Source organism: Culex quinquefasciatus, chromosome 3 (genome assembly GCF_015732765.1).
Source record: "Culex quinquefasciatus strain JHB chromosome 3, VPISU_Cqui_1.0_pri_paternal, whole genome shotgun sequence".
NCBI classification, from domain to species: domain Eukaryota; kingdom Metazoa; phylum Arthropoda; class Insecta; order Diptera; family Culicidae; genus Culex; species Culex quinquefasciatus.
Window position 1 is genome coordinate 161,775,451 of NC_051863.1, and position 142,659 is coordinate 161,918,109.

The following is a 142,659-nucleotide window of genomic DNA, read 5'->3' on the forward strand; positions in this document are numbered from 1 at the left end:
ATAGACGTTTTGTTGTGATCGCAAACTTGTGATCGACCAAATACATCTCATCGAAAATGAGGTTTGCTTTTCTTTTAACCTTAAATAATGTAAAAGATAAAGATATGGCCTCCAAAACCGTTGTTTTAGGCAATGTGTCGAAAACCGGCAACAAAAACGACACTTTTGGAGGCCATATCCCAAAGGAACCTCGCCTAATGAGAAATAATCATGTGCAGCGGCGCTGAAAAGAGTAGACAAAATGAAACACGAACACATACAACAAACATACATGCGTGAACGCGGAAACGGAGGGGAAAGCAGAAACAACAAGAAAATGAATAAAGTTATTGCTTGAACTGTAAACGTACTATTTATAAGTGTGATTAAAGTGAAACTAATTTAGGGATTCTATTGACAACAAAGAAAGAATAAAACATGAAGGAAAGAGAACCAAGCTGGAATAATAAGCAACTGAAACGTGAAGGGAAACGGAAATGAAAGAAACTAAGGTAAACAAGCAAACCAACAAACACTAACCCGAATCAGTTCCACCAAACAGAAGGGAACGTCACAAATGAAGGGAGGCTATCGAGTAACAGAGCAACATCCTGATAACTCCCTGATTTTTTTTTTTAAATAAATCATCAACTTGATCTAGTCTTCGTAACAAAAGCAAGCAAACGAAAGAAGAAGAAGAATATAACAAAAAAGTAAACAAGCAACAAACAAGAATCACTGAAAGAAAAAAGAAAAAAATAACAAGCATTACATAAAACTAGACCCTTCACAGCTACTACTACTGAGCAAAGCAACAAAACATTCACACCAAGTACACACACATACACAATTCCCAACTTCATCCCCAGAATTTTCTCCCGTGCAAAATCAATATGAAACAAAAAAAATCACTCAATCATCATTTACGAAACAAACACCCAACACTCACGTCACACAAAACAAACACTGAAATAAAAACAACAAAATCATGGAATAAAACGAAAGATTAAAAAAAAAATAACTTCAAGAGACTACGGGATCAAAAATTGCATGTGAAAGCCATTGAGTGTTAACTTTTTCACCGATCAAAAGAAAGAAAGAAAAAAATAACAAAAAAACATAAACATGAAAGCAAAGAAATCCTTTTAAATAAGTAACGAAACGCTTCTGATTTTTGCCCCGTATATTCAGACATATGTGAAGAATAGAAACAAAATAATGAAACAGAGAAGAAAAACACAGCTGCTGCAACAAATACACACACCTACAGTGGAAGCAGTCAGCGAGAAAAAAAACGATACAGAAAACAAACAAAAAAAAAAACTAGAAAAAATGAAACAAAAAAAACGACGAAAAAAAAATCAAATCAGTAAACACTGTAATTTAAACGAAAAAAAAAATCTCTAATGTAACCAAGTAAAAGATAAATGAAACATTGTAAGGCTAATTATGGAAACAAAAGAAGAAGAAGAAAAAAACACGTGAAACGCAAAGCAAGTAATGGAGGACACAAGTAGACACAACAACGGCAAACAAAAAGAAGGAAGAAACAATTCAACACAACATTGTGAATGCATGCAAGGAAACACGAAAAAATGCAGAAAAAAAAGAGATATCTAAAGTCAAGTAACTAAGCAAACAACATTTGTCGTGGCGTTTTGTTTTACCGTTCTAGGGCGATCCGAAAGCTTTCCTTTAAAATTGCTGAACAGATTTTCTTGGATTTACACATCTTTGTGCATATGTTATTCTCATGTTCAAAGAATAATGATCGCTACGCTTGGGTAGGACGTTTCCTAGACGTGAACAATTCTCTATGAAATCGGCCGATTTCGAACAATTTTTTTATTTGTAATTTTTTATTTGGCTCTAACTCTTTGTGGGAGCCTTCCCAAAGAAGCCATTTTGTGTCATTGGTTCACCGATACAAGTCTCCATACAATTTTGACAGCTTTCGAAACAAAAATGGTTCGAAAATATTCGAAAAATTTTAACCTTTGAAGGAATTTTATGTTCAATTTTATGTCTTCGGGAAAGTTGTAGGTATTGATGAGAATTGTTCAGAAAAAATAGGTGCAAGAAAAAAACTTGGCGATTTTTCGATTATTTTTTTCACAATAACTCAATTTTCTGAAAACCGTATTTTTAGATTTTTGCTTTTTTTTAAATATTTTTTAAGGGCTAAAACCCGCAACTTTTGAGCCATAAAGGAGTTTGATCAAAAATTTTGCCGAAGATTTTTGAAAAAATAATGAACAGTCAAAATTAAATACATAAACAAATTTTGAACTGATTTTTTAATGTAAACTTGAATTTGCAGATTTTTTGATAAAGTGTCTCATTTTAAAAATAATATAGCCACCGAAAATTTTATATCAGTGAAATATTTGCAGTTTTTCGATTTTAAAAAATAGTGACCATGAAAATATTTTGTTTGAGAAGTTCAGAAAATTTGCTATAAAATAGTTTAAGAGACAGAGATTGTAGGGATGCCACATTTTTTTAAAATGTCTGTTAAAAAGTCTTTGTCTGTGCACCTTTCTAAAATCCAAATTTATCAATTTAGAGTCATCGAATTCCATCAGAAATTGCGTTGAGCATGTTAAGTCTAACGAAATAAGTTTCGGTAGATATGTTTTTCAAAATATTAATTTATTGATGTTTTTTTAAATCTATTCACTTAAAAAATGAGAAAATTGAAGTTTTCTAAGTTAAGAAAATTTAAGTTTCTAAGTTTAACAAAATGGCTTCTTTGGTCATAGAAAAGGTCCCAACAAAGTTTGGGCCAAAACAAAAAATTAAAAGTAAAATCCATTTCAGGAGAAACTGCTAGCGAGATTTACATTGGTAGACAATTAAAATAATGAAGCATCAGTACATGCAGACTTATTTTATTGTTTTCTCATTCCTTAACCGAGGTTTTTCATTTAGAAAACAATAAAGATTTTTTTATAAAATTAAAAAGGGGTTTTTATGGGACAGTCTAAGGGACCAACAATAAATCAAGTGGACACTTTTTTGGAAATCTCATAATAATTTTTTCAAGTCATAATTTTGAAACATGTTCAAATTAATTCAAAATTGAAGGGCCATATTGCGCCGATCTTTCTACAATTTGCGTGACACTAAAATTGGACACACGATTTAAAAGCGCACGCAAAATTCCGAAAAAAAATCGAAAAAAATTGAAAAAATTCTACCGCTTTTCGTTATTTAAGTGTACATTTGTTAGGGACCTGCTATTTTATGGCAAATTCAATGTACTTTTTAAATCTTCATAAAACAACAAAGGTCAAATTAATTTTAATTATTTTTTTTATTTTTTTGTTGTTCTTTTCATACATGATTAGATTTTTCCATTTGATGCGATGGGCTTGTATGATTTTTTTATTAGACGTTTTAACAGCCCTTTCACATTGAATTTGATTTTTTGAACGATCCAACTCTCACTTTTTTTACAAGTGCAAAAAAGTTGGAACGATGTTTTTGATCGACAAAATATACAGGTTTGATCAAATCAAGTTCTACAAAGTATTAGGATCACCAATACATCTTTAAAAATCACTGGAAAAAAGAATCGTCCCGATTGGTTGAGTTATGCCCGAGAACAAGCGAGTTGAATTTACCGTTCCAACTTTTTGGGGTTAATACACTAGTTATAGCACCTGATTTTACATGTTTGAGTAATTAGTGAACTTAACCCTTTTTTAACATTACGACAACCAAGCCCCAACTCGCTGGATCTCGGCCATAACCTAACCAATCGAGACGATTATTTTTTTCTAGGATTTGTAAGGATGTTTAGATGATTCTAGAATTTCACAGAGCTAAATTTGATTAAATCTGTAATTTCTGCGAAAAAAATATGTTTTCTGGTCTAAGAAATTGCTCGGAATTCCGCGGAGGCATTCGCTACAAAAAAAAAAACCTTACTTAATCCACCTTTAGGTGGTTGGTGCCTTCCTCTCATTTATAGAGTGATTCCAACCCCCCTTAAGTGTCCACATGGTTTATGGATTTTCCCTAACGTGATCGCAGCACCTAAGAGGTCCTAATAAAAAAAGTGATGAGTGAAAAGAACAGACTACCTACAGACTTTTTGTCAAGATTATACAGACACCGCCTTTGAGGAAAATGGCATCCCTCTCAACGGCTTTTTCTTGGCGATAAGACCCAACCATTTGAGGTTATGTAAATTCAGATCATTTTTTAAACTGCTTGTAACTTTAGGTAGGTCAGATCTTGAAAATTCTTAATCCACAAGAAAGGTCATTTCAGAACCATTCTAAAAATATATAATATGGCAGGTTTTCATGGAAAAACCATTCTTTTTTGCAAATTGTGATATTTATGTGAAGCAGTTTTTTAAGCATAACTTTTGATGTGCTTTACCAAATCTTATAAATTTTAATAGGGACTTATGGGACCCCAAGACGAATCGAATGAGGCCAAATCGGTTCAGTCAGTGACGAGATATTCCAGTGACATTAATTCGGTACACATGTTTACATACAGCCAAACACACAGACATTTGCTCAGCTGGTGATTCTGAGTCGATATGTATAAATGACTCTAGGTCTAGGATGTCTAATTAAAAAGATCATTTTTCGAGTGATTTTATAGCCTCAGTAAGGTGAGGAAGGCAAAAAGTTAGAATGATGTTGTCGGTCGCAAACATTACAGATTTGATCAAATCGAGTTCTGCAAATTTCTGGAAAAAAGAATCGCATCGATTGTTTCTCAAATATCTTTCCAAGATCACAATACTTTACGACACAGGTCCTTTATTTACATGCTTTCAAAATCATTACAAATTATATAATTCTCTAATCTAAACGGCACTAGGTTAGGTTCTTGCAACTGTTTTAATCAGAATCTCAGACAGAGAGACGTTACTATTGTAAGCTTATCAGTATTTTATAATAACTATGGCATATACCGGGAAGCAAATGCTCCGACGACAAAACGGGGGATAGCTTGAAATGTTATGTTGCAGTAACCTTTCACCAGGGAATGGTCTTATCAGCTCTACCAAGTCTGGCTGCTACAGCTGTGTGTGCGGGGGCGGTGCGCGGTCTCTCTGTAAGACTTCCACTTCCAGGGGGGAAAGAAGCCAGATCTGCGTGCGTGGTGCTATTTTTGATCGACGGGTTAAGTTGAATACAGATTAGAACGTGAAGAGTGGGATTAATCTGGTCTCTTAGATGATGACACACTCCGGCGGGTACTGCGTGCCAGCGGTCACCTGTTCCGGTTTTGGGCACACTGGAAAAACACACAATGGAAATGAGTCAGACTTTCTAAAATTAATTCGTCGACTTAATCCTTACATCGTTGGCACCGCTGTCCCCAATATCCGGTACCCTCGCAGCGGCATTTGTACTGTTGCACGGTACTAACTTGACTGCAGTGGCCCCCGTTCATGCAGGGTTGCCTGCTACATACGTCATTGGAGCGGCCCTGAAAATTGTTTAAAAAAAAATTAATTTGTTTTATTTGGTCTGGTAGCACTGCTGTCTACCTTTAGAGCATCCTGGCATTCTTTCCGCGTAGCGTACCGGAACTCCGATTTGCAGCCGAAGGCGCACGTGCACTGGCCGTTGTCTATCCGACAGCCGTGCTGGGTTTGGTCCAGTTCGCAGGCATGGGTGTTGTAGGCGAGTCCTGGAAAAAGAAGTTAATTTTATTTTACAAATATTTCGAATTTATTTAATCCATTAATCAAGTTGTTTTGTTTTTTTTAACAATTCGGATCGTTTTGTTAATAGGTTAATATTTTTTTTTTTAATTTATATCATCCACATCCTCTAGCGTCAGCAATCAGGAATTTTTGTTTACCAGCTAGATTATTTAGCTTGAATTATATTATTTCTCCAACCCACAAGGATTTTTTCAACCCTTTCAAGGCTGATTGCTCAGATTCGAGGTTAGCAATTACGCTTTTTGTTTCCCAGCGAGATTATTTTGCTTAAATTAATTATTGAAATTCTGATTGCTCAAGGAGCCATTACACTACCGCAAACAAGCAAACAAACTCGCACTTTTTCGCGTTTGACAGTTTGCCAAACTTGCAAAAATGTGCGAGTTTGTTTGTTTTATTAGTGTAGTGTAATAACTCCTCCAGATTCAAGGTTAGCAACAAACTTTTCACTCTCTTTGCTATTGTGAAAATTTATAAATACGACGAGTGCTGAAAACATCAATTTTTATAACGAGCTGCAAACAACATTTGTGGAGTTTTTTTTTAAACGGTCCAATAAACCAAATTTCTAGTTTTTGCTTTTTGGGTGTTTTGAAACCGCTTTGAGTCAGGGGGTTTAAAAAACACTCAAAAAGCAAAAACTGAAAATTTGGTTTATTGGACCTTAAAAAAAAAACTCCAAGTTTTTGCAATTCCAAAAATCACCCTTTAACTAAAATTCTAAAATTTGAAGTCAACTGATCATTATGGTGGTCCACATTCAGGCTTTCTCGGGGCTACCCCCTGAAATCAAAGATTGACCCATCACTAAGCTAAATTCCAAATTTGAGCTCATTGTGCCCACGGGAACCCCTCCCTCTAATCGTTTGATGTTTGTATGGGAAAAATCATCAACTGGAACTGTTTCAGCTTTTTACCACATTTTTAAGATTTTTTGCTGAAAAGTTATTAGCTTCTGAAAATGGCAATTTTTGTGTAGAGGGCTCCATGGGGCAACATAACAGGCGGATTTGGACCACCCTACGTGTTCATGTTTACTATAGAGAGCCTCTGAAAATTGGACCAATAGTTTTCGAGATATCGTCCGTTAAAAATATACCCATTTTAAGCCTAATAAGCGGTCGTGTTTGAATGATGCTGGATAATCTGGAGTGTTCCTTGAAATTTACAAAAACCAAGTACACCGACGAGTAGAGCAACTTTTTGTGAACATTTCTGTTTATTTTCACTTTTATTAAAAGTTATGCTTTTTCTTTTACAAGAATTAAAAAAAATATTTTCCAAATGCATTCTAATCAGTCGAGTGCATTGGGCCACGCCCATTTTTTTATTTTCAACTTAGTTCTTTTTTCCTTCCAGCGCTCTTGTGCGTCTCGTCTGCTTCGTGCTGCCAAAATTGATGAAATTTTAAGCGAACACTCACGAAAAGTAGCATTTATAGAGAAAATTTCCTGGCATCACTGGCTCACTCCAGCAGGCGCTGCACCAGCGTGTTGGTAGTGTTGGTGGCCACCCTTTGTTCTTTATTTGCCTTCGCTTCTCGCTCGGTTTTCTTCAGCCTTCGATTGGAATGGGTAGTCAAAATTGAAACGTCATAAGTCTTAGCGCGTTTGTTTTTTTGATGGCGCATGCTAATTATTTACATGTTTCGGGATTATGTTTCAAGTGAGTGACTAAAGAATGTGCAAAAGAACATGTTGCCGGTAGTTGGAAGCAATTTTATATCTTAAGCGCTTTGAAATCGTTAGCGCAAGTGAAAAGATATTGATGGCGACTTCAGGAAGGTGCTGTGTCCTATCCCTCGCCTAGACCAGACCAAAATCCATGATAAAGCTGTCAGACCAAATCTGTCAGACCAAGACTGTCAGACCAAAGAGCAAAAAGTAAACAGTCTTGGTCTTCGACGTAGGTGCACACAAATCAAGAAAAGAAAATTTGAAAAAGAATTTTATTTTTTCAGTTCAATGGCTGGTTTTGGACTGCAAAATTGAATGTACATCAGAAAATGATTAAACCGTGCGGCGGCCTTTACGCCGACAATTAAATAAGCAGTTAAAAGCCTTATTCTTCCACTTTAATTTTTGATCGCGTTTTCGGTTTACACCTGAACAATCTTGAAATTATTCATACGGATTTGTGACTCCTCTCTTTCCATCATTCCCTTGGGCGACTTTCGTTAAGCAGTTAACCTCTGATCTTGCGTGTGGATGTGTGTGCCACCAAAATGATGAGAAATGGTCTCGCAAAATACAAATTATGATCAAAAGTGCATTAAATTTGATCTTTTTGGTCAGTAAATGGCATAAATTTGCGTGCTTACTCGAGGCGGTGCCGTTGCTAGTAAATAGTATTTTTGGAGCTTTAATCGAGCATCAAACTCTTCATATGACGAAGACAGGTGTTTGATTAGAAAGGGTATATTTCCCCTAGGTTATGGAGGAGCCCTAACTTGCCCCTTAAAAAGATATTAAACGAATTAAACCATTAAAACGGCCAGGCCTACTACGTTGCATTAACCGCATAGACAGATTTTGTGAATGGATCACATCGTACAGAATCAACAGGGAAAGAAGGACGCGTTGACATACCGTACAAACGCTCCAGTTGATTGATTTGTAATGATGTGTGGTGTGTTTAGGGATCGTATTTAATCGCGAAGGAATCATTTGGAAAACATGGACAGGGGTTTTATACGACAAGACGTCAACGATTTTTTTTTTCAAATCATCGCATCTGGCATGAATTCTTCTCGTTTTTTTTTTCATTTCTCCGTAGGTAAAAAGCTCACTAAATCTACACTGCTCTAAAATATCTCATATGTATTCTCATCACTTTTGAGTAAAAAAGGCGATTTTAAAAGGCCATTTCCCATCCTAAAGTAAACACTTCTTTACCAGCGATAGTGAAGATGAACAGTGCACCAAAAATAATCCTTCTCTGCTGCATCTCTCTGCGCTTAGGCACTACTCGATCCGTCAGCTCAGCGTGTGGTAACGATTTCTATTCCAAAGAACTATAAAAAAAAAGTCGTCGTATCTTCCTAGCACCTCTTTCCTTTATCTCATTTAACACACTTCCACTTGCACTTGCACTTTCTTCTGGGTCAAAACGTAGAAAACGCGATGAATTGGACTCAAACGCAAGTTTAATCACTGTCCTATTAACCTGCTCAATGGAATTAACCACAAGGAAGTAACTTTCAGCTGATAGCAGTTTTAAATGATCGTTTTAAATATAGAATTCAACGATTTCTTCGAGCAACGCTCAGAACGTCCAGGAAGTGTGTGTTGACTCGCGCGCGGTTGACGAAAGACTGACTCTGCGCTGGTTCAGAACTTTCTTATGCTTTCTCCTGTTTTGTGCTGCTGAGATTGTCGTTCTTATTGGGACAGATCTCCTCGTACCGCGATTGTTGCCTTTTTTTTAGAACTCAAATGAAAACATATGCGTTTGGTTTAGGTGGGGCATCATTAATTAGGTTAATCTTATAATTAATTGCAGCTTGAAACTATTTCAAGCGCATGATTTCCACAAATTGAAGAAAAAAATCGCACATGTTCTAAGGCGATGAAACCGTACAGACCTCCTCCGTTTTGAGCCTGACTTGGCACCGTAACGAGATAAGGCACAGATAACGCACTTACACAGCGAGCAGTCCATTGCCCTTGTGAGCTGCACTTTTTTCGTTTCGAGTTTTCGTTTTTTATGCTGTAGGCTTAGATTGCTGGTGAAATTTTGTTTGAAAAGTTTTATAATTTGAATAATCAGTCTATCACTAGGTTTAACATTTACTTTAAGGGGCTACATACATGTTAAAAATCACAAAATTTCATATTACAGAAAATTCACTAAATTTACTAAAAAGATGATTTTCAATCACTCCTTAAAGTTTCACGAAGATATTTAATGATTGAACTGGTGAAGAGACAATTTAAGTTGACAATTTTGCCATGCCCAAAGCGAACTGTCAAACTTTGTGAACTTTTTTCTAAACACCGAATTGATTTACGGGTGCCACGATATCTCGAGATGGGATGGACCCTAGGATGGACCAAATTGGGTCCTTAAATTAAACTTAAATTTGTGATATTATTGTTCACAACGATAAAGATTATTTTTCTGAGTACAATGACCCTTTGAACGGCCGCAAAGGGTTTAAAATGGATTTTAAATTAAATTTTGAAAAATTAACTTCACGGCCCTTCTTGACAGAAAAGGTCCTACTTGACAGCTCGTTCCAAGGGGACCATAGTTGATCCATCGAAAAAATGTTGTCTTGTCATTTTTTTTTTTTGCATTAAAATGAAAAGAAAAGTGATCAGAAATGGTTTTTAATCGTGTTTTTAACCGTTGTACATAAAAAAATTACAAGGGCTTTAGGACTCAATTGGCTGAAATTTGGGGTGAAGACTCCCTAGACATATCCCGTGTGCATGACGAAGCTCGATTTTGAAGTTTTGCTTTTTAAAAAATACAAAAATCAAAAACTGACGTTTTTTTATATGAAAAACATAAAAATATGTTTATCTTTTTTTTAAATAAAGTTTTTGAAAATCGGCCTTCGTCATACACACAGGACCGGTTTAAAGAGTCTTCACCAAAATTTTGAGCCGATTTGGTCAAAGCAGTGTTGAGATATCGTGGCACCCGTTTTGCCTTCCTCACTGAGGTAAGGCTATAATCCTGCTCTAAAATCGAACTTTTTATTTAAAGCTCGAAAACCCACCTTGATGCATACATATCGACTCAGAATCGAAAACTGAACAAATGTCTGTGTGTGTGTATGTGACCAATAATGTCACTCAGTTTTCTCAGCACTGGCTGAACCGATTTTGACCAAACCAGTCGCATTCCACTTGGTTTAGGGTCGCATACGGTGCTATTGAATTGTTTGAAGTTTCGATAAGTAGTTCAAAACTTATGTATAAAAATGTGTTTTCGCATATTTTTGGAAGTTGAATAAATTGCAGTAAACTTAACCAAACATCATCATGTTATACATCGTTAGTTAGGTAATTGAAAGAGTCCAAACCGTTGATAACTGACAACCCTGTCTCGAGTTATAACCACTTAAGTGATATTTATGTTTTTTTTTGTAGCCGGATCTCACTTAAATGTATTTAAACAATGTCCGGATCCATCATCCGACCCATCGTTGGCAAGGTAATCGAAGGACCTTTCCAACGAGTTTAAAAAATTGAAGATCTGGCAACCTTGTCTCAAGCTATGACCACTTATGAGCCCTTGAGTGATATGTGTGATTTTTGTATTCCGGAACTTAACGAAATAAGACGAAATTTGTGTCCAAACCCATCATATCACATATCACCCATTGTTGGAAAAGAGTGAGGAAGGCACCAACCACATAGGTGGATTAAGTTAGTTTTTTGAAATAATTTCCGTTTTTGCAACACGACTTTTCGAAACATTTCCTCTCTTCAAAAATGTTTGATGAATTAATTAATTTAGTTTTGACTACATAACTTTATTTTTTCTTCTAAATTGTTAATAGAAAACCAATCAAAAACTTCACACAATAACAATTAAAAATTGGCGATGATTTTTGGCAAGTAAAAGTTGAACAAAATTGTAATTAGAATTTTGTAAAAATAATATACAATTTCCCAGTATCGGGAATTTTGCAAAATGATAAACAACGACTCAAAACAACAAATTAAACGTTTTTTTTGTAATTTTTAAGGTCAACTAAGGTAAAAAAACAACTGGACCTTCAAATCATTTAGAGGTTTGGTGGTGGAAGCGTTAATTCAAAATCCGCTTTTTCTGCCTTATACAAACAATCAAAAGTTACGAAATTTGAGCTAAATGGATCATTTATTTCCTGGTAGCTTCACAAATCACGTTAATTGCAACATTAGTTTTTTTCTTAGTTGTTAAGCTAAGAACAAGATTGTCCGTTCGACGCAGTGGTGAACGCAGAACGCTGTGCCAGTTCGATTTTCCCATCAACTGTCAGTCGAACAATCTGCAGGGGTTGCTTTGTTCAATGGTCGATGACTGGCAGGCTATGATGACAGGCGCAAAATTTTGCGTTTGCGTTCAGGCCTGACGGACAATCTTGTTCTTACCTTTAGGATGCTTATTTGTAAAAATAAAATAGCAGTCGAAAAACCGTTTTTTTCAAGTGGCTCAAAAATAGTTTTAAGCTAAAAATTGTCATCAACCAAGTATACAACATTGAAGGGAACATCCTAAAGCATAAGCCTACTACACTGAATTCATAAATTTTTATGTTTTTCTATGGTTTTACTTAGGCGGGCCATTCTGCCCCTAAATAATTTTGCTTCCATATTTATTAATTTAAAATTTCCCGGGAGCCTCGACCAAATTTCCCGGAAATCGAGAAGTCCAAAAATGGTCGATTTCCCGGGAATTCCCGCTCATCAACCTCTATCACAACAAAAATATTGCAAAAATAAAACGAATTTAACTTGCAGTATTAAAATATTTATATTTATTATCTTATTAAATCATCTTAACCTAAAGCACATGAGTGCTGCACACGATTCATAAAGGGCAGTATAAAGTTGAAAGAACTCGTCATCGCGTGGCATCAGCGTCTACTTCTGCAATCAATTATACAGCCATCAGATACAACGCTCCATCTCAGTTCATCTTGAAGAATTGTTTGTGGCCCCGCCCGTTCGGTATCTGGCCCCGTTGGCGAGCCCTCCGCACCGCCTCCCGTAAATACTTGGGCTGGATGGCGCCGGTTTCTCCCGTTCGTTCCATCACATCGAGCGCCTCCTCGACCACCTCGCCTACGAAAACCTTCGCTATTCCGGACATTGCGATGACCACGTTCTGGGACACGGAACAGCCGGTGATGGTTTGCATGAGTCGTTTTACGGCCGCCTTCGGGAATGCCGCTCGTCGATACATCTCGTACCGGTCCAGCTGCTCCTCGGTAAAGTTGGACACCAGAACCCTGGAAGAGGATAAAAAAACAATTAGGTACAAAAATACAAACACTTCGTTTCTTCCCACTTACTGCATCTTCTCGAGTTCCTCCTCTTCCATGACCTTTTTGCTTTTGGCCTCTTTCCGCTTGGCCCGTTCCAGCTCTTTCTGGTCCTTGATGATGCTGCTCATGGGTGGCAGCGTAGCCGATACCGACGTCTCGCGGCCAATTTCCGGAAAGATTATGTCCTCGAACTCTTCCGCCTTGATGGAGTACGACGAAGAGCGGTGGTCCTGGAGCTGTGTGGGTTCAATTTTGATCGACGACGACGGCGCTGGACCATCGAACAGATCGTCCTCCGAGGACAGCGCCAGGTCCTTCTTGGCGTCCGGTGGCATGTTGTCGTCGGAACTGCTTGGCTCGAGGATGTTTTCCATGATGTTTATTTTAAATTAAATCGGAATTAGGTATTTCTGAAGCACTCTACGAAATTAAATTTGTTTTGTTTTGTTCCTCTTCAGCTGATTTTAGTCAAGAGATGTGAGCAGTTCTGTCAGCGAAAAGGCTTTTTGATTTCATGAACCATTTTCTTCTGTTAGGGCAAACCTCATTTTGATTGGCAAGCGGTAAAGGGAAATCGGGGAAAAAATGTAACGTTAAGGTATCGAGAAATTAAAAGTGAGAGTGTGTGCAACATGGAGTTAAACTATCTGTGCAGTTGCTGTGAAGGTTCCCATGGCACTTTGAAAAATTTAACTCCATGTTGCACGCACACACTCTCACTTTTAAATTCTCGATAGACCTTGGTATAGACTCAATGAGATTGCGTTTAATGTTTCATTTGAAAATCAACCATAAAATCCTTGTTTGCGTTTTGAATTCTTAAGTTATTAAATTCTTAAACTCTTAAATTCTTAATATTTAAAGTTCTTATTTTTTTTTGAAAAGTAGAGTTTTTGAATGTTAGAATATCAGGTTTTTCGTAAATTTGTAATTTGAAATTTCCTAAATTTTAAAGTTTTTAAATTTAAATTTTGTTAAATTATTTATTCTTTAATGAAGCACCAGATTCGAGTGGTAAAAACGACAGTTCTCCCATAGGGCCGGTATGCTCTTCAAAAGAAAGGGGGTCAAGAAACAGCTTTACCAGAGGGGACGTTTTCTTGAGGCTTTTCTTCACCCTCTCTGGCTTGCTTTCGCTGCCGCTGCTCCCCATTTGAATTTTTTCTTGACCGGTTTCTTCCGAAGTGCATATACCTTACAATAAAGAATACATTGTAGAAAAAAAGCAAAAAAGCAGCTCGAATGGAAATGCTCCATTCGATAATTTTGAAATTCTTATTTTTTTTATTCTAAAACATTTAATTTTTTAAAATTTTGAAGAAAATAAAGTTAGAATTTCGCATTTTTCGTTAATTTGTGTTTTCAAATTTCTATATTTCAGATTTTGATTAAATTTTAAATTTTTGAGCTATTGAATCTACGAATACGGTGTCCATAAAGTACGTACGCTCTTAGGGGGAGGGGGTTACCGTAGGTGTGACAAGATGTGACGAAGTGGGGAGGGGGGGGGGTTTCGAGATTCGAATGGTGCACAATTTAATGTGAAGCACTTTTCTACAACATTTTGCTTACGATTGATTATATAGATACAATTTTATTTTTCATTCAGCTTGAACTTCAATTCAATTCTGGCTCGATACAAACAAATACTTTGAATGCAGGGTATTCATAAGAAAACTGCTACACATTGTTTGAACTTATCCAGGTTTTTAAGCGAAGATGGCGTTCTAATGGTGAACGCCCGAAATGTCAAAATCACGCAGTGGTACCAATATTCCGAAAGAAGTGTGCCATGGCATGACAGCCACATTTGCTTTCTAATGTTGGTGCTACTGCGCAATTTTGACATTTTGGATGTTCACCATCAGAACGCCATCTTTGCTTAAAAACCTGGATTAGATACAAAGCTGTTGAAAACAGTTTCAAAATTTTTTAATACTTTAATGTAATGCCAGGTCTTCTAATTTTTTAATGATACAAATCTGTTTTTTTTTATATCGCAATGTTAATTATTTAAAAATTGAGTGTATTTTATTCGACAACCTTTTATTTTTTCATATTAAAATTGGCAAAAATACCAAAACCATGAGAGTTTATATACTATAAAAAATCCCATCGAAAACAAGGGGGATCTGGCAAATGAGACGTACTTTTGAAGCGGGGGTTTGACCTTGCGTGACAAAGTGTGACATAGGGGGGGAGGGGGTTGAGTTTGGCCGATTTTTGCGTGACATACTTCATGGATGACGCCTACTTTGTATTATAATTATTATGCAATTAATTTTTATTTTGAATTTCCAAATTTCAGTTATTAGTTGTCAGTTATTGTTGACATTTTTTTTATTATTTTTTTATCATTTGAAGGCTTGTAGAAGGCTGTCTAGTCAAAAATTTAACAACATATTCAAAGTATGTTTACGTGACAGCTGGAGGCTTATTTGCATCAGGTTTCCTATCTCTTTCTAGCAGAAGTTTTTTGTCAGGCGACTTGTAGCTATTTTTTTACTGACTGTCCGATATGTCAGCCAACGTCGCACATATTTCGCAGGGCTGTGACAGCTCGAACTCGATCATTGCTTGCATCAGGACACTGTGACGAGAAGTTCGTCATTTTCGGGTTATGGGCCTAGATAGCCTTATTAGTGAATTATAAATTTTCAGATTATTATTGATTTTTTTAGTAGTAAATTGAATATTTGTATGATTATTGTTTAGTTTATTTTCACTCTGGTTTACTCACTTTGGTTCCGCCAGTGTGGATCAATCGGACAGCGCTGTTGACTCACAATCGACTAAATCTTATCGACTAAAAAACTAAATCTGTCCTTTTAATTTTTAAATGCTGTTTTTCAATATTTCATATCCGGAGTTTTTTTTTTTTTTTTTTTGAAAAGGACCAATAAACCAAATTTCCAGTTTTTGCTTTTTGGGTGTTTTTCAATACCCCTGACTCAAGGCGGTTTCAAAAACACCCAAAAAGCAAAAACTGGAAATTTGGTTTGTTGGTCCTTTAAAAAAAAAAACTCCGGATATGAAATATTGAAAAACAGCATTTAAAAATTAAAAGGACAGATTTAGTTTTTTAGTCGATAAGATTTAGTCGATTGTGAGTCAACAGCGCTGTCCGATTGATCCACACTGGCGGAACCAAAGTGAGTAAATCAGAGTGAAAATAAACTAAACAATAATCATACAAATATTCAATTTACTTCTAAAAAATTCAATAATAATCTGAAAATTTATAATTCACTAGGATCCTTTAAAAAAAACTCCAGATATTGTCCTGAACTGAAGAAAGTTTTTTCCGTGTTTCCATGCGAAAAGGCTTTTTTCCCCGAAGTTGCTCTCCTTCCTCGCCAGATGTCGCCGCGACAGATGGCACCGTAAACGTCACTGGCCGTGTAAATGTAAACGTCAGGCATGCAACTCTCGCTACACAGCCAGCCAGCCAAAAAGAAAGGAAAAAAAGTTGATTCCTAGGAAAAATTGAAATCGAACGTCGTCCCGTCTCCGCGGTGTGATTGCGTCGTCGTGATTTCAATTTCGAGTGTGGGTGATTGGGGCCGCGCCGTCGTGTATCCCGCAGAGAGGTTTGTCCGCCAGGTTCCCGACCGTGGGGTGGAAATCCGGAATCCCGTTATTAGTTGGATTTGGGTCGCGCGCAGAAGAAAGAAGGCGCAGGGTGGAAAAAAGAGCAGATTTTCTAGTGCTCGGTGGTGGTGCTTGCGAAAGTGGCCTCCTCCTCCTCCGTCAAGGTGGTGAACCCAGACGAGGAAGTGAAAACGGCAGCTTTTTCGGGCAGAAAACTCGAAATTGGAGCAGCAGCAACGCTGGTTCCGGGTGTGATTTTGTGCAATTTGACCAGTTTGGTCAATGTAGAGCAAAATTTTGATTACATAAAGAGTGCCAGGAATCGACGAAAAGAAGACGGAAAACATTGGCGTTTGTAGGGTGGGGGAGGCGGTGGACACTGGCAGAAGGATGGACATTTTTTTTGTTGTTGACACATTTTGTGATTGCAACACTCTGCCAGCATAGAGCACTTTTCGCTGATGCAGTTGCGCCACTTTGTTGTGGCCACCACTTCTTTGTCGTGGTTTGTGATTTGCTGCAAAAGAATATGTCCAGGATTTGCTGACGGATTGTGCAATAGCGACGGAAATTACGCGTAAAATGTGCCGTGACGAGAGTTCAAGAGATTGCTTTTGAATTCATGATAGTTTTTTACATGATAAACTATTCGTATGAATCGTTTTTAAAAGTCATTTGAAATACTTTTATGTTCAATAATACAAATTTATTACCTACATAAAATTGCATGTCTTTACCAGCTCTAGCTTTTGAGTCGTGGAAATTGTCGATAGTTTTGTCATTTCAGTCAAATTGTATTCCACAACCAACTGTTCAAAAACATTATAAATTTGGAACAAAATTAAATTCTGCAAGTGCGATCAAATAAAGTCACCTCGATTCACAGTTATCTCTAGCTTTGTTTATTTTCACTTGCTTCACGTTTTCCTTCTGCTCACCCAACCTTAACCAACACCTCCCCCTCCCCGCTCGCGCCGATCAAACGTGAAGAAAAGATCACGTCATTATTTCTGAATAATTTCACGCGGAATAAATCGCAGTTTGGTAGCATCAACAGCAGGAGCAGAAATGCGTTGAAAATAGCACACGTCGATCAATCGTTGATAGTGGCAGCATCGTTCCATTTTGTTGCGAGTGCGGCGAGTGGTGTGCAATATTGAGGAGGAAGAAAAAAATAACGCGAACCTATCGAGAACTGTGTGTGACCAGGGTGGCAGAGTGCAGCGAAGAAAGATTGAGAGATCGTGTGAGGCAATCTTGGCGGGTTTCATCATCCGGCTGGCGCTAGGAAGTGGATTGAAGGCAGCTAGGGACGAGAAATAAGTTTTCCGAGGGTGGGAAAAAGGTGAGTACAGTTCAAGTTTTCTATTTGATTTTTGGTAATATTTTCTGAATATTAGAAATTTTCCCTTAAATTGTTTAAAACTTGTTATATTTGTAACAAAATTCAAAGTATTTTGCATTTTAAACTGTATACGAAGCAGGAATCATATGTTTTCACATTTTTTGTCAAATTTGCTATGCATTAAATTTGGTGATTTTGATGATGTGTCCCAAAAACACATAAAATTTTGTTATTACTCACTAACTAATTTTATCTTCTCATATGTAGTGGGAAATTGCCGAAAATGCGTTCGATTTTCCGATTCAAACTCATTTTCATTAAGGAAATCATAACCAACGATGCCAGATTATTTTATGAAAGATCTGTATTTTCTTTTTTTTTTTTTTTTTTGGGAGGGTGATCCAGCCGCACATCGTTGATGTCGAAACCTCTAAACTGGGCCCTCGTCCTGTCACGTCCGTCAGTAGTCTTGTCGTACATTACAACTAGAATCAGATCTGCCAATGAATTAGTACACTTCGACCAAATAAACACTGACGCTGTATGGATCTGACTCTAGAATAAATGCACAGTTGTGTGTTATTCATAAGTCCAAAATGTTCAATTATTCATATAAGTCCAAATATTCATTTGCGAATAACTACCTAACTTGAATTGAATACAAGATTTAAAGCAACCTATCCGAAAGCTACTCTTATCTTAAATCCCCGACATTTTAATTATTAACCAAAAAAAACCTTTCTTTTAAAACCTGTCTGGCTTCTTTAAAAAAAAACAAAAAAATAACAGTTGATATTTTACAAGTCGTGAATTGAAAAAGAGACGACCATTTGATCGTCAGAATTCCAATAGATCCTCGATTCGCAACAATGGTCGATACAATCATAATCCGACAGTCGTTAGTTCAACAGATCAACGAATTTAGTCCGATATCATTTCACTATTGATTGATCGAGACTCTATGGAAATTTTGACAAATCAGAATGGTTTTTATGCAACTTGAATGAAAATCACCGATTCTGATAGAATTACTAAATTCACTATTACTAATTTTGTCCCTAAATAACTAAATGCAAAGTATAAACAGTTGATATTTATAGTTAAAATCCTAAATTCTACAAAACTGATTTTTTAAAAACCTGTATCCTAACCTGACACCCACATTAAGATAGGGAAAAATCACATATGTAGCGGTTCATTGTACAAATGTGATATTTCCACTATCAGAGAACCTCCTTGTCTCGATGACAGCTTACCGGCCATCGATTAAGCCCTGAGACTACGCCAAAGTGGGTTCTCGCAGCATGAAGTGGTGTCCATGTGTAAAAATGGAAGCTTCAGCAATATACTGAACACTTCGATTTTAATTCCACATCGAATCAAATCATACTCTTTGCCAAACAAGCATCAAACCTATGACACTCATTATGACAAAGCCCAGGGATTTTATGAAAGATCTGTATTTTCTTAAAAATAAATCTGTATTTTATCTGTATCATGTCGAGTTCGAAGCCATAAAAGACATTTTTTATATTTTCTACAGTAGATTTCAGCTTTCCAATTATATTGAAATTACTAAATTGTTAAAATTATTAAGCATCATCATTTTAAAAAAAATCTGTATGTACAGATTTTTGTGATTTTTGGGATCGAAAAATCTGTCAAATACAGATTTCGTGCTTTCCATTTCATTAGGGCACAAAACTTTTGTAAACAAGAGTGTATCCCTCTCACTCCTTATGCTAACTGTCATTCAAGTGAAAGGGATACACTATTGTTTACAAAAGTTTTGTGCCCTTTTGAAATGTTACGCTCCATTTATCTGTATATCTGGCATGGCTGATCATGACACTTTGCAAATATTTAAAAAATTCTATTCATCAACAATCGTAGATTTTTTTTAATAGGTCCTATAAACATATGAAACACAATAGCTTATAGGAAGTTTTCAAAAAAGCTCTTGATTTTCTTAATTATAGTAATCTACCTTTTTTAAACCTTTAAAACTGTAAAACATTTATAAAAGCTGCTTTTTAAAAGTACAGTAGTTGTTCGGTAACTGGGCGTTGTTTAACTGGGCTGCTTTTTAACTGGGCGCTCGATAACTGAGCCGTAGCCCAGTTAAAAAGCAGACAAACGTCAAAAAACCAAAACAAACCGAAATCACCGAGGGGTTAATGGATGCAAAAATCATGGTCAACCAATAAAAAAAACTTTTTTCAAACTTTTATGTAATTTCAAGTCACAATTAAAGAAATATGAAAAGTAATCATTGTAAACAAATTTGAGTAACTTTTATTTTTATATTTCATCAAATAAATATTATGCATCGGTAGTCCCCTCGTTATTTTTCATTCAGCCCAGTTAGCGAACAACTACTGTACTTTGAATACTTCTTGGTATGTATGATTCTTTTTTTACTATAAGTAAAAGTAATAAAAATATTTTCTGGAAACCGCCTAACTAAATTTTTACAGACAGCAGCAGCAGATAGTCACCAGCTGCTTTGCCTTAGGGACAGTTTTATCAGTCAATTATTGTTATTCAATGGTCTTTAAAAGAGTAAAGTTTGTCGTGCACCCTAATGAAAACAACTGTTTCATCAGAAAATTTTAACTTGAAACTTTTTTCACATTTTTTCCGTCTATTTAACCGTTCACATTTCTTTCCAATTTACGAAAATTGATTTGCCTCTCCTGGTAGGCAGTTGGACTCACAATCCAAAGGTCGTCAGTTTGAATCCCGGGGTGGATGGAAGCTAAGGTGTAAAAAGAGGTTTGTAATTGCCTCAACAATCAAGCCTTCGGACACTTCGTTTCGAGTAGGAATCTCGCAATCGAGAACGCCAAGGCAACGCTGTAGAGCGAATAATTTGATTTGATTTTTGATTTGCCTATCGTCTCCTATCTAAATATTATCAAATATTTCACTTCACTTTCAATTCAAGACCTAAAAATTCTGAGAAAATATTTGATTTTAGTAAACTTCAATTTTCTCACCATTCATTCTTTCAAGCAAACATATGATCCCAACTACAAAAGCCACAACATCATGTTGAGAGAGTGGTTCATACAAAAATGGTGTGTAAATATTCGAAAATCTGTAACTTTTCAAGGATTTTTTTAGATACCTACAACTTTGGTGAAGACACCAAGCCACTATTAAAAAAGGTAATTTTGAACGTTTGGCCTTTTTGAAATGTTAGTCTTGATTCAAAAAATTAAAAAAAATGTTTCGAAAAGATAGACCATTAGTTGCTGAGGTATCGACATTAGAACATGAAGGGTTGTTTGGGTGAGACTTGAAAAAAAAACTTTCCTGTTTCTTTTTTCTTTTATCCGCTGTATCTCAAGGAGCTATTATACTACGGCAAACAAACAAACTCGCACTTTTTGACAGTTTGCCTGGATTTGTTCGTACAAACGTCAGCCTGCATAAATTTTGCCTTGTTTGCGAGTTTGGCAAACTGTCAAACACGAAAAAGTGCGAGTTTGTTTATTTGTTTGCAGTAGTGTAATGGCTCCTTCAGCAACCAGTGGCCCAATCTTCAATGTTTCTTAGACGAAATTGTAGGAAATTTTCTGAACTTTTCGAAAAAAATATTTTTAGGAATGGAAAATACTTTTCGATTGCAAATTCGATTTTACATAAACAATAAGGTCATAATTTTTAGCACGGGATTTAATTTTTTTACAAAAATCGCTATTTAAAAAAAAAATCTCTCCAGAATTATAACTCGTCGGCAAAATTTTGGTTCATACTTCTGAACTAGGCGATGAATAGAGAGAATGCGTAACGTGTTTTTCGAATGATCCCACTTTGTTTACATCTACAAAGTAGCAGGTTGTTCAAGCACAAGCAGGACTTTTTTCTTACTGGTAAAGGAGCTGTTTTATAATCAGTAGTATGTGTTTTATTTTGTCTAGTTTTTGTCATTTTTTGCTGGAAAATTGTGTGTTTTCAAGTTTCAATCGGTTTTTCCTGTTTTACGGATGACCAAGAACTGCGGCGAGAGTTTCATTCTGCGATGTCACCAATAAATTCCCTGATTGATTCTTGCAGCCCTTCCTGGCCCAGCGAAAAAACATCGCTAATTCTAGCGAAGCTGATCCAACGAACAGAGAAGATTTTTTAAACTAAATCAGTAGGTTTTCAAACTAAATCAAACAATAAAGACAGCTTCTGGATGGATACAACCGCATCGACTCCATAAACAACTTCCATTCATAATTATAAAAAAATTACGATCTCGCCTTCAACTTTTAAGATTTCTTAGGGCGTCCAATTTTCCCGAGTTTTGAATTTCCCGGGAAACGGGAAAAATATTTTTTGAATCCCGGGAATTCCCGGGATCCCGGAAAATTTTTGCAGCAGTCATAAAATCTATGTTTTCATTATATTTGTTACGTTTTTCTAGCTTAAATCATAGAATTAGCTCAAAACTGTTGATGGTGATAAGCTACACTTTAATCTGAACAAGGACAGCAGTAGATAATTTAAAAACACATAAAAAAAATGAGTTCTTTGATGTGCTTTGGAATTTATTTAAACCAGAATTCTGAATATATTTCTTTTATTTTTTTATTCATATAATATAACATTTATATCATACAAAACTTATACAATTTCATTGAAAGTGTCTAAAACAACAAGAAATAAAATTATACCAGACAATGTAACACTTTGGATAAGTTTAGAATTTTATGTTTTATATTCAAAAACATATTTAAAAAATTATCTTTAAGTCACTACCAACCAACTACCAACTGGGGATAATCGGGACTGCAGTCTGAATAGGCACAGGAGATTTTAGAGCAATAAATTTGGAAATCGGTGTACTAATTGTTTTGATCTGTTCCTGCTGTAATCGAAATCAATCAAAACAATCAGAACATTATTCAAAAAAAAAATTTAGCTTAAACAGCTGTCTTAATTCGTTACTTTTGTCCTGATTTGCTCCAGATGCCGGTTCATGATGAAAAGTTAAATAATTTTTAAACAAAAATTTGAACAATTTTCCCTGCCAAATTAATGCTGTTATATGCCGATTATAAATTTTAATGCTTATCGATTACTAATTTCCACAACCAAATCTGAATTTCTAGACCAAAATTTGATATGTTTTCAATTTCGGGAATTCCCGGGACAAAATATGAAAAATCCCGGGATTCGGGAATTCCCGGTTTTGGAAAAATCCCGGGATTTTTGTCCCGGGAATTCCCGGGATGCACGCATTAAGATTTCTTGACTTCAACTTCAGGTGATCAAAAGCCACTTTTTTTCATTTTTGCAAAAAAACCCTTTTTTAATAATCGATAACAATACTCTCTACTTTTGGCGAAAAGTAAATTGGTTCCACTTTGACAGTTTAAAATTGAGGCCGTTTTGCGAACCACTATTCAGCACGCAGCTTCTGAATGGCTTAAAAGATGCGGGGTTTTGTTCCCTAATTCATATAAAAAAATAATAATAAAAAATTACAACATAAGGATTTTGGGAAATTGATTTTTTGTGAAAAAAGTTAATTTAAAAACCACCAAATTTTTTTATCCGTTTAAACTACGTTCTGAATAGTCCTCATCAATATCTACAACTTTGCCGAAGACACCAATCAATCAAAAAAGTCCTTGAAAAGTTACACATTTTCGGATACCGTAAACTGGGGTGACTTTGATAGCCAGGGGTGACATTGATAGAAATTTGATTTGGCCACTAATTTTGATACATCCAATGTAACAGACACAATTTTGCATATATGTTCGACAATGAGCTTTCCCTTAATGCTTACATACGCAAAATTCTCAAAAATGTTTAGGTATTAATTTGACGGGCATTTGAAAAACCTATCAAAGTCACCCCAGTTTACGGTATGTACGTACCATTTTTGTATGAGCAGTTGCCAAAATTGTATGGAGACTTTTATTGGTGAATCAATGACACAAAATTACTACTTTGGTCATAGGGAAGGCCCCCACAAAGTTCAAGCCAAATAAAAAAAATATAAGTAAATATAAGTATAGCGTACCTAGATCTCTCTATTTGTCTACCATGACGACGATGACGTCAAGTAGAGTAATATGTTGGCCTTTGTTTTCTTTCGTCTTTCATCGCTAGTCAATAACAAACAGAGCAGCAGCAGCAGTAGTGGACATACCAGTTATTGGGCACTGAGTTTGTGGAGGTAGGGTGAGGGGAGGAGAAGCATGGTGTCTGTGCAGTAATGTAATCCAAGTTGTAAACAAAAAGTTTAATAATTAATAAAGGATTTTTATGAAAAATTGTACTTACAAACTATAACAATTTGCTTCTTAAAAAATAGTTGTTCAATCAATATTATTGACCAATAAGCCATTTTCAAACCATAAACTAGCCTTTACCAACACAACTTCTCGCGGAAAGAAAGAGAGTCGCGTCGCAGAGACGCTTCGCAGAGCGAGAGAAAGACATCGACAGTAATAACAACAATACAGTAGTGCCGCACGCAGAGGCCTTATCGATTTCGGGGTTTGGTTGTTCCGGGTATTGCGGCGGGGGGACACTCTGTCTGTTTTTGGTCAAGTTGGAAAGGCCAATTGAAAGTAATTTGACTGAGCGTGTGCGGACGGTCTCGTCGGCTGACCTTCGCCAAGAAGTGTCGCGAAGAGGAATGCCATGCTGGAGTGGTAGTTTACCTCGACAGCGACAAACAGTTGTGAATCTCTTTTGAAATTAATCATTTACGAATTTGATTTCAAAGCAGTTTTGATAAATAAAATTACTGAGGAGGACAGATTTAATTAAAGTAATTTTTATTTCTTGTTGACTGCAAAAACATGGATTTTGAACAAGTTACTGAAAAACGAAATTAAATTTTCTCCCGAAAGTGTTTGATTTCGTATAATCTACTAGAAAAAGAAAATTGTTTTGAATATATTCTTGGGATTCAATTTATATGCGCTTAATATTTAATTTCTTCTGAGTCAGACAGAACTAAAATAATCTTGAAGTCATGGGTATGATTGCAAATAATTTCTAGAACAGGAAATTTATCTCTTTTTGCCAACATTTTCACGAAAAGAATTTGGTATGCTTCAATGGATCATGTAATGTCCACCGATCTTGATCATCGTTTTTGACGGGAGGACGGGAGCAAAAAAAAAAAAAAAAGAAATCTAAACTTCAATTTTCCAGCTAAAATTTAAACATGTTTGAGCAAAAAAGTATCACAATTTTTTTTAATTTTTTGTCTTCCTCGCCTTACTGAGGAAAGGCTATAAAATCACTCGAAAAATGAACTTCTCAATTACACCTCCTAGACCCATCTTCATGTACACATATCGACTCAGAATCATGTTCTGAGCAAATGTCTGTGTGGATGTGTGTAGGTGAGTGGACAAAAAATTGTCACTCGATTATCTCCGGATTGACTTTACGGACTTTGACCGTTTTTGTCTCTCTCTTTTGATTCGTCTTGGGGTCCTATAAGTCTCTATTTAAAATCAGCATACGCCCATTTAAAATGCTAGTCTTGATTTAAAAAAGAAACAAAATATTTTTTTCGAAAAGATCGGAAAATTTGGCGAATGTTTCATGTATTAACATTGAAAATCGGACCATTAGTTGCTGAGATATCGACATTAGAAAATGGTGGGCTGTTTGGGTGAGACTTAGAAAACATCAATTTTCGTGTTTCTTTTTCTTAAGAGCGAGTTTTTCACCAATGTGTAACAGGTCGTATCGAGGTGCTCCGATTTGGATGAAACTTTCAGCGTTTGTTTGTCTATACATGAGATGAACTCATGCCAAATATGAGCCCTCTACGACAAAGGGAAGTGGGGTAAAACGGGCTTTGAAGTTTGAGGTCCAAAAAACCTAAAAAATCTTAAAATTGCTCGCATTTCCGTAAAACTTCATCAATTCCAACTCTCTTAGATGCATTCGAAAGGTCTCTTGAAGCACTTCAAAATGTGCCATAGACATCCAGGATTGGTTTGACTTTTTCTCTTAGCTTTTGCAAATTACTGTCAAAAATGGATTTTTTTAAAACCTTAATATCTTTTTGCAACAGCTTCCAACACCCATACTCCCATAGGTCAAAAGATAGGTAATTACATGGACTATAAGCCTACGGAAATAACTTTTTGGCCGATCGCAGTTTTTCTCATAGTTTTTCGATTTTTCTAGAACAAACATTTTACTACGTTAGTTTTTGCCCTGTAGGCCGCCATAGCGGCACTTTTTGGTCTCAATTTTGTCATATTCGAGATCCTCGGACAATTTCACGTATGTTAGAAGTATTGGAGTTGTAAATTTGATTGGAAAAATTGCCATTAAGAATGAATTAAAATATTTTTTAACAATTTGTTGTTCGCCAGGTTTTCGCCTACTTGATACAGCATTTGATGTATTGATCATAGGGTAAATAAAATATATTTCTTTTTTCAAAAATGTTTTATTTAATTATATTTTAAATCAAATTTACAACTCCAATACTTATAACATACGTGAAATTGTCCGAGGATCTCGAATATGACAAAATTGAGACCAAAAAGTGCCGCTATGGCGGCCTACAGGGCAAAAACTAACGTTGTAAAATGTTTGTTCTAGAAAAATCCAAAAACTATGAGAAAAACTGCGATCGGCCAAAAAGTTATTTCCGTAGGCTTATAGTCCATGTAATTACCTATCTTTTGACCTATGGGAGTATGGGTGTTGGAAGCTGTTCCAAAAAGATATTAAGGTTTTAAAAAAATCCATTTTTGACAGTAATTTGCAAAAGCTAAGAGAAAAAGTCAAACCAATCCTGGATGTCTATGGCACATTTTGAAGTGCTTCAAGAGACCTTTCGAATGCATCTAAGAGAGTTGGAATTGATGAAGTTTTACGGAAATGCGAGCAATTTTAAGATTTTTTAGGTTTTTTGGACCTCAAACTTCAAAGCCCATTTTACCCCACTTCCCTTTGTCGTAGAGGGTTCATATTTGGCATGAGTTCATCTCATGTATAGACAAACAAACGCTGAAAGTTTCATCCAAATCGGAGCACCTCGATACGACCTCTAGAACAAACCGAGCAATATTTACAAATACTGCCTCTTAAAGCGGCTCTATCTCAGCAACCCGAGGTCCAATCTTCAATGTCTCTTAGACAATTTTATAGCAAATTTTCTGAACTTTAAAAAAAAATAGAAATGGTCACTCATGGTCACTATTTTAAAAAATCGAAAACTGCAAATATTTCGTTAAAATCGAACTTTCGGTGGCTATATCTTGAAAACGGAGCCCTTTATCAAAAAAATCTGTTAAGTACTTTTCGATGTCGAAAAAAATAATGTCAAATTAGTTTTTGCATGAAACTTCGATTTTTTCCAAAAATCACTATTTTTTCAAAAATTCATAACTCGGCGGCAGATTTTTTGACCATGTTTCTCTATGGCTCAAAAGTTGCGGATTTTTGTCCCCAAAAACATATCAAAAAATTCTCGAAAATCAAAAAATACGTATTTGGGGACATTGAGTCTTAGTAAAAAAAAAAGTTGATTAAAAAATCTGCAATTTTTTTTCCGTGTACCTATTTTTTCTCAAGAGTCCTCAACAATACCTACAACTTTGCCGAAGACACCAAATTGGTCAGAAAATTCACTCAAAAGTTACAGTTGTTTGAATATTTACATACAATTTGTGTATGGACCGCAGCCAAAATTGTATGGAGACTTGTATGGGTGAACCAATGACGCAAAATAGCTCATTTGGTCATATGGAAGGCCCCCACAAAGTTTGAGCCAAATCAAAAAATACAAATAAAATCCATTTCCGGTTTTGGTAGAGAATTGCTCACCTTCGGTATGCACAAAGAAGCCATTTTGCATAATTAGTTTGTCCATATAATTTTACAAATACAAATTTGGCAGCTGTCCATACAAAAACGATGTATGAAAATTCAAAAATCTGTATCTGTTGAAGGAATTTTTTGATCAATTTAGTGTCTTCGGCAAAGTTGCAGGTATGGATAAGGACTACACTGAAAAAAATGATACACGGTATTTTTTTGGGATTTTTAATTTTACTTTTTGTTACTAAAACTTGATTTGCAAAAAAATACTATTTTTTTTTGTTTTTTTATATGTTTTAGGGGACATCAAAAGCCAACTTTTCAGAAATTTCCAGGTTGTGCAAAAAATCGTCGACCGAGTTATGATTTTTTAATCGATACTGATTTAAAAAAATCGAAATAATGGTCGCAACATTTTTTCAACTTAATTTTCCGATGTAAAATCAACTTTGCAATCAAAAAGTACTTTATTGAAATTTTGATGAAGTGCACCGTTTTCAAGTTAAAGCCATTTATAGGTATCGTTTTGGAAATAGTCGAAGTTTTTAATTTTTTTCACTGCCGTTCTACGCATAATTGTCCCGTGGGTTCCTATTCACCCTATGTGTCCCTAATCGCCCCAGTTAGCAGTTTATCACCCTTATTTGTGATCCTTTTGCTATACAACAGGTAAACAAGGCATAGCGCTTAGTAAAAGTAATGATTCCGTGTAAGAAAATATTTGGTGGGACAATTATGCGTAGAAGTTCAACGATGGGACAAACAGACTTGGTGTTGTTTTTGATGAGTTTCCGAACAAAGTACCAGATTTTATGTGTTTTTCTTAAAGTACACATCAGACTAAACTTAAAAATGGCATAAAGTCAAAATCGTCAAAAACTGACATGGGACAATTATGCGTAGAACGGCAGTTCAATTAGTGCACATGTTTGCCAACTTTTGAAAAAAATATTTTTGAAAAGTTAAGAAAATTTTCTATATTTTGCTTGTTTGAACTTTGTTGATGCCATGCAAAGGTTTAAAAGCAGGAAAATTGATGTTTTCTAAGTCTCACCCACACGACCCACCATTTTCTAATGTCGATATCTCAGTAACTTATGGTCCGATTTTCAATGTTAAAATATGGAACATTCGTGAAATTTTCCGATCTTTCCGAAAAAAATATTTTCAATTTTTTTAAATCAAGACTAACATTTCAAAAGGGCCGAATATTGAATATTACGCCCTTTTGGAATGTTAGTCTTGGCCTCTAGATTGTGAGATCTTACAACCAAATCAAAATCAATTATTCGCTCTACAGCATTGCCACCCCGGGAACCAGGGAGAGCTGGAGACGACTCCTACACCTGGACTGAGCTAACGACCTAACCCTCTAGGTAAGACAGGGGCAAACATTTACTTCCCTGTCCGACGGTTGGCGTGATCAGACAAATGTTGTCTCGAAAAATGCCACCGGGACCTTCTGGGATCGAAGCCAGGCCGACTGGGTGAGAAGCAACCACGCTTACCCCTAAACCACGGATCCCTTTACATTATGATTCCTAAATTACTGCAACGGTTTTCTATACCTCATCTTCGAACAGTTACTGTCATAAAAAAAATTATGAGAATTTAGAGAGAAAAAAAATTTGTAAAAAATGAAGGTATTTTTTTTTTCTAAATTTGATCAACATTAATTTCTACACAATCTGAATAGAGAAAAAACTTCGATGAATAACCTCTTAAACATTTAAAAAACAAAACGACTTGAATAGTGAATTGGCCTCACTCACAGAGAACGAGTCTAACGTGCGCCTTCACCATATTTCAAGTCTGATAAAAATATACTTTTCCATAATATCGCTGCCGGCCAGGGGGAAGCACACGTGAAAACTATGCAATTGTCAATTTGTCTTCAAATTCTCGACTCCTCCTCGATCAACCCCAAAAGCCTCACTTCCGCGTAACGAAAAATAGAGACAATAAAATGATTTTTTTTCATCTCTTCTCCATTTCCAGCAACGAGCAAACTTTCACCCGCAAACGTGCGCTTGCCAGCGTAACCGCAACTGAGTCACGCCAACAGCAGCAGCAGCCCAGCGGCCCGGAACTGACCGGCACAGCACAACCAGCGCGCAAGATGACCGCAACGGACAACACGATCCGCTTCAGTGACCACACGCTGGACAAGGCGACAAAGGCGAAGGTGACACTGGAGAACTACTACAGCAATCTGATCACGCAGCATGGCGAACGGAAGCAGCGCCAGGCCAAGCTGGAGGCATCGCTCAAGGACGAGGCGCTGTCCGAGTCCCAGCGGCAGGAGAAACGTCAACAGCACGCCCAAAAGGAGACCGAGTTTCTGCGGTTGAAGCGGTCCCGGCTCGGGGTGGAGGATTTCGAAGCGTTGAAGGTGATAGGACGGGGTGCGTTCGGCGAGGTTCGACTGGTGCAGAAAAAGGACACGGGGCATGTGTACGCGATGAAGGTTCTGAGGAAGGCGGACATGTTGGAGAAGGAACAGGTGGCGCACGTGCGAGCCGAGCGGGACGTGCTGGTCGAGGCGGATCATCAGTGGGTGGTTAAGATGTACTATAGCTTTCAGGTGGGTTCTTGGTTGGAGTAATGAAGGTGGTCAAAGCTAATCCATAATTTCTTTTCCTCACAGGATTCGATAAACCTTTATCTGATAATGGAGTTCTTACCGGGCGGCGACATGATGACGCTGCTCATGAAGAAGGACACCCTGTCGGAGGAATGCACGCAGTTTTACATCGCCGAAACGGCACTGGCCATCGATTCGATCCACCGGCTTGGCTTCATCCATCGGGACATCAAACCGGACAACCTGCTGCTGGACGCGCGCGGTCACCTCAAGCTGTCCGACTTTGGTCTGTGCACGGGGCTTAAAAAATCGCACCGCACCGACTTTTACCGCGATCTGTCCCAGGCCAAACCGTCCGACTTTATCGGAACCTGTGCCAGCCCGATGGACTCGAAGCGCCGGGCGGAAAGCTGGAAGCGGAATCGGCGAGCCCTGGCGTACAGTACGGTGGGAACGCCCGATTACATCGCGCCGGAAGTGTTTCTGCAAACGGGGTACGGGCCGGCCTGTGACTGGTGGTCGCTGGGCGTCATCATGTACGAGATGTTGATGGGATATCCGCCGTTCTGCTCGGACAACCCCCCAGGACACGTACCGGAAGGTGATGAACTGGCGCGAAACGTTGATCTTCCCGCCGGAGACGCCGATCTCGGAGGAGGCGCGCGATACCATCGTCAAGTTTTGCTGTGAGGCGGAGAGGAGGTGAGTGCTGGGATGGAAAGGGGTTTTGAAACAGCACTTTTCACCCGATTTGTCCCTAATCAGCCCAGTTAGCATTTTTAATCCTCTTGCAATTATGCGACAATTATGCGTAGAAGTGTAAACCGCTAACGTTTTTTTTTATACCGGAAAACCCCGCCAGATGGCAGTGATCGCACATTTTCTGTTAATGCTTAACTTTTGAAAACGATGAAACTCTGGAAGAATGTTCCGTTAATCGTTCAAACAAGGCATCATTGGCTAACAAAGATTTTCAATTCAAGTGTAAATTTTGATTGATGGGGTGGTTTATGCCAAACTGATGCTAGTTAGTATCAAGGAACTCTAGGTTAGACCGGGGCCAACATTAATTTCTCCGTCAATGAGTTTTTTTTTTCTAAAAGGCATTTTTGTTATCCGAACTCCTTTTTCAGTTGATTTACAAATGATTTTGTTATTTTGACAAAGTTTTTGTATAAATGAATGTGTTTTTATGATGAAGCATAGCTTCAGAGTAAAGTCAGTTCCTTTGTTAAATATGCATTTGATTGCACCATTGTACAGAGATAAGTCACAAAATTGATCAATATATTTTCATTTTTAACATTTCGGTAGTTATGAGTTCTGAGACGATCGTCTTAAGCTTTTTGAATTTTAAAAGGCATATATTAAATATATTTCATAAATTTTTAATACAAAAGCGTCAAATTTTTGACAAAAACGTATCTAAAACAGCTTTAAAAATTTACCCCTAGGACGGTAAAAGTTATGCATTTATTTTTCAAAATTACTATGTTTCATTTACCGATGATCTATATTTTAAAATTGTGTGAAAATATTCTCTTTTGTTAGCAGAAAATCCACCCCGAATCGGGACATATGGGTCGAATTGGGACAGCAGTTTTAGCAATGATGCAGCCTAATATTTTACTTTTTTTTAAGTGGTTTCGGTTAGACCAGATTCAGAGCAACAAAATTTGTTCATTCATTCCCAAATATAGAGTTTTCAAGTGCTCTAATACGTGCTGTCCCTATTCAGACTGTAGTCCCGATTAGCCCCAGTTGATGGTATACCGATTTGAATTGCAGTAAAACAATTTTTTTTTAATTTTCTGAATTCAGGCCAAACATATGTTAGTTTGTGTATTTTCATTAAAAAAAACTATCGCTTAACCAAAGGTTGGGCGCCCCTGCTATATTGATTTTTATATGCAAATCACAATTCTCACCTACTTGTTGATTTCAACTTATTTACATTTGCAGATAATTTGATATTAAAAAATAAGCTTAAGTCGTTAAACTCGATTTTTTATGACAAACTATATTTGCGACTTCCATAATGGAAACTTGCATGCAATTTACGTCCGACGTTAAATCATTCACGCCACGACGTCAATTCAAGTAAAGGACGTATTTAGACCTGAAACGGTTCTTCCACCTGGAAAGTTTGAGGTGGAAATTTTCAAGATTTTCTGGAAAAATCCTTACAAAAACAACTTCAATTGTCTTTTTCAAAGTGAGCAAGCATGTTTACAAAGATTTTGCATGAAAAACATGCGTGAATTGGCGAAAAACTTTTTACGTCTAAAGATGAACCGGTAACGTTAATTCAATGACGTGAATTCAGGAGTTATGAGAACACACCCTAATGATCGTCATTGCTTGGCGACGGTCGGTGAACGTACACACAAAGACGAAACGAACGAAAAATGAGCACCACTCAAGCAGCCGCCCGAACGAGACAACGTGCTCTTTCTCTCGTTTTTGTCTCTATCTCTTCCATATGTTTGATGCGTGGTGACAGAAGTCATATGAATACGATCACGGGAGAGATGATCGGAATCTCGGTAGAATGTCAAACAACCGTTTCTGAGCGATTGTATTTCTAGAGGGAAGCCTGTTTGTGTGTGAAACAATAGAATAAAAAGTAGAATATCAAAATCAGGTTTTCAATAAAATCTCTCTGGGTCTTCGGGAGCTTTAAAGATTAGCGTAATTAGAGTATTATAATCATTGGCACAACGTTCTGGGAATCATCTACGCGAAATGCCAAACAAGTTCTTCTAGAAGAGGAGTTAGAGCGGATGTATGTCTGCTGTCACCTATCATAAACAAAGTCGATATTTCATAAGCACTGGTCTCAACATTTGAATGCAAAAAGTATTTTAAAATGCATTTTACACTAGTTCAGTTGTTTTACAATCATTAGTTTGAAAAATGTAAGATTTGACAAAAATACAAATTTTTGCGAATAAACATTTTTCAAAAATTTAAAGGATTTTAAATTCAATCCAAACATGCTTTAAAATGATTCTATACGCAGGATAATACATTTTAAACTGCTTTCAGCTGAATGCACTTTAATTTCCATTGAAATTTTGAAGTTTTTTTAAAAAATATTTTTTTGACCCGTTTTTTGGGCCAACTTTGAAGAACTTTAAATAAAATTTGTACCAGCCTAAATGGAATAGGAATAACTTTCGGTAAAAGTCAAAAGAAACAAAAAGCTGCTCTACTAGTTGGTGAACTTGGTTTTAATAATTTCAAGAATTATCGAGCATAATTTATTCGAACACCACCACTTAGAGTGGGTATAGGGAAAATATACCCATTTTCATCACACTAAGCCGTTCGACCAATTCTCATTACTTTTGCCGTTTTCCGCTATTAAATCAACATTTTCAGCTGTATCAACAATAGAGAGTTGCTTGTTCACTTTTATTTGATCTATTTATTACTTTGGAACAGTCAAAAACATTTTATGAATGCTGTAATTCCGATGTTCAAAGTGCTGATAGGCCGATAACAGAAATAAGCTTAGAAGGGTATAGTTCCCCTAGATAGAATGGGTCCCCATAAAGCTATTAAAATTATGTAGTTTCACATCAAAATGGCCGTGGTGACACCCATGGTCGTAAAGGCCTATCCATATCATCACAGCTCGGAAGGCACGATTGATGAACATAAGTTGTTTCTTTCCAGGCTCGGTTCCCAGCGTGGCATCGAGGACCTGAAGCTGGTGTCGTTCTTCCGGGGCGTCGACTGGGAGCACATCCGCGAGCGGCCGGCGGCCATCCCCGTCGAGGTGCGCTCCATCGACGACACGTCCAACTTTGACGAGTTCCCGGACGTGGCGCTGGAAATCCGTAAGTGGAACTTTGAAGTTTATTTTTTGGTTAGAATGTAATTTCGTTTCATTTTTGCAGCGCTTGCCGCCGCCCATCCGACGCCCGAGGGTGAGGTCCTCAAGGATTGGGTCTTTATCAACTACACGTTCCGCCGGTTCGAGAGTCTCACGCAGCGCGGTACGCCGACGAAAAAGTAAGGAGGAGATTTTGATGATGGTGTGGTGAGGACGAAGAAGCTGGCTGGACTCGACTTCCGGTAGTATATCTCTTGCTAATATTCTAATCTCCAGACAAAACACACACACGTACGTACACACACACAGAAGAAGAGGAGGAGAAAAAAGTAAACACACACATACAATTTTACTAGAACTATTCGCTGGAAAGAAATTATATATTTAACGACGCGAACGCAGGAAGATTAAGAATGACTCAATGGTGAAGCAAACAAAACAAAAAATCGTAAATTAGTATCCTCTATGAAAGTACAGAAAAATATCTTTAAACACACACTCACACACACACACAGTCACGCAATACGCGTGAAAACAAATCAAAGAATAATGATAACGCTACGCTAAGGTTAGCAAAACTTTTGCCCCCACTCCCTTCCTCTCCACTAACTTCTTTAAGGTACACCCTTCTCTTAGTCGCTAGGAGTAGTGTGCAATATACCTATATTCCATTTCAAACTTGAGTTCAACAACACACAGTTCACAGTGTTAGTGTGTAGCAGCCTTTCCCATAATTTCCAGCTTTCACAGCCAAGTAGACTTACAAATCACATTTACAACACTTACGTTATTGGAGCGAACCGAGATCGTGTGCGTGCGCGCTTGCTTAAAATATTATTGTGCAAAACAGAACAGATCGGACCGGAACACACAGACAAACAGATAGCTAATGTAACCGAGAAAAAAGAAAACAAAAAAAGGTACATGTTAAGTTAGTCCCTCCTGCAGTTCTCCATGATTTAGCGAAAAGAAAGGGAGTAAGCATTTCTAGCGTGATGCTTAGAGAGCAAGCTATATATAGTATTAGTAGAAATTATTATTTTTAAAAAACCATTATCCTAATTTTAAGTTTAAATGTTTTGTTTTATAGAGCAAGCGAACACTGTAATTTTTGCATCTTCTCGTGCTCATCTTGCTGCAAAGTTGAGTGTCGTGATTCTTTTTGTGTCGTTTTTGTTTGAGTTGTGTAAATATTCACAAGAAAGAAAAAAAAAATGCAAAACGCGCCACACGTTAAATTTGAGCAGCACGCCCCTCCCCCTTCAAATTTTTTCCCCACACAAAACACACACAAAACAAAAAACTTTGGTTTAATTTTGCTAGAAGCAAACAATCACACAGCTAAGAAAAAAGTTTATTTTACTTTATGTTTCGGTTTTGGACCACCTTAAAAAAAAAGATAGAGAGAAAGAGAGTTTTTATTTATCCAAGTGCTTTGTGAAAGTCGACGGCAGGCAGGCAGGCGTTTATTCCGTGTTTCCTGTTTTATTATTTTTAGGGTTCTAAGTTCGATTGTGAGTGGAAAAAAAGAACAAAAAAGGTAAAAATATATATTATAAAACAGTAAACAAAAATCAACACACACACACACGTAAAACTTTAGTGCTAAGAGAAATTTTTTAGCGTAATGTCGACTAATGGAGCAAGAGCAAAGTGAAAATAAGAGAAAAAAGTACATTAGATAATTTCGGGTTCTTCAGTTGTTGTGGGTTATTTCTACTTTCGGTCGGTCAATCTCGCGTTTTTATTTTTATTTCGGTCAAAAGTAAGATCCCTTGTCCCAGATTATATTTTCTCTATGAAAAAAACTATCTATATTCACACTCACTGATGATGATGATACACACAAACACACACACGCAACCCTTATACTGAAGAATAAAGTGATACAGAAACTAACTTGGAAATGAGAGAAAAAAAGTTGTTTTATTCATCTGGCGAAAATTTCCCCATTACTCGTTGATCTTCTTCTTTCAAATGCGTTTCAAGTAAGTACCCAAAAAAAGGTAATTTTTTCCTAATTTCGTAGCCGTTATGTTGAAAATCGCCGCTTTTGACCCTGTGGGACCCGAAACTGGAACGAGTAAACCACATCTGGACAATACTCGTTCAGCCACAGCCGTGAAAATCAAGTGAATATTTTTGAGCAAAATCCTCATACACGCACACAAATTTGCTCGGAATTTGATTCTGAGTCGGTAAGTATAAATCTCTGGTTAGTTTGCAATACGTCGTAACAGCCATCGTGATCGTGGTCACCGGCACTTATTTGTTTTTTTTTCTCTGAAACAATCCACATAACATGAACTTTGAAACATATTTGCAACGTCATAGTTAGAGAGCCTGGAGCTTATTAGAGATTGGTACCTCCGTTTGACAGTTCTCGTGCTTCGATTGGTACTTTTGGTTTGAGATGACCGTTCTCTAATAAGCTCCAGGCTCTCTAAGTCAGAGAGGGTGAAGAAAAGCCCCAAGAAATCGCTCCCTCTCCTTTGTTCTGCTGTTCGTAAAGCTGTTTCTTGACCCCTTTCCTTCCGATCTGCATACTAGCCTTAAACTGTTTAATCAATAGAGTTATCTAAGCCCGAGCTCACGCACACTAGCATACCATTTGATTTGCTGGTCGGTACAAAATTTAACCTCACTTTTTTTCGTGTACGTACACGCAATACATGCGCACGTAGATAACTCTATAAATATAACAGAAATAGTAGGTATTTTTAGATCAGTGTATTTTTTCAGATAACCCGTCAGATTTACAGTTTGTCTAGGAAACAGTTTGGCCAATGCACAGTGGGCGAAATGGAACCCAAAATCGGACTTAATTGAACGCGGCTGGTTCCCTGGTATGAATAATAGTGTTTCTTATGTAAAAAAAATCCGGGGAATCGATTGGTGATGGTTTCATCCACCGCACGAAACGGCAAAGGATCCATTTTGCCCCAATTCCCAATTTTTTAACAATTTTTCTTGAAAATCGGTCTGTATTTAGAGCGGAGGCTTTATGCGGCCTTCCAAAATGCACTTAACTCATGTGAAAATGTCCCAGGAATCCAGTAAAAATAACCACTTGCACCACAAAAATCATCTAGGGTCAATTTAACCCCAATTCCGCTATAAAAGCATTTTTGGCCGTTTTCAAATGTTAGTTCAGATTTTAAAAATCTGAAAATATTTTTATCGTACAGATCAGACAATTTTACATAAGACTCACGATTTGCACTTGAAAGTTTGACACATTTATGTTGAAAAAATCATGATACACGATCAAATGTCATTCTCGAGTGCAAGTTTTAAACTTCTTCACTGCCCATGATCGCATAAATGTCCCATACGCATTTTCATCGTTTTTGAGTTAATAATGCAGTTTGGTTCAAAATCGCGTGCTCTTTCAGAAAAGCCTATAACATCTAGTACTTTGTTCTAGAAATCAGGAGGAAATCCAGTTTTTTCACGAAAACTTAACACGTAGCCTTATGTATGGGACAAACTTCAAATGCGTTTTTCTCAGCTTGCTGTTTTTGCATATGGGACATTTATGCGAACATGGGCAGTTCAAATGTCTTAAGCGTCAATTGTAAACAAGTCGGTTCTCGCTCTAATTGCATCCTTCAAAGGCTCATTACTGAAAAAAAATCGTTTTACGACTATTGCAAACTGACACAAGGTATTAGCCTAGGATAACATGTCTCCTTCTATCGGATGAGGAAGTAAAACGTCGGTCCCGGCCTTGGTTGTTGTTAACCCTCTCACGCCCGTGGTTACTCCAGAGCACCAAAACTTTGAACTCAAATATCTCGGAACTGACACAACTTTTCATGGTGCTTTAAGTTGCAGGTGTTCATGTAGAATGTATACTAACGTCTTCCCAAATTTCATCAAATTTGGTTAAGCACAAGCAAAGTTACAGTGTGAAATGTAAACAAAAATGGGCCAATTTTAGGGAAATAAATAAGACTTGTTTTCGAAAGCCCGTAAAAAATACCAAGCACAAAATTTCATGAAACAAAAAATGTTTTGCTATCATTTGAACCTTGGACAAGAACCCATGTGAATAACATTGTGAGTTTGGACCGGTTTTAAGTGTTTTTCAACCTTTTTCATTTGGTGCACCAGAGCACCACCTAGGCATATGAGCAACTACATATTCAGGAGCACTTTTTTCTAAATTACAGGAAAAGCTTATTTTTATCAAAACAAAAGTTTATAAACGTTTTGACTATTCATAAACAAGACAAAACATTGTTATTAGACCGATAATTTTATTATTTTCCTCATTTTTCATGAAAATGGTTGTTTGTGGGTTTTGAATGAGCCAATCAAAGATACCTGAAAATGCAGAGATTTTAGAATTTGTAGTTAATACTTCAGAAATATGGTCTTGCAGCAAAGAATAAGTAGTTTTTTACACATTTCGAAGCGTTTTCAAACAAATAAACAAATAGATTTGAAGAAAACGAGATTTTGTGGTTTAAAAAAAAGTTGCTCATCTTCCTGATGGTGCTCTGGTGCACCACTTCAAATTCTACTTTTTTGCCCCAATTCGATGTTTGCGGGTCAAAGTAAAGTATTTCCTGCATTATTGTACCAAAATTAAGCCATTTACTATTTTTACGATAAGCAAACAGCTCTGGGCGTTAGAGGGTTAATATTACGGGATTTTATCGGTAGTTTTCGGTGAAATTAAACTCACAAATTAGAAGAAAGGAATGAAACTGATAGGTGGATAGATGACTAGTGTCTTAGAAGAAGATGGAAAAGGACGGAAACCAAGTCAGCAAAAGGGCCATATGAGAAAGCGTACGTGTGTGATCAAGTCTTTTAACCTTCTAATTTGGCTGTGTACAAGTACTGAGTCGCAACCTCAGTAAGTGTACACAGACAAATCATCCCTGTGTGTCATCCAAATGACTCCAGATTGTTAGGCCGTTAAGTCATTCCAGGTGTAGGAGTCGTCTCCATGCCATAAGTACAAACAACACACCAACCCAAGCCTACTCCGGTGGAATCGCTGGCGGCGATTGGACTCGCAATCCAAAGGTCGCCAGGTGAAAATGAGCGGCCACACGTGAAGATTTAGAGCTTTGGTGTCTTCGGGACAAATGATCAGGGTTAATAGGGCATCTTTGGTATGGTGGCCATTAGGTGGTCCAAATTTTAGGGTGGTTCAGAATTTTATTTTGGCGGGATGACGATAGTGTCTTCAGAAAGTTGTAGAGAACACCATTCTGAGCAACTTTGCTCAAGAGCACCAAGCTCTATCTTCAAACGGGAAGTTTCTGCCATTTTTGTAATTTAGGTTGAAGTGTTTATGAAAAATGAGTTTTTCAACTCAGGTGGTGCGAGTTGGTGTCTTGTAGACATTTGTAGAGCTTATCAAAACACACATTTATCTTCCGAAGTAAATCGGACCTTTGAAACGAAGTTATAGCCAAAATACGACGAAAAGACGCCATTTGAAATGTGAATAAGGTGGTGGAGTTTGACCTCGCTCTTAGAAGCATCTGAAAGTACACATTTTGAGTACATTTGCTGAAAATATCTCGGGGTCATTTTTGTTTAACTTATTTAATCTCAATTTGAAAATGAGCATTTTTTAATCGTTTTTTGCCCATAACTTTTGATAGAATTGACCAAAATTCATTTTTCAAGAATAAAAATGTTCATTTTGACAAGCTCTACAATTGTCCAGAAGGGCTCAAAAATGTACAAAATGTTCTAGTGGTTGTAAAAGAAGAAACAAGTTTTGGCCAAAATATTTCAGGAATCAACAAAATAATTAAATTTATTCCTGAAATATTTCGGCCAAAACTTGTTTCTTCTTTTACAACCACTAGAACATTTTGTACATTTTTGAGCTCTTCTGGACAGTTGTAGAGCTTGTCAAAATGAACATTTTTGTTCTTGAAAAACGAATTTTGGTCAATTCTATCAAAAGTTATGGGCAAAAAACGATTAAAGAATGCTCATTTTCAAATTGAGATTAAATAAGTTAAACAAAAAAACCCCCGAGATATTTTCAGCAAATGTACTCTAAAATGTGTACTTTCAGATGCTTCTAAGAGCGAGGTCAAACTCCACCACCTTTTCGAGTTATTCACATTTCAAAATGGCGTCTTTTTCGTCGTATTTTGGCTATAACTTTCGTTTCAAAGGTCCGATTTTTACTCTCTTGGAAGATAAATGTGTGTTTTGATAAGCTCTACAAATGTCTACAAGACACCAACTCGCTACGACACAAGCCTGAGTTGATAAATTCAAAAAACTCATTTTTTCATAAACACTTCAACCTAAATTACAAAAAATGGCTCTAGAAACTTCCCGTTTGAAGATAGAGCTTGGTGCTCTTGAGCAAAGTTGCTCAGAATGGTGTTCTCTACAACATTTCTGAAGACACCAAAGCGCTATCTCGTCATCCCGCCAAAATAAAAATTCTGAACCACCCTAGAATTTGGACCACCCTAATGGCCACCATACTAAAAGATGCCCCTATTAACCCTGATCATTTGTCCCGAAGACACCAAAGCTCTAAATCTTAACGTGTGGCCGCTTTCAATTTTGTCACGCTAGATTTCGGTTTCGGACCACTGTGCACTGGGGTGGAAGGTTCCTTGGAGTATAAAAAGGTTTGGGTGCTCTCCCCACTGAATCGGCTGAACCGATTTTGTCCTTTTTGGCCTCATTCGATCCATCTTGGGGACCCATAAGTCGCTATTAAAAATTATGCAGTTTAGTTAAGTACTTCAAAACTTATGCTAAAAAACGATTTTAACAAATGTCCGGAAGATTGTAAAAAGGGTGGTTTTTGTAAGAAACCCCGTCATGCTATACATTTTCAGAAAGGTGTTTAAAAGACCTTTCCAACGCGTCTAAGACATTGAAGATCTTACAAATCTATCAAAAGTTATAAGCACTTAAGTGTTATTTATACGCTTTTTGTAGGCCGGATCTCAGATATTTTGATGGAAACGTTGTGCGGATCTCTCATGCGACCTACCGTAGGATGGGTATTCAAAAGACCTTTCTAACGCGTCCAAAACATTGAAGATCTGACAACCCTATCAGAAGTTATAAGCACTTAAGTGTTATTTACACACTTTGGCATTTTGGATAGCACCCTTTAAATGTGAGGAAGGCGCCAACCACCTAAGGGTGGATTAAGTATCGTTTTTGAACATGTCTCCAACTCCAACTCCAAGGCGGGCCGCCTAAGTAAGACGCGCCAAAAACCATAGAAAAACATACAAATTTATGAATTCAGTGTACAGGGTTAGGCTTTGGGATGTTCCCTTCAATGTTGTATACTTGGTTGATGAAATTTTTTAGCTTAAAACTATTTTTGAGCAACTTAAAAAAAAGTTTTTTTCGGCTACTTTTCCTGGGTGCGGGGCAGAATAGGCCACATGAGAAAACAAGCCATTTTGTCTAATAGAACGTTGAAAGGAGATAATAAATGATTAAAGGAACCTTTCTAACATAATTATACCACTTTTATGAAAATAGTCACTTACCAAAACAAACATTTTTGAAAATAGTTTTAATATATTGAAAAAGGACACTGTTTTTACAAATAAGCATCAAAACAACTAAAAAATCAACTAATGTTGCATTAAGCGTGATTTGTGAACCTACCAGGAGCGACATAATCCATTTAACCAAAATTTCATAACTTTTGATTGTTTTTATAAGGCAGGAAAAGGGTGGTCCATTCTGCCCCCAAGTGGATTTTAATTTAACACTTTCACCACCAAGCCTCTAAATTGATTTGAGGTTCCGTTGTTGTTTGATTACCTTCGTAATAGCTCCTGGTAACATTATAAACATTGAACAAACTTTTTCAAACAATCTAACTTTCGAGAAAGCTTTTTTAAGAAACTCGAAATAAACAACATTTGCGTGGTTTTGTTAATAAATTTACATTTTTGCTCATAATTTGAAAAATACAATGAATTCAAAAGTGGTTTTCGGTGTGATGTTATTTGACGTCCTTTATAAGACCCTTGCCTTACAGTTGGTTTAAAACATTAAATCCATTCTAAAGCCCAAAACCAAGGATGGCCCATTCTGCCCCTATGTAACTCCTTAAGAGAAAAATAGGTTTTAATACAAAAATAAGTTATATTTTCAGAAAAAAAAAAACTCGTCGTTTTCTAATACATGGTCAATAATATCCTGTGCTTCCATTAAGTTTCATCCTGGCGAAGGTGCACCTTTCATTTTCATAACCTGAAAGAAAAAGTTAATCTTCAGTATCGTTAACAAGAATGAGTCCAAAAATCATACTATAAACTTAATAACCGCCAGTAGCGTCGCCTTCGCACCCAAATGCAGTCCATCCGGAAAGTCTAGCTTGTAGCTGCAAAATCTCGATCCTTCCCTCACAATTCTCCCAATCACCTCCCCATTGAGGGCAGAAATCAGAAAAGTCTGCGCACCTCGTGAATCACTTCTTCGCTGATTCGCGATTCTCATAATCTCACTTCCTGCCGGATCGAGCACGTGGAAGATCCCCCGCCAGGACTGCGGATGCTTGACGGTTCCGAACAGTTCCCCACCGGAATCGGTGACGGCAATGCTTTTGCACGGCGCAAAACAGCACCCGTCCCAGTGGCGTTTCCGCTGGAAGTGCAACACTTGGGTTCCGTGCCGATCGGTGGCCACCGCAGCTTCCTGGCTCATGAAGCACCCGTCGAGTTCGGTGATTTCGTACAGCAGTTGATCCTGGTCGTTGAGGATTTCGTAGACTGGCCAGGCGCAGCAGTTGCAGGAAACTCGCTCCTGGTAGCGGATCGTTCTGGAGTGCAGAAGTGGTTCCAGCGCTGGATGGAATAGCTGAGGTGTGGGTTCGTTGGTGCGGCGAACATCGAGTACAGCTGGACGTGGTTGGGATGTTTCAACCTAAGGGAAATAGTTTGTCGCTAAACATTTTGAAAAACATTTTGTTGTGCTTACCTGAGACATTTTCGAATACTTTTTTAATTGTGATTGAACACTTTATTTGAACATTAAGTTAAAAATTCTCAAAAAAGATTTTATCAATTAAAAAAAAAACGAGTTTCATACTATTTTATATATATTTTAATTTTATTTTGTGTCACATTTTTCAACATGATTAGAAACATATTGATACAAACAATCAAACACCCCAAACCAGCACAGCGCACTCAACTTTCGCCTACATTATCACCTCTAGTCGCTTTTGAAACTGTTAATGAAATCCTCAGCTGGACCCGTCTCTGCCGGTTGACCATTCACTGAGGGTGTTTTTATTTTTAAACCTTGGTCCGAAGCAATGAGTTGCCTTTCTTACCTGAGGTGAGAGGGAGACTTGAAATAAAGGTTCGGGTTTTTCTGTGGACTATTCAGAGAGAATGTTGAGATTTAATTAAAATTCTTTAAAGGTTTTATACTTTTTTTTTTATTTTCAAATTGAATAATATAATTTTCTTTAGGGAGGTTACTCATTATTTTCTTCCTCTTCCAGATCTTTAAATCAGTCACCGTAAAATGATGATTTAATTGACTCAGCTCTAGTTAAAAAAACTGATTTATATTCCAAAGAATGCTATTTGTAGAAAATAAAAGCCCATAAAATGCTGAAAATAATTTCAAATTTTGCAAAGTAACTTCATGGGACGGTAGCAGCTCAAAAGCAAACATTAAAAGCGATAAAAATTCTACTCTGCCGGTTCATCATTATACATACAGATACATAGTGTGGCCGATGAATTTCCTTGTACAATACCATCATCTTCCATCGTTTTACGTCATGCTTCGGATTGAATTGCATTTGGAAGCAATATGGTTTTATACTCCGTGCTATGTTACAGCAAATACCTGTTGAAGACACATTTTTGTTCATTTTGCGTTAAAATTGTTTCGAGAATTTTTTCATCGATTTTTGGACATATTTTTAGTTATTATGACTATTTACGTATTATACATAGAAACCCAAAATTGGAACAAAAATCGACAAATTTGGCACTGATGGCAGATTCAGATTCAGTGGGCATAATTGCATGAAAAACATTTAGTTTGACAATACCCTAGCTGTCCCATTTTAAGGTCACGCGAGAAAATTTAAGGTGTTAGCTTATTAAATGGTAGATTATAGTGTTAAAAACAATGCTTTCTTCGCCATGAAAAAAAATACTTTCTCGCATCCCGTCTTCGATTTACCGAACAAGTCACATTTAGAAACAAATTTTTGAAAATCTATTGGAATCAATAAAAAAAAGCGAACTAATATGGCTAATATTAAGAGTATAAGTATATCTGTTTTCATGTTAAAATTACCAAAAATACTGAAGCCATAAGAATGTATAATTAATAAAAAAAAACTTTAAGTAATTGTCCTTAACTGAAGCATCATAATTAAAGTTTGAAATTATATTTTATAATAATAAATTAAAAAGAAAACATTTTTTGAAAATAAACATGCGTAGTTTTATCAGCAACTGTAAACAAATCTATTGTTTTGTTTCGGTCAACTATTTTTGTAATTTATATGGAAAAATGTGCATCAAATTACTTTTTTTATCATTTTAATGTTTACAGTAGTTTTTGAAATGGTACGGGAAATCGCACTGAACCTCAGGGTTCAAACTGACGACCTTGGATTGCGAGTCCAACCGCCACCAGTGATTCCACCAGACCAGGTTTGGTTTGGTGTGTTGATTGTCCTTATACGGGGGAGATGACTCCTACACTTGGAATGATTTTACCGACCTAACAACAACTGTGGCCGAGACCGACGTTTTTTCTTCATCCGATGGAAGGGATGTAACATTACTTCAGTTCAAACTGAAAAAGTGGCAAGTTTACAAATTTTCAGAGATTAAATTTACACATTTTTTTCTGAACACCTTTTATGTTCTTATACCCAGATGTAATGGACACATTCTCCGGCAATGTACACCTTAGGATGAAATTTTGAAAAGCGTGTATGAGCTATTTGGATATTTTTCCACGATTCTAGACTACTTGAGGCTTCAAAAATCATGGTTTTCATTAATTGATCATTTGAATATCTTTATGTACAAGTTGGTTAAGTTATGCAACAATTCGTGATAAAATCAGCGTTTTAAAACATTTTTCTAAAAACTCCTGGTTTTCAGCGAAATAAAATCCAAAAATTAGTCTTTTGATTGCATTTTGTAGGTTTTTAGATGTACTAAACGGAAATGTCATGGATTTACAGTTTATCTTAAGTTAAGTATTTTTTCAAACTAGTGTAAGTTTACCATTTTATTGCGTTGCAACCTCACGAAAAAGGGACAGTTGTTTATGCCAACAGAAAACTAAACATTAAATCATTTTGATATTTTGGATGCTATTTGTACTTGGAAAGAGCTTTCAAATGCAACCTAGAGCGACTAAATTGGTTGTCTAGATCCAAAGTTACAACAGGTTTGAGTTTGCGTTGCAACGTCACGAAATTTTAAATCATATTGTTCATATTGGCATATATCATATTGGCAAAAAAGGTGTATGCGTAGTTGGTTTTTGAAAATAAAAGGATACTAAATAATATATATTTTTTATATAAGGCTGGTACAAATATTTTTGCAAGTTTTTGTCCCCCCCCCCCCCCCCCCTTCAAAATTGGCCCGAAAATCAGGGGCAAAAAAATATTTTACAATAAACTTCAAAATTTCAATGAAAATTCAAGTGCAACCAGCTGAAATCAAATTAAAATACATTCTCCTGCGTTTAAAATCATTTTTAGCATGTTTGTGTTTATTAAAAAATCTTAAGATTTTTTGAAAATTTTCGATGCAAAATCTTTTTTTTCGATACAATTTTTGTTTTTGTCAGATCTTAGATTTTTTGGAAACTAATGATTGCAAAACAACTGAACTAGTGTAAAATGCATTTTAAAACACTTTTTTCATTTAAATGTGAAGATTATGGCTTGTTATTTGAATTTTTATATTTTTTTATTTTTTTGCCCCCCCCCCCCCTTGACCTCGGCCAGGGCCGAGGGACAAAAACTTTTTTAAATATTTGCATCGGCCTAATGTTTCCGAGCATATTTACAGAAGAATTGTACATGGGTCATTCACAAATTCCGTTACTTAAGTTTGTATGCAACTCGATAAAGTAGGTATTTTATAAAACTGAACAAATCAAAATAGACCGATGTTCACAAGGGGGAAAAATTCTAAAACATTTTAAAAAGTAATCACATGTTTACTACCCACCATTGAAAAAACGGCTAATATCCACTTTTGGCAAAAACGAGATATTAGCACCAGGTGGTAGAGGACGTTCCAACGCATCTTCTGGAACTTGAATTTTACTGAAATAGTGTCTAGACTTGGCTGCCGATGCGAAAAACCAAACGGCTGATATGCCACTCTTATGGGAAATTACCTTGACGGAGATTTTGTGTCAAACACTAAAACGCGTTTTTCTCGGAATACTTGATTTGGCATAATAGCCGAATTTTCAATTATGGGCAATTTGCATACCGTGGGGTCCTAGGGGATGGTCTGGGGAACAATTTCTCCGAAGGGTGCAAGACGATCCCAGGCCCCTGGTCTTGCCTTGAACCGGATTCATTCTGGCGTCGCAGAAATTCTCATGGTCCAGCTAAATGTATAGGGAAAATCAAAGCACACTAAGAAGGCTGCCTCGATCAGAGGACGCCACATGGCAATCAACCACCACGTGGCCGGAAAATAACTTCAAATTTGGCTTCAAAATTACATTTAGCGTTGTTAAGGTGTTTTTGATCAAATATCTGGTTGAATAATGTGTCCTAGGAATAACAAAAAGACTTTAAAAGCATAAAAATATGATACCCTTCTGCCACGTGGTGGCTGATTGCCATGTGGCGTCCTTTGATCGAGGCAGCCTTCTTAGTGTGCTTTGATTTTCCCATTTTCTATTCATTTAGCTGGGACCATGAGAATTTCTGCGACGCCGGAATGAATCCGGTTCAAGGCAAGACCAGAGGCCTCGGATCGTCTTGCACCGTTCGGAGGAATTGTTCCCCAGACCATCCCCTAGTTCCCCATGGTATGCAAAAGTCATCATTTGTTATCGGCTGACTCGTACAGAGCAAATTTACCTATATGCTCCAATTTTACGGGTTAATTCCCATTTAAACTTGTTCCTGCTCAAGGCAAGCCAGTTTTCAACTGGAAATTTTGGCCTGAGCCTCCATTTTGAGTACGCTTTCGGGCAATCTCATATAATTTTCGATTTGAGCAACTTTAATTTTTTTGACCCGGGCTAATGGACAGTAACCAGGGTACATCACAAAAGATAGCCTTCTCAGGTGGTCGCAGTGAACTTAACCCAATGCCCATTGGGCAACAAAAAAAAAAAAGGGTAGTACTTTATCGGATTACTATAGCGACTGCACACTTTTTAGTTCAATTTTGTAGATGATATAACAATAAAAAGGTAGAAAACATGAATGATAAAGTCGAAGAATATATTCACTTAAAAATTCCTCTAAAAATTTAAGAAGTTAATGGGATGAACGGGCAGCTTTCAGTTGATAAATCTAGAAAATAAACGTTGTTATCAAACGTACAATATCATGCGAAAACACGATAAACTTACAATAAACTTCGTGGCAGCAATCAGCGTAACCCTCGCGGTCAAATCCAATCCTTGAAAATACTCAATTTTGTAGCAAAATCCCATTCCTTCCTGCAAAATCCTTCCCGCCATCTTTCTCTCCCGATCGTGCACGTAAAACGTTTGAGCCCCGCAAAATTTCGTCCTGTTCGTAACCTTAAACAGCAGTCGTCCGTCCGAATCGAGCACATCGAACCGATTCTTCAGCGACCAAAACTGCATTTCCACCGATCCCAACAGCCGGCCCGTGGCATCGGACACGGAAATGCCCTTGTATGGCGCCAGAAAGCACCCGTCGCAGTATTGATCCATACGAAAGTGCAGCACCATCGAGCCGTATGCGTTCGCCGCCAGTGCGACATTCGGACCGCAACAGCAAAAACCGTCCAGTTCACGGACTTCGTACAGTACTTGGTCCTGCTCGTCGATGATCTCGTAGGTTGGGGAGGTGCAGCAGGAGCACTCGCGTCGTTCCCGGTACAGGATGGCTCTGGATCGGAGGAGTGGTTCTAGGCCAGACTGGCACGCTGATTTGTCACATGTTGGAGAAGTTGAGCGTTGGGACGACCGTGGTTGGCTTGTTTCTACAGTTTCAACCAGGAACACCTGGGGAATCTTTAGGGAGGTAGGTTAATATTGAACTAATTAATGAGGACTAAGCACAGCTTTATACCTTGCTCGGTTCCTCTGGTGCGACTTTGTTCCTCATGGTGTTAGGACATTGCAGGTCGAGCTGAATTTCTACTCATAGTGGGTATACATTTCATAGACTTTGTTTAAAAGAATCGATTGTTTGACAACCTTGGTGCAAATTTAAAATGAGATTCAAAAGATAACAAATTGAACACAGATAAAAATTACTGAATTAACAACGGGTATTGATTTAATAAATAAAAGGCAAATGAAGAAACTATTGTGAATTCTATAATTGGTCAGTATTACTAAATGATATCTTATTATGTATCACATTTTATACTGTGCAATTGCGTGCAGCACACAACTAATAATCGCCTGGTAGATAGCATTTTTTTGTTCATTCGTATGAAGCATTTAATATAGCTTTGAACTCTAATAAAAATAAGTATCTTTATTCACCAATAAATTGTCTTGATTTTGTTTATTTATCCAAACATGTTTGATGACAAATCATAAAAATTTACTTATTCGCGATTAATTCCGAAAGATGGCGCAAAGCTTCGAAGAATAACGATTCAAATTTTTGCTGTTCGGTTAGATAGGAATGCTAACTTTAAATTGAATTTACAGCTCTTAGAACAACTTTTGAGAAAAATCAAATAGTACTAGTGTAAACTTTTTGCCCTCTATAAATTAACGCAATAAAAAAATTGGAAAAAAAATATTTTTGAGAAAATAATATTGTTTAAAATGATAGAGCATCAAAAGTTAACAAAGTATCAGCTCGAATTTTTGCTCAAAAGTTGTTCTGAACGCTGGAATTTAACAAAACAGAAATCACAAACATAACCTCAAAGGGCGGAAATTTCAATCGACATTCTTCGCTCTGTTCTACTACTCAACACTAGGTGTCGCATGTCGTTTGGCTCTTAAACAGCAATTGGCATTCATAAGCTAAACGACATGCGACACCTAGTGTTGAGTAGCAGAACAGAGCGAAGAATGTCGATTGAAATTTCCGCCCTTTGAGGATATGTATGCGAATTCTGTTTTGTTAAATTCCAGCGTTCAAAACAACTTTTGAGCAAAAATTCGAGCTGATACTTTGTTAACTTTTGATGCTCTATCATTTTAAACAATTTATTTAAAAAAAATATTTTTCGAAAAATGTTTTATTGCGTTAATTTATAGAGGGCAAAAAGTTTACACTCGTACCACTTGAATTTTTTCTCAAAAGTTGTTCTAAGAGCTGTAAATTCAATTTTGAGTTTGCATTCCTATGTAACCGAACAGCGAAAATTTGAATCGTCATTCTTCGATGTTTTGCGCCATCTGTCGGAATTTTTGAGCTTTTAATCGCGAATCGATGGAAAGATCTTTAAAATTCTTTCCCTATAACTTCAGAATCGGTTAACGTGAAGACTTCCATCATTGCCATGATTTTGCGTTCAAAGGTATAAATTTTTCGTAACTATCAATATTTGGACAAAAATCCTTTTACAAGTTGTTCAGAATAGTGTCCTACACATGCTGATACTTTTTGGTGACGATTATCCCATTCCTTGTGAAGTTATGGACATCGCCATTAATCATTGATTGCCAACTAGGACGTCAATGATTCTAACACAAAATTATATAAATTTTTAAACGCATTTGATTTAGATCGAAAACTCTTTCAGTGGCTTGAAGATCTCAATACCCGGCACATGCTGATTCCTTTTGATACTGAAATTCGTTAAATTGAATTTAATATAGAATATTTTATTGTAATGATCAATTTTCTTCGAAAATGATCAACGGCTTCACCTTAATCTGAAAGTGTATTTCATCCAAATTTACAACATCCGACCTTCAATAGAGTTATCTACGTGCGCATGTATTGCGTGTACGTACACGATGGATTTTTAGGTTAAAATTTGTACCCGTCAGCAAAAACAAATGGTTAGCTAGTGTGCGTGAGATCGGGCTTAGATCACTCTATAAATTTCAAGTTACCAAATAAATCTTGACAGTGCTGCCAGTTTTTCAAAATGTATGACTCATTCGGAATGATACAAATCAAAAAAATTTAAATTAAAAAAAAAAAAAAACATTGCGTGTAGTTTTGTAAAGCTGATTTGTATAGAGCAATTCCAGCTCAAATCAGGAATTTTTCTGGTACCTTTGTTCCCGACCCTCTCCGATTTCAATGAAACTTTGTAGACATTTCATTCTACGCTTATATAAGCCATTTTTGTGTATATGGAGCCAGTTTCACTAGATAATGACATTTGAGATGGGCGTAAAAGTTTTCAAAATTTTTGTATTTTGTAATTTAAATATTGCTGTATCCCGGAGCCGCTGCATCGTATCAAAAAGTAGTCAAAGACAAACTTGTAGGAAATTAAATGAGCTTTATGAAAAAATACACTGAAAAAAAATTGCACGTCAATTCTATGAGATTTTCAATTTTTAAGTTTAAAAGTTAAATTTTAGAGTGATGTCACGATTTTTTTTCGTTCAAAATTTTTGTGAAAATAGCCTAAAATATGACAAAAGGCAAACTTATGAGAAATTGGATGAGCTTTCTGGTAAAAATATTTACGATACTGAAAAATCAAGTCTGTCATATAGAAATTGCCAAAAACCATTAAAAAACTATTTTTTCAACATTTTTATTTTTAAAACTGCTGTATCTTCACAAGGATTGGACATAGGACAATGATCAATATGGAGACTTTTATGTAAAATTGTCTGGAAAATCGATTCTCACTATCGGTTTTTGAAAATTTTGACGTTTAGACCACTTTTCAAAAAAACAGTTTTAGTAAATGATTTTTGTATTTTTTTAGGAGAGACATACCATCCTGCATTTTTCGTGAGTCTTTTTGTCAGGCATTTTCACAAAAATTTTGAACGAAAAAAAATAGTGACATCACTCTAAAATTTAACTTTATAACTTAAAAATTGAAAAATCTCATAGAATTGGGGTGCATTTTTTTCAGTGTATTTTTTTCAAAAAGCTCGTCTAGTTTCCTACAAGTTTGTCTTTGACCACTATTTGATACGATGCAACAGATCCGATATACAGCAATATCTAAATTACAAAATACAAAAATATTGAAAACTCTTACTCCCTTCTCAAATGCCATTATCGAGTGCAATTGGCTCCATATACACAAAAATGGCTTTTATAGGCCTAGGATAACATGTCTAAAAAGTTTCATTGAAATCGGAAAGGGTCGGGAACAAAAGTACCAGAAAAATTCCTGATTTGAGCTGGAATTGCTCTTTATCCCTGAGCCAAATCTTAAACCATATTAGAAAAAAAAAACATTAAACTGGTGTTAAATACCGTACCGAAATAAAACAAAATAAAAAATGGTTTAAACTCGTTTTCAACTAAGATAAAAAAAAAACAATTGATCCATAAGAACAAAAGAGTATTCTCTGTCAATTAATGACGCATAAAATACTAATCTATTTTTAAATACCATTTGCCATTGTTATAGAAATATAAAATGCATTTTTAAGTTAAACGGTATCCATTCCTCCACAATGTTTCAAACCCAACACTTCGCTTTCAGTGTACTTCTACTCGTTCAAATCATTCCCACCTGGTGCCAGCAGTTTTACGGAATCTCCCTAGCCGGCCAGCAGCAGGTTGGCAAGAAAAAGCTGCTCATCCACCACATTGGCCAGTGTTCCGACCACAAAGATCTTCCCATATTCTTGCCGGACATGCGGATAGCGGCGCTCAATTCCACCACCAGTGCCGTCAGCGGAACTGTCCACTTTCGGGAGGACTTTCCCACCGGGTGGGACGTGGCGGTGTCGATTCGGAAGTGCGACAACTTCCGACCGGACGCCGATTGTCGTCCCTTTATGAACCACCTGGTCAGCATGAACCAGTGCACGATGAGTCGACTGTTTGGTGACGTGGCGTACATGAAGTACTTGAAGAACTTGCAACCGAGGGCGGAGTGTCCGTTCCGGAAAGGGAACTACACGTTTGGGGAAACTCCGGTGGACGATGAGTTGGTTAGGTATGGTTGAATTGAGCTAATGAGAAAAAGGGTGAATTGATTGATAATGTATTTATATTCGAAGGTTTCTACCAGGAGTTGGTGCAACGTATTGGACAGTTGATATGATTGGAAAGATTGATCAACGAGTGGTGCTCTGTGTATCGGTGCAGATGAATGTAAAACCGAAGAAAAATGTGAAGAATGTATCCTAAATTTAGGTTGTAATTGTAAAGGACTACAATATATGCAATACTTTAGGTTTGCCTTCCTCATTGTGGAAAATCTCTGAAATCTTTTTCCTAGGTGCAGTTTGTCCAATGCCTCCGGATAATCGAGTATGGACTGTATTAAGTCAATGTTAGGGTGGTTTAATATGTAGAACAACTATTTTGTGGTCACAATCAGGCCTCAAAACAACCTCCGAAAATGTTTGAGTGATCTAAGTAGACCCAGCTTTCCGCAAGCATTTCAATTCTGAATGGGAATTTGCATGAAAAAAAAAGTTTTTTGTTTTGACTGCGTTTCAAATGTAGGTGGCGCCAAAATGAGGTTACTTGCCTAAAATCGTATGCCTTTCTGCCGATCAAAGAACAAAATCGATTATTTCTCATGATTCCCTGCATCAATCTTAATGAAACTGGTTGCAAAAGACGATAAAAATTTTTTGCTTTAAAATAATGAACATCAATTTTTGGGCGCGCAAAAATTTGTGAACTTTTTCCTTGACTTTTTCTTTAAAAACATGTTTTGGGACACGAAAATATGAGTTTCCCGATATATACCAATGAAATAAATAGTTATATCGTTGTTAACAAGTGTGTTAACGTATATTTAACATTTTTTTATTGATTTTTGACAGACTTTTTTGCCAAATAGTTCAAATTACTATCTTTTACTAAATTTACAATTTTCTCATTGTAAAATCAAACAAATATTGGAAAGTTATACACCAAACTGTTGGAAATAATTTTTCTCATCCGAATCCAGCATTTTTGTAAAATGTTTATCTGAAGGACAAAAACATTTTTCCAAAATTTTGGTTTACGCTATTTTTCATAGGTGGCGACATGTGTCTTTTATGATAAAACTGCAAATTTCTATTTGATTTTAATTTGGACTATTTGGCAATAAATTCAAAATCAATAAATATTGTTCAAATTAAACGTTAACACATCTGTTATCAACTATATAAATGTTTATTTCATTGGAACGGTCCTAATTTTTTGTTCCAAAACATGTTTTGAAGAAAAAGTTCACAAATTTTGCGCGTCCAAAATTGATGTTCATTATTTTAAAGCAAAAAAATTTCTCGTCATTTGAAACCAGTTTCATTAAGGTTAATGTAAGGAATCATGAGAAATAAGCGATTTTGTTCTTCAATTCAGCAGAAGGAATACGATTTTGGCAAGTTTTTCATTTTGGCGCCACCTATTTGAAACACAATCGCTGCAAAACGCAATGAAATTAATAGTTATATCGTTGATTGAGGTTTTGCAGCGCGACTTCGTTTCAAATGTAGGTGGCGCCAAAATGACTTGCCAAAAATCGTATTCCTTTTGATGGATTGAAGAACCGCTTATTTCTCATGATTTGCATCAATCTTAATGAAACTGGTTGCAAAAACGAGAAAAAATTTTTGCTTTAAAATAATGAACATCAACTTTTGGGCGCGCAAATTTGTGACCTTTTCTTTAAAAACATGTTTGGAACACCAAAAAATGAGTTTCCCCGTATATACCAATGAAATAAACAGTTATATAGTTGATAACAGATGTGTTAACGTATATTCTACAATTTGTATTGATTTTGACGACTTTCTTGCCAAATAGTCCAAATTACTATCTTTTTCTAAATCTACAGTTTTCTCATAGAAAAATCAAACAAATATTGGAAAGTTATACACCAAATTGTTGAAATAATTTTTCTCATCCGAATCCGGGATATGTTTATAAAAATTTGGTTAGGAAGGAAAAACACATTTTTCTAAAAATCATAGTTTACGCTATTTGTTCATAGGTGGCGACACGCGTCATTTAGTTTTGCTGCAAATTCTCTATTGAGGTTTGCAGCGCGACTGTGTTTCAAATGTAGGTGGCGCCAAAATGAGGTTACATGCCAAAAATTATTCCTTTCAGCTGGATTGAAGAACAAAATCGCTTATTTCTCATGATTCCCTGCATCAATCTCATGAAACTGGTTGCAAAGACGAGAAAATTTTTTGCTTTAAAATAATGAACAGCAACTTTTGGGCGCGCAAAAATTTGTGACCTTTTTCTTTAAAAACATGTTTTGGAAACGAAAAATGAGTTTCCCTGTATATACCAAGGAAATAACGCAGTTTATGTTGATAACAGATGTGTTAACGTATATTCAACAATTTGTATTGATTTTGACAGACTTTCCTCCCAAATAGTCCAAATTACTTCTTTTCTAAACTTCACAGTCTTTCTCATAGAAAAATCAAACAAATATTGGAAAGTTATACACCAAATTGTTGAAATAGTTTTTCCGTCCGAATCCGGCATAAGTTTAATAAAAATGTTGATTAGGAAGGAAATAACATTTCTAAAAATCATAGGTTTACGCTATTTGTTCATAGGTGGCGACACGCGTCTTTTAGCTTTGCTGCAAATTCTCTATAACAAGTGTGTTCAACGTATGTTTAACAATTTTTATCGATTTTTGACAGACTTTCTTGCCAAAAGTTCAAATTACTATCTTTTACTAAGATTTACAATTTTCTCATTGTAAAATCAAACAAATATTGGAAAATTATACCTAAACTGTTGGAAATAATTTTTCTCATCGAATCCAGCATATGTTTTGTAAAATGTTGTATCTGAAGGAAAAAACACATTTTCAAAAATCGATAGGTTTACGATGTTCATAGGTGGCGACATGTGTCTTTTAATTTTGCTGCAAATTCTCGATATTTGAGGTTAAAATTTTTATAATAATAAAGCAGATTGTTTTCTGATAAACAATAGCGTTCAAATTGAGACATATTGCCTGAGTAGATCTAGCAGTTCTTCACGATTTCGCAATTTGTTGGATTTTGTTTTTTTTAATTTTTCTAATCTATATCCAAAGGCAATTATTCATCATTCGTTTTCCAGATGGTCATACGAAAAGGGTATGTAAATGTATGAAATACTGTAGGGAAGGGATTTTCTGATCGATTTGGTGTCTGTTGCCGATGGGCCCCCGTAAAGCTTTTTAAATTTATTGCCTTCCAGTTAAGGAATCTACTATAATCATGAATGGAGCACTTGTAGATATTTTACTTATGAACAACTTTGTTGAACATTGTTTTGTTCTAAACTGAATACTGTTGAATTTAGAGCGTAAGCAAAAACCCCTCGCCATCGCGAGTGAGGGACGCCGATGATGGCATTTTTTGACCATGTTTACTAGGGTGTAACAAAATGGGTCATTTTTGCGGACATTTCAGGGCATGATCCCCTACGTGTACTGAACCCGAATCCCAAATATGAGCTTGATTGATTGCGACAGGACCTGGCACTTTGACTTTGAAGTTTAAATCTAGAGTTTTTTTTTTAAAAAGGTCCTATAAAATATTGTCTTTCATATGTTTAAAAAACTCTAGAAATTGGAATTAACCCGTAAAATCGGTGCAACTTGTGAAAAAATGCATCAAATATTAAGAATGTTACATGATTTATAACACTACCGCTAAAAACTTCAACTTTTCCTTTATTCTCTCCTGGCAGCACTTGCAGAAGAGCTTGAAGAAAAAGTTGAAGTTTTCATCGGAAGCGTTCAAAAATCTGTAACATTATTTATAGTGACGAATCATTTAACACTATTGGGCAAAGTTTTCCCTGGAACACGGACTATAAGATCACGAGATTTTTTTAAACATGTTTTTTTTAATTTTACGGGTTAAATCTCATTTAAATTTCAAAGTCAACGCGCCAGGTCCTGTCGCAACCAATCAAGCTCATATTTGGGATTCGGATTCAGGACACATAGGACCTTGAAATGTCCACAAAATTCACCATTTTGTTACATCCTAACATACATCGAAGTATGCGGAGTGTATGTTTACACCCTACACAGAATATTTTTTAAACAAGCCAAATCACAACCAGCCAGTATGTTTTATTTTTGTAACTTGTAATTATTCATAATCCAAAAGATTGGCAATGATTCCAAAACGATTTCCAATTTTAGAAAGGAACTCAGTTCCATGCTTCACCAGTTTGGGCAGCACTGTGGAGTAGTGCTCGTTAAACACGACCTAAAGAGTTAAATTCATGTTACCTTCTAAGACAAAATTCTGTAACGAAACTTCTCACCATAAACACAAACATGACCACTACCGGAAAGATCAGCTTTACCACGGTGCCCACGACCCACGCAATCACGTACCAAAACGCAATGGCTGAAACGACGAAGATCATACAGCAAAACAGATCGTCCAAAGTTTGAAAGTGGCGCATCGCGAGTTTCCCGAGGGTAGCCCTTATAGTGGTCTGAGGATGGAGTTTATTTTCAGGATTGTTTAATGATTCCAGTTGGAGCTAGCAACTTACAGCCATTGTTTCTCCTTCCATTTTATTTGAATTTGGTTAAGTTACAATTTAGAGTAATCACGTAAAATTTAGAACGTCTGTCAAACGACTGCCCACACTCAAGGCCCACTAGATTCCTTGGTCTTCTTGGGTCGTGAGTTGAGCTGTATTATGAAGCACAACACCATGCGGTCCCCAACCTTCCCAGTTGACTTGACCTCCCAGTAGGTGTTTCCGGAACCCGGCAAGAACCGCGTCGTGTCGTCCTCCACTATCTGGTCCTTAACCACGTAGGTTCCCTTCCGGAACGGGCACTGCGCCTTCGGTGAGATGTTGCTCATGTACCGGCCATAGATGGCGTCGGTGGCGGCCAGCATGTTGCAAACGTCCGTGTTGGCAATGTTGCTCAGGAAGGGCCGGCAGTTGGCCGAGGCACTGAAGCTGTCGCACTTTTTGACGGTGGCCGAAGCTGTCCACCCGTTTGGAAAGTCCTCGTGGAAGATAACTTCACCGTTGACGGAGTAATGAGTGCGGTTGTACGGTGCTACCTGGAAGTCGGGCATGTAGATCGAAAGGTTCTTGTGGCCAAGGCACTGGCCAATCCGGTGCACCACGAGGCGCTTCTTGACGCCCATGCCTAAACCGTCGCCTTTGAGGACATCCAGGAAGTCAGCGGCGAGAATCGACTGGAGCGAGATCAGTAGGAGAACTGTGATCAGTGTACGGTTCATGGCTTCAAACTGGAGCATTAATGCTGGTCACTCGACTTAAAACATTGGTTAGGCGTGATTCAAAGTGATTATATTCATTTAAATACCGTGAATAATTGTAGTTACTCCAATTAAACCAATAAGCGTTTAACTACAAATATTGCGTTTTCTTGATCATTTCCTCCCAGTTAAAAACGCTGAGATCAACTGCTATGCAAAATATTATGTGGTTGTTATGAGAGGCTTGCAGCACGATTTTCCAATCGTTTGATACATGTGGAGATAAATACCTGAAAATATATTGTGCATTCATTATCACTTTCAGTTAATTGAACCTGACCCTTATTTGTCCCCAAATAAAAGCTAGCAAACCAGAAATGACCTCACCGAAACACTTCATTGTCCATAACGACATCGTTGAATCGGTACACTCCCTTCCGGAACGGACACTTGAACACCGGACTCGACCGGTTCAGGAACGTATCAAACACATCGTCCATGGAGTTCAACACTTGGCAAACATCCCCGAAAGCGACCTTCGAAGTAAATGGTTGACACTTCCCCAACTCACTGCACTGTTCGATCCAAACTAGTCCCGAGATCCCGACACCTTCGGAGTAAGCCTCGTGAAACCGAATGATTCCGCTGACCACGTAGTGGTCGTGTTCAGCTGGACGATTCTGGCATCCGGAACGAAGATCGGCAGCTTTTCCAACCCTTTGCATTGGCCAATTCGGTTCAGAAAGAGGGCACTCCGGTGACTGTCGTCGTCGGCGCCCAATCCGGTTCGGATTCCGTGCAAATGAGCGCCGTGGGTTAGGTGAGGTTGGAAAATGATCAAAACTAGCGTTGGTAGCGACGCGATCATCGTTGTTATGGTTTGTTCTGGTTAGTGCAGATGAGGTTGGAAATTGTGATCATCATTTTTTCGACGTTGAGTCATTTATGTGTAATTGTTGAGGCTAATGAGTTTTTAAATACAGGTCAGATCGATTTTCTGAAGATCGTTTTTGGAACAATTAAATTGTAACAAATTTTGCGTAATAAAACCCAAACAAAATTATATTTAACAAGTAGTTATTTCTCTTAATCTAAAATCCTTTTTTTCTACTCATAAGTCATAAATCATAAGGGAGCGTTCTTTTATTACATAACGCAGTAGGGGGGGAGGGGAAAATTTTGTTACGAGGGGGGGGAGGGGGTCTAAAAGTCCGATTTTTCGCGTTACGTAATAAAAGAACGCTCCCTAAGAGAATCTCTCTGAGATTTCGGTTATTCGTTTTTTTTGTATTTTTTTAATCTGGCTGAAAGTTTGTTGGTGCCTTCGGTATGCCCAAAGAAGCCATTTTGCATCATTAGTTTGTCCATATAATTTTCCATACAAATTTGGAAGCTGTCCATACAAAAATGATACAAGAAAATTCAAAAATCTGTATCTTTTGAAGAAAATTTGATCGATTTGGTGTCTTCGGCAAAGTTGTTGGATAAGGACTACACTAAAAAAATGATACACGGTAAAAAAAATGTGATTTTTTAACACTGGAACGCCCAACGCATGTCCAACTTACACGGACGCCCAAGCCTCCCAAAAAAGTTGGAACGGTAACTTCAACTCGCTGGTTCTCAGGCATAACTCAACCAATCGGGACGATTCTTGTTTCCAGTAATTTGTAAGAATGTCTAGATGATCCTAGAACTTTGCAGAACTTAATTTGATTAAATCTGTAATTTCTGCGACCGAAAACATCGTTCCACCTTTTTTCAAAATGACTGCCTCCGCGGAATTTTTGGCGAATTTTTTTTTGTACGCGAAAAAAAAAAGTTGGAACGATGTTTTTAATCGCAAAAATTACAGATTTGATCAAATTAAGTTCTGCAAAGTTCTAGAATCATCTAGACATCCTAACAAATCACTGGAAAGAAGAATCATCTTGATTGGTTGAGTTATGCCCGAGATCCATTGAGTTGAAGTTACCGTTCCAACTTTTTTGGAGCCTTGGGCGTTGGAATGTTAATTAAGTTTTTGTCACTAAAACATGGTCAATCAAAATTCCTTTAAAAGAAACAGATTTTTGAATTTTTTTATATGATTTTTGCATGGACAGCTGCCAAATTTGTATGGAAAATTATTTGGACAAACTAATGATGCAAAATGGATTCTTTGGGCATACCGAAGGCATCAGAAAAGTTTCAGCCAGATTGAAAAATACAAAAATTAAAATTAATAAAAAGACCGATTTCGTAGAGAATTGCTCATAAGTCATGAGTCATAAATCATTAGCCATAAGTAATAAGTTTTTGTTTTGTTTTTTTCTTTTGTTTTTGAGAGGCCATTGAAAATAGGTACATTTTAAAGAGAATTCTAAAATTAAAATTATAAAAATAAAATTAAAATTAAGAAATTTACTGAGTTTTTATAACTGGGTATTTTTACGCCCACGTCATAGAGATTGTCCTTCTTTTCAAAAGATTTAAAGATTTTTTAAAAGAAAGAAAATTCATAGAGATTCTCTTCTTTTTAAGATTTGATGTTTTGAATATATCAAAATTTAATGATTTGAAGATCTAATAAACCAAAATGTAAAGAAAATCTCTGAGTTTTACTAGTAAATCTCATAAAAATTAACATTTAAAAAACGACAGCAGCAAATATTGCATGTATGACAAAAGGTCGAATGGACAAACGATCGAATGCCACAAGGTCGAATGGACAAATAGTTGAATGTACAAAAGGTCGAAAGTGGACAAAACGTCGAAAGGACAAAAGGTCGAATTAAAAAAACATTTGACAAAACAAAGCTTTTGATGTGAGCCTAAATACACAAATATTGAAAAGCAGCTATGGAAAGGTGTTTTGAATGTTTTTCTTTAATTTTACTTTTATATTCTTACAAATGTAGAGGTCTTCTGGTTGTTTTTTTAAAAATAAAATGAAAAACACGTTACTTAATCCACCTTTAGGTGGTTGGTGCCTTCCACTCATATTTTTATCAAAATATCTGAGATCCGGCCTCAAGAAAAGTTCATTAAAAACACTGAAGTACTTATAACTTTTGATAGGGTTGCCAGATCTTCAATCTTTTGGGCTTGTTGGAAAGGTCTTTCAAATACCTTTCTAACAATTTATAGCATAACGGGTTTTCTTACAAAAACCACCCTTTTTACAAAAGTTTTTTGTTTAGCATAACTTTTGAAGTACTTTTCTAAACTTCATAGGGTCTTGTGGGACCTCAAGATGGATCGAATAAGACCAAAACGGTCCAAATCGGTTCAGCCGGTGCGGAGATAATCGTGTGCATATTTTTTGGTTTACGGACTTACAGACATACACACGCACAGACATTTGCTCAGAATTTGATTCTGAGTCGATAGGTATTCGTGAAGGTGGGTCTACGAGGTCAAAAAATGAAGTCCATTTTTCATGTGATTTTATAGCCTTTCCTCATTGAGGTGAGGAAGGCAAAAAAACCCAAAAATATGTTAGGAGTCGGACTTTTTTTGGCAGAACTGCTCATGTTTGAAAGAATGGAAAAACTCACAAAAATATTTTGACGAACAAGATAAGGTTGTTTTCAAAAATAAAAATAGGGGAAGGTGGGGCAAGACGACCATATGGGGCAAGAGAGCGATTGTACCTCTCGTACGGTCGTAATTTTTACAATTTTGATTATTTCGAGTATGAGGAACTGTTGCTAGCAATACAATTAGCTGATTCTACTACCTACCACTTAATCGCCAAAATGACGTAAACGCCACGGGGCATAAGATTTAATTAAGTTTTTTTTTAAAACCTTTGTTTTCTTATAATATTTGGAAAGTACAAAATAAGGCTTAGGGTTCGCTTTAAGGCTCATTTTATCAAAATGCTTTTTTTCCTAAATCAGTAGTATCCCTACCAATGACTTGCACCTATTATAATGTATGATTTAACTTTTGGTTATTTTTGTAGAGAGCTTTTAAAAAATCTTGTCCAGATGGGGCAAGTGTACCACATGGATTTTTAGTATGGAAAAAATACGAATTCCTGCAACAACATATTTTATTGGGAAATAAATACATAAAAGTACTTAAAAACTGATGAACAATTGTTAAAAAAAATTCCATACAAAATATAGTGATATCATGATTTTTTTTTTAATTGGTAAAATATTATTATTTAATTTAAAAATGAAAGAAACGTTTCAAATACATTCTAATCTGATATATCTAAGTGATAACAGTTCAATTGTTAGCAAATTAACTTGTTGTTTCATTCATTGTTCCTCTTGCCCCAACGGGTTGTTCGTCTTGCCCCACTAGTTGAATAGAACGTACGTAAAATGAAAATTTTTAAAATCAATTTTTTACATTGAAAAACAGGATTTTTTTTAAAACTTGTTCTATAAAAGTCTTAGTCAAGACCTGGAATAAAATGAACCTTTTTTTAAAAAAAAAAGGAACTGCTCATGTTTGAAATAATGGAAAAACTCACCAAAATATTATGACAATCAATAAAAGGTTGTTTTTAAAAATAAATCAAAAACATGAAAAATATTTTAGAAGTCGAACTTTTTTTTGGAAGAACTGCTCATGTTTGAAAGAATGGAAATCTTCTCAAAAAATGGGTTGGAAGTTATTCTGTTTATTTGAAAAAAAAAGATCATTAAAAGGACGGATAAACCAAGGATACACTCACACAAAAATCAGATTTTTGTGAGAAAATATTTTATTCAGGAGTTTTTAGAAGTATATAATAATAATTATTTGTTTCATTTTTTCACATTCGAATGTTTTTCGACCTTTTGGCATTCGACCTTTTGTCCATTCGACATTATGTCTTTCGACCTTTTGTCGCACATTCCCAAATATTGTACAGTAACGAAGCTAATAACAGCTGTCCTAATTCATCCATGTGCCCCAATTTGCCCCAGATGACGGTACTTTGGCATTATATGAATTCTGAAAAGGGGTAATGATGAGAAAATAGTTTTTAGGAACATGCAATAATTATAGGCTTGTTTGGTTAGTTTTTATTTTTTTTTTCAAGCCAAACCTTGCAATATTACGAATCATTGGAAAGGCAATAAGACAAGTTTTCTTTTTGTCCAAAAATCAAACCATGGACTCAGAAAAAAAAAAGTTTTTGGAAGGTTGCTGAACACGACACTTTGAGGGTTTCTATTATCATCGATCTTTATGAAACTTTTTTTCTTTTCATAAAGCTGATTAATGATAAAATCTGAGGTTTTGAAGAATTTGATCAGTTTTTTGAGTAAAGTTTAAAAAAGACGCGGTTCCGAAATTTTGACAGATATTTCAAACTCGTGCTAAACATCGAATAAATGATTTTTAATATAATTCTCAACTATAACATTTTCAAAAATAAATGTGTGTTTCATAAGTTTATAGGATCTTTTTCTTCTCTAGAAATGATTAGTATGAATTTAATAAATTTAAAACTCTTCGCGGATCTTTGAATAACTCGGAGCGTTTGGTATGTCCACGACTCCTTCCTCCCCTGTTGATTCTATGAAATGTGGTACCGAATCTTTGAAAAATACAACCAAACCGGTATTTATTAAAACATTTTATTAAATGTACCCCTCTCCTCATGTGGCCAACGATCCCACAAATTCGAACCGTTGAGAAATCCCTCACAAAGCAACAGGTTTTCCACGAGAGTCCCCAAGGTGTTTACAAACAACCAGTCGTCCGAAAATGGCGCTTGTTTATGGATAGTGCACCTCCTTATCCCCCCCCAACCAGGGGCGCATGCCCCAACTTCCGGCCCCCTCACTCGCCACCGGACTGCTTGTAAACAAACCGCGTTCTGCATGGAGCCCGCGGCGCACGTGGCACCAAAGACGCACGTGCTCGACACGGCACATGTGTTGCGTTTGTTTACATGCCGTGGACATGCTCTGGCACGGTGGGCTCCGGTGCGCAGGACTGACCGAAAATGGCAAATTCTTTTATCTGACAGGTTCCTGGGACTGTCACAGGCCTGGTGGAACTTCTTTTTTTTTTTGGGGAAGAAAAGCGCTGGCAAGTTGAGTGAAAAAATGGACGCCATTGTTGAGGCTGGCGACGAGTTGTGAGTGAAAATTGGTCAAAATGGCGAAATTCTGGCGTGGCGGTTGTTAAAAGTAACGGGAAACGGAAGTTACGCACGCTGGACGGTAGGCGGTGGCCAATTTGACAGGAGCTGGGGGATTTTGGGCGAATTTTCGGCTAGTTGCTTCCCAGAGGGGTTGTGGTCGAGATTTTTCCACTTGCCAGGGACGAGCGAGGACGGAAGTTGATTTTCGCTGGATGACGTCCGGCACTGTCCGGAACCAGCAGCAGATTAGGACAGGACCGAAGAAAAGGGTCGTGAAAGACGACGACGGTGGCCACAACCATGTACATACGGAATAGTTCGGGTTTCATCGCTTTTTCCGTTCTGTTAATTTTCGCAATCTCGCTTACCCGTAGTGCAGATGAGCCAACAACAACAATCAAGTACAGCATGTAAGTCTGTGTGTCACCTTCTTCTTGTTTTTCTTCGCCTTGTTCCCCAATGACCTAATTACGGAACTTCCCGTTTTGCAGTGTCCAGGGCTGGGCGGAAAAGCTGGGTGCGGAACTAGCATCCCTAGGAGATTTTATAACTAGAAGAAAGGACGTAGAAGATGTGAGTTTAAACCCCTTCGAAAAACCTCGTCCTTGACGCGGGGTTCTCCAGCAAGAATGACACATCACATTATCGATTTTTCTTCCTCTTTCATGGCATAATGGCGTAACCCCACAAACACAAATCATCCCAAAAAATCAAATGCGGACCCGAAATCTCCCCCTAAAAACAGAGTTTTAAACAAGCACAAGTAGTTAGCAAAAATGGGCAGAAAATTGTGGAAGAAATGGCCAAGGACCTCAAGTACATGATGGATGCCAAAGTGAGCGCCGTCAAGGTAAGTGCGGACCAGAAAGGGGGGGAAATCGCTTTCACTTTTTTGGAGGATTATCGATTATTTTTGCTCGCGGTTGGATTCTTTTTGTTCGCGTGGTAGCGCTTCTTGAGAAAAAAAAAGCAACGAACCTCTATGCGACGACATGTACAGGAACCGTTTTGCTTAAAGTTTGCGAAATTATGCATGCCGTGTGGCGCAACATTAGGTAGAATATGGGAGGCATTTTGTGTGGAGACGTGTGACCCGATTTGAAGAGGTGTTTATAGATAATGCAGTGGGTTTAAGGGCGAATTGTGACTAAAGCCAAAGCGAACGTGTTCGGAATAATTCTTGGGAAATTTTTATTCAGATTCGCCTTTTTTAAATACTTGACGGAATAACTCAAAAATAAAAAAAATTAAACTCGGCAATCCGTTATTAGCTAAATCTGATAAAAAAGACAAAAAAACATTGATATATTTAGTACATTGAAGCAAATAACCATTCATTGAAGCAGGTTATAACTTGATATTGAATCACTCGTTGAAATTAGTGAGTCACCATGCGCATCCATGAAATAGTCAGCAATCAAACTTTTCGGTGGAGGCGCATGGTAGATTATTATTTGAGTAACATTATATAGGCGATCAAACGTCAGAATTACCCACCACGCTGAAACTTGGGGTGATGTTTACATTATATCCTAAAGAGAGCAAATCGGTTTGAAATTTGAAATTGATTTATTTTATCGTCAAAACGAAATTTGTTAAACATTATATCATTTTAAGGTAAGAAATGAAGAGCTTAATTGATACAAACAAAAATATGTTTGTGATGGCCGATTTTACCTGTGCATTATTTGATTCAAAATTAGAAAATTTTAAAATCCACCAAAACATAATTAATTAGTTGAGAAAGTAAGTTATTTAAGTGGACTTATGTTTTTTTAAAGTCACTTTTACCATAAAAGCAAAACTCTGTCTCAAAAATTTAAATTGGATTGATTTTCAAAATTATCAATCTAACCTCAGTCTCGCGTTTTCAATCCGGATCTCACAATTTTCAATGAAAATGGTATCTAAGCAAAAAATTCAAAAAGTCAATCGATAATACTTTTTATTTCTTACCTCCTGTTTAATTTATTTTAATCCAAAACAGTTTTCATAAAAAAAAATCATAAAAAAATAGTTTTCACTCTCCTTTGCACTTATTGCGCAAAAACGCAAACGTAACCTTCCAACAAAGTTCTCCTACATAAATAAAGCTTAAACGCATTATAGCAAATATTAAAAGAAAATACAGTTGTTTAGATTTTGTAACATAATTTAATGCCGATTCCTTCCCCTGCCAGCGCATCATGGACACCGCCGAGAACACGGCCATCTCGTACGACGAGGAACCGGTGAACCAAAGCTTCCAGTACTACAACGCGAAGGAGATGATCGAACCGGGCGAGATCATCACCACGCCGATCCCGATGATCGACGAGGACCCGGCGGACATTACGACCCCGATCCCGCCGAAGGAGATCGTGCTGACCAAGAAGAAGCACTTCTTCAACGAGGCGGTCAACACGTCGGTCAGCTCGGTGCACGTGCCCACCAATGTGTACGATCGGGGTGGGTATTCTGCGTTTGTGCTTTTTGGGAGGTGGAATGGTTTCGACTGATTTTTTTTCGTGATCTTTCCAGCGACCGAGGTGATCCGGGCGATCAAGTGGTCCGAAGCGTTGGACTCGATCTTCTACAACAACTACATCGGCGATCCGACGCTCACGTGGCAGTACTTTGGCAGCTCGACCGGCTTTCTGCGGCAGTTTCCCGCGACCAAGTGGGAAGAGGATCCAGTCGATCTGTACGACTGTCGGCTGCGCTCGTGGTACATCGAGGCGGCCAACAGTCCGAAAGATGTTATTATCCTAGTAGACAGCTCCGGTTCCATGACCGGCCAGCGGAAAGACATAGCCAAGCACGTCGTGTCCAACATCTTGGACACTCTCGGACCGAACGATTACGTGAATATTTTTTCGTTTTCCGAAGAAGTGACCGAAGTTGTTGAATGCTTCAGTGAGACGCTGGTGCAAGCAAACATGGGTAATATCCGTGAGCTGAAGCTGGGAATGGATCACATCAAGACGACTGAGATCGCGAACGTGTCGGCCGCGTTGACCAAAGCGTTCGAGCTGCTGGAAACGTTCCGGGAGAGTCGCAACGGAGCACGCTGCAACCAGGCGATCATGCTGGTCTCGGACGGCGTTCCGTACAGCTTCGACGAGATCTTCTCCGAGTACAACTGGAAGGAGCTCCCGTTTATTCCGGTGCGCGTGTTCACCTACCTGATCGGTCGCGAAGTGGCCGACGTGAAAGAGATCAAGGAAATGGCCTGCAAGAACCAGGGCTACTACGTACACCTGAGCACCCTGGCGGAGGTGCGCGAAGAAGTCCTCAACTACATACCGGTCATAGCGAGACCGCTGGTGCTGAACAAACGTGAGCATCCGGTGGTGTGGTCCGAGGTTTACGCGGATGTTGAGGTAGGCACTTGCTTTCTTTATCTTCCATGGTGATGCAAATGTTAGTTTTTTTTAAGGATCCCAAAATGACGGACTGGCTGTGGGAGATCAAGGAGCGGGCCGAGCAAAAGGAGCGCTTCATTGACTATCGGAAGAATCGGGTAATTTTCTTCTCGCCGGAGGAACAGCACCGCCGCATGATCATGAAGCAGCGAATGGTGAGTAGATATTACATCTAGAAATTTTTAAAATTGGTGTCAGTAAACGCTTAAGTTACGTCGAAGTATGTTGATTTAGGATTCCTGAACATGCTCCAATCGACGAATAAACCGTCAACTTTCCACTTTTTCGAAGTTTTTTTTTTATTTTTGCCGTATCCAGGAGGTTGTTTTGAGCAACCTCTTATCATTGTATTTGGCCATTATCTGAAGTTAAGCAGTCAAAATAAATTGCTTATTACGCAGGAAGTAATAAATAGATTACTGCGATGCACATTTTTTTGTGCTGCTGCGAAAATCGGTTTCTGGAAATTTAGAATAACGTAATCAATTAAAGCCCTATAAAGGGCAGTTTTATTGTCAGCTGTTCAAATTTCCTTTCAAAAACATTCCCGCATCTTGGTAACTTTCGAGTGATGAAGGAAAGTCATTTGATTTCACCTCGATTTCTATTTCAGCTCCACTTGCCATTTCCGTTCTCTTAGTTCGATAGGACGTTAATTATGAGGGGGGAAATTTGGACCAGACATTCTAAGTTCTTTGACATACTGGTCATGTGTAACATAACCACCTGCACCTTTTTTATATCTCGTGACGGAAGGGCGGTAGGACCCCTTCCATTTTTGAACATGCGAAAAAAGAGGTGTTTTTCAATAATTTGCAGCCTGAAACGGTGATGAGATAGAAATTTGTTGTCAAAGGGACTTTTATGTAAAATTAGACGCCCAATTTGATGGCGTACTCAGAATTCCGAAAAAACGTATTTTTCATCGAAAAAACACTAAAAAAGTTTGGAAAATTCTCCCATTTTCCGTTACTCGACTGTAAAAAAAATTGGAACATGTCATTTTATGGGAAATTTAATGTACTTTTCGAATCTACATTGGGGAAGGGTCTTTTTTCAATTAGAATACAATTTTTCATTTTAAAATTTCGTGTTTTTTCTAACTTTGCAGGGTTATTTTTTAGAGTGCAACAATGTTCTACAAAGTTGTAGAACAGACAATTACAAAAATGTTAATATATAGACATAAGGGGTTTGCTTATAAACATCACGAGTTATCGCGATTTTACGAAAAAAAAGTTTTGAAAAAGTTGGTCGTCATCGATCATGGCCGTTCATGGTCACCCGTGACAGACACGGACGACGAAACAAAGAGAAACGCAAAAAGTAACTTTTCAAAACTTTTTTCGTAAAATCGCGATAACTCGTGATGTTTATAAGCAAACCCCTTATGTCTATATATACATTTTTTTTTGTAATTGTCTGCTCTACAACCACAGAGTAATCCAGAGAGAACAGTCCAAACAAAAGCAGTCAAATTTTGTGGCTCCGTTACTTGTAAACCCTTTGGAAAGGTAGCGGCTTTCAGCGTTATGTTTTGAGCGTTACGGGGTTGATGAAGAAAAATGTTCATCATAGTAAACTCAGGATTTTTCAGATTTTGTTTTGTTTTGACAAGTGCCATGTTTTGATGACTGATTTGTGATTTTGTTCCTTTCAAGTTTTATGTTTTTTTTAAGGAGCTTGGGAAGCAGTTAAAATCCAGTTTATGCCTGAAGTGTCCCTCAGGCGTGCCCTCAGGACTATCCAAATGATTCGGCGGTGGGACGAAAACTATGCTTCCTTGCGGGTATTTGTTTCGCTATCTGAAATTGCCGCCCGTGGATCAGGCAAATTCTTATTGCCTACCCAAGGGAGGTTGCCCAACGTCCAGGGGATCCATAAGCGCAATCTGACGAAGTTTATCCTACTCGAAGTCCTATTGAGGTTTTATGAGTACTCCATACAAATATATGTATTTGTGAAGGAAAATGAATGTGTTAGCAAAGAAAAGGGAGGGAAGACAGGGGGGGGGGGTCTTTGAACCTTACAGCATTTTTTTTTTTGGGATTCTTCACTCACAAACGCATGCCATGTACTCTTCGCAGTTTTTATTAAACATAGGAAAAAAGAGGAAAACCTGACATAGGTTAGTCATAGTCCCAAGATTAAGACTACAAATGAAAATTAAACATAGAAATAAGAAGATTCCATCTACTTATCTAATTTTTCTAGTACACTGAAAGAAAGGCACATAGTAATGTCACATGTTTTACACATGAATCTGCCCCATTCGACTTCGCATGTGAATGTCATGTGTAAATCACATAGAAATTTTTCATTGCGGAACCGGTAAATTCAAGTGAAATTCTCATCGAAATGAAATGAAAAACACGTGAGATTCACATGTAATCACACATGATTATCACATGAAATTAGGGTCAAAGGAAAAGCATGCTGAATAGAGATATCCAAGCGCGAGAGTGTGTTAGTTTGTAACAAAATTTACACGCAGACATAGGCAAATCGAGTAGAATAATTCGTCTGTCAAAATCAGCTGTGTCCTTTGTTATACCGCGAGCACGTGGTAAACAGCTGGTTTTTACAGACGATTGATCTACTCGATTTGCCTATGTCTGCGTAAAAAAAGTGTAAACAAAATCAGCTGCTTGGAATTCAGCCAATCACAATCGTTCAAAACAAAAACAATACTTCAAATACAAATACTAACACAGAATGATGGTGTGCGTGAGAGAAACCGTGGAGATCTCTATTACCGCGTTTACACTTCGAGTATCTCACGTGAAAAAACATTTGAATTTGCTATGTCAGTTTCTTTCAGTGTAGTATATTACGTCGTTTCCCAAAAACTGTCCTGAGAAATTGTTATGACCAAGCCACAAATGCTACGAAAACTGTCCCAAACAATTTCGCACAATTTTTACTTTAAAGAAAGCTTAGTTTTCAGAAAATTCCACTGGAATTCCGTTGGAATGAACTTGGTCAGTTCGAGCCACAGCGTTGCCAGCATGAAACTTCCAACAAAAGTATTTTTTTTGGCGGAACTTGGCCCACAAGTGAGAGGAGGTGGTTCCTAGACAGTTGGTCCTTTTCCAAAACATCCACCAAACATTGGATATACCAGATGTGGTCCGCGATAGTCGTCAGAAAATCCACATTGTTGATTGAGAGATTGTGAAAATTTTTGACAGCTAAATTTAGAACCTGGTTGCTGCGAAAACAATGTAACGCTTTAAACGTCATCTTTCTCGGAGACAATCAACAGTGTTGCTGAAGGGGGGATGTACCACGATGTACCGCGTAACGCAACCATAAATTAAATGCCAGTGCTCCCTCTGGGTTACTCTGTGCTACAACTTTGTAGAACATTGTTACACTCTAAAAAATAACCCTGCAAAGTTATAAAAAACACGACATTTTAAAATGAAAATTTTTATTCTAAATGAAAAAATGACCCTTCTGGGTCAATGTAGATTCGAAAAGAACATTAAATTTCCCATAAAATTACATGTTCCATAATTTTTTACAGTCGAGTAACGGAAAATGGGAGAATTTTTAAAACGTTTTTAGTGTTTTTTTTCGATGAAACATACGTTTTTTCGGAATTCTGAGTACGCCATCAAATCGGGCGTCTAATTTTACATAAAAGTCCCTTTGACTCCAAATTTCTATCTCATCACCGTTTCAGGCTGCAAATTATTGAAAACAAATCTTTTTTCACATGTTAAAAAATGGAAGGGGTCGTACCGCCCCTCCGTCACGAGATATAAAAAAAAACGGACCTCGGATTCGTGATCAGGGACAAAAGTTACCCCTTAGGACTCGCAAATCGAAGAGGGGTCGGGGCAACTTTTCCCGATTTCGTGTGAGTTGGTAGAGAATTACCCAGGTTGAATATTACCTCTATTTTTGAGTAATATTAATTACTAATTGTTGAAAATTGTGAACCTGATCAATATTCATCAAAAACTGATGAGAATTCATCATTTTCTGGGGTAAAATTAATCAATTTTTTTTACACATAATCTGTCACCATTTCCTGATGAATATTACCATCATTTTTTCTGTGAATGGAACAATTAATATTCAAATTGTAAAAACAATGCTTAATTTACCTTAAAGTGATTGGTGCCTTCCTCAGTACCTAAGATCCGGCCTCTGAAAAGTGTATAAATAACACTTAAGTGTTTGTAACTCTTGATAGGGTTGTCAGATCTTCAATGTCTTGTACTCGTTAGAAAGGCCTTTTCAATACACAGCAAAAAAAATATGGTAATATTCATCAGGAAATGGTGACAGATTTTGTGTCGAAAAAAATATTTAATCAGGAATTGGTGAATATTCATTAGTTTTTGATGAATATTCATCAGATTCACATTTTTACACATTTTTTTTGTAATATTACTCAAAAAACAAGGGATATTCAACCTACCAAATTATCAACCTTCCAAAATTCAACTTTTTTTTGCTGTGTACCTTCTAAAAATAAAATTATAACATTACAGGTTTGCTTAAAAAAACACCCTTTTTACAATCTTGTCAAATTTATTTAAAATCGTTTTTAAGCAAAACATAATGGTATAAAAAATGACCTAAAGGACCTGAAGACGAATCTAAAAACACAGATCCGGACAAAATCGGTCAAGTCAGTTCCGAGAAAAGTGAGTGAGAAAAAAAACTATACGTTCATCCACACGCACAGACTTTTGCTCAGAATTTGATTCTGAGTCGAAAGTATACGTGAAGGTGGGTCTAGGAGGTTAAATTAGGAAGTTCATTTTTCAAATGATTTTATAGCCTTTCCTCAGTAATGTGAGGAAGGCAAAAATACGTAGAGGTATAATCTGGGACACTACAAAAATTACTGCATACTTCTTTTTACCTAAAATATAGAAAATTTCTGTAAAAAATACAGAAAAAGTTGATCCCCTGAAAATGACATTTTTAAAACATTGTCGATGTCACATAGGGGAAGTAAACCCATTTTAAACCTAATAACTGCCCATAATTGAAAATTCGGCTATTATGCCAAATCAAGTATTCCGAGAAAAACGCGTTTTAGTGTTTGTCACAAAATCTCCGTCAAGGCAATTTCCCATAAGAGTGGCATATTAGCCGTTTGGTTTTTCACATCGGCAGCCAAGTCTAAACACTATTTCAGTGAAATTCAAGTTCCAGAAGATGCGTTGGAACATCATCTACCACCTGGTGCTAATATCTCGTTTTTGCCAAAAGGGGATATTAGCCGTTTTTTCAATGGTGGGCAGATAAGCAGTCGTGTTATTCTTTTTCTGTTACAAGCATTTAAACAAATATTTTCCAAATGTATTCTAATCAGACGAGAATGCATTGGGCCACGCCCATTTTTCTATTTTCAGCTTAGTTTTTCGTTACTTCCAGCGCTCTTTTGGGTCTGCTTAGTGCTGCCAATTGTAATGAAATTTTAAGCGAACACTCACGAAAAGTGGGCCACTCCAACAGGTGCTGCTGGTGGTGTTGGTGGCCACCCTTTGTTCTTTATTTGCCTCCGCTTTTCGCTCGGTTTTTTAGTCTCTGATTGGAATGGGTCGGCAAAAGTCAAACGTCGAAAGACTTGGCGCGTTTGATTTTTTTATGGCGCTTGCTAATTATTTACAGATTTCGGGATTATTTTTCAAGTGAGTGACTAACCAATGTTCAAAAGGACATGTTGCCGGTGGTTGGAAACAATTTTATATCTTAAGCGCTTTGAAAACGTTAGCGCAAGTGAAAAGATATTGATGGCGACTTTTGTTAAGCAGTTAAGCTCTCATCTTGTGGATGTGTGTGCCAACAAAATAATGAGAAATGGTCCCACAAAATAGAAATTATGATCAAAAGTGCATTCAATTTGATCTTTTTGGCCAGTGAATAGCATGAATTTGCGTGCGGGGTTAGGTTGTATAGGGGTAAATTTCAGGATTGTTACGAAAAAGTCGAAAAAAATCCGCTCTCTTTTTTTTATTTAGCCGCACCATCTTACACTTGTTTTTTTTTCTAATTACAGAACCAGGACCCATACTCCAACACCCAAAAATACAACTTTATGACGACAGTGTCGATGCCCGTGTTTGACCGTCGAGAAAACGCTGTAAGTATGCCTCTGTCGACCCGATTTCCTTACTCTCTTTGCAGGACCCGTCCGAGCCAATCCGAGGTAATCTCTCATGTTTCCAAAATGCAACTCAACAATCTTTCTCACCATGAACCAGTCGAAGACAACGCTACTATCCTTTCTCTACAAGCAGCAACGAATACCAAACATAACTCTCATCAAACCTTTGATTTCATGCTTGTTTCTCTTTTTCTCAACTTTTTTTTGTTTCGTTCGTTGTACTGAAACTTCTTCAACAACAAAACCACAAATCTTCCTGTACAAAAAAACAAACTACTACTCTCGACCAACCAACTATGCCTGTACCTCTTGTCTCTGTACACCAAATCAAACCAAACCCCAACAAATATCAATCAATCTCAAAACACTAAGAACATCACCGAAGACATCCTTATCAATGAGGCGTACTGGGTTAGGATCACACGTGAGGTACTTAAAATAAGCCAAACAAACAACTGAGGATTTGTAGCCAAGTATATATCTTTTTTGATTCGGAAGCCAGTGTTTTAGGGCGCCAGTTTTTTTTCTGATTAACATATTACCAATATTTAACCACCTAGCGAAACGGTTTTACTTAGACATTTGGAATCCAGTCAGATGATTTGAAAAAAAAAGTCAAAATTTCCAAAAAATACCCTAAAACCACTTGTTCGTAGACAAGAAATTTCGGTTTCGAGTTTTACGTCGGTACTGATTAGCAGATCGCCCCAGAATATTACACGTTGAATTTGATTGGTAGTGTTTGACTCGTGCGTGTGCTGCTAGTGTTCAACAGTTCATAGAAAAAGGTTAAACTACATTTTGGTTCTGTAGGGAAAGTGCGCCACAGTTTTGCTAGTATCTCGTTTATTGCCAGAGAGTGCGTTTCATATTACAACTATATAATCCATTTTCGAAAAGGGTGATTGATAAGTACCCCAAATTAGGGTTGAACTAAGCCTTGGGCGTCTTTGGCGTAATTCATGTTACTTATCAATCGACCTACGTTTCAATCGGTAGAGTATTATAATCAATAGGTTTACCCTCCAAAAGCGTAAAACCCTCACCCAAAACCAGTTTTCAACTTAGTTTCAACTTAGTCCATAAAATTCTACGTACAAAGAATAGAGTTTTAGATCAGTCCAAGTAAAGAGTATTTTTTCAACCCCATTTTTCCCAGCAAGTAGATAGAAACGAAACTATTCGTTTGAAACTCCCAAAGTTTATGTTCAACTAAACTCCAAAACGTCACATCGTCGAGAAGGAACCTACAAAACAAAACAGTGTTTGCAACTGTGACAAAACAACGTACATCAACATAACCATTTTCCTCCACATTTTAGTTTGCCTGCCGTAGTTCATACATTTATTAGCAAATTTTCACCTAGCCCTTCAACCTTTTGCATTAGTTTGGGATGGATTTTGTTTCGATTCGAGTTTTAGCATTTTCATTTTCCGTAGCCACCGTTTCTCATCATATAACCAAACTGCTAGCCATTGATTAGACTCATTTTGAAAAATAAAACAATTACACTTTTGATTAGACTAACATTGTTGCTTCGTGCTCCACAGACCAGGGTGGCGAACATTCTCGGCGTGGCCGGTGCCGACGTGCCCATCTCGGAGATTAAAAAGTATCTCAAGCCTCATTTGGTGAGTTATTTTTTGTGTTATTTTGTGTAGTGGAAACGCATTGTTGCACCACCACACGAAAAAAAAGTCAATTCTCGAAATCGTGAGTTGTGTTCATGAATTTGAGATCTACAAAGGATTATATTCAAGTTTATAGTGCAAATGCACCATACTCATCAATAATTTCCCTCAATTTCTCAAATTCATGAACACAATTCACGCTTACGGGAACTGTTTTTTTTGTCTGTGCATGCGTCTACGTAAAAAGTTAATTTTGCTACTTACATTCAGAAAACAATTACCAACTAATTTCGAAATTTTTGTTTTAGCTCGGTGTCAACGGATACGCCTTCATCGTTACGAATAACGGCTACATTCTAACGCACCCCGATTTCCGTCCAGTTGTAAGTATTACCGTAAAAAAACAAAATAGCGAATAAAGCAATCCAATCAACAGAATTGAATTGGAAACTTGCTATACCATGCTCATTCCCTTATTTCGCTACCCCCACAATAACGCATCGTTGCTTAAGAAAGATGAGACCGAAATTTACAATTAAAAAAAAACTTCTTCATTTGGAAGGTAGCTAATCCAACCATATTCAGAAAGGTGGTTTAAAAGGTGCTATTTATCCAGATTTTTAACAACCAGGATTTTTTTAATTCCAATTAAGTCTCATCAGATAATTAGATCGTTGCAAGATCATCAAACTGCATGGGTCGATGATTTTACTTATTTTAATATTTTTTTTTGTTTTTTGCAAAATTGGTAACTTTGTCAATAGAATTTTTGACAACTTGTATCATTGTTCAAAAGATGTTTTTTTTTGTTTTTTTTCAAGCAATATCTACAACTTTACTCTGCCGATATTATTGCAATAAAATCGTTTCTTATTAGATATTTTGAAAATCAATGACTGCAAAACATCTGGACTACTAAAAATTGCGTTTTCAAAACACTTTTATCATTTAAATGTTGAAACCGACGCTTGTGTAGACACCCCCCCCCACATCAACCCCTCCCCCCTTCACTTTGGCCAGAGTCGAGGGACATAAACTTCGAAAAATATTTACAGCGGCCTAAATTGACCTTGAATGGCATTTGCAGTGAATGTGGTTAATTTTACACGATATCTTGAACGTTTTTACAGATGAAAATAGCATTTTTAACTTCCTTTCATTTCAAAGAGCAATTTACAGAAGAAAAAAAGTAGCACTTCTAGAGCTTTTTCTTTTGAGAAGGTCCAATAAATAAAATTTTGATTCTTTGCTTTTAAGTGTTTTTGAATACTCAAAACAAAAACAAAATTTTGTTTATTGAACCTTAACAAAAAACTCCATAATTCAACTTTTTGCTACAGTCTTTTTAACTATGCACAATAGATTCCCCAAAAAAAAAAAAAAAATATGTGAAAAGCTTACTGTTGGCGCATTTTTGTTCAAACCCTTTTTGCGTGGCAGGCCTAATTTGTGTTTTGTAACCTTTTCGGTCCAAAATAGAAGCTAGCAATGAGTTGATACCCTGTTGATGTGCCGCCATGTCTTCCAACCATGTCAAAATTTCTTGAAATATGTGAGCAATTCTCTGAGATTTCGGTCATTCGATTTTTTTTTGTATTTTTTAATCCGGCTGAAACTTTTTTGGTGTCTTCGGTATGCCCAAAGAAGCCATTTTGCATCATTAGTTTGTCCATATAATTTTCCATACAAATTTGGCAGCTGTCCATACAAAAATGATATATGAAAATTCAAAAATCTGTATCTTTTGAAGGGATTTTTTGATCGATTTGGTGTCTTCGTTAAGTTGTAGGTATGGATATGGACTACCTCAAAAAAATGTTACACGGTAAAAAAAAAATTTGGTGATTTTTTATTTAACTTTTTATCTCTAAAAATTGATTTGATCATTATTTTTAATTTTTTTCATTTTTTGATATGTTTTAGAGGACATCAAATGCCAACTTTTCAGAAATTTCCAGGTCATGCAAAAAATCTTTCACCGAGTTATTAATTTTTTTATCAATACTGATTTTTTCAAAAAATTAAAATATTGGTCGCAAAAATTTTTCAACTTCATTTTTGATGCTAAACCAAATTTGCAATCAAAAAAAATATTTTGATAAAGTACACCGTTTTCAAGTTAAGGCCATTTGTAAGTAACTTTTTTCAAAATAGTCGCAGTTTTTCATTTTTTTTTTAAAGCGCACATGTTTGCCCAATTTAGAAAAAAAAATTTTTTTTTTGAGAAGCTGAAAAAATTCTCTTTATTTTGCTTTTTGAACTTTGTTGATACAACCCTCACTTGCTGAGATATTGCCATGCAAAGGTTTAAAAACATGAAAATTGATGTTTTCTAAGTCTCACCCAAACAACCCACCATTTTCTAACGTCGATATCTCGGCAACTAATGGTCCGATTTACAATGTTAAAATATGAAACATTCGTGAAATTTTCCGATCTCTTCGAAAACAATATTTTCAAAAAAATTAAATCAAGACTAACATTTCAAAAGGGTCAAATATTCAATATTACGCCCTTTTAAAATGTTAGTCTCTTTTTTAAAATTTTTTTTTCGAACAGATCGGAAAGTTTTATGAATGTTTCATATTTTAACATTGTAAATTGGACCATTAGTTGCTGCAAGTGCTCAAAAGATGCTATGTTTTTGTCTTCTTTTTTTCTGAGAAGTCTTTAGCAATACCGTAAACTGGGGTGACTTTGATAGCCCGGGGTGACATTGATAGAAATTTGATTTGGCCACTTTTTTTGATACATCCAATATAACAGTCACATTTTTGCATATATGTTCGATAATAAGCTTTCCCTTAATGCTTACATACTAAAAATTCTCAAAAATGTTTAAATATTAATTTGACGGGCATTTGAAAAACCTATCAAAGTCACCCCAGTTTACGGTACCTTAAACTTTACTCTGTAAGAAAAAAAAATCCGTTCTCAATATACAGTTATTTGAATACCTATGTGTACAACCTTTTTGTATGGACAGCTACCAAAATTATATGGAAATGTGTATGAACGAATTATAATGCAAAAAAATCCAATAGATTTGCTTACTTTTGGAAGAATATTGTTATTTATTGTGCTTTTCTAAGCCGAAGCTTCCATTTTTGTATGAAAACGATGCCCTAATCTGTCTAAATCCATCCCAAGTTATTTTATCTAGCCCAAGCAGGCCTGCAAAATGTTTCCAACCCAGCGTACACATGAAGCAAACCAAAATGTCAGTTCACTGTAAGCCTACTGTGTCCGTTCAACCACTGCCGCCTGACTCGTGCCGGTCGGCTGCTGGAGAATGAGCTACAATCACTCAATTCGTGTCGTATGACTGACTCGTAAAATCCTCTCTAAACACTATTTTGACTATTTTTTAACAATTGAATGGTTCTAGACTGTGGAAAACACTTAAAGCAACCATAAATTATATTCAAAATTACATTTCCACGCATAAATACAAACTTTTTGAGTAAAAACTTATTTCTATATGTGTATGCGTGCAACGTCAAATGAGCGTTGGTCGACTACTGCCTCGCATTGCAGCTGCTCAGTGAGCTAGAGCACTCACGACTGAGTCGGGTTTGTTTATGTCACGGTTTTGCGGTTCAGTGAATGGATCTGAAAAAATCGTGTATGCGTCGCCGAATTTCGCGTCAGGACCCCTGACATTTTCAGCTCTGAGCCCGAGTCTATTTATATATTTTTTTAGCTGGATTTTACATAGGCAGACGCAAATATTATTTTAAAGCTTAAAATCCCTAGTTTCACCAATTCAATGAAAAAAGTATTGTAAGGCGCATTATGCATCAAAAAGTTGCTTTACAATGATTAATTCAAAAAATCTATAATTTAAGGATTTTTTCCGCGTTGAATTAGTATTTGCAAGACGTTTCCAATGAGTCTAAGTTATATCCCGAGCAGGTGGAAATAACCGGAAAAGTTCAAGTTATGTTATTGTCAGAAGGTCAGAACTTGTTATTAAAACATCCGGGTGTTTAATAACACAAAATAATAACAGAGATTTGTTAAAAAAATAACTCATTCTGTTATCAAAAATTATGAGAAGAAAAATCCTATAACAGAGAATAAAATGTTCCCGATAATTCAATTTGGTTTTTCTAAGATATGTTTTTTTTTTTCAATAGTAAATAACTGATTTTGATACTGTTTGCATATTACTAGTTTATTATAAAATTTTAATATTGTTGCTTGGTTCCAATTCAATATTACTTATTTTCAACTGATGGATGAAATCAGTAAACATTGGCTGACAGCTGAAAAATTTTGTTCAACATCTGAAAAATTTAAAATTTTACAGAGACCATGCAAAATATTCAAGTGAGCAAATAATCAAAATGTTTGAAAGTTCTAGCAATATATAAAAAAGTAATTAAATATTTCGTTATGCAAAACATTTTCGATCAAACTTTTGGTAACTTTGGAGGGTAATTAAAAGAATCAAGATTCAGATTTTTCACTTAAAAAAAAATGTGTAAAGACCACATTTTATGGCCATAATAATGTCCATGACCAAATTGGTCAACATTTTCCCATAGTTCTGGTCATATTTAGCAAAATAATTATGAAACTGTAGTGATATTTATATTTCAAAATATGTTTTCGAATGGTCTGTCAGAATTGGGCTCTCTGAAGCCGTTCTAATCGTCAATGCTAAATTAAGTTCAATTCCGGATAAAAAGCTCAAATTTCAAGAACTAAAGCTAAGGAATCATTATGAGATACCAAGCGCCTCCATGGAAGCTTCTTCTCTTAGAGTCAATTGATGGAGGCGCTTGGTTCCTTAGAATGGCTCCATACCCTATCAGCCGTGTTAGTAATATTTTTGTTTGCTTCCAACGTTCCAGTTCCAAGACATTTTGAAACCAGCCTACAATACGGTCGATATGATAGAGGTTGAGCTGACCGACGACGACCGTGGACCACGCGACTTCAATCCTGCCTTATTGCATGTAAGTTTGATCCTACTTTGAGCTCTCAACGGAACTAATATTTTTTAAAACTTTGTGTTTCCAACAGATACGAGAATCTATAATAAATCAGTCCACCGGGGCAAAGTGGGTGCACGTGAAGTATCATTTCGACGAAATGGTGAGTAATTTTGTAAATGTTATAATGATTTAAAAAAAAAAATTAAATTGCCTTTTCCACAGAAACGCGTCTCGCGCACCAGGCGCCAGTACTACTGGACGCCAATCAAGAACACCCCGTTCACTCTGGTGGTGACCTATCCGGAAACGTACGGCGTTAACCGGTTGCAGATCCGCACGGAGGACGAAATCCACCGGATCCACGCCAAATCCGGCAACGTGGCCAGTTTCTTCACCGGTATCAACTGGCGGATCCATCCGGATTGGTGCGTGTCTTTGGCTGCATACCTTCGGGCGTTTCGACGGTATTAAACTGGTTTTGTTTTATTCCTTTGTAGGGTTTACTGCAAATACTTGAACGAACACGCAAACGAAACGTTTGCCACTCCCGAGCTGGAGTTGAAGCACTTTTTGGAGCGCATGAAGCAGGGCGGCTGGAGATGGCCAGCCCTGCGGACTCCACCCCCGCCGGAGCACGCCATGTTCTGTAAGTGTCAACTGGCCACCCTTTTGGCAGGCTCTCTCTCGTTTCTCTCTGTTTCAGACAAGTGTTTCTTGTGTGTGTATCGTATTGCGAAGAAAGCAAAACAAATTAAGTTCCATTCAGTCGTCGCGGAAGTTCAAACATTGCTCATTGATCATTAAAACCGCGAAAAAAATTTCCCACCATCAAATCCGCCATTTTGATGTCGTTTGCTCCATTTCATGAAAAAGACCCGATCATTTTGATGTCATCGTCCTACCCCACCATCATAATAAAAAAAAAGAACTCAAATTTTCGCTGCGTCCATCTGTGTCGAAAACGTTTTCAGTAGACATTCTGTTTGAAAATAACCGTCTTTTCCCTTTTCTCTTCCTTTTCGATTAATTTCGATGTGTCTGACAAATGAAAACTCAAACAAAACAACCCTCAACCAAATTGTCGAAATTAATTGCTCCTCTCTTCTGTCGACATTCATCAATTTCCGTGCGTGCGTTTGTGTGTGGTCGCAATTTTCGTACCAAAACAAAATGGCGCCAAAAAAACCCAACAAAAAAAATCGCAAAAATCGCGAAAATTGCAAATCCGCAGCTAACATTTCGACCAGAATGCCTGAAAAGGACTACTATTACTGTGAGTAAGATTTTTCTTGAAGGTTCAACCAAAAAATCGCCAAACCTAAACCTGAACCAGATTAGTTTAATTTGCAACCAATTTGTATATCCAGAGTCTGTTTCGTTTAATATAAATTTATTTTCACACACGTTTGTTTAGCGACTCCAAGTATCTAACTTCCCGTATTTTATATATATTCGATAAATGCACTCACCGAAACCAAAGCCAAGAAATTATCAAATATCTCTCACTCAAGCAATATATTCAGATGCACAAAAGTTGCGTTCGGATCGAACTCGATGAAATTGTGTAAAGTTGTTGAAAAAATGAAAAAAAAAAGATTACAATTTCATCGATTTCGTCCAGGGCAACGAAAAACTGCACGGTTTTATCGCACAATTTTTTGTTTCAAATATTGAAATATTAGTTTTAAAGCCATTTGAGTTCTTGAACCAAAATAGCAAAGTTTAACCTTAGTTTGTGTGACAACGCTAGTTATTTTCACCTTAGTTTCCTAGTTTCCATTAGTTTCAACAGAGGTCGTTTGTTCAGTTTAGAAAAAAATACCGAAGCGAAATTGTATAAGAAGTTTGTTTGATTTGAAAACTTCCTGTTTTTAGCAGCTAATAATGTATACAATTATCCTCTCTCTCTGTTAACGCATTTTCAACATATTTGTACAATTTCTCAAAGTATTTCCTCACTTGCACAAAGTTTATTGAAATACCTCGTTCATTTGTTAGCTGAGGAGTTGCATTACGCAGGAATGAGTACACCTTATTCGCCACCCAACAGAGCAACTACACTGACAGAACATCAGTACAGAAAACAATAACACAATCACAACACAATCTGTAATAATGTCCTACACACAATTTAAACTGATAGTAAATAAAACTGGTTGAGAAAGTCAATATTTAAACATAATAAAATTATTACAATTTTACATATTCATACTTTTTTCTCAGCAAGAAAAAAGAGATTATTTGGGTCCTAAAATGAAGCTTAGATTGCTAATGTCATTATTTACAACGATATAGCTTATTTTTCTGAGTACAATGACCCTTTGTACGACCACAAAGAGTTTAAAACGGATTTTTTAAACAATATTGACAAATTAACCTCGCGGTCCTTCTTGACAGAAAAGGTCCTACTTGACAGAAAAGGTCCTACTTGACAGTTCTTTCGAAGGGGACGATTGTTGATCCATCGAAAAATGTTGTCTTGTCAACTTTTTTTTCCATTGTCATGGTTTCACCATTTTAATGAAAAAAGTGTCTTAAATTGCATAATACGCCTGTCCAGTTGTTTTGCCGCAAAAAGTTCCCAAAATATTTACGATAATTTTATTTTTTTGCGAAAAATAATTTTTTTGCGGTGCAGCCAATAAAATCAATTTAAAATAATAAGGAAAATTTCACCACATCATCTTTCCATTCATTCAATTTGACCGTTATATTGTTGAGTATGGTGTACAGTCCAGACTAGATTATCCGAATAATCGAAACACGAACATTATTTATTTATTTTTAACATTGAATTTTAGTTCTGCGATCACTTCACTGTAGTTTCAGGATCTTACTTAAGCTCGACAATCAAAAATAGGCCGACGAAAAAAAAGTGTGTTGTTCGCTTATCCAAAAATTTAATTATCCGAAGTGAAATTTATTCAATGCCTTCGGAAAATCGAGTCTTAACTGTATCAAAGAGAATAATGTCCATTTGTTTATGATATTACGAAACATGAATTATAAAAAATAACACAGATGGTGCGTAAATGGTGTCAACAACTGGCAATCGCGTGCAGAGTCTCGGCCCGAAACTTCAAACACGAACAAAAGCAGCGAACCGAAGATTGGCAATGACGTTTTGGAATTTTGACAGTTTGGAACGCATGAATTACCCCATTATCGGTTTCCCGCATGGGTGATGTGGAAATTGTTGCACATGGCTGAAGTTGGGAATTTTGCAACTTATTTAAATTTATGCTAAATTTCAAAATTTAAACACGAATCTACAGTGAATCGATGTGAAAACTAAAGATACACTAAAGCCACGATGATTTGATGTGCAATCTTGATCAGAATCGCAAAAAATAGGTTTAAATTGAAAAATAATAATAAAATAAATTTTGGTCTAGAATTTAACGAAACTTTGTCTGTTTTGTAAGACTTAATGTTATTGCACAATGGATATAGAATTTTTTACAAAAAAGTAAATTTTTCGGTTCGTCCACAAACAATCTCATGTTTGTAAACAAACGACGCCATTTTGCCAATGTTGTTCGGTAGCTCATACCAGGCCATCGCCGGGGCCCTGACCGCGTGTGAATTAAAAAATGCTATGGTGAGATTCCAACCATTCCGTAGTAACAGTTCAATAGGGCGAATCTGCATTTGTAAACAAGCAGTCTATCCCTTTTGATCAAGTGACAGTTCATCTTAAGTAAGAGGGGGCTTGTTTACAAACGCCGATTCGCCCTATTGAACTGTTACTACAGCATTCGAATTTACCGTCAACTTGTTGATTATTGGATTTTAAAAGAAATTAAATTTGATTGTCTTTGACAGTATGTTTAACCCAAGTAACATTTTTAAACCAACTAGTCACCACCTAGTTTTATTAAGGTTTCATGGTAGCGTCTTGATTGCTTAATAGTTTTATTAGGGCATTCACCGCAACCAATAAGCAAGAGCTAATTTATAGGTTCTAACAGGGTTTTATGCCTCGGACATAAAACCTTGTGACAATAAAAGCTAAACGGCTTTCAATAAGGTTTTATGAAAGTTTTAAGAGAGTATGTCATGCCAAATGGTTTTATCGCATGCTTCATTAAAACCAAGGGTGTTTTAGCTGTCAAGTGCCATTAGGCATGCAAAAAGCCTAATTTAAACCACAAGCTCCTGAAAAAGCGTTTAACGCGGCTAATTAGCAGTGCATAAATATGGCGCTTAACACGTGTTCTGATTGAATGTGATTGACCGCCATCTTGATTGAAAAAATACAGAACTGAGAAATTTTGAATTTGACGAAAGCACTCATTTATGCTGAATTTCTGATATAATTGATATAGCGATTGATGTTTATAAATAATTTTAACATTATATTCAAAGAATTGGAATAAAATATTTTTTAAACATTAAAACTATGATTACAAATAATGATTTTTTATTAGGCGAGTTGATTTGTTTGGCTCTCTCCCCCCTACATTTATCAATAAAATTTCAACCGCAGCTGAATTTGAGCCACCAATTTCGAGAAATAAGCTTTCAAATTATTTTGATTACCTCCAATATCTATTTTTTATCATCGCCATTTTTGCAAACCATCTCCATTTTATCATTTGGCAAGACAAAGACTAATTTTTTTGCCAAAATAAAATCTATTTGGCATAAGACGTTTGAAGACGTACGAAATGTCTTTTTTCGTTAACTCCTGACTAGGTTTTGACAAAGGTTTTATCAAGGCTTTGAGGATGTTGTTAGGATTCAGTTGTAAAGCCTTGAACTCCTGCATAGAAAAAAATCAGGGTAATATTACATCTGGGAAGGGGTACATCTTTTATGTCTGGAAATGTGTAAATTTACCACTTTTCGGGTGTAACGTCACTTGTTCAGTCTAAATTGAGGTAAAATTACATCATAAAAGAGGTAATATTCAACCTTACAAAATTACAGCTTCCAAATTTACATTATTTTTTTCTGTGTGTGTAGGTTTTATAAATAGGTCGTGACAACCTTTTGCGGAGGTCCTTTTGGGTTTTAACTTAGGTTTATCGGAGTTCTGGGGAGGCTGTTACGACTTAGTAGTTTTAATGTTGATTTAGGCAAATAGGTTTTATAGCGGTTGTGACAGCTTTGATAAAGCCTAAATGGGAAATAAACCATAGAAAGTTGAAAACATAATCAATAAAAGAAAACATAAATATTTTCCAATAAAATACAAAACCAACAATACTACGATCCACTACAGAACACAAACAAGCTTACTCACTGCAGTGTGTGAACTCTCTTTCTCGATGTTCTGCTAGCCATATCCACCTCCACAGAAATAACACACACCCATACATTCAACAGAAATCTGCCGTTTCTCGATGTAAATTCAGCCAACAACTGCATTCCGCATGCACCTACAGAATTTAACCCAAACGCACTTGATGTTATTCTCTATATCTATCTCTTTCACACCTTCTAAAATTTATACTACCCATAGGTCAAAAAATTTTGGTTCGTCAACCTAATGTTCATCGTCAATCAGATTCACCTCACCTCAAGCCCACTCCAACTTCATGTTAATGCACATCCATCCCAACCCTCACCCCTTGAAAAATGTTTCTCACACCGTTTGTGTTTATTTCTGTTTTTGATGTGTGACCCCTTCGCCATTGTTTGATAATAAAAAAAAATCACCCAATTAGTGAAAGCACCTAACGAACCAACTATCCACAGCCAAATTAGTGTACACCAGAGCGGAAAAATAGAGAAAAACATGAAACAAACTACTAGCGCTATCTGTTGCAAAAAAAAACTTAGCGAACATTAAAATATTGTTCTAGTGTTTTTCTCTATTTTTTTCTGGGCGGATCAAATTTTCTTAAATTCCTAATCGGACTAACTTTTCAAATTTCCGTTTCTTTACTTTTATTTGCTACTCTCAAACCAACCAGGTGACCGAAATCTTATGCAAGCCCTGGTGTACGACGCCAAAGTAACGGAATGGTTCTCGCGTAACACCAGCGGTGGCAGTGGCAACAAGGACGAAAAGCAAGGGTAAGTGTCACGTGGGGCAACATATCACACGATATGCACCAACCCCCCACTCACCCCTACTAATTAAACGCATATAGTAATTTATTTCTAAACTCTCATGAGGCTACTAACGAACGCGCGCAACTGATTTGTTGGCTAATTGTTATATGATTGAATTTTCTTGTTTTCTCCCCCACCACCAAAAATCTTCCCCATTTAACGCACTGGTAATCGATTTCGGTAAAATTACATATGCTCACTAATCGCTCAACCCCCACAAAACGCACTCGACACACGTGGAATTTCCTCTTCTTTTTGTCTACTTTGTTTCTTCTCTCGCACTTGTTTGAATACTTGTTTACTCCCGAAACACAAACTCTAAACGGAATAGTCCTAGCCCAATAGCCGTTTTGATGGGTTTGTTGCCAAGGTAATTAGTTCCATTCACCAGACTGTAGTACGAGCTCCCAAAAGCATTTCACTCAGCGTTTTGTACAGAATACTGGCAACACTGAAAGCAGCGTCTTCAAAGAGTCTCCCGTGTTGCGATACAGTTCTAACGCATTTGCGCATTTTTTTTGTTGGTTCTTTTTCCTGCAAATTCAATGCTAACCAGGAACGAGTTTAAGCAACGATTCGGCATCACCGTGTCCTTCCTGGCGACGCACAGCGGACTGACCCGGTGGCAGGACCACATGAACTTTGGGGACGAGTCCAAACAGGCAGAGTAAGTAGATTTAATGTAATGTATTCATTATTTCAGAAATGATTTTTTCATTTTATTCTTAACAATTCTGGTTTTCAAAATGATCAAATATTTTTTCTTGATTTTCACTGCCCTTTTCCAGAATGCTCAAAAAATACGCATTTCTTATCTAAAGAATAATTTCAAACAAAAAACTTTCTGTAAGAATCAATATTAACCAATCAGTCTTTGAAAAAAATATCGAAAGTTCAACAATACTTTTAACATCCATGTTATTTTTTGAATTGGTAAAAGTATAGTTTTTGATACTTCGTTTCATCTGGAAATGACAAAAAGTCAAAGATAACTGAACTTAAAATTTCGTTCCTATTTTTTTAAATCTTCATCATCATTTTAAATCGAAGAATGATTAAAACATAATTGCTGATATTATTCATTCAAAGGATTTTGAAAAATGTCAAGGAATTTAAAAAAAAAATTGCCCAGTTCCCTTTTTAATTTTTGATGTTGTTTTTTTAATCAATGTTAATTTATCTAGTGGTCAGTATTTAACTGTTTTTTTTTCAATTTTTATGTTTTACCACTTATTTTGAGCAAAATTTTTGAAGATACAATTTTTTCAACAGTTTTGCAATAACTCTAAACTCTTTGGATTTTTTTTTGCAATTTGTAACCTTTGTTGTAAATTAAATTAGTCCGATGCAAATGTTTTACTAAGTTAATGCGCCATATTCAAAACTGGCTTGAGAGCAGTTCTCTACGAAATCGATCTTTTTTTTTGAATTTTAATTTTTGTATTTTTAATCCGGCTGAAACTTTTTTGGTGCCTTCGGTATGCCAAAAAAAGCCATTTTGCATCATATAATATTCCATTCAAATTTGGCAGCTGGCCATACAAAAATGATATCTGTATCTTTTGAAGGATTTTTTTGATCGATTTGGTGTCTTCGGAAAAGTTGTAGGTATGGATATGGACTACACTGATAACAAATGATACACGGTAAAAAAAATTGATGATTTTTAATTTCACTTTTTGTCACTAAAACTTGATTTGCAAAAAAAAAACACTATTTTTTATATGTTTTAGAGGACATTAAATGCCAACTTTTCAGAAATTTCAAGAATGGGCAAACAATCTTTGAGCGAGTTATAATTTTTTGAATCAATACAGATTTAAAAAAAAAATAGAAATATTGGTCGCAAAAAATTTTTAACTTCATTTTTCGATGTAAAATCAAATTTGCAATCAAAAAGTACTTGAGTGAATTTTTGATAAAGTGCACCGTTTTCAAGTTATAGCCATTTTTAGGTAACTTTTTTGAAAATAGTCGCAGTTTTTCATTTTTTAAAATTAGTGTCCATGTTTGCCTACTTTTGATTTTTTTTTTGAAAAGCTGAGAAAATTCTCTATATTTTGCTTTTTTGAACTTTATTGATACGACCCTTAGTTGCTGAGATATTGCAATCCAAAGGTTTAAAACAGGAAAATTGATGTTTTCTAAGTCTAACCTAACCAACCCAACATTTTCTCATGTTGATATCTCAGCAGCTAATGGCCCGATTTGCAATGTTAAAATATGAATTTTCCGATCTTTTCGAAAAAAATATTTGCAAACAAATTAAATCAATACTAACATTTCAAAAGGGCGTAATATTGAATGTTTGGCCCGTGTTATATATACACTTTTTTTAGGCCGGATCTCAGACATTTTGATGAAAACGTTGTCCGGATCTATCAAGCAACTTATCATTGGATGGGTAATCAAAAGTATAATTTTCAAGGGAAAACCTTATGAGACCACCCTAAAAAATTTCGAAAATTGTCCAAATATATGTTTTTCCATGTAATTTTGACCGCTGAATTTGAATATATCCTCAGAATTGACCCAAATTGTCGAAAAATTGGTTTTGGTCATATTTTGGGTTTAAATGATAATTTTACACACTTTTTTTCTAAAACTTAACCCTGAATTGCCACGTTCAAAAAACTGATTTTTATAGGTTTGCTCAGATGCTTTCTATAAATTTGGTCGTAGAAGGCGTAGCTTACGAGATAAAATTTTGGTGTCTTCGACAAAGTTGCTTGGATTGGCTAGACCAACAACTTTCTACAAGACAAAAAATTCCCAAAAATATTCCTGAAAAGTTAGATTTTCAAAATCACCCTAATAGTGCACCACCCTAATTTCCAACCAAACCAAAAGTTGCTTTTTTCCATATGCAGCAACTCTTCTGAAGACACCAAAGCTCCAAAACTTCATCATTTTACGGAAAATCCATTTTCCACCTAATTTTGCGATCTAGACCACTGTGCATTGAAGATTGGACCTCTGGTTAAAAAAAAAATGGTTGCTGAGATACAGCGGCTTGAAGAAAAAGAAACAGAAAAATTTAAGTTTTCTAAGTCTCACCTAAGCAACCCACCATTTTCTAATGTCGATGTCTCAACATTTCAATGTTAAAACATGAAAAATTCTTGAAATTTTTCGATCTTTTCTAAAACAATATTTTGAATTTTTTTGAATTATGACTAACATTTTAAAAGGGCCAAACATGCAATATTAAGCCCTTTTGAAATGTTATTCCAGATAAAAAAATCAAAAAGATCTGAAAATTTCGATTTTCCGAAGTGATTTTTTTCTAGTCTAGACTGTATACTTATTTTTCCAGAATCATACCTACATTTTTGCTGAAGACTCATAAGAAACTCCGCTCTCAAGATACAGGTTCTAAAATAGCAGCCATTAGAGGGAGACGATTCTCGAGATTTTCAATTTCCCGGAAATCGAGAGTTGAATTTGGCCATTACCCGGGAATTCCCGGTACCCGGGAGTTTTTTTTCCTATGCCAACACGCAGAAAAATCAAGCCTGTTCGAATCAAAAAAATATTTTATTGTTTTAATTTAACGACTTTTTGATAAAGTAACCCTGAAAACCAATTGAAACAACTCAAAACTTTGAGTTTAATTTACTTACTATATTTTGTCCAACTCTTTGAGAAATAACAACAAAATTTACGCTTTGATTCAACCTAAAACAGCGTTGATTCAACTTATCTTAATTTTTTGGTTTAAATAAAAACTATTATTGTTTACACGTGCCCGCTATCTGTCAAAATGTTAAGTTTTCTCTCGGCAAGCGGATGATCCATCTTCGAAGTTCGTTTTTTTGTTCGTTTCGTGCGGCCAGGCCATACGTGTGATTCTATCTGTGGCCTGTTCTCTTGCCGCGGCAATGAGCGTGAGCAATGATTCGCGAAATTCGGGACGGAAGTGTTCGAGATTCGAGGTGATATTAAAGCCACCACGAACCAGGACTCAACAAGTTGCAAGGCGGAAAACCAACACAGGTCAGCAGATCGAATGGAAATCCCAAAAAATAGCCTTCAACGAAACCAGCTTTGTAAGCATCTTATCATTTTACCTCAAAAGTCCCGCTTTTTCCACACTTGAGCAGTTCTCTAGGATTTCGGTCATTCGATTTTTTTTTTGTATTTTTTAATCCGACTGAAACTTTTTTGGTGCCTTCGGTACGCCCAAAGAAGCCATTTTGCATCATTAGTTTGTCCATATAATTTTCCATACAAATTTGGCAGCTGTCCATACAAAACTGATATGTGAAAATTCAAAAATCTGTATCTTTTGAAGGAATTTTTTGATCGATTTGGTGTCTTCGGCAAAGTTGTAGGTATGGATACGGACTACACTGGAAAAAAATGATACACGGTAAAAAAAATTAGGTGATTTTTTTTATTTAATATTTATCACTAAAACTTGATTTGCAAAAAAACACTATTTTTAATTTTTTTTATTTTTTGATATGTTTTTGAGGACATAAAATGCCAACTTTTCTGAAAATTCCAGGTTGTGCAGAAAATCATTGACCGAGTTATGAATTTTTTAATCAATATTAATTTTTTCAAAAAATTTAAATTTTGGTCGCAAAAAATTTTCAACTTCATTTTTTGATGTAAAATCAAATTTGCAATCAAAAAGTACTTTACTGAAATTTTGATAAAGTGCACTGTTTTCAAGTTAAATCCATATTTAGGTGACTTTTTTGAAAATAGTCGCAGTTTTTCATTTTTTAAAATAAGTGCACATGTTTGCACACTTTTGAAAAAAATATTTTTGAAAAGCTGAGAAAATTCTCTATATTTTTCTTCTTCGGACTTTGTTGGTACGACCTTTAGTTGCTGAAATATTTCATTGCAAAGGTTTAAAACAGGAAAATTGATGTTTTCTAAGTCTCACTCAAACAGCCCACCATTTTTCAATGTCGATATGTCAGTAACTAATGGTCCGATTTTCAATGTTAAAATATGAAACATTTGTGAAATTTTCCGATCTTTTCGAAAACAATATTTTCAAAATTTTCAAATCAAGACTAACATTTTAAAAGGGCGTAATATTGAATGTTTGGTCCTTTTTAAATGTTTGTCTTCATTTGAAAATTTTGAAAATATTGTTTTCGAAAAGATCGGAAACATGTGCACTAATTTAAAAAAATGAAAAACTGCGACTATTTTCAAAAAAGTCACCTAAATATGGATTTAACTTGAAAACAGTGCATTTTATCAAAATTTCAGTAAAGTACTTTTTGATTGCAAATTTGATTTTACATCGAAAAATTAAGTTGAAAAATTTTTGCGACCAAAATTTCGATTTTTTTAAATAATCAGTATTTATTAAAAAATTCATAACTCAGTCAATGATTTTTTGCACAACCTGGAATTTTCAGAAAAGTTGGCATTTTATGTCCTCAAAAACATATCAAAAAATAAAAAAAAATAAAAATAGTGTTTTTTGTTAATCAAGTTTTAGTGATAAAAAGTTAAATAAAAAAATCACCAAATTTTTTTTACCGTGTATCATTTTTTTCCAGTGTAGTCCGTATCCATACCTACAACTTTGCCGAAGACACCAAATCGATCAAAAAATTCCTTCAAAAGATACAGATTTTTGAATTTTCATGCATCATTTTTGTATGGACAGCTGCCAAATTTGTATGGAAAATTATATGGACAAACTAATGATGCAAAATGGCTTCTTTGGGCATACCGAAGGCACCAAAAAAGTTTCAGTCGGATTAAAAAATACAAAAATTAAAATTGAAGAAAAAAGACCGATTTCGTAGAGAATTGCAGAAGTCTGTGGAAAACCACGATCTACCTGGAAGCCTGGTAGCCAGTACTGGCGTGATAACATGGCCGCCCAACGCGAAGATGCATTTTAGTAAACTTGGCGGTTCAACGAGCGATGTTGTTAGCAACACCAGGTGTGGTGCAAGGGCAGCGATTCAGATTGTTCAAGAGTCGGTTGAAATTATTTGTGATCTTCAATAAAATTTGAAAAATGAATTGCCGAATTTATTTATTAATTCAATAGAAATAATCACCAAAAAATTGGAAAAAATACTCAGTTGTTTCAACAAAAAATCCATATTTAAGTCAACAAAAAACCGACGTTGTTTCAACAAAATTCTTATTTGAACGCACTATCTGTCAAATCTTGATAAACAAAATTGATGGGGAGGTTCAACAAAAAACTGCTTTGAAATAATAAAATGTCCCGATTTGAATTCGCAATTCGCAATTTTCAGTGTAAGAACGGGCCTTGACCGATCTTATGCACCAGGTTCCCGACGAACACGCACTGCCCTTACACCTACATCTCACCCTTGCTCTGAGTCAGTACGAGCAACACGCTAGAACACGCTTTGAGTGTTCGTGCCAGGCATGCACACCTTCTTTTCCGGTTACGCATTTTAACTCGGCCGGGGGTGGTACATTACGTAGGGTTTGATGTAAGTATAAGCGCCTAACCATTTATAGTGTGCCTATCAACTTTCATAAAGCAAAAACTGTTATATTTTTAGTTTAAATTCAAAAACTAATTGTTATTTACTGTGTATTGTTTTCTCCTGAAATCTTCCCTATTGTTGAGTCGTGTTTATCTGTTGCTATTTCTTTTGTCGCGGTGTTTTGTTACAATATTTTGGTCCTAAGCATTTTATAAAAGTTTTCAAAAGTACAATAGTAATATTTGCGTTAATCCTTTAATCATTTCATAAATTGAGTCAGGGCTCGAACCTCACTTGCTTAAGAAAAAGGTGAAGTTTCAAAACAATGGACAGTGAAAGAAATATACTATGTAAAGAATCAATAGTAAAAGAAAGATAGTAATTTATGAAGAAGATAAAGAAATTAACAATAGTTAATAAATAGAGGTAACAAACATGCTTAGATTGTATTGAGGGCAATTTACAGGGAAGATGAGAAATTATTGAAATAGATAAATAAAGAAAAGGCACATGATAAACAAAATTGACATCGCTGCCAAATTAAGGGAAAGCAGACAGTTTGTTGCAGCAGCATCAATTAGTAAAATAGAGTGGAAAAGCGTTGAGAAATAAGAGAATCAAATAAGTAAAATAGAAATCAAATGGAGGATAATAAACCAAAGCCGTTTAAGAAAATCAGTGAAACAAAATAAACAGATGATAGATGGTAGCTGGAAATGGAAAGGAGGAGGAAACCCCGTTCTGCAACGTTCAGGTACATCCACAGCAGTTGACTCAACATACTGCGAATCTAAACAATACCGTCTACAATCACAAATTACTTCCCTTTCCCACATTGACGCGCCCCTTTCTTCTAGCTGTCTCGACTCTGACCCTCGCTGGTCAAAGGTTTACGATCCGTTTCCACAGGCCACCAGCTAGGTCATCATGAAAACCAAGCCAACGTGGAGGTAAGAAAATAGGACACTTGCAAGGAACCAGAGCTATACTGTCCTGATCAAGAAAGATCTAACAGGACTACGGACGTAGTCAGTGACGCTCCTTCCAGGATGTTCCTCGCCTGAGCGTCAACTGAAGAGATATCATCAGAATCATTCGCACTTGGCCTGCAATAAAATGTCCCGATTTGAAGCAACAAAATTCGAGAGTTGATTCGATGCAACAATTTTGTTGATTATATTCAACAAAATATTTTGTTGAATCAAACCTCGTACAGGCTGATTCTACAAAATATTTTTCTGCGTGTGCGTAATGTTAACCGCAAAGTTGATTTTTTGAAGTAGATTGAATTTGAGCATGAGAAATTTTATTTTCATAAATCCCTAGCAAACTTTTGCACTGGTTATAGCACCACAACTAGCTCATTAAGCGATTTTGCTCATATTTGGCACAGATACTACAGATAATAAACAAATTAAAAAACTGTATTAAGAATGTGTATGGACGAACAACTGATGCAAAATTGCTATTGAATAAATTTGTAAATTTGTTTTTATGGTCCCATTAATGGTTTAAACAATTTTTTAAATATCCACTCTTCCATCCACTAGACCCGACTTCAGCGAGACGAACAACCGCGCCACCGATGAGATCTGGTACAAGCGGGCCGTCGAGCTGTACTACAACATCAAGAACCGAAAGGGAGCGGACGGCAGCGGCAAGGACGACGGGGACAAGAACAGTTACGTGTACTCGGTGCCGTTCGATGCCGGAAATCGGAACGACACGCTGGTCACCGCCAGCAACGCCATCTTCCACACGGACGGTGGCAAGGAGACGCCGGTGGCCGTCGTGGGCTTCCAGTTTCACCACTCGGCCATGTACACCCTGTTCCGGAACATTACGAGCCAGTGCCTGCACAGTGATCCGCAGTGCGAGAAGACGTGCTTCACTGGGGACTATCAGTGCTACGTCATTGACAACAACGGGTTCGTGGTGATCAGCGAGCAGTTGCAGGAAACGGGTTCCTTCTTCGGGGAGGTCAAGCCGGCGTTTATGCAGCGGCTGATTGACGACGGGATCTTTAAGAACGTTACCATCTACGACTACCAGGCGGTGTGCTTTGCGGGCAAGGGCACCGTCAGCCTGGGCAACGTTATTCAGACGGTTTGTGGAGATATTTTATGTTTGAAGATTTTAGATTAATTCATGAATTTTTGTAGCCTCTGAGAATAATCTGGTGGTTCCTGACGAACGCGATCTCCTACGTCCTGTGGGTGGTGGTTCAGATATTCATCACAATCGTCCAAGCGTACGATGAAGGTAAGGGAGATATGAACAGCAATGAGCTTTTGCTAGCTAACAGTTTCATTTTGCAGTCATGTACGATAGCAGCGCGTACGACGCCGTGGCCGAAATGGGCGACCTGGAAGATCCCACGGCCGGTCGTTACAAGGAGCCCGAGTTCAACAAGGTGCTGATCAACCGGACGCGGCCGGAACCGTGCGACCACGTGATCACCCTGTACGAGCTCAACAATGACCTGGAGCCAAGCATGTACAAAAAGGACGCCCACCAGTGTGAGAGGTATGGCGACTACAGAGATATTCTAAAGAGTTTTTTAAAACGTCATCTATCAAATTTCAGACCGTACGTGGTCCTGCCGGTGCCGTCGAGCAACATGATCCTGCTGGTGCTGGACACGCTCTGTCCGCTGCCCAGCTCGGTGCCCACTCTGACGACGTGGCCCGTCCAGCACGACTACAACGCCTCGTTGGCCTGCCACAAGGTCCACAACGTGGAGCTGCCCCGGCGGAGGCCGCTGACCTGCATCAACAAGCACGCCAATGTGAGTTTTGCACTACACGATTTCTCAACCAAACTCATCACATCTTGTTGTCTCCACAGGAAAGTATAATAGAACTTTGCGGCCGGGGGACATCGCTCGGTCCACAATTGGCCCTCACGATCGCACTGAGTGCGATCCTGCTCGGAATGTGGCACTTCCGGCGCCCTTAGGCTCAGTCTTCAGTCGTCTCTTCGTTGATCACGAACGGCACGAGAAAGTCACTTTAACTATTTTCTAAGGACAAGCCAATTTTTTCACTTTTTCTCTCGTTGACAAACATAAAGTCTGTAAGCTATCAAAAACGACCAGCTTGACAAAAACATTCGAATAGATTTTTCTAAACTATCTCAAATGACAAGATTATCTTGTTGGACTAAATACTGAGAGCTTTCAACTTGAAAAGAGAAATTTTGAGTTTTGAATTTCGTTTCAAATGGGAATTTACTCAGTTGGATTTATTTTACCGAATTCGGTAAGGTTTACCGTTTTTCAACTGCTGAACAGTTCGCTAAATTGAAAACTACGGAATTTTGTCAAAACTTACCGAAATTTGGTAATACACTTCATTATTGTTCATCATACCTACAATAGATTTCCGGTAAAAAAATGTTCATTTTGACAGATGGTGTAAGCATCAAAACGTAACCGATTACACAACTATTGATTTCGGTAAAAAAGTACACATTTAGATGTTTTTACCGAATTCAGTAAAATTATACTGGTTTTCAACTGCTGAGGTCGGTAAACTAAAAACTACCGATTCCGGTAAAATTTGGTTCACATTTTGACAGATAGTTTACCGTTTTAAATTTTACTGATTTTGACAATACCGAATTCGGTAAAAAAAATTTGTATGAAATATACATTTTTAAAACCACGTTCGCTTGCCCGTTTTTTTAAATTGACAAAATACAATGTTTTCTTTAAAGTACAACCCCAATCTGAAGTTGTTTTTTTACAATAGAAGTTGTTAACAAATTAAAGAAAAAAAAATTACAAATAGCTTCAAATCCAAGTTATTATCATTTTTATATCAATAAATAATAGACAATTACAGATAAACAGACGTGACACTCATAACAAAAATAAACAAAAACGGAAGCCACGCGTTTCAAGTGCGGTTCGTTATCAAACTTTGTTTGTTTATATATCAAATCGTTGGTTAATTTTGCTGTACCCGTCTCATTTGGTAATGGAACCAAACAAATTTTCACATCTGCAAAAATGTGAGAAAAACCTTATAAACCGATAGTGAAACAAATTTTTACATTCCTTACAATAACCAGCAGTTTAGATCATTCTATCAAATCTAGCAGAATTTCGTTACAACATTCCAGAAGATTTTATTACAAAGACAGTCTCTAACTAGTATAAATCGCTTTAACAAATAAATAAATTTTGTTATCGATCAAACCGCTACCAAACAAACTCAAAAATCTCTTTACAAATTCAAATACGCATCTGTACAAAGTAAACGCAAAAAATAGTTAATACACCCCTCAGAACGAACGAATGTGCTAACACTGATTAAAAATCGATTTAAACTATAATGAATCAAATCAATTTATTCTCGTTACATTTTGTTGTTACTCACTAGCCGATGGTTGAAATTTTCTTGCGATGAAAGCCGAAACAAAGTTTGCCTATAGTTTGTTCAGTTTCCTGCGTTAAACTCTCCAAGGTGTTGATGTTATTGCTTTTGTGGCTTAGTAGAATTATATATAGTCAAAGAAACACAACGCTAATCGAGACAAACAGAGATATTCCCCATTTGAGGAGCATACAAATGTGAACAACTTGTAAAAAGACTCGTCAATCACTAGGTAAACAAAAAAAAAAACACTGGGTAAAAGAAGAGGAACGAATGAAATTTTTCTACACAATTGTAAATCTTAGCAACATAAAACTAGGTTTAACAAAAACCAACGCAAGTGAGATTATTAGCAACATAATTTCCAAGTTTACGATAAAGCGATTTCTTTCCGCCAAACTAAGAAAAAAAAACGCATTTTCCTCCCCGCCAGGTTCCAACAATTTTGCGCAAAAGAACCAAACTAAAAGGAAAACTTATCTTACTTAAAAATAAAATCATTAAACGCATTACAAAAAAAAAGTAAAACTGTAACCAGGCGCGAACCGAAAATTAGGAGAGAAAAAAAACAAAAGCGGACGGAAGGCATCATCTTCTGGCCCGCAAATTGCAGCGATAATAACACGTAAGGCAAAAAGGAAACAAGATTTTTTCATTGAATTTTTTGGTAATAAAAATCTGTGATAAAATAAGCGAGTAAAATGTGGGTGTGTGTTTTTTAATTAATTGAATCCGAAATTATTGTAATAAACCCATTACTGTCTATTACTAACTTATTTTATATTTTCTTAGTAGTTTTAATAGTTTTTTCGTGTTTTTATATACTTTTCCATTCTCTACTTTTTCACAAATCGACATTTAACAATTTTCTTAGTTGTATGACTTTGGGTAAATACAAGTGACTGTGCCAATTTTGAGCCAAATAGGTTAAGGTTTAAGGGTCTTTATTAAGCAATTCTCTACCAAAACCGGAAATGGATTTTATTTGTATTCCCTATGACCAAATAAACTATTTTGTGTAATTGGTTTATCCATACAAGTCTCCATACAATTTTGGCTGCTGTCCATACAAAAATGGTATGTAAATATTCAAATAGCTGATCAATTTGGTGTCTTGGGCAAAGTTGTAGGTATTGTTGAGGACTTTTGAGAAAAAATAGGTACACGGAAAAAAAAATTCCAGATTTTTTTATCAACTTTTGTTTCACTAAAACTCAATTTCCCAAAATACGTATTTTTTGATTTTCGAATTTTTTTTATATGTTTTAGGGGACACAAATCCACAACTTTTGAGCCATAGAGAAACATGGTCAAAAAATCTACCGCCGAGTTATGAATTTTTGAAAAAATAGTGATTGTTGGAAAAAATCGAAGTTTCATGCAAAAACAAGTTTGGCATTATTTTTTAACGCAAAATTGAATTTGAAATCGAAATGTACTTTACAGTTTTTTTGATAAAGGGCTCCGTTTTCAAGATATAGCCACCGAAAGTTTGATTTTAGCGAAATATTTGCAGTTTTTCAATTTTTAAAAATAGTGACCATGAGTGACCATTTCTAAAAATATTTTTTTTGAAAAGTTCAGAAAATTTGCTATAAAATTGTCTAAGAGACATTGAAGATTGGACCTCGGGTTGCTGAGATAGAGCCGCTTAAAGAAAAAGAAACACGAAAATTGAAGTTTTCTAAGTCTCACCCAAACAGCCCACCATTTTCTAATGACGATATCTCAGCAACTAATGGTCCGATTTTCAATAATAATACATGAAACATTCGTGAAATTTTCCGATCTTTTCGAAAAAAATATTATGAAAATTTTTAAATCAAGACTAGCATTTTAAATTGGCGTAATATTCAATGTTTGGCCCTTTTAAAATGTTAGTCTTGATTTAAAAAAATTCAAAATATTTTTTTCCAAAAGATCGGAAAATTTCACGAATGTTTCATTAGGGTGTAATATCAAAATCGATTTTCCAGCACAGCATTATATTAGTTCCTTTTGGGGTCCTAAACAACTCCCCAAAGTTTGGGAACGATTGGTTTAGTCCTCACTTTGCGCAAAGCGATTCAATTTTCCATACAAATTTGTATGAGAATAATCACTTTTTTGAATTTTGATATTTAAAAAATCCAAATTTCACGCTGTGCTAAAACCGGATTCATATTTGGATGCTCTGGAATGTGCTCTACAACTTTCCCGAAGAGAGTATTGTGCTAACTTGCTCCTGAAAGAAGATATAGCGTCCTCAAAACTCGTCTAAAACGTGATTTTCGATCAAAAAACACGTTTTAGACGAGTTTTGAACACGCTGTATCTTTTTATAGGAGCAAGTTAGCACCATACTCTCTTCGGGAAAGTTGTAGAGCACATTCCAGAGCATCTGAATATGATTCCGGTTTTGATATAGCGTGAAACGTGGATTTTTTAAATATCAAAATTCAAAAAAATGATTATTCTCATACAAATTTGTATGGAAAATTGAATCGCTTTGTGCAAAGTGGGGACTTAACCAATCGTTACCAAACTTTGGGGAGTTGTGAAGGACCCTATAAGGAACCAAAAAGTTGCTGTGCTAGCTAAATTTGGACAACTTTATTTTTTTCCATACAACCATATTACACCCTAATGTTTCATGCATTAACATTGATAATCGGACCATTAGTTGCTGATATATCGTCATTAGAAAATGGTGGGTTATTTTGGTGAGATTAAGAAAACTTCAATTTTCGTGTTTCTTTTTCTTAAAGCGGCTCTATCTCAGCAACCCGAGATCCAATCTTCAATGTCTCTTAGACAATTTTATAGCAAATTTTCTGAACTTCTCAAAACAAATATTTTAGAAATGGTCACTCATGGTCACTATTTTTAAAAATTGAAAACTGCACATATTTCGCTAAAATCAAACTTTCGGTGGCTATATCTTGAAAACGGAGCCCTTTATCAAAAAATCTGTAAAGTACTTTTCGATTGCAAATTCAATTTTGCATTAAAAAATAATGTCAAACTTGTTTTTGCACGAAACTTCGATTTTTTCCAAAAATCACTGTTTTTTCAAAAAATTATAACTCGGCTGCAGATTTTTTGACCATGTTTCTCTATGGCTCAAAAGTTGCGGATTTTTGTCCCCTAAAACATATCAAAAAATCTCTAAAATCAAAAAAATACGTATTTTGGGAAATTGAGTTTCAGCAATTTTTTTTCCGTGTACCTGTTTTTTCTCAAAAGTCCTCAACAATACCTACAGTTTTGCCGAAGACACCAAATTGATCAGAAATTCACTCAAAAGTTACAGCTGTTTGAATATTTACATACCATTTTTGTATGGACAGCAGCCAAAATTGTATGGAGACTTGTATGGGTGAACCAATGACGCAAAATAGCTTATTTGGCCATAGGGAAGGCCCCCACAAAGTTTAAGTCAAATAAAAAAATACAAAAAATAAAAATGGTTGAAATTGGCCGATTTCGTAGAGAGTTGCTCTATTGCTCGTTGAAGTTTGTTTGGAAAAAATCGCAAAAATCGCTCAAAGGGGCAACATAACAAGTGCATTGCCAGGCAAGCAAGCCCGTACGTGAGTTTAAAATCATTGTTTCTAGGTAGCTAGGTATAAGTTTAATGAACAGTTAGTAGGTTAGTTCTGACCTAATTTTTAAATTATTTTCAGTTAAAAATGTATTTAAAAAAAGGGTTTTACAGATTAAATAACAGGATTTTGTTGAAGACATTCTACCGCATCGATTGATTTATAAAAGTTGGTATTTTAGTCGAATTTCATGTAAACTTTTCTATAAAAAAAAGTTTCCGTGGGAGTGAACGGACTAATATTTGACTCATTGCACAGTGTTCGGAATGGCAAAACTAAGTGGAATAAATTGATAACTCCTTTATTTGACGTCCTAGCTAAATGGTGTCTTCGGAAGAGTTGTTGTACTTGAAAAGGACAATCTTTTGAAGTTATTGGCAGACAGGGTGACGACCTTCCAGGGTGCCAACCAGAATCTAATTTTGGTTGACATTGTACCTTTTATGTATCTATATTCCATAACGTGCGCCATATACCTACATTTTAACAGATAGGGGAACAGCATCTAATTCCAGCGTGCCGCTAATGTTGCCATTTTGTTTTACTTTTGCAATAAAATTTTGCTAAATAAACGTATTATTTGGATTTTGCCTTTGTATTTTTGAATTTTTTTTGTTTCAAATTCAAACATTTTTTATGTTTGAATTTAGTTCTTATAATTTCTATATTAATATTTGAAGAATCAATTACTAAACATAAAAATGGCGCAGTAAAACAAATCTATCTTTTTTGCACTTTTTTAAATGTTGTGTTTGTATAAAATTATTTCAAAAGATTTTGTAATTTTTTTTAATAAAATGCACAATAATGCAAAAAGTGTTTTTAAAGGAGATTTCAATAAGTTTTATCATGCCCATTGATTTATTTCATGTATACTAACTTTTCTCTTCAAAATTAAATTTCTCTGCAACCAAGCATTTAACCTGGTTCAACCTGCATTAGTTTATATAGAATGTTAACTTATAACCATTAAAATTTCATCCAATTCGGTCGATCCAGTTACGAGTTATGTAGAAAAACGTAAAAATCTCGATTTTGCTCTGGGCGGGAAGGGGTTAAGAAAATTAATTTTAAAAAAACTTACAACGACAAAAAAAACATCCACTTTAACGACCCACAGGTTTTTTGTGGTCTCTTTTGCAAGTTTCTGCTCGACCAATGAACTTTGAATATTAATGGTATTTAATTGCAATCGACAAAAACAATTACAATTCAATTTGATGCAAGTTTTTTTTAAATTATTTTTTCTTACCCTTGGTAACACCGTTATTTACAAGCAATAACTGTTCCAAAATGGATTATGATGTAACACACAGCTGAAAGGAACTGCAAAACTCTGTTATGTACCTCAAAAGAACTTATTGTATCTCGATTATTCACCAATAAAAACGAATTTGAATTTGAATTATAAATTATTTTTATTCGGTTTTTGTAAAATAAACAAATATACAGCAATTCCATTTGAAAAGAGCCTAAACCGAAAAAAGTGCTCCGATCAGGCTCAAAATTTTTCTTGGGGTTCCTTGGCCAAAATAATTAGACCCATTTTTTTTGTTTGGCAATTAGGGTAACCTACATCGTGCTAGGGTGGTTCGAAAAATGGCAATTTCGTCATTTTTCGCAAAAACCACTTTTTTCGAAAAATCATATCTCCGCGCCATCCGATTTTAGCAGTCTTAGACGCAAAAGAAAGGTAATGAGTTTGGCTATTTGGGAAAATGGTAAGAAGTTTCAAAAATTTAGCTAAACATTTGAAAAAGTCGTATGAAAACATAAAATGGCGTTTTGACCGTGTATGGACCAAAGAGCCTATGTCTGAAAATATGTTTATCGGATTCCTCGGGAAATTTCACATAAGATATGATTTTTTGAAAATAAAAACGCGCTACGCGCAAAACAAGACAATTGCGAAATCGGCAAAAAATTAACTTTTTTCACTAAAACTGCGATAATTTCAAAATTTTAGCGATTACATGTTTGGGTATCAAAATTTTCGTAATTGAAAGACGCAACTATATATAAAGAAGTGATGCCTAGGGTGATGCCAATAATCAACATATATCTTGATTCATGATTAAGAAAGAAGAACAAAGATAACTTTTTCAACTTTTATCAAACGTTAGTTCCGGCCCGCCAATGCTTCATAAAAATCAGATCCCTTATCTAGAAAAGGTTGGGCACCCCTGGTTTGGTTATTTCACCACAAAAATTGTATGAGAAACTATTGATTATGTACACAGAAAAAAAAATAATTTTGGTAGGTTGAAATTTGATTGAGTAAATATAAAAAAATGTGTAAAAATATAAACCTGATAAAAAATCATCAAAAACTGATGAGAATTCACCAGTTCCTGATGTGATATCACACATTATTTTTGACACAAAATCTGTCACCATTGCCAACAATTCCTAGCGACCTCGGAATTGGACCGGGGGGAGCAGCGTGAGAGCTATCACCACCCAATACCCGGGACTGAGATAAGCTATATCAGCATTCGGCATATACAAAGTTTCCCATAATATCACCACCGGTTAGCGTGTATTGGATTGGATACACACACATCAGGGTGGTTCAAATCCGGGCTTCCTCGGGACTACCCCGAGAAAAAAAATCAACTAATGGTCCTTTTCAGAAGCTAATAACTTTTCAGCAAAAAAATCTAAAAAATATGGTGTCTTCTGGAAAGTTCTAAATTTAATGAAGGTCCTACATCTGCGAAATGATAAAGATTGGACGACTGTTGCGCCCGGCACAGTTAAAAACTCAAACAGTTGCTTTTCTCTATACATTTTGACGATTTTTCCCATAAAAACATCAAGCGATTAGAGGGAGTGGTTCCCGTGGTCAGAATGAGCTCAAATTTGGAATTTAGCAAAATGATGGGTAAATCTTTGATTTCAGGGGGTAGAACTGGGGAAGCCCGGATTTGGACCACCCTAACACACATACACACAACATCTGTCACCATTCTCCTGATTAAAACTAATTTTTTTTTATCCTGTGTAGAAACGAAACGAAATATTCGTTTATTAATACTTCTTTTCCGTGACCAAGGAAATTAAAATTCAAACAAATTATTGTGAGAGGCAGAATGAATTAAAAAATTGAATACATTTCCAACCCTAGCCAAACGGAAAATCCAAACATACCTGTTGTAATGAATACACAGAAAAAAAATTGGAAGGTTGAACTTTTTGTTGGTTGAATATTACCTATTTTTTTAAATACGTGTAAATATATGAACCTGATGAAAATTAATCAAAAACTGACTCGACAATTCTTGATGTAAAATTACACATTTTTTGTGACACAAAATCTGTCCCCATTTCCTGATGAATAATCACATCATTTTTTTTCTTCTGTGTACTAAGGTGGAAGCAAACAGTTACTCACCATCATTGCACTTTTCTGCAAGTGCATTACGCTTACACGCATCAGGCGCATAAAGGTAGCTTTTCAATAGTTGATTTTTGATTTTCTAATGATGTTGCATTTTTTTTCAAGTTATACTCAAATCAAAATTTATGTAGGATAATTCAAAATAAATAATATTTTTATAGAACTGGGATAGAACCATCTATCTAAATTTTACCCTAATTACACACTACTAGCATTCTTCATTTGCTGAGTATATACTACGGCGTAGTTGACTCACTATCGTATACTACAACAGCAGTGCGGTAAAGTTTCCCGTTTGTATCTGTTAAACTTGCAGTGAATTTTGTCCAGCAGTTATGGCTCAGGTAAAACACTTTTTTGTTTTTTTGAAAATGTTATACCCACGGTGCGTTCTCAACTACAGTCCTTCCTGCCAATCACATATCAACCGGGTACGGTTCGCCTACCGGAGGAACTCCCCAACGGCTACCAACATCCCCAGTTTGGGTTGGACCTGCTGCAACCGACCCGCACCATCGTCTACCGGGAGCGTCCTTCGTACGGATGCTTTACCCTACCAATCACCGAGATCCTGAACGACTCCGGCCACATACTGTACCAAGTGAAGCTGGAGAACTGGACCTGTTGTGAACCCCCCAGGACAACGGTCATGACCGATCTACGAACCGGTTCCGACGTGGCTCGGTTCGAGTTGGAGCAGAAGTGTGGCTGTATATGTAGTTGCTTTCGAGCTCCGGAACTCAACGTCACCGTTCGGGCGGTGGCCACTGGGGAAATTCTCGGCGTGGTACAGTTGGACCGGGTTAGTTGCTGGAGGTACGACTTTACGGTGTCGGATGGAGCGGGCCGGATGGTGGTGAGGGTTGTGAACAAAACCCAATGGGGCAGACGTGCGACGTTTCACCTTTTGAGTAGTGAGGGGACTGTGATTGGGCGGATCACGGCGGAAGGGTATCACTATTACTGCTACCGGATGGAGTTTCCGGAAGGGTTGGATGTGGCGACGAAGACCACGCTGCTTGCGTTGTTGAATCTTTTGGTAAGGAGTAAATGGGTAAATTAAAAAAAAACATGAATTTACCCTTTTCACCTTTTTCAGGTTTTAATGAAAAGGTCATCCAGACGATAGATATTATTTTTTTATGCAAATAAGATTTTGCGCATGACACAAAACAAAACAGACAAATTCAGAAATATTGAACCATCAAATAAACATTCTATTAAAGAAAAACATGTCCTCAAAAAAGTCTTGAAATAATTTTGTTTAAGATTTTGTAGTAGATTTCCTCGAATTTCAAGTGATTGCAACGCACTTGTAGGTACGTCGAGCAGATACATTCAAGGCTGTGATACAAATAATCTCACCACTAACATACCTCATTTTTTCGCCGCTTTATTGCTCGCCCTGTTCAAAAATTCTGCACGCACTGCAGCAGCAGATCGCGCAACTTCAACCGCAAGCTCTGCTTCCCACCGCACACGATGCTCGTCGCCTTTTCACTTACCTTGATGACGGTGTCCTCGCTGGCCAGGTGCAGCGTCAGCTCGTCCCCGCCGCCACCGCTCTGCTCCACCTTGATGTCGGTGATGCCGTCCTGGGCAAGTTTTTTCAGAAACAGATTCACGTCCAGCGTGCCCCACTCGTACTTGATGTGGCGCAGCCGGTTCTGGCCCGGCGGTTGGAGGTGCGGCTTTTTGGACAGTTTTTGCTGCTCTTCGGCGAGTTCCTCTGGGGTGGGTTCGAGCGGGTGCAGATCGTGGATGTTGTCCTTGACGTGGAGCACGCCGGTTAAGGTTGAAATGGTTACGCCGGGTTGGATTTCGTGCGGGACGAGGCTGCGGGCCATTTGCGGATCCAGGTAGATTCGGGATCGTTTGCGTTTGAGCGGGAGTTTGATCACTTCGCCTCGCTTGAATTTGATGACCATTTTATCGGGGAGTTGATCGATTACGAGGTCCAGTTTGTGGGGTGCTATTGGTGGTGGTTGAGTGTAGTTTTCCGGGATGACGAGGACACCTGGCTTAAGTTCCTTGATGAGTTTGTTGGCCTGCTGGAAGTTGAGCGAAGTTTCGATGGGACAGTAGACGGTTTTTATGGCCAGGGGCTGGTACGGAGCTAAGGCTTGCAGGTACGGGAAGTCTGGTTCGGTAAAGATGATCGTATGTTGAGGGTTTGAACCCCAAAGTTCTACAAAGTGAACGGCATCTCCAAAGCGTAGACTAGGATGACCGCAGAAGACGACGCACGGCTGCCGAAACTCCGTGCTGAAACCTTCCGAATAGATGTGCTTAAAATGCTTCAGTTTTGCATTCTTCACCAGGTTGGCGTGTGGGAATGGTTCGTCCGGAATGTAGACTTTGTTTTGCTTGGACGTCGAGAGCCACTCCGCAAGAATGTTGGAATAAGCAAGTGAACTGTCCGCAACCGGTGAAATAAAGAACATCGGAATCTGTGAGAAGCCCTGGTTGTCCAAACTTGACGATAGACACTCAAACAGATCATACACAACACCAGACGGGTAGCACGGAATCAAGACCGATCCTCCGTTGCGCAAAGTCATCACCACGTTCATGCACAACTCTCCCAACATTCCGTCCGGATTCACGTGAGGAGCCTGCGTCAACCCCGCCATGATAATCACATCGGAGTACTTCAACGCTGCCTGATTAATCGGCCTCGGATGTGTCGTCAACGTCGACGAACCACTGATGTATGAGATCTTCTCCTGTCCGGAAACGATAATCCAATTGCTTGACCCCAAGCAAAACCCAGAACTAACCGGCGTTACCTGCAGCGCACCAAAAATGTCCAACTTCTGATCGTAACCCGTCATCTGCACCCGAGCCAAACTCTTATTAACCGCGTCCAAGCTGAACAAGTGGCGCCAGTTCTTCGGTTTAAACACGTCGTTCAATGGCTGTGGCAGCAAATGCTGAATATCCTTCCACATCCGGGCCGTATTTTCCTTCGGCGATGCCTCAATATACTCTACAAGCTCCTCCAAAAAGAACCGCCCAATCTGCAACGTCGGTTCCGTCGCGTAAACCGTCCCACTAAACCCAGTTCCCTCCGTAATGAACGGAAGTGCCATCATGTTGGTGTAATTTGATATCAAAATGACATCGATCTCGGAAAAGTTTATAATCTTATCCAACGGCGGAACAAACTCCGGTGCTGAGTTTATAAAGGCACAGCCACAGCACTCCTTAATTTCCTGCAAGCAAAACCAAAATAATTCAAATTACTCCGCTAAACAACCATTTCCCTCTTTCAAAAGCCTCACCCCATCGTCGAGCTGGATGTCCGGGTCGCGGCAGTTCCAGTTGGGCAGCGAGTGGAACCGGGCACTCTGAACCAGTGGCAGCGGGAGGAAGTTTAGCACCGAGTTCACCGACAGGCCACAGTCGAGCATTATCAGCAGATCCTTGAAGCTGACGACGTAACACGGCTTGGCCGGGTCACCGCTGAGGGCGTACTGAAAGGGGAGCATATCTGTTTTACAAAATACTTGATGCAGTCATGACAGGTTAACTTACCAGTTTCATAGTTGAGTTTCAGTTGAGAGGATTAAATTAAAACTAATTTACTGATTGAAAATATCTGAAGAAATTTTTTTTTTAATACAAATCGGCCGGCAGATCTCGATTTCAGAACGTAAATAAACAAATGTTTGACATGTCTCGAACGTTTTCTTACAGCAGTACCTTGAGTACAGTTTTTTTTGCAGCGGTGATTTGTGTACTGCTGGTAGTAAGTTTAACACAGATGTGAACAGACTAGATGCTTGATTGCGAATATTTCTAAAGTTAAAACTTTGTTTGAAAAGTGTGCTAATAAATAACGAGGCAAATATGTATTTAAAAGGTTTTTTGTTGATCGTGATGTACTGTGTAAATTTGTTGGGCAATGTATTCCTTTATTCTTCTGTCAATGTTTGAAGTGCCGTAAAATACGATACAGCGGTTTTGACGATCTGTAACAAAATGAAATATTTTAAATAATTATTCAAAGTTTATACATAATATTTAAAGTTAAATTAATACACAAGAGCGTTCAATAAACAAGGGCGTAACAAAATATTTTACACTCAACCCCCGGTCGTTGGTCACTTTATCGTATGACACTTTATTAGTTTGTACCCCGTTGGTTGGTCAAAGTCAAACTAAAAAGTGACGAACTGTCACATTTTACACGGCGCCCAAACATTCTATCAAAACAAACGTTTGGTAGTGTGTGTGAACTCTGTATAAAAGGGGTGTCAAACTGAAAAGTGACCCCGTCCGTTTGACAACAGTTGGTGTCAAACCATCGGGGTTTGGTAACACCGCGATTAAAAATAAGATGGCTGTAAAGCAATTTTAAATGAAACTTTGTACACCAATTTCATGTTTCAAAATAAGTCTACTTCATCGTTTCGTCCATACATTTCTCCATACAGTTTGAAAAGCTGGCCATTCCAAAATTCTTTGCTAATTTTCGACCATTTTATCTCTAAGTGCACCTCCAGCGCTGGTGGCAAACATCGCAGCAAATCAAATTGGCACTTGACGTCAACCCCACCGCGGTACCTGTTGCGGTAGCAAATTTGCTCTCAGTGCTTCGGGATTTCACTTTGCTACACGGTATTCAGCCTGTTTGCTACTGCATCAAATGGTATTATGCACGGAAAAAGTTAAATATCAGAAATTTTTTTTTTAAAAATCTGATAAATTTCAAAATAAATTGAAAATTTTTAAATAAAACAAAACATTTAAAAAAAAATATAAAATTTAAAAAAAATAAAATTTTAAGAAATTTAAATTAAAAGAATTTTGATTTATTTTTAATTTTAATTGCTATAAAAACTTGAACTTAAACTAAACAATAACAATAATCACAAATATAAAAAAAAACATGAAAAGATAAAAATAAAAATAAAACTAAAAACACTCCTAAAAAAGCTTCTAGCTTGAAATAATTTATAAAATTGAATAAAATATACCGTAATCTGGGGTGAATCGGGACTACAGTCTGAATAGGGACAGCAGTTTTTAGAGCACTTAAAGCTTTTAAATTTGGAAATGGATGTACACATTTTGGTGGCCTGAGTCTGTTCTAACCGAAACCAAGCAGAAAAATCAAAATATTGTGCTCCAACATGGTTAAAAATGCTGTCCCAATTCGCCCCATGTGTCCCGATTGATCCCAGTTTACGGTACCTAAGTTTTAAAAGAGTATTCTAAATCTTCAACAAATTAAAGCAGATAAAAAATAAATTTGAAAAACAATATTTTTAAATTTTAGGATTTTTTATTTTCAAAGTTTACAATTTTGAAATTTTAAAACATTTGTTTTCTTTTAAATCCTGATTTTTGTTTTTTTTTTTAATTTTTGAATTTCTGTTTTTTTTAATTTTTGATTTTTTTTCATGCTTGCTCTCACCAACCAAAGCAGACAACAAAAATCTCCGAAACACGCATTCAAAACTATGCTCCCGGCTTGCCGGTACTAAGGCTTTCTAGGCCCAGTGAAAAAAATATAATTTAACCCAAAAATTACGAACTTCTCGTCACAGTGTCCTGATGCAAACAATGATCGAGCTCGAGCTGTCACAGCCCTGCGAAGTATGTTGGCTGACATATCGGGCGGCCAGTCAAAAAAACCAGCTAGAAGTCGCCTGACAAAAAACTTTTGCTAGAAAGAGATAGGAAACCTGATGCAAACAAACGTGAAGCTGTAATGTAAACATACTTTGAATGTGTTGGTAAATTTCTGACTAGAAAGCTTTCTTGTCTGGTACACAGAAAATTACATTTTTATTATCTACATATGGACTTTGACCAAATTTGGTACCTGCTTTTAAACGCGCGGTGGGGTGGTGGGAGACTCGAGTGCAAACTCGGGAGCAAAATTGATGGGAATCAAAACGGGTAGAAAATTGTTGAACTTTCACCATTTTCGAAAATGTTTGTCCTTTGAAATTTTCGATCGGAATAAAAAGTTTAATGAAATATGCTAGGCGCCATGAATCTTTTACAATTACCTACTGGTCGTTTCATCAGACGGAATGGCTTTTTTTCTAAGTTATCCTATTCTACCCCGCACCTTAAAGAGGTAGTAAAAAAAAGTTTTTTTTTATCAGCCAAGTATTAAACATTCCAAAGGGACCATCCATAAACCACGTAGACACTTTTTTCGAAATTTCAAATTAAAACTAAAGAAGCAAAGATTTTTAAAGAACTCAAATAAACTTCTGAACTCGTGAGAAATCAAACTGTTATAAAAGGCACTATCGAGAAATTAAAAGTGCAACATGGAGTTAAACTTTCTGTCAAGCTTCTGTGAAGTTTACCATGACAGTTACGAAAGTTTAATTCCATGTTACCGGCTCAAGTCTCTCTTTTTAATTTCTCGATAGGGTTACATATAGTCACTATAAGTCCATCTACAAACTTACGGCCAAATATGTTTCAAGTGACATCACAAACATGTTGTATGCACTTATGTCCACCGTTTTCTGCACGTCCAATAGTAGAATGTGCAGCGTTGTTTTGAACTTTTTTGAGCACTTGTACCAATCGCACTCGTACACCGATTTCGGTAATTCCACGCTCTAGGTGCATTATAGCCATCACCATCATACAGTTTGGCATTGAATAATTTCCCCCGATCCAGAGGGCGAAAAAGCATGAAAAAAAAGAAACGAAATCAGTAAATTATGCAGTTGTTATTGGGGCTTCACTTCTGGTCATGTGCTTGTGCCCATTTCTTTCCCGCGAATGACGTGATTTAATTGCACTCTGGGCACAAGGACTCCCTCGCCCGTTTGTTATGTGGTTTTGTTGATGCGAGCTGTTTACCTCGTTCTGGACTCTTTGTCCGTACCAGCAGAACTGGAGCAGTTGATAGAACGCCGCGATCAAATACAGTATCATTACCAAGGTTTGGGAATCGCGCTCACTCTGGAAGGGAAGGGCATTTTTAATGAATTTCGTTTTCATTTACAAACAGTTTTATAACTTGTAACTTTACTTGATACTAAAACAACAACAGCCTAATTTACGCCAGATATTCACAACAGATGTATGAACTCCATGAATATGACATTATATTTCATATCTAACACAATTCAGCATATTTTTACTTACAGCATTTGCACTGGTGTGAAATGCAATCACACAAATGATCGATGTACTTGTGAACACTTGAGCCACCAAAACTGGTGAGAAAATCTGGTTGATACCGTCCAAAAACCTGCTCATACAAAATAAAGATTAACAGTGGATCATGCGTCTCCACCAACCTTAACAAACTTCAAAGCCCTCGTATGATGTTTGATACATTCGTGCAGAAAGAATTGCTTTTCGGCGTCGTTGAAGTTAGCGTTTGAAGTCTCTTTGATGATAAGATTTAACGAGCTAAACATCGTGACCAAATGCATCGTCAGCAGAACATAAAGTCCATCGAAGGAAATGACTCCGGCCCAGGTCGTGAAGCCGGACAGAGACTCCGAGCAGAACAGTAGCTCGTGTAGTGGACTATGGTACTTGGCCTCCTCCATGTATCGATAATAGGTTTTGTAAACTGTAATGATTCAAAATCGAATCAAAAACTTACGACAAAAAAAAAGTCAGGACTTAACCAAATCGCTTGGGAATGTCATTCCCCTGGAACAGATTGACCAGATTGATTACAGCCGGCACTATTGAGTATGTTCCGGCCACAACACCAACCGACAGGCTGTAAAGGCGCAGATTCAGGTTAACCTCTCTCCATTTGGCTTTCATGATTTTATCAATTTTTGTGAATATGTCTTTGTTATTTCCTGTGAAAAGAACGATTTGTCCTAGGATTACACATATTTTCAGAGATAAAGTTTACCTTTCTTCAAGAAGTTGATGCTTTTCAAAAATTCATGCCCTTTCATCTGTTGAAGCATGATGTAAATTTCGTCGGAAAAACTATGCAGTCGCATTATCTTGATTCCAGTGACCGTTATGCTGCAGAAGGAACACAAGCCCTGGAAGGAAATATAAGGACATTGCAAATTTTATTTCAAGTTTTTGTGAGCACACACTTTTCATCAAAATTTTCTTAACAAATCTAAAAACAAGAAATCATTATTTATTTTACACAGATCGAAAATAGGTGTAAAATAAGGCTACAAACTGTACGGATTTTTTCCTTACCGTACGGAATTTCGACCCTCTCCGCGGATTTTTAATTGGCCGGAATTTTTGTACGGATTTTTTGCATAATACGGATTTGATTTGGAAATTGAATTGCTTTTTTGATTTGGCCAATGCTTCTGCTAATTAGACATTTTTGTTAAACTGTAAGTTCAATTCCAGATTTTCTTCAGTCCAAAGTTGACCATCAATAGTTCGAGAGCTTTTCTTTGTGAAAAGGTCCTATGAGCTATTGTCTTTCATATGTTTGAAAGACCTCATCAAAGAAAACTCTAGAATTGTTCTTTTCAAATTCCTTAAAAAACATATTTATCCAATAAAAGATCCAAAGGTTTTCTAAAGCTTGTGAAAGCTTGTGTTTTTTAAAGGTCATATAAGCTATTATGTTTCACAATAAAACGTCTAGAAATGTTTTCGTGTAAACAATGTGAACGATATTCGTAAAAGCAAACATGACATTCCGTAAATGTTTAAACGTTTAACAAAAAGATGGTAGAACAAAAAGATTCAGTTCATCAAATCACGGTTTATTTTGTGATTATTTTTAAACGTACAAGTCATAAGCAATCTGATAGCAAAGTGAAATTTGTTAGCCGCAAAAACGAAACAGTTTTATATTTTCAATTCTCAAATTCCAAATTTATCAGTTTTTTTATCAGTTATAGTGTCATGTCGGCAAAGTGTACGGATTTTTGCTCAGCAAGAGTTGGTAGCCTTAGTGTAAAACAAAAAAGTTATAATAATTCCATAAATTCATTGATATTTTGCAAATTGCAAATCTGCAGAAGCATTAGCATTAATAAAGAATCTTTTAGCTGGATATATATTTTTACATTAAATTCGAAAAAAAAATTTAAAAAGCAAATTTGATTAGGTTGGCTGGCTGCTTTTCATGTAAATTACTACAAAATTTAAAAAAAAAAAACAACTGGATAAGAATTTCATCTTACCTCCGTAATAGTTTTCAGCTCTCCCATATTGGCGCAGAAAAATTCGACCTGCAGATAGGTGTTGTACCAGTGCATACTGGTGATAATGGTTTTTGAATTACTGACAAATTTTTAAATTACATTATTATTATTACATACATGATCATGAAGTAGTACAGACGATTCCACCAGCTTTTATTCTCACCGACCATCTTTTCCGGCCAAATTCCAAGTGATGCGGACAATGTCCGCAACCAGAAAATACTTTTATCATTTTGTTCGGATGAACCTGGCTCCGGTAGGTAGTGCTCCAATTCCATCGTTTTGATTTTAAGAACTTTTGGCAAGTCATTTGTGCCATTTTATACTGAAAATTTAAATTAATTTTTCAAACTATCAATTTTCCGTATCTACACCACTTTCAAGATCATTATGTGATTATCACCTCTATTATCGTTATCTTTTATCCATGGATTTTGTATGAGTGAAGCGCGTCGCTAAGTGAACATGTGCCAATGATAAATTCATCAAACACCCTTTGAAGTCGTGATCTACTTTGTGGCCTGCCAGACAGAAATGATTCACCTTGCTCGTCGGCACCAAGCACGTGGAATGGATCCTGCTGACTCAATGTCGACCAATCTCGGTCTCGCTAATCTTTGTTTTGGCGCGAAAATTTGAGACACTATTGTGTTTGATATCTTGTTAATTAAGGCAGAATTAATCCCAACGATACATTGCTACGAAGTTATCACAATGACACATTGAGCCGCGTGGGATTATTTCTCGAATTTAGTAAGAATTAGCACCTTTATCGTCACAGTTTATCGTCGATTTAGAAGGAGAAAACTGACAGAAGAGCGAAGCCACTGCGCGGCCGAAAAAGTCGCGTACGCCGTGATGATCCAGAAATTGGATGGGTCATCCGGTGGCGCTACGTAGTTTGTGTACTGGTCCAATTGACGCGTGCAGCGTAATTCGGTCGATAAATTGGACGTACGACCAAGTCGTTAGAAAGTGTGCAGGACAAAGCAGACTTTTGAGGTTGTACTTTGTCCTCTGTTTGATAATTTTAAGATCTCACGGATAAGTACAGTTCCCTAACTTAAACATATGAGTGCAAGTATAACTGGTTTAAAAAGTATTTGTAATAGCAAAGGGCAAAAAAAAAAAGTATCACAAAATGCTTTAAATTACTGTTACAGTTTTGCTAAATGCTATCAAATATTTTCAAAAATGTAATGAAATATTTTTTTTTATTTTCAGTACCGTCATCAGGGGCAACATTAAGTTATACAAATTTCCTCATTTTTGTATGACTCAACCTCACCCCCAGACCCAATGTCACCCCAGATGACGTTGTTTTTTTTTTGTCCCTGATTTTTGTCTTCCTCACCTTACTGAGGATAGGCTATAAAATAACTCGAAAAATAAAAGTCTTAATTCGAGCTCCTAGACCCACCTTCACGTATACATATCGACTCAGAATCAAAAACTGAACAAATGGCTGTGTGTATGTGTTTGGATGTGGATGTGTGCACCGAAATATTCTCACTCAATTATATCAGCACTGGCTAATCCGATTTAGTCCGTTTTAGTCTCATTCGATTCGTCTTGGGGTCCGATAAGTCCCTATTGAAAATTATGAAGTTTAGTAAAGTACTTTAAAAGTTATGCTAAAAAACCTATTTTATAGAAAATCCGGAAGGTTGGTAAAAGGGTGGTTTTTGTAAGAAACCCCGTCATGTTATACATTTTTTGAAAGGTATTCAGAAGACCTTTAAAACGAGCCAAAATATTGAAGATCTGATAATTATATGAAAAGTTTTAAGCACTTAAGTGATATTTATACACATTTTTTAGGCTGGATCTCAGATATTGTCATGAAAACGCTGCCCAGATCTATCACGCGACCCATCGTTGGGCAGGTAATCAAAAGACCTTTCCAACGAGTACTAAACTACGAAGATCGCAATCCTCTTTCAAAAGGTAAGAGCCATTAAGTGTTTTTCATACACTTTTTTGAGGCCGGATCTCAGATATTTTGGTAAAAAAAGATAAGCAGATCAATCAAGCGACCCATCGTAATATTTGTAATCAAAAAACCTGTTCGTTTTGCCTAAAAGATTCAAGATTTGATTACCAACAGTTAATTATTGTGAGGAAGACATCAACCGCCTTAAGGGGGATAAAGTAACGTTTTTAAGATAAAAAAAATTAAAATGTACAATGGCCTAATTGCTAGAACCAACCCCACTAGTACCTTTTTTACACAGGGAATTTTGAGCATACGCCGTGGGACTCTAACCGGATTGATCCACACGGGCGGGACAGATATTCTAGAGTAACTTTATTTAAATCAGTGACATCAGCGTAATATCACATCAAGTCATGTGGTTTATCTAATGATAAGAGGTTTGAATACTGAGGTAGTACGACTTACACACGACACTAACGTTTCTATTTCAATCTGATATCAACCGTTTGGTTACGATTCGCAAATGGTTTCTTCATATCTAATCATGTCTTGTTCCCACCAGTTTGATTTTGTTTATCAGCAAAACCATTTGATGCATGGTTTTAACTGTTCCATCTATTCATACCGTGGTCTTGGGACTTTCCAAGAAAGTCGACCATCAACAACACGTGATAGGTTTGTTGTTAGGTAAGCTATCATTATTTCAAACTTGTTCTGGTTCAAACCTGCGTCAGAGGCTGAACCGTTTCCGGCGATGAGCAACTGGTTATGGGAGCCAGAACAAACTAGCAATTGTTTCTGAACATCATGTTTTGCTAATCAAAGGCCCATTGAATGATTACATTTTAATTATTTGGAATTCGAAATATTTCCCTTCAGCTAAGCCGTCACCAGACAGAGCGTTATCGTCTCCCGTGCAGAGCACGCGATATATTTGAATGGATTTGTTGATTGTAGGGATTGTTCAAGTGGACAATTGAATTCTAATGACAGATTACGTGTCTGGAAAGTGATAAACTTGAAAGGAAAGTCATATCGATAGGCAAATTGATAGTGTAAATTGAATCGGCTGTCACATTCGTTATAATTATATCAATATTGATTCTTCTAACATTTTAATTGGCACAAGAAGCGTTAATTTAATTAGTTTCATCAGGTTTCGAAAATATGAGTGGATATGAATATAAATTTGCACGGGTAAATCACACGGCTGAAAAAAAAACTTCGCTATAAAACCACACGCTCGACAGTTCGAAAAGATTTACCATTCACTCTATTATTTATCGGAGATAGAGAAAAGAGATACACTCTCAATTTTGTGGGACCGATGTATCGAATGTAAGAGGGTCGGTGGACTGGAACATCAAATCTATTTTTGAAAGAACATGACTAAAATTATTAAAGCAATTTAAATTGCTTCTCAGAAAAGAGTTTTGAAACATTTACAAATATATTCCAGACTCAATTAAATGAAGGGCTAGGAAAAATTTCACATGGGATAATCGAATCAGGAAAAAATAAATTGTTTAGCTTAAGTATGACCCCTAAACTACTCAAAAGTGATTTAGAATTTTTAAATTCATGTTGGAGGCCAATGTGGTGGGTAGAAAATGCATTTTGTTATTGAATAAGCATTCAAATATTGAAATATTCAAAATCGGAATTCAAAATTGGTGTTAGACACAAGAAAAACAAATTAAGAAATTAAAAAAAAAAAACAAAAAAATGTTCCTGGTTCGATTATCTAATGCCCCATAAAAATTTTCGGATAATCGAGGCTTAGAATAATTGGATCTGGACTGTACCCGCAATCGATTTACCTACATGTAGAAAATCACAAAATCATATTTCAGAAAATTCACTAAAATCACTCCTGAATGTTTCATGAAAATATATCGTGACTGCACTGAGTAAGAGACGATTTAAGTTCAAAATATTGCCATGCGCAAAGCGAAGTGTTGAAATTTGTGAACGTTTTTCTCTAAACACCGAGTTGATTTGTCTCGATTTCTCGAGATGGGATAAACCAAATTGGCTGAACTTTGGGGAAAAGACTCTTAAGACATATCCCGTGTGCATGGCGAAGCCCGATTTTAAAATTTAGCTTTTTTTTAAATACAAAAATCACAAACTGACGATTTTTTAAGGAAAAACAAAAACATATTTTTATCTTTTAAAAAAATTAAGTTTTTAAAAATCGGCCTTCGTAATGCACACCAGATCGGTTCAACGAGTCTTCACTAAAATTGTGAGCCAATTTAGTCAAAGCAGTGTTGAGATATCGGGATACCCGTTTTTTGAAACTGCTAACTTAAAATAGCTATATCTCGGAAATGGTACGTCCAAATGTCTTCCTATTTGTTTTGGTAATAGATGAAAATGTATACGATAATGCCCTGCAGAAAGTTTAAAAAAAAGTTTAAATGTGTGCTCATACCAACCTCTAACATTTTTGACGATTTACATGTATGTAACCCAGATGGCCTCGTGGTTAGCGGCTTCGGCTGCCGATCCCTAAGATGCTATGGGGCGCGAGTTCGATTCCCGCCTTATCCTCCTGGCCTTCTTTCGGTTGGGAAGTAAAACGTCGGTCCATTTGCGTAAAAGAGGTTTTGGGTGACTCACCACACATAACCTTCGGATGCCTAGAAATGAGCAGAAACTTGCAACAGAGCCCACAAAAGACCCGGGGCACAGTGGTCGGAAACGCAAATTTAGCAGGAATAATTTATTTCCGCTTCAGGGATGCATTTTCGAGCTTCGGTGTCTAAGAAGCATTTGTTAAAAATGAAATTCTACGTCTTTTCGTCAAAACGATATTAGGGTGGTCCAAAAATTTCTAATATTTTCAAAAACTATCTTCGTTTCTAGATGAGATAGAGGTATACTTTCTTCGACAGTATTGTAGTACTAGCAACTTTAAAAACGCTGTAACTTTTTACCAAAATGACCTAGCGACTTCGTCACTTTTTGAGGCGTTTTGGCCACCAATGCGTTTACCAAAAACATCTCTGGCGTGTAGGCCAGATCCTTGCGCATCTTTTGGTATATATAACATTGAAGTTTGGAGCATCCTGGAGCTCGGTACAGACCTTCAAAGTTTGGCATTTTTTCGAAAAATCGGCCCCGGCAAAAAAGATATGCGTCGCACCTCGCGACGCCCGAGACGCCATTTGATTTTGCTGGGACCGATTTTTCGAAAAAAAACTTTGAAGGTCTGTACCAGCTCAGGATGCAAACTTCAATGTTATATCTCCCAAAAGATGCGCAGGATCTGGCCTACACGTCAGAAGATGTTTTTAATGGTAACAAAACGCCCCAAAAGTGACATTTTTGAAAAATCTTTTTTTACGGGTTAAATCCCATTTAAAATTGAAGGGCGGAGCGCCAGCTCCTGTTACGCCCAATCAAGCTCATATTTGGGATTTAGGCTCAGTATGCCCACCGGAACAAACCCCTGAATGCCCGCCAAAAAGTCATTTTTGTTACATCCTAGTATGTAACCCCTTAATCCGATTAACACAGCGTGGCCGTAGCTAAATACTATAATGGGTTTATAGCTGTGTACGTCGTGTACGTAAAATGTGATAGGAATAATATTTTATCGGTAAAAACTCCGTTATTCATTGTTTTAAGCAAACCTGGCCGTATAGGTAGGATATTTATAGTAATAGGTTTGTAGAGAAAATTCTTGCTTTTAAAACCTTTTTTATAGTTTGTTAATCCGTTTTGACTGTCAAAAGATGTTCAAATTGTAGCAAAATCATTTTTAGGCTGATTTTTTAGTGACAAACATGGTTCCAGAGAATCAAGGTCACTAGAAGTTCGCATAAAAAAATGTCTTTAAAGAGGAATATATTTTGGCAAATTGTTTTAGCAAAAAGTATTTTCTTATATATTTTCCATAGAGAGCGATTTCGATTTTTTAGGCGATAAGGATGGAAAAAGGCGTTTTTTCACGATTTTGCAAAAACCTTATTTTTTCAAGTCAATAAGTAAAAATTTGATAAGTTAGGCACACCTTACGTAAACTAATGAAAAATACCTACCAAGACATTTTAAAAACTGATTTAAATGTCTTGGGACCAAAGAGCTAAAAGCTGAAAAAGAGCTTTACATATAAATAATTCTAAAGAATGATTTATTGAAAAAAAATGATAAATTGTAAAAATAAAAAAAAAAAAAAACTTTGATACAATCTCATCTCTCAGACCAAATGTCACCCCCACTGATCGTACTTGGAAAAATGAAATTTCATTTATGTTCTAGTGATTCAAGGTACAATAAAATTTCTCTAGTATATGAAAATAAGCCTAGTCTGTTACTAAGCAATTCTGGTCACACTTGGTCATCTCGAATTTATCATATTTTCTCACTACCAATGTGATCGAGCCCGCTACGTAGCAGCACCACCTGTTGTTCATCTCCGTAGCGGATGACTGACCTGCAACTATACTTACTTCGCGGGAATACCAATATTTTGATTGACTAGTCCGTCCGTCCAACAATACCTGTCTACACATAGCTAACCACGATGCCGGTACTGTTACATTTCACACCCCCACGCGTCAACGACAACGACGGTGATGGCTCGTGACAGCCAATCACAACATGCGGTACCCGAAAAGCGCCGGTTTATCAACGGGGGTCCCACCCTCACAAACCCTTCTCTGAAGAACTCACGAGAAGCTCCTGCTGACAAGAGCACGAGAGAGCTCGCGTCCTGCTAATCGATCGTATTGCGCGCCTCGAGTTCGGCTTTCGAGCTGAGTGATAACGATTCTATAAAAACCAATCGACCAGCCTCTCGGACCGTCAGTCATTGGGAGTGCGAATCTTCAGCTGGTCTGAAGGAAGTTCGAAAGGAACGAAAGGGGATAGTTTAAGTTGGGGTATCACTCGGATGACGCGTGTGCCATGTGTGGATACTAACTGTTTGGACTGATTGTTTTGATTGTGATAAAAAGTGGATAAAGTGTTACCAAAATGAACCGAAATTTGTAAGTTTTGAAATGTTTCAAACAAGTGAATTTCAACTAATGTGTTTTGTGTGGTTGCAGTTTCATTTACTGGACGTTTGTTTTGTGCCTGGTGGTCGAAGGATACGCGGTGAACTACACGTGTACGGTCAATCCCGACGGGTTCTGCATCTTCCAGGGAGTTCGGATTACAAGTGTTGAGGAAGCTAATGATGTGGACTTGCGGGCTCCCAGCTATGACCTGACGAGGATTAAGTTCCGCGAGTCGGAGATGTTTGTGTTGCCCAGCAGGATATACTCGACCTTTCCGCAGATATTGGAGTTGCGTGTCTGGTGGCAGTCTTTGCACAGTATTTACATACCATCGAATCTGCTGCATCTGGATGCCGAACGAAATCGGATTAACACAATCAGCTATGACACCAGTACGGTGCCCATGCTGAAGAAACTCGAACTGGGTCACAACAGGCTCAAATCCATCGAAAACATATCTTACTTTGAAAATCTGGAATTTTTAGACCTCTCTCACAACGATATACGATCCATAGATTTGGTTCTGTTTCAACGGTTTAAACACCTCCGTGTGCTTGATTTGGCGGCCAACAACATGGCCATTGTGAAAAACTCTATGGAGCACAAACTGGAATCACTAGCAGTATTACACCTAAACGATAACCGGCTGTCCTACCTAGACATCAACGTACTTCGGCAGTTCCCAAACTTGGAAAAACTTGACCTTTTCAACAATCAGCTAATGTACATGGAGTTTGAAAACATGCGCTCGATGTTCCCAAAGCTTTCAATTGCAAACATCTACGGCAACGACTGGAACTGCGAAAATCTCGCTGAAATGATTATTTACTTCAAGAAGATCAACATCCTGGAGTACAAACTGTACAGCGTGCTCAAGTGCAGGGAACGCGCCGTTGACGGAATTTGTTGTTCGGAGGGAAAGGCACTTACGATCCTAAAGAAATCAAACCAGTACTTCTCAAACTATGTGAATGAGCTAAATCTACACAGCCAGCACATAATGCAAGAGATGAAGCAGTCCAAGCAAGAAATTCGCAAACTGATCGAACACGAGAACATGACCCAGGCATCACTGAAAGCATTCAGCGACGACATGAGCGCAATTCGAAACCGAATCGAAAGTATCGCAGCTATAACCGACGGTAATAATGGTAGCAGCACCGCTCTTCCTCGACAGACCAAGAAACATGAAAAGGTCGACAAGCTGGTGCAGGAGATCCTTAAGATTAAACAAGATCATCAAAGTCTTGCTCGCGAAAACCAGGTGTTTAAGCAGCAGATCGAGGGCTACGAAGAGATGAAATCCATCATTCAGGAGCTGAAACAGGAGAACAACAATCTACGGACCAAGCTGGCCAAACTGCTTGATGATTTTCACGAGATTAAGAGCGTCAAAAGTGTGCCGACGGCGTGACTAATGGAGCACCGTCTTCACGGCGATTGGGACACTTTCTTGTAGCATCGGCAGAAAAAGAAACGGCAGCGGCTCAAATCACTAAGCCGCTCTGTGACACATCAAATTGATTGATTTTAGCACGCCCGGATGCGGTCGTGGGAGCGTTCGAGCCCTTCTCAACTCCACTTTCTAGAGTTAGACGCGGAATTTGCTGGACAAACGTAGAACACGGAACGGAAGAGTCGATCTCTATCCGAACGTAGTTTAGATTTAGGAAAATCGTCTGGGACGAGCATAGATCTAAGAAAAGCTATCCCCCTCACAGTTACCACAAGCAAAATTGCCGGACATTTGAATGGTAACTGATAATGGGGCCGGTTTGATTTCGGTATCTGACTGTCATAGCTCGGGATGACACGCTGGTATGCGCGTGCTCAAAAGTTGGGAAAGTCCCACCGAGGACAGCTCACTGATTGGACACACAGTGATAGGAAGGGAAATTAATTTATTTACTTAATCAAATCAACAGCTAGATGCAATTCCAAAGAAGCTTTAAGGCATTTCACCAAGTGTTCAAGTAGTGAAATAAATAATATATTTCAAAATGTACAACAAATCCTGTTTGAAATACATATCACACACATGTCATCACAGGGAAGGTTGGAATAGCTCTATGACGTATTGAAACGATGAAGGGAGCAAAATTGACTTCTCACTTGAAGGCGCATGATGATCGCGTGATCAGTGATAAGGTACATGTCATTGTGCTTTCTGAAAATTTTCTGATTTGCATTTGGGAACAATTAATAGATATGAAGGTAATTTTGACACCTAATAAATTTTCGTTTTGGCACAAACGAAAAGTCTAAACTACCAAAGCACGCTTATACTTTTTCGAGACGAACGGAGACGACGACTCCTACACCTGCTCTGACCTAACGAACATTTACTTCCCCATTCGACGGAAGGCGTGATCAGACCAAATGCCACCGGAGCCATCTGGGATCGAACCCAGGTCAACTGGGGTGTGACCTAGACTCGGCTACTAGATATAGAACTTAGAACTATAGAATTTTAATTGGGCCCTAAAATGAAGCTTAGATTGCTGATATTATTGTTTACAGCGATAAAGCTTACCTTTATGAGTACAATGACCCTTTGTACGACCACAAAGAGTTGAAAATGGATTTTTAAATCAATTTTGAAAAATTAACCTCGCGGTCCTTCTTGACATAAAAGCTCCTACTTGACAGCTCGTTCCAAGGGGACCATAGTATATCCATCGAAAAAATGTTGTCTTGTCAAAAAAAATTTTTGGGTTAAAATAAAAAAAGGGATTAGAAATGGTTTTTAATCGTGTTTTTTACCGTTGTACATAAAAATTTACATAGGGCTTTAGTACCCAATTATGTATCATCATCTGAGGCGAATCGGGTCACATGGGGTGAATTGGGACTGCTTTTTTAGTAAGGTTCTTTTGAATTTTGATATTTTTGATAGATTTCGGTTAGAACAGATACGATTAATGCAAAAAAAAGTTGACAAGACAACATTTTTTTGATGGATCAACTATGGTCCCCTTGGAAAGAGCTGTCAAGTATGACCTTTTCTGTTTATTTTTCAAAATTGATTTAAAAAATCCATTTTAAAGCCTTTGTTGTCGTAAAAAGGGTCATTGTACTCAGAGAATAAGCTTTATCGCTGTAAACAATAATATCAGCACGGTACTTTAAAATCGAGTGGATTTAAATGATCAGAGCGATTGTCTTCTAGTACCAATTTGTAGTTTTGAATTAAAAAAAAAACTCCAGAAATGCACATAAAAAGTTTACTTCTCACACTCTGTTCACTAACGTAGTGGAAATTTGTTTCAAGTGTCACAAAAAAAATCGAAGTTTTTTTGAAACATTTTATTACATGACACTCCTTTATTCAAAACTGCAAGCAAATACAGTTTGGCCCATAAAAAAATGCGACATGTGCATTTTTTCACTGAAAAAGTGGTGCCATTCTTAAATGTCATTAACAATCTGATTTTTTATGTATTATGGTGTTATTTTAGTATATTTTAAAGATATCGTCATGATAGTTTTTTTGCAGTTCGCCAAAATTGTGTACAGGCGGTCTACAATTATCAATGTATTTTCCAAAATAATATGAGATATTTACCCTAATTAAGTATCTTATATTTCAAAAAAGAAACAGTTTAAAATATTCAACTATGTGCCAAAAGCATCGTAAGAAGTCCCTTTTGAATACGCCCAATCAACGATTTTTTTAAATTTTGTAAAAATTGGCAATTTGAGTGAAACATGCCATTTTGGTTATTATTTTGTGTGATTCTGTCAAAATAAATCAAAAGCGTGTCCAGCGGGCTTATATTGTTAAAAGTCACATTAGAGCATCTGTTAGTATCAATTACCATCATTAGTAGCATTTATTTTTTTTCCTTGAAACAGTGCAGGCTTCAAAAAATCCCAAAAATTAAAGCATTTTCAGAATCGGGATATTTTCGAAATAGAAATATAGTGGTAAATAGAATGCGTAAAATTCGGTGGAACTAACTCTTACAACTCTCAAAAACAACAACCTTGAACCCTTTTTTTTTTATTAGTCCATAAAAATACCATAATAGGCTATCCAGATGGGCCTCGTGGCGCAGGGGTAGCGGCTTCGGCTGCCGATCCCGATGATGCTATGAGACGCGGGTTCGATTCCCGCCTTATCCACTGAGCTTCTATCGGATGGTGAAGTAAAACGTCGGTCCCGGTTTCTCCTGTCTCGTCAGAGGCGCTGGAGCAGAAATCCCACGTTAGAGGAAGGCCATGCCCCGGGGGGCGTAGTGCCAATAGTTTCGTTTTTTTAGGCTATCCAGATCGACCAACATTAAAAAAGTATGTTTTTCTTTATATGGCCTGGGCGTGGAGCAAATTGGAAAATTTAAAATTTCATTGAGCTGTAACTTAATTTATGCTAAGGGAATGGTTTTAAAGGCATTGATTGTTTGTTGAGATCCCATTTAACATGTACACTAGGGTGTAATATGGTTGTATGGAAAAAAATAAAATTGTCCAAATTTAGCGAGCACAACCATTTTTCAGTTCCTTTTGGGGTCCTAAACTACTCCCCAAAATTTGGGAACGATTGGTTTAGTCCTCACTTTGCGCAAAGCGATTCAATTTTCCATATAAATTTGTATGGAAAAAGCCATTTTTTGGATTTTGATATTTATTAAATCCACGTTTCACGCTGTACTAAAACCTGATTCATATTCGGATGCTCTGGAAGGTGCTCTACAACTTTCCCGAAGAGAGTATGGTGCTGAAGGCGCGTGATGATCGCGTGATCAGTGATAAGGTACATGTCATTGTGCTTTGTGAAAGTTTTCTGATTTGCATTTGGGAACAATTAATAGATATTAAGGTAATTTTGACACCTAATAAATTTTCGTTTTAGCACAAACGAAAAGTCTAAACTACCAAAGCACGCTTATACTTTTTCGAGACGAACGGAGACGACGACTCCTACACCTGCTCTTACCTAACGAACATTTACTTCCCCATTCGACGGAAGGCGCGATCAGACAAAATGCCACCGGAGCCGTCTGGGATCGAACCCAGGCCAACTGGGATGTCACCTGGACTCGGCTACTAGATATAGAACTATAGAACTATAGAATTTTAATTATGTATCATCATCTGAGGCGAATCGAGTCACATGGGGTGAATTGGGACTGCTGTTTTAGTAAGGTTCTTTTGAAATTTTGATATTTTTGATTGATTTCGGTTAGAATAGATACGATTAATGCGAAAAAAAGTTGACAAGACAACATTTTTTCGATGGATCAACTATGGTCCCCTTGGAAAGAGCTGTCAAGTAGGACCTTTTCTGTTAAGAAGGATCGCGAGGTTTATTTTTCAAAATTGATTTGAAAAATCTATTTTCAAGCCTTTGTTGTCGTAAAATGGGTCATTGTACTCAGAGAATAAGCTTTATCGCTGTAAACAATAATATCAGCAATCTAAGCTTAAATTTAGGACCCAATTAGTTGACGGTACTTTAAAATCGAATGGATTTAAATGATCAGAGCGGTTGGCTTCTAGTACCAATTTGTAGTTTTGAATTTAAAAACAAAAACTCCAGAAATGCACATAAAAAGTTTACGTCTCACACTCTGTTCACTAACGTAGTGGAAAATTGTTTCAAGTGTCACAAAAAAAACGAAGTTTTTTTTTAAACATTTTATTACATGACACTGCTAGCAAATACAGTTTGGCCCATAAAAAAATGCGACATGTGCACAGAAAAAAATAATGTAAATTTGGAAGCTTTAATTTTGGAAGGTTGAATATTACCTCTTTTATGATGTAATTTTACCTCAATTTAGACTGAAAAAGCGACATTACACCAGAAAAGTGGTAAAATTAAACATTTCCAGAGGTAAAATTACACCTTTTTTCTGACATAAAAGATGTACCCCTTCCCAGATGTAATATTACCATGATTTTTTTTCTGTGTGTATTTTTTCACTGAAAAAGTGGGGCCATTCTTAAATGTAATTAACAATCTGATTTTTCATGTATTATGGTGTTAGTTTAGTATGTTTTAAAGATATCGTCATGATAGTGTTTTGCAGTTCTCAAAACTGTGTACAGGCGGTCTACAATTATCAATGTATTTTTGGAACAATATTTACCCTAATTAAGCACCTTATATTTCAAAAAGGAAACAGTTTAAAATATCCAACTATGTGCCAAAAGCATCGTTAGAAGTCCCTCTTGAATACGCCCAATCAACGATTTTTTTAATTTTGTAAAAATTGGCAATTTGAGTGAAACATGCCATTTTGGTTATTATTTTGTGTGATTCTGTCAAAATAAATCAATAACTTAAAACCGTTGTCAATGGCTCAAAAGCGTGTCCAGCGGGCTTATATTGTTAAAAGTCACATTAGAGCATCTGTTAGTATCAATTACCATCATTAGTAGCATTTATTTTTTTTCCTTGAAACAGTGCAGGCTTCAAAAAATCCCAAAAATTAAAGCATTTTCAGAATCGGGATATTTTCGAAATAGAAATATAGTGGTAAATAGAATGCGTAAAATTCGGTGGAACTAACTCTTACAACTCTCAAAAACAATAACCTTGAAGGCTGTTTACTTTTTAGTCCATAAAAATACCATAATAGGCTATCCAGATCTACCAACATTTAAAAAGTATGTTTTTCTTTATATGGCCTGGGCGTGGAGCAAATTGGAAAATTTAAAATTTCATTGAGCTGTAACTTAATTTATGCTAAGGGAATGTTTTAAAGGCATTGATTGTTTGTTGAGATCCTATTTAACATATGTACACATGCTACATACATCATTAATAGTAAAAATAGTCCCGACTTTCACCTAATAACAATGTCGCATTTTTATGGGCCATACTGTAGATAGGTAAGTGTCAGTTTAAATTTCTATTTATTCTGAACGAAGTGATATTTTCAAATATGAGTTGTTTACTGAAGAAAATGCAGTGTGTTTTATTATTTCAAAAAATATAAAATCAAGTATAACATTGCACAAACCTCAAAACAGTATTACAGTTTGACAACTAGTCAAAATTTACAAACTATCAGAAGATGCAAAAAATACAGAATTTTACATTCATTAAACTTAAAAGAAAAAAAATGCAAAAATGGTCAATTTTTAGTGATAGTGAGAAGAAAGTTTTGGAAATAACTTCAAATCATCTTGTAATCGTGATTGTGTAATGGAATGTAAATTATATTTTGATATAGGTCTGTCCGGTCACCGTACCAAGATCCTCAAAGTAAAATCACGTACTTTGCTCGCAATCAGCGTGGGTGTCACACGACTTGATCCATATTTATCACAGTGCATCGTCATTTATAACACATTGTCCACAGATAGCGGTCAGATGATTGAAATTTTCGATAACGAAAAGGAGATTCCCAGATTTGATGCTGCGTCACTCTGAGCTACCGGTTGGTAGCAGTTTCTTCGAAAAGAAATGTCCATTGAAATGAAGTAAAACGCATATGTTTAATTTTGTGACTTTGTATTCCAACGAGAAATGGTTTAGGTTAAACCACTTACATTGGTAGAAAGCTGGCTTGTTTACTCCACAACTCGTCTGTATCGACCCCTGGGAACTTTCGCCGATTCCAATCGAAAATAACAGTCATGTTTCCACCCTCAATACGGGGACCTGTGAAGCTATGCCGCTCAACACTATAGGATGCGCTGATAAGGACGAAATTCTACATTAGCGCCTTCCAGGGCGTAATTTCATCACCCTTCAGTTCCGATGACGACGACGTTATTCAACCGACCGAACGGGTGGCAATAACGATGTAAACAAACTAATCGATTACGGATTTGTTTTACAGATCATCCACCGCATTAGTAGGTAAACATGCATAAGCTGGTGCTAAACAACTTGAAGAATTCAGCCTGCAGGCTCGTGTGTGCCCCCGTATTACTCGTGCTAGGAAGTTTACGCTTCTTCTTAAATCTAAAAATGTTCTAGAGAGCTATTTATAGAACTTGAATTATTAATGAAATTATAAAAAAAATCCAAACCCAAGATCGATCATAAAAATACTAGACCTACAAAGAACTTTAAACACACTAGAATCATTCAAAACAAATAAAAAAAAAACTCGAACACGTGACACTCACGAGGGAGCGAGGATCGAATTCCTTAGAAAGTGAACTTTGAACGACGTTTTACGATGCATCAGCAAGTAAATTCACAGCACCCCGGGCAGCAGCAGTTGGCAGGGGGAAGAGAAGGCATTGAAGCAGGTCAGGTCTTGAGAGATGGAAAGGTGCAGGATGTTCCTATAGCGCATTACAGTGAGCGATAAGAACCAGCCCGACGATTAATGTAAAGTTCACGAACGCGTTCGGCGGGGATTACTCTTACATCGTGAGAAAATAACTTGAATGAGGATTTTTTTTAATTCGGACAGTTTAACATTTCTTTGGTTAGTTTGCAACGCGTCGTAACAGCTATCACGACCTCCAGCATTTTAAGACGTGCAGATAAACCACTCTACTGGTGGAGCCCAGTACCAACTTTGGGAAACACTGCACAGTGGGAAAAAAGGGCCCAACAAATTACCGCATCATGGTTTTGCGCAAACCATCGATTTCTATACATCAAAAGCTTCGTTTTTGCACCAGGAACAATAATTCGATGAAAAATCGCAATGCACGGACCGGTGGCCGGAGTACAGGCCATCGGAAGATCCGGATTTTTGGAATTACTATAAGATTAATCCAATTGTGAACTTAAACGCTTTCTTCTATCATGAATTGTCATGCAAAACCATAATAAGACCCATCGTAACCGGTTCCACCGATCTCCGGTGGCCACATCCGGAACCGCATTAGGAAACAGCGTAAACCGTAACCATACGTCGCATCAAACTTCTTGATTTTGGATGGGGACATGAGTTTACTCCTCTTTTAAAAACATGAAGTTTGATATGATGCTAGAGTGGTTTCAGGAGTTTGCCGAATATGATCTTCAGATGTGGCCACCGGAGAATTTGGGAACCGGTCAAGGAGGCAAAATTACATCTTTAGGATACTCTACATGCAGAATCAAGAAGTTTGATACGTCGCATGTTTCCCGGAGATCGGTGGAACCCACAATTGGATAAATCTGATAGTAATTCCAAAAATCCGGATCTTCCGGTGGCATGTACTTCAGCCCGTGCAGTGCGATTTTCATCAGATTATTGTTCCTGGTGCAAAAACGAAGCTTTTGATGTATAACAACCGATGGTTTGCGCAAAACTATGTTGCGGTAATTTTTTGGGCCCTTTTTCCCATTGTGAACTGATTTAAAGCATTTTAGAAGTTGATAAGACTGATAATTTTTTTTTCTTTTTTATTTGAATCTATCCAAATACGACCTGCTTCATAAATGGCGCTTAGGACCAGGCTTGCCACACGTACAGATATTTTTGGCACAGACCAAACACTCAATCAAGTATAACTTTAAAGAAAAACATTTTTATCAAAAACTAAACAAGTAAAAAGATGCAAAAAATGTTTATCTTTTTAGTTCAGTTTACAAAAACTACTCAAGTGTATTTTAACTGTAAAAATAATTAGTTTGAGTGTTTGGTATGTGCCAAAAATATCTGTACATGTGGCAACGCTGCTTAGGACCTTTTGAAAACTAACTCGACGTTACAAAACTCGACATCTTTATGTTGATGTCAGTAAACGCTTATTAGCGTGGCTCACGGATATATGAAAAAGACAAAAGTGTTCAATTTCGAACGCCTCGACCGAAATTTTGTAGCATTATAACCGCAGAAGCCATATTGCTACAAAATTCCGGTCGAGGCGTTCGAAATTGAACACTTTTGTCTTTTTCATATATCCGTGAGCCACGCTAACGCTTATGTTTTGTCAATGTTTTATAGATGTGGGTCTTGGTGGGATTTGATTTGAAAATAAGCCAAAAATATTTTTTTCAACCAATTTCTAATCTTTAAAGAAAAATTAAGGTTGAAAGTTTGACTTGTTTTTGAGACTTTTCCAATGTTTTAAAAATTGTAATTTTTTGTGTTTAGCTTTGGCTGTGCTTGGCATTAACATTTTCTTTATTTGAAGTGAAAATAAGTTGGATTTTTGTTTTTAATGTCCTAAACATACTTCGATTTTTGTTTTCATATTGCAGAGAAACGCAATTAAAAATACTAAAAATAAAACAAAAAACAAAACAACCTCCTAAACAAGGGAAAAATAAAAACTTTCGAAAAATGATTAGAGGGTGTTAAGGGCCCATCCATAAACCACGTGGACACTTTTTGGGAAATTTCTTTATTGTTTAAACAAAGAACTAGATGTGACTGTGAATTTTCGTCAAAATAAACTGTGTAGAACGGCAATATATGGAGAACCACTACAATTTTTAGCCTTGATGGCTAATATCTTATTTTTTTAGGGAATTAATCGTTTTCGCAGAGAATTGCAAATCATTTTACTGAATTGGAAGCTTATCAGCGCTTTTTCCGTTTGCACTCGGTCACATATATTCAGGCAGAATGTTGTGTGGGGACTTCCTTGTGAGCGTACTTTTTGAAGTATTTTAATTTGTTTGAGAAATGTGTTGATTTCAAGTTAACGAACGTTTCTTTAATAACTATGAAGTATATTTTCTATTCATACAATTATAACAAACAATACCAGCAATGTGAATTCGATTTTGCCCTTTTTCAGATGAATTGAATCCCCTTTGCATATGTTCAAGAATAATGTGCGGTGACAAATTCAAATTTTGAAATAGGCATATGATAAAAAAAGATTATTTTTTATAAAACAATATTGTTTTTTATAAATCACTAACAATAGGTTATCCTGTAATAAGGATACAAAAGTGATTTAATAAAAGCTGGTTTATAAAGATTTAAAAAAACATAGATTGACTAATCATTAAGTATTGAGAAGAAAAAAAATTCACAGGAATAGATAAAAATAAACATTGATTTTTAGTTTAGAATATAGGTTAAGAAAAGAAAGACAGGGTTTTAAAAAAAATACCATAAAAATTTCTCAAGCAAGTAAATATTTTAATAGCCCGTTTAAAATATTTTCCAAAGCTTATGTCGACCCCCCCCCCCCCCAACCCCACTTTAAAATTAGTCTGAAAAATCAGGGGCCAACAAAATATTTTACCAAAGAACATCAAAATTTCCATGAAAATAAAAGTCTATTCAACTGAAAACAATCTCAAATGCATTTTTCTGCATTGATAATAATATTTTTGCAATTCCGTCGTGAAACTACTTACTTTTCCTGTCATTCTTGAACGACGAAATAGCCTACTTTTCTGTACCAAAAATAACAGATTCGAATAGCAACACTTTTCAAAATAAATGCTGAAAAGTTCTACTTCTCAGCACTCAAATGGGTGCTGAAAAGTTGAACTTTTCAGCACTTGTTTCGAAAAGTAACACTTTTCAACATATTTTTGATTTAAACGATTTATTGAAAAAATACATGAAAATTTGACATAAAATTTCACTCAGTGTGTGTTTTTTGGAATTGCAAAAAATGTTGTATGGAACTCGTTGCAAAACTTGATTTTTTCAGCATAAACTACTATTAGCATGTTTGGGCTTGTTTAAAAACGTTTGAATTGTTATGAAATTCCAATGTCTACTATTTTGGAAACTAATGATGGCTAAACAACTGGACAGTTGTATGTATAATGCATTTTAAAACACTTTTTTCATTAAAATGTTGAAACCATGACTCGTAATATCAATTTTTATACTTTTTTTATTTTTTTGCCCTCCCCCCCCCCCCCTCGACTTTCGTCAGAGTCGAGGGACATAAATTACAAACAATATTTGCAACGGCCTAACGATGATTCTAAAATTGTTTGACGTGGTAAATGTAAAAAATCGATTCGTTTAACTCAATGCAATTATTTATCGTTTAACTCGTTCAACGTTTAATCGTTTAACTCAATTCAATTATTTGTTAGATTTTTATTTTATTTTCCTGAAACTGTGCATACACTCAGAAGCAAATTCAGTGGTGTTTTCGTTGGTTTCGGTAATATAAACATTTTTGCGTGATTGAAGTGATTGGTTATGCGTTCTCACAAACTACAATTTAGTGACGTGCTGTGGTTGCTCCCACGCAACCCATATAAGCACCAGCTCCAGCAGCTAGGAAAAGTCGGCGGAAAGCGCCCTCGAAAAAGAGGAAATTCTGCAATTGGAAAATTGGTGTTATTGTAGGGGAATGCATCGAGAAAATCATAACTTACGATCAGATGAGCAGCTCCTACCAAGCAAGCTTTCAAAGTAACATCCAAGTCCAGTGGGAAGTTTATGGTAAACTCATCAAAATCGGTACAAAGTTCTCCAACCAGTCCACCGTAATGCTTGGTGATCGAACCCAACTTGTACCCGTTGGGTGCCAACATTTGAAACTCAATATCTCCACCGCAGGTGAAGTTACCCTTGCCAGGACCTTCAATTTTGGCCATGACCTCGCCGGTTCCATTCAACACGCTGAACTTCGACGTCCACATGGACCAGTCGTGCCGGATTGTTCCGAGGACGGATCCACCTCCGGCGATGCTTACCACGGACAACTGTTCCTTGCTGAAGGGCAACGCACAGCAACAGCACGGTAGACAGCAGTTCAGCACGCACCGGGACTCACGCTGGAATCGCAGCACCGGAGCATTTATCATGGTGCTCAAGATCGATTCCGTGCGCATCCCTTGGGGGACACAGTTCCGGATGCAGCACCCGTTATGTTCCTCCGACTGGTAGATGATCTGGTTCCGCTCGTTGATCAGTTCAAAGTTCATGGGCATGTCACAGCCGCAGTAAATCTTCACCATTTGGATACGCTGGCGAAGGCGGATTCGCGTGGTATCCAGCAAAAGCTCCAGCCCGATTAGCGGACCTTGCAGCATTTGCGGCAACGCACGCTGGGAGCTTCCATTTGACACCGGCTGGCTGTTGATGATGTCATCCTTCAGCAGTGTTTGCTGGGGGGTAAGAGGGGTGGCGTATTACTTTTAATATTTAATCAAATGTCGATTACTGAGTGTGCCAACTTCTTAATATAACAATTGAAAATACTTTATAAGAATTTTATTATTATTATTAGTTTATTAAAGACACTTCACCATTGCAATGGCATTCGTGTCGTTTAAGGATTTTATGTTCTCCATTTCATGCTGATATTAAAAGTTACTTAATGGAGACGCATGGTATTGCCATCAGAGAATTTTTTCATTAGTTTATACAAAGATCATCTGAGTTTTCAGTGTAATTAATATATTGAGTAGGGCACATAGCACTAATGATGTACCGGCCATATGCAGTCCGCCGAGAAAGATTTTATCAAGGCACGCCATAATTTCTGACACTTTAAGCTGCCTTTTCCAACAAATTTCATATTTTTTGCTAATGAGAAATATAACACTTGTAGCCCCAACGGGGTCAAAAAAGTTGGAAATGCAACTTCACCGGCTCTTTGAACACTTGAAAAAAAGTTGGAAATGCCTTTTTCATTGTAACTTAGGGTAGACGCATCTGTTTTGGATCTACCTTGTTGTAGGTGATTCTTAACATCCTTCCGGATCGAATGCAACAAGAATAATCCAAACCGATTGAGTTTTCCCACAGATACAGCCGGATGAAGTTGCATTTCTAACTTTTTTGACCCCCTTGGTGCTTCGCGTAAGTTTTGACCTCGTTGGTGCTACAAGTGATAAAAGTAAGGCAAGTGGTATTAGATATTGCACCAGGAAAATAAGCTTTATAAATTAAAAAAAAAATCTCTTCCAAACACTTTCACTCACCTGCGACACGTACACCCCGGCATCCATGGTGAAAATGACCGGTTGTGTTTTTCTAAGCAGGAATATGCAATTAGCGTTCAGATATTTGAAGCAATTTTAAAGATTGCGATGACTACACCCACAATTCACAACTTCCACGTTCGACTTCCTGCAATTGACTGAAACTGTTGGTCATGAAATCGGCCAGTATTACACCCCAGAAGGGTGAGGACACCTGTTTGGGAATTTGAATATTTGAGATATAATTTGAACATGGCAATCAGAATATGAGGTGCCGGTTCGTTGCGATACGTCAACAATTTGGGTAAAACCACAAGGTACAAGTACTTTGGCAAATACATCGGCGTGCTTGCCGACGTTGAATGTTCAAGTTCAAACAAGAAAGACCGGAAACCGGTTCATGAGAGCATTGTATTTTGAAAGTTTTGTTTTTTTCAGTAAACTCAAATTAAAGCCATTCATTTATCATAAAAAAAATTTTTTTTTTAATTTAAATAACTATTTTTAATCTTTTTTGTAGTGTATCCCTAGAATATGCATTCGATCGATAATTTTCTGCATGCACTGGTCACAGTAAATTTCATGGAGTGCGAGTGCATTAACTTCCATACCATCAAAGAAGGGAGCAAATAAAAATACACCAAGAAGATCCATCTCAGATTTTAAACAAGAACGGCACGTTTTACAGGCTGAAATGAGATCAAAACACTAAATAAATGTTCATTCGGCAATCTTTGAAAAAATCTTGTTTTTTTTTTAAATATCATACTCATAACAGGGCCGTACGCGTACGGCATTTAAAAAAAAATATTTGCATCGGCCTGAATAACAAACCGAGAAATTAAATTGCAAACTAACAAATGAAAAATATAAAAATGTGACTTAAACTGCTGGGCATTAAGTAATACAAATTTTGATATTTTTAGGAAACCCGAATATTTATTTTATTTTATGATTATTTATTTATTTTTGTTTAATATTATATTTTTAAAGGTATAATACTGCCACATAAAGTGAAAACTATCCTAAAAAAACGAAGTTGATTGCTAGTACCAACCACTTTTTTTTTAATTTATATTTATTCAAATTTCTTTTCCATGTACATTCATTCAGTTAATATATCCAGGTTTTTAACAACATGGACGAATACCGAAGATAACGCATGTAACGGTACGGGGGTACTGTCAAACCAATTTTGTAACGCACGTTCACGTCACGTCATTCTTGAACTCCTGTCAAAAATTTTCACCAAGATGGCGTCACACATTTTTGCTTCCACCCCATCCGCACACAACAAAACATTTTCTGCTGCTGCACGGAATATTTTCGAGACAACCCGTTTCTCTCCGAAAGCCGCTGCCCAGGAACAACCCCAGACTGATCCGCTGGCTGGAACCAAGTTCATAGTGCCAGAAATAAACTCGAGACAGCAAAGCAGAAAGATGCTCGTGAAAAAACCTTTACTTCCTGCAACCTCTAGCCGGAACCGCGTCCGTGGCTAAGAAAATCATCCGAGGCAACATTCGCTGGCCACTGGCCATGGAACAGTGGAAAAGTGAGTGGGAAATACACGACACAGAACCTGTTGGTTTCGGGCAGCGGCTGCCTGTAGAAACGGTGTTGTCTCAGGTGTTTTTCTTAACCACGGACACGGTTCCAGCTAACAGTTCTTTCGCGTGTTTCTGGCCAGCAGAATCTTTCTGTCCTCGAGATTTTTAGCAATTTGGTGCACATTCTATTCGCTGGTGGGTTGCCCAGTGTCAACCAAACCAGGTGGATCTCTGCAGCTAGAAACAAAAAAACGGTGGGCCGCCCGTCAATTTTCACCGACATGGTGAGAATCAAAATAAAAACAAATTTTCTAAAACATTTGCCAACTGTTCCACCGAACCACATTTCCTGGTCCATTTTCCAAAAATTGTCCTCATTCCGGAAGGAACACACCATCTCTAGTTTAAGGTTATGTTCACAAAACAAATCTATCTGTTGTTGCACTTATTTTAGTGCGGGGTTAGGAACCGTACTTTTACACCAAAGGCATCCGAGACTCAAACGTTTCTGCCGGTTGGCTGCTGCCGGGAACAAAGTAGCGCTCGCTGAAGAGTGGAAAAAATCGCAAGAAAATACCCCAGATAAAACCTACTGGTCGGAAACCCGAGAACCAGACAAATGCACGGATCAGGACGCCAGAAAGAAACTCGCGACAGAACTGTTAGCTGGAACCGTGTTCGTGGTTAAGAAAAACACCCGAGACAACCAGTTTCTACCGGCAGCCGCTACCCGAAACCAACAGGTTCTGTGTCTTCACACTGACTTTTCCACTGTTCCACGGCCAGTGGCCAGCGAATGTTGCCTCGTATGTTTTTCTTAGCCACGGACTCGGTTCCGGCTGGAGGTTGCAGGAAGTGAAGAGAAGTAAAGGTTCTTTCACGAGCATCTTTCGGCCTTGCTGTCTCCGGTTAATTTCTGGCATTTCTGGCACTATCTCGGGCACAATCGTTTCACGTTCCGGCCAGCGGATAAAGACGGATCTGCCGTGTGTTGCTCCTGGGAAGCTGTTTTTGTAAAGAAACGAGTTCTCTCGACAACACTCCAGCAGAAAAAGTTTTGTTTTGTGCGGACGGTGCGGTGCGGAAGCAAAAATGTGAGACGCCATCTTGGTGAAATTTTTTGACAGGAGTTCAAGAATGACGTGACGTGAGCGTGCGTTACAAAATTGGTTTGACAGTACCCCCGTACCGTTACAAGCGTTACATTCGGTATTCGTCCATATTGTTAAAAACCTGGATTATTGAGTGTCCAATCACAAACGATGACTTTTCACCTCAATTTTAAATACTAGCAACTTTCATTTATTCATGAAATATTGTAGCTTTCGCTATTCAGTGATTTTTAAATGTAGGAGGTCCTACATGTACAAAAGGGAAAAGGGATACCTTAGAACTAACTTATAAACTATATAAAGAGCGGATCAATGCAGCTGAAGACTGCAATGATTATATTTTTTTCAATTTGTTGCTACTATTAACACTCAAACGCTCGGGTAGTCATTTGACCCCTATTTTTTTCTTAGAAATCCTATAACTTTTGATAGAATTGACTAATTTGGATGCTTTCGGTTGCAAAAGATCCAGATTTGTCTATATTTTGAACTGCCAGATGGGGGACAAATGTGGTCTATTTTTACCGGAGATATTCCGGATTCTGTTGGGGTACCTCAGCCCTCCTATATGGGTATTTGGCTAATATAATAAAAACTTTTCAACAGAAAAATTTCGGAAATGATGCAAAACTACAAGGCATCATCCTAATACATCATCCTGCAAAAATAGTTGACATGGTTAAGTCCTACGGGGCAGCGGAGCCGGTTCCAGTTGGGCAACAATTGACATCAGCTCAGTGAACCGTTTCCGGATAGAACCTGTTCCGGTGCCCGAGGGTCTTCAGCATGTCATGTATCTATGCAGGATGATGTTTTAGGATGATTCCTTGAAGTTTTGCATCATTTCCAATTTTATTCTGTTGAAAAGTTTTTATTATATTGGCCAAATATCCATTTAGGAGGGCCAACAGAATCCGGAATATCTCCGGTAAAAATGGACCACATTTGTCCTCCGTCTGACAGTTGGAAATATAGACAAATCTGGATCTTTTGCACCCGGAAGCATCCAAACTGGTCAATTCTATCAAAAGTTATGAGATTTTTAAGAAAAAAATAGGGGTCAAATGACTACCCGAGAGTTTGAGTGTTAAAAACTAAAGCACTTCGGCTAATTGATGAAGTTCACTGGTGCTGAACCAGGGAGGAAGTTTCAGAATCATTTTCAGAATTTTGTTCTGAATCCTCTGAAGTTTTTTCTTCCTGGTTAAGCAACAGCTTGTCCAGATCGGCACAGCTAGTACCAACCACTGGTGTCAAACGGACTGTCAAACTTTCTGAGCGTTTTTCTCGAAACACCGAGTTGATTTACGGGTGCCACGATATCTCGAGATGGGATGGACCAAATTGGCTTAAATTTGGAGTGAACGACGACGACGAAGCCCGATTTTGGAATTTTGCTTAAAAACATACAAAAATCAAAAACTGACGAATTTTGATATGAAAAAAAAAAAACAAAAATATTTTTATCTTTTTTTTTAATTGAGATTTTTAAACATCGGCCTTCGTCATGCACACAGAACCGGTTTAATAAGTCGTCACCAAAATTTTGAGCCGATTTGGTCAAGGCAGTGTAGAGATGTCGTGGCACCCGTTTTTTTTAAACTGCTAACTTCAAATAGCTATATCTCGGAAATGACACAACCAAATGTCTTCAAATTTGTTTTGATGATAGAAGAAAATGTATATTTTAATGCCCTGAAGACTGATTTTAAATAAAATTAAAAGTGTGCTCACACCAACCTCTGACTTTTTTTTGTCAATTTACTTGTATGTGTTTGAGTACGGCACGGAGCGACGGCGCCGGATACCCATATTTACACTTAGGATTTTTAGGGTCTAAAACTATCCTAACTCCATCCAATTTGCTGATTTTCACTATCAAATGGGGCGAATCGGGACATCAGTTTGAATCGGGACAAAACTGGGAAAATTATTTGAGTGACATTTTTCTGCATTTTTTCCTTTGTTAGGAGTCTACTTTTCTCACAAAATGTTTGAAATACTTCGAATTTTGATATTCTTTTAAGTAGAGCTTCAAATATAATGGATAAATAATTTTACTACCCAAAATAAGAAAGCGTGATGGAATAACATATGAACATGATGATCAAAGTGTTACTTGGAAAACATCGTTAGGCGCATTTTATTTCTTTCTCATTGTTGAGGCCGCTCACTGCCGCGACGGGGTCGACACCATGCTGCTGCGTGGGAACGAACGGCGCGACGGCATCTCACGCGCGTGAGACGTGAGAAGAAGGAAGAAACAATGACGAAACACACGAGCAGAGGGACGACAAATCAAAACAAAGCACAGTCATTTTTCACAAGCACAAGTTTATCAGGGACGGAAAAGTGGAGTGATTTTCGGAGTATTTTGAGGAGTTGGGATAGGAATTTGGTGGCCGGGTGTACAAGACGGGAACGGCACAAATTCGAACCACACGCGGGTTGATCCGGGTGGCGATCCACGGAGGGAAGACGAGACGGCTTAGGACGGAACAGGACAGAACCGCTGTCTTTGTACCACTGCGACACAAACAAGGGCTGAAATCCGGTTGGGTTGAACAACAAAAAGGAAACAAACAAATTCTTTGATCTGCTGCACGAATAAACAGCTGATTCTCAAGGACTTGTTTTCTTTGGGCGTCCCGAACATCATCAAAGAATTTGTTTCCGGCGTGGAACAGTTCAGGATGGCCCCCAAACCCAAGCCGGATGTTCCTGCCGACTGCGTAGTCTGCGGCAAAGCGAAGGGTGACGACGCTGAGACGGTGGAGTGCGAAGCTTGCCGGCTTTGGGCACATTTGGCGTGCGCTGGAGAAACGGGAAAAGTTGAGAACTACCTTTGCCCGAACTGTTCTCAGTCGCTGCAAGTGCCAAAGACCCGGAAGAACGCCAAGAAGCCGAAGAGCGATGCGGGCACTACTTCCGGCGCTGCTGACCTGCCGAAGGACGTGCTGGAACAGTTGGAGTTGGAACGAGTGGAGCGGGAGAAGAAGTTGGCCCAGGAGGTGATGATCCGTATGAAGCGGATCGAGATGGAGAAGAGTTTTGCCGAGCAGGAGCTCCAGATGGAGAGAGAGATGCAGGAGAGGGAGTTTGCGGCGGCGAACGAGGTGCGCGCGCTGAAGCTCAAGATGGAGCAGGAGTTTTTGGATAGGCAGAAGGCTGCGGAGGAAGAGTTCCTCGCGAAGCAGAAGGAGATCAAGAATCTCGTCAAGAAGAGCAAGCAGAAGCTTGAGAAGGTCGCGGTGGATCCACCGGCTGGCAAGAGCGAGGGAGCGGGCTCGGGCTCCACGGACACTCCGAAGGGGGTTCTAGGAAAGCCGAAGTTACCCGTCCCCAAACTCAGCGATTCCGATCCCGACAGCAGTGGTGATGAGAGCGACGAGAAGGAGGACCCGACGACACCGGTTTCCGGATCGCGCGAGGGCTCTGACGGGCCGGGGAAACCGGTCACGAAGTTGACGAAGGAGCAGTTGGCGGCTAGACAAGCCATGTCGCGACATCTGCCGAAGTTCTCCGGGGAGCCGGAGGTGTGGCCTCTCTTCATAAGCAGCTTCAAGTATACCACTGAAGCCTGCGGATTCACGAACGTAGACAACTTGAAGAGATTGGTGGATTGTCTCGAAGGGCCAGCGCTGACGTTGGTGCAGGGTCGGCTCGTGCTGCCGGATGCGGTGCCGGATGTCATCGAAGACTTGCGACACATGTTTGGCCGGCCGGAGAAGCTGCTTCGGGCGCTTTTGCAGAAGGTCCGGAACGCGCCAGCTCCCACAAGCGAAAATCTTGACACGTTCATCCATTTCGGGATCACCATCAAGCAACTGTGTGATCACCTGGAAGTGTCGGGCATGAAGGATCATCTGAACAACCCGATGCTGGTCCAGGAGCTGGTTGAAAGATTGCCGACAAGTCATCAGCTCGACTGGGTGCGCTACAGACGGGGAAAGGTCAACACTCCGCTGAGAATGCTGTCCGACTTCTTGTCGGAACTGGTCGAGGACGTGTCGGAGGTGGCCGAGTTTGCGGCGCTCTCGCTTCAGGAGCCTACGAAGTCACACGGCGGGAAGGGCAAGCGGAACGAGTTCGTGCACCTGCACGAAGCGACGAGAGAAAGCGGCGGGTGGCAGAACGAGCATGGCTTGCTACGTTTGTAAACAAACCAGCCACTTGATACGGAACTGCAGCGAGTTTAGAGGAATGCGGGTGCCTGAGCGCATGAAGACCGTGGAGCGCTTGAAGCTGTGCACGGTGTGCTTGAGCAGCCATGGCAACAGCGCGTGCCATTCGAAGATGCGCTGCCAGATCGGAAATTGTCGAGGACAACATCATCCGCTACTTCACCGCGAGGAAGCTGCGAGGCAGTTCCAGCGGGTTGACTGCAACACGCACAAGGTCGACGGCGGGGTGATCTTCCGGACCATTCCGATCACCATGTACGCGGGGAGCAAGGCGTTCAACACTCTGGCGTTTTTGGACGAAGGATCGTCGAGTACACTCATGGAGGAGTACGTGGCCAACAAGCTGGGAGTGCAAGGAAAGCTGGAGCCGCTGGTCGTGTCCTGGACTGCCGAGATCGATCGGCACGAGAACCAATCTCGCCGGGTGAGCCTGACGCTTGCGGCCAGAGGTTCGAGAGAGATGTTCCAGTTGGAGAACGTGCGGACGGTTTCGAAGCTGCAGTTGCCGCAGCAAGATGTGAGGTTTAAGGAGGTGCAGAAGCGGTACGGTCATCTGGCGGGCGTACAGGTTGCGGAGCAGGTCAAGGAGAAACCGACCATCTTGATCGGGCTTGACAACATTCATCTCTTCGCGCCGCTGGAATCAAGAGTCGGTCAACAAGGCGAACCGATTGCTGTCCGTTCAAAGCTCGGCTGGACCGTGTACGGACCTGATACACCCAAGCCCTTGGTGCATACGTTCCTGAATCTGCATGTCGTCAAGCCGGCCAGTAATCAAGAACTCCACGACATGATGAGGGACCAGTACGTTCTCGACGAAGCTGGTGTTGCGTCGTTTTCGGTGCCGGAGTCCGCCGAAGAACAACGAGCGAAGAAAATCTTGGAGACGACGACGAAGCGCACCGGAGAGCGGTTCGAAATCGGTCTGCTGTGGCGCGAGGACGAGCGGCGATTCCCGGACAGCTACCCGATGGCAACGCGGCGGCTGCAGGTGTTGGAGAGAAAGCTGGACAAGAACCCAACGTTGAAGCAGAACGTCTCTCAACAGATCGCGGAGTACCAGAACAAGGGGTACGCGCACAAAGCAACGGCCGAGGAACTGAAGACGCCCAGCAACGCCGTTTGGTATCTGCCACTGAACGTCGTCCTGAACCCTCGGAAGCCGGACAAGACAAGACTGGTTTGGGACGCGGCGGCGTCGGTACGGGGTGTCTCGCTGAACTCACAGCTGCTCAAGGGACCGGACATGTTGGTGCCACTGCCACGAGTTGTGTGTCGTTTCCGGGAGAGACCGATCGCGCTGGGTGGGGACATCCAAGAAATGTACCATCAGATCAGGATCAGAGAGGAGGACAAGCAAGCTCAACGCTTCCTGTTCCGCGAGAACCCTGCCGACGCTCCGCAGGTGTACGTCATGGACGTTGCAACTTTCGGGTCGGCTTGCTCCCCAAGTTCGGCTCAGTTCGTGAAGAACCTGAACGCGGACCAGTATGCGGAGGAGTTCCCGGAGGCAGCGGCGGCAATTAAGGAACGACACTACGTGGACGACTACTACGACTCGGTGGACACGGTCGAGGAAGCGATTCGGCGGGCCAACGAGGTGAAGTACATCCACTCGAAAGGAGGTTTCAACATCCGGAATTGGGTGTCTAACTCGAAGAAGGTGCTGGACGCGATGGGAGAACGAAGCGTGAAGACATCCGTGCACTTCAACCAGGAAAAGTCGGCTTTCTACGAGCGTGTACTCGGCATAGTCTGGGAACCGGATCAGGACGTGTTCTGTTTAGCGGTGGCCTCGAAGCCGGAGTTCCGTGACGTTCTGGCGGGAGAGCGACGTCCGACCAAGCGGATCGTGCTGAGTGTGGTCATGGCGCAATTCGATCCAGCGGGATTCCTCGGACCGATCACCATTCTCGGGAAGATCCTGGTGCAAGATCTGTGGCGCACGGGATGCGAGTGGGACGAAATGATCGACGAGTTGGCTTTCCAGAGGTGGCTGCGTTGGATCAACATTTTGGCGGACGCGAAGCACTTCAAACTACCAAGGTGCTATTTCGGGAACGTGCGGTGGGACGAGATTGAGGAGATTCAGCTGCACATCTTCGCGGATGCGGGCGACAAGGCATACGGATGCGTGGCGTATTTCCGGGCAGTTGTCCGGGGCGAAGTGGTGGTGGCGCTGGTGATGAGTCGGTCCAAGGTGGCGCCCCTGAAAATGCTGTCCATCCCGCGTCTGGAGCTGGAGTCGTGTGTACTTGCGGCGCGCATGTCCCAGGCGATTCACGACAACCACAGTTTCCCGATCAGCAAGACCTTTTTCTGGACTGATTCGGCGGTCGTCCTGTCGTGGATCCGTTCCGATCAGCGTCGCTACAAACAGTTCGTTGGATTTCGGATTGGTGCCATTTTGAGCATGACGTCGCTGATGGATTGGAACTTCGTCCCGACACAACATAACATCGCCGACATCCTGACGAAGTGGGGTAAGGACCCGAACGTCCGGCCCGACAGTCCGTGGGTCTGCTGCCCAAGGTTCATCCACGACCAGCAAGTAAACTGGCCGAAGAAAAGCCTGCCCCCACC

The 142,659-nt window shown here is 37.5% G+C and overlaps 14 protein-coding genes across 19 annotated transcripts in view; 6 read left to right on the top strand and 8 right to left on the bottom strand.

The window, feature by feature from the left end:
- Positions 1-4,743: 4,743 nt before the first annotated feature.
- Positions 4,744-9,051, bottom strand: LOC6037296 (sushi, nidogen and EGF-like domain-containing protein 1). Its single transcript, XM_001847170.2, has 4 exons — positions 8,575-9,051; positions 5,501-5,643; positions 5,310-5,439; positions 4,744-5,244 (listed from the first exon to the last, which is right to left on the bottom strand). The coding sequence occupies exons 1-4, from the start codon at positions 8,624-8,626 to the stop codon at positions 5,180-5,182; spliced, it is 390 nt and encodes a 129-aa protein (XP_001847222.1). The 5' UTR covers positions 8,627-9,051; the 3' UTR covers positions 4,744-5,179.
- A 3,080-nt stretch (positions 9,052-12,131) lies between these two features.
- Positions 12,132-13,112, bottom strand: LOC6037295 (transcription initiation factor TFIID subunit 11). The gene is made up of 2 exons (XM_001847169.2): positions 12,693-13,112; positions 12,132-12,629 (listed from the first exon to the last, which is right to left on the bottom strand). The coding sequence occupies exons 1-2, from the start codon at positions 13,037-13,039 to the stop codon at positions 12,308-12,310; spliced, it is 669 nt and encodes a 222-aa protein (XP_001847221.2). The 5' UTR covers positions 13,040-13,112; the 3' UTR covers positions 12,132-12,307.
- A 2,952-nt stretch (positions 13,113-16,064) lies between these two features.
- LOC6037294 (serine/threonine-protein kinase tricornered) lies at positions 16,065-35,756 on the top strand. Its single transcript, XM_038262397.1, is given in 7 exon segments — positions 16,065-16,255; positions 17,297-17,601; positions 29,410-29,995; positions 30,059-30,574; positions 30,576-30,697; positions 33,677-33,840; positions 33,901-35,756. Coding segments are annotated over 5 exon segments (1,386 nt in total). The 5' UTR covers positions 16,065-16,255; positions 17,297-17,601; positions 29,410-29,530; the 3' UTR covers positions 34,020-35,756.
- A 6,073-nt stretch (positions 35,757-41,829) lies between these two features.
- LOC119769762 lies at positions 41,830-42,871 on the bottom strand. Its single transcript, XM_038263331.1, has 3 exons — positions 42,789-42,871; positions 42,120-42,734; positions 41,830-42,062 (listed from the first exon to the last, which is right to left on the bottom strand). Exons 1-3 carry the CDS (start codon positions 42,795-42,797, stop codon positions 42,027-42,029), a joined length of 660 nt encoding a protein of 219 aa, XP_038119259.1. The 5' UTR covers positions 42,798-42,871; the 3' UTR covers positions 41,830-42,026.
- A 4,445-nt stretch (positions 42,872-47,316) lies between these two features.
- On the bottom strand, positions 47,317-48,194 carry LOC6037292. The gene is made up of 3 exons (XM_038261320.1): positions 48,103-48,194; positions 47,412-48,044; positions 47,317-47,352 (listed from the first exon to the last, which is right to left on the bottom strand). Exons 1-3 carry the CDS (start codon positions 48,136-48,138, stop codon positions 47,317-47,319), a joined length of 705 nt encoding a protein of 234 aa, XP_038117248.1. The 5' UTR covers positions 48,139-48,194.
- Positions 48,195-51,602: 3,408 nt separating this feature from the next.
- On the top strand, positions 51,603-52,284 carry LOC6037291. The gene is made up of 2 exons (XM_038261321.1): positions 51,603-52,090; positions 52,155-52,284. Exons 1-2 carry the CDS (start codon positions 51,603-51,605, stop codon positions 52,282-52,284), a joined length of 618 nt encoding a protein of 205 aa, XP_038117249.1.
- A 3,928-nt stretch (positions 52,285-56,212) lies between these two features.
- LOC6037290 lies at positions 56,213-57,342 on the bottom strand. The gene is made up of 3 exons (XM_038264708.1): positions 56,629-57,342; positions 56,392-56,568; positions 56,213-56,333 (listed from the first exon to the last, which is right to left on the bottom strand). Exon 1 carries the CDS (start codon positions 57,336-57,338, stop codon positions 56,727-56,729), a length of 612 nt encoding a protein of 203 aa, XP_038120636.1. The 5' UTR covers positions 57,339-57,342; the 3' UTR covers positions 56,213-56,333; positions 56,392-56,568; positions 56,629-56,726.
- Positions 57,343-63,312: 5,970 nt separating this feature from the next.
- On the top strand, positions 63,313-97,101 carry LOC6037287 (voltage-dependent calcium channel subunit alpha-2/delta-3). 6 transcript variants are annotated; one of them, XM_038260925.1, is made up of 23 exons: positions 63,313-63,806; positions 63,888-63,969; positions 64,142-64,246; positions 65,577-65,844; positions 65,917-66,758; positions 66,815-66,955; positions 72,826-72,909; positions 73,306-73,362; positions 74,485-74,565; positions 74,874-74,948; positions 79,425-79,529; positions 79,597-79,668; positions 79,731-79,933; positions 80,006-80,154; positions 80,740-80,781; positions 85,430-85,532; positions 85,903-85,941; positions 86,128-86,238; positions 93,571-94,126; positions 94,183-94,282; positions 94,339-94,546; positions 94,607-94,808; positions 94,868-97,101. In XM_038260925.1, the coding sequence occupies exons 1-23, from the start codon at positions 63,697-63,699 to the stop codon at positions 94,976-94,978; spliced, it is 3,846 nt and encodes a 1,281-aa protein (XP_038116853.1). In that variant the 5' UTR covers positions 63,313-63,696; the 3' UTR covers positions 94,979-97,101. The 6 variants fall into 6 exon arrangements, with proteins under 6 accessions (XP_038116853.1, XP_038116854.1, XP_038116855.1 ...); XM_038260926.1 differs by lacking the exon at positions 85,903-85,941; XM_038260927.1 differs by lacking the exon at positions 80,740-80,781.
- A 6,491-nt stretch (positions 97,102-103,592) lies between these two features.
- LOC119769841 lies at positions 103,593-104,629 on the top strand. Its single transcript, XM_038263542.1, has 3 exons — positions 103,593-103,727; positions 103,787-104,422; positions 104,483-104,629. Exons 1-3 carry the CDS (start codon positions 103,719-103,721, stop codon positions 104,510-104,512), a joined length of 675 nt encoding a protein of 224 aa, XP_038119470.1. The 5' UTR covers positions 103,593-103,718; the 3' UTR covers positions 104,513-104,629.
- A 127-nt stretch (positions 104,630-104,756) lies between these two features.
- Positions 104,757-107,063, bottom strand: LOC6037286 (integrator complex subunit 9). Its single transcript, XM_001847160.2, has 3 exons — positions 106,921-107,063; positions 106,668-106,859; positions 104,757-106,598 (listed from the first exon to the last, which is right to left on the bottom strand). The coding sequence occupies exons 1-3, from the start codon at positions 106,927-106,929 to the stop codon at positions 104,793-104,795; spliced, it is 2,007 nt and encodes a 668-aa protein (XP_001847212.2). The 5' UTR covers positions 106,930-107,063; the 3' UTR covers positions 104,757-104,792.
- Positions 107,064-107,279: 216 nt separating this feature from the next.
- Positions 107,280-112,791, bottom strand: LOC6037285 (odorant receptor 63a). Its single transcript, XM_038263541.1, has 8 exons — positions 112,641-112,791; positions 112,503-112,578; positions 111,245-111,383; positions 111,006-111,188; positions 110,667-110,947; positions 110,224-110,325; positions 109,821-109,976; positions 107,280-107,357 (listed from the first exon to the last, which is right to left on the bottom strand). Exons 1-8 carry the CDS (start codon positions 112,691-112,693, stop codon positions 107,301-107,303), a joined length of 1,047 nt encoding a protein of 348 aa, XP_038119469.1. The 5' UTR covers positions 112,694-112,791; the 3' UTR covers positions 107,280-107,300.
- Positions 112,792-119,288: 6,497 nt separating this feature from the next.
- LOC6037284 (receptor-like protein 9a) lies at positions 119,289-121,480 on the top strand. The gene is made up of 2 exons (XM_001847158.2): positions 119,289-119,459; positions 119,520-121,480. The coding sequence occupies exons 1-2, from the start codon at positions 119,446-119,448 to the stop codon at positions 120,883-120,885; spliced, it is 1,380 nt and encodes a 459-aa protein (XP_001847210.2). The 5' UTR covers positions 119,289-119,445; the 3' UTR covers positions 120,886-121,480.
- A 9,782-nt stretch (positions 121,481-131,262) lies between these two features.
- Positions 131,263-133,371, bottom strand: LOC6037283 (phospholipid scramblase 2). Its single transcript, XM_038263045.1, has 4 exons — positions 133,353-133,371; positions 133,231-133,282; positions 131,677-132,411; positions 131,263-131,618 (listed from the first exon to the last, which is right to left on the bottom strand). The coding sequence occupies exons 2-4, from the start codon at positions 133,255-133,257 to the stop codon at positions 131,520-131,522; spliced, it is 861 nt and encodes a 286-aa protein (XP_038118973.1). The 5' UTR covers positions 133,258-133,282; positions 133,353-133,371; the 3' UTR covers positions 131,263-131,519.
- A 6,724-nt stretch (positions 133,372-140,095) lies between these two features.
- The window catches only part of LOC119769320, a 4,233-nt gene continuing 1,669 nt past the window's right edge, over positions 140,096-142,659 (top strand). Inside the window, exon 1 of the mRNA XM_038261322.1 lies at positions 140,096-142,659. This exon is cut by the window's right edge and continues 1,669 nt beyond it. Within this exon, the coding sequence (XP_038117250.1) occupies positions 140,096-142,659 (2,564 nt within the window).

Excerpts from the sequence above, each read along its gene's own strand:
- LOC6037296 (XM_001847170.2), bottom strand. The coding sequence starts at position 8,626 with ATGCAGCAGAGAAGGATTATTTTTGGTGCACTGTTCATCTTCACTATC. Across the intron at positions 5,644-8,574 it reads GTTCATCTTCACTATCGCTG|GACTCGCCTACAACACCCAT; the intron begins GTAAAGAAGTGT and ends TTCTTTTTCCAG. Across the intron at positions 5,245-5,309 it reads GGGACAGCGGTGCCAACGAT|TGTGCCCAAAACCGGAACAG; the intron begins GTAAGGATTAAG and ends GTGTTTTTCCAG.
- LOC6037295 (XM_001847169.2), bottom strand. The coding sequence starts at position 13,039 with ATGGAAAACATCCTCGAGCCAAGCAGTTCCGACGACAACATGCCACCG. Across the intron at positions 12,630-12,692 it reads GAGGAACTCGAGAAGATGCA|GGTTCTGGTGTCCAACTTTA; the intron begins GTAAGTGGGAAG and ends ATCCTCTTCCAG.
- LOC119769762 (XM_038263331.1), bottom strand. Across the intron at positions 42,063-42,119 it reads TGGCGGTTATTAAGTTTATA|GTTATGAAAATGAAAGGTGC; the intron begins GTATGATTTTTG and ends TTTTTCTTTCAG.
- LOC6037292 (XM_038261320.1), bottom strand. The coding sequence starts at position 48,138 with ATGAGGAACAAAGTCGCACCAGAGGAACCGAGCAAG. Across the intron at positions 48,045-48,102 it reads CACCAGAGGAACCGAGCAAG|ATTCCCCAGGTGTTCCTGGT; the intron begins GTATAAAGCTGT and ends ACCTCCCTAAAG. Across the intron at positions 47,353-47,411 it reads TTGCTGCCACGAAGTTTATT|ATTTATCAACTGAAAGCTGC; the intron begins GTAAGTTTATCG and ends TTTATTTTCTAG.
- LOC6037291 (XM_038261321.1), top strand. The coding sequence starts at position 51,603 with ATGTTTCAAACCCAACACTTCGCTTTCAGTGTACTTCTACTCGTTCAA. Across the intron at positions 52,091-52,154 it reads GTGGACGATGAGTTGGTTAG|GTTTCTACCAGGAGTTGGTG; the intron begins GTATGGTTGAAT and ends TTATATTCGAAG.
- LOC6037290 (XM_038264708.1), bottom strand. The coding sequence starts at position 57,338 with ATGAACCGTACACTGATCACAGTTCTCCTACTGATCTCGCTCCAGTCG.
- LOC6037287 (XM_038260925.1), top strand. The coding sequence starts at position 63,697 with ATGTACATACGGAATAGTTCGGGTTTCATCGCTTTTTCCGTTCTGTTA. Across the intron at positions 74,566-74,873 it reads AGTATCTCAAGCCTCATTTG|CTCGGTGTCAACGGATACGC; the intron begins GTGAGTTATTTT and ends TTTTTGTTTTAG. Across the intron at positions 94,283-94,338 it reads CGTCCAAGCGTACGATGAAG|TCATGTACGATAGCAGCGCG; the intron begins GTAAGGGAGATA and ends TTCATTTTGCAG.
- LOC119769841 (XM_038263542.1), top strand. Across the intron at positions 104,423-104,482 it reads TTGCGTTGTTGAATCTTTTG|GTTTTAATGAAAAGGTCATC; the intron begins GTAAGGAGTAAA and ends CACCTTTTTCAG.
- LOC6037286 (XM_001847160.2), bottom strand. Across the intron at positions 106,599-106,667 it reads ACATCCAGCTCGACGATGGG|GAAATTAAGGAGTGCTGTGG; the intron begins GTGAGGCTTTTG and ends TTTTGCTTGCAG.
- LOC6037285 (XM_038263541.1), bottom strand. The coding sequence starts at position 112,693 with ATGGTCGGTGAGAATAAAAGCTGGTGGAATCGTCTGTACTACTTCATG. Across the intron at positions 112,579-112,640 it reads CTGTACTACTTCATGATCAT|TATGCACTGGTACAACACCT; the intron begins GTATGTAATAAT and ends CATTATCACCAG. Across the intron at positions 109,977-110,223 it reads GACAAAGAGTCCAGAACGAG|AGCGTGGAATTACCGAAATC; the intron begins GTAAACAGCTCG and ends TAATGCACCTAG.
- LOC6037283 (XM_038263045.1), bottom strand. The coding sequence starts at position 133,257 with ATGGATGCCGGGGTGTACGTGTCGCAG. Across the intron at positions 132,412-133,230 it reads CCGGGGTGTACGTGTCGCAG|CAAACACTGCTGAAGGATGA; the intron begins GTGAGTGAAAGT and ends CTTACCCCCCAG. Across the intron at positions 131,619-131,676 it reads TAGGAGCTGCTCATCTGATC|AATTTCCTCTTTTTCGAGGG; the intron begins GTAAGTTATGAT and ends TTCCAATTGCAG.